Consider the following 144179-nt stretch of genomic DNA (forward strand, 5'->3'; position numbering starts at 1 on the left):
CTTTTCACTCAGAGTAACTACATTGATATCTTTAATGCCTCGTCTCGTGACTTTTACCTGAAATGTGCAGCTGGTTTTCACCGCGCGACAAAAAATCACAAACAGGTCGTGCTAATGGCTGCATACGAGCTTGTTCAATATATTTAATTTGATGTTATTTCTCGCATCTAAAGGCTAAGCACATTGTCTTGCTGGGGTGAGATTTGACTGGTCTGGGTTACTGTCCCCCAGAAAGCAGGCCAGGAGACACAATAACGGGCAAATCCCTTACAAAAGAGAAGTTTAGGCCCATGCATGATGGAGTATATGTGCAGCCAAGCGACAGAGGATGGATGGAAATACAAACTCGTGTTGCAGTAAGGTGTTAGAGGTATAAATCCAGGATTTAGCATTCTGGTTACAGTTATGGAGAAGTAGTGAGTCTGACTTCTCTCTGTTCCATCATGAGTGAATGAAAAATAACTAGCATCAGCTCAGGACCAGTGGCCTGACTTGAAGTTAGACCTTTAGAGTATTTCGAGGGACAGCCAGATAAACCAAACATGTCAGTTGAATATATTTAGCGTCACTTCTGCCAAAATGGCTGCAGCTCATCCACTGATGTTAAACTGTCTTGTCTTCATGTCTTTGAATACAGGTCAAAGCTGAATAAGAAAAAAGTTCACGTGCCAGTTTTAACTTCATGCACATGTGAGGGTCCTCTGAAATATTAAAATCATACAGGTGACACAACATTGTTGTGATAAAAGCCTCATTAGGTAAACATGTTCCTGGAAAAAGGCAAACAAAAAGCAGACAGAGAGCTTCAGAATATGTTTATTAAATGTAATAACAAGACATTTGAGTTTGTGATTGTTCAATTATGGAGAAAATGGCAAATCTACAACATAAAATGTGTGATTATTTGCTCCTGGGTTAAAATCAAGCCTATAGTTTCTGTTATTTCACCACTTGTCATACAACCATGATTAAAAATAAATAGTTTAACCCTTTAACTCAATCTATGAAAAATGTTACAGTAAATTATATTTGCAACACTACAATTATAAATACTGTAATTTTTGTAATGCAATGCTGAGCAAATATACTTTAGAAACTGGAACAAATCATACGAAAAATAAAGAACACCTTCATTTATTTCTATGTTTTTCTTAATTGTGACACAATAACAGGAAATCTTGTCCCTTTTAGGTCTTGAAATTAGACAAATACTTGTTCAGATGATCAACAACATGTGACATGTTACACTTTAATGAGTCAAAATTAAACCAAAACACAGAAGCAGTGTGTGAAACACTAAGTGAACCCTCACTTCTTTCACAGGAACTCAGAGGGTAAGAAGCAGCCAGCTGCTGCTGATCAATGCTCTGATTAACTGATCATCAATCAGTGTGAGCAGCTCCATAAAAGCAGAAGTTCTGTCAGTTTTCAGGTGTGTTTTAACACGATGCCAAGGAGGAAAGACACCAGCAATGATCTCAGAGAAGCAGCTGTTGCTGCCCATCAGTCTGGGAAGGGTTATAAGGCCATTTCCAGACTATCTGGAGTCCATCATTCTACAGAGAGAAAGATTATTCACAAGTGGAAAACATTCAGGACAGCTGTCAATCTTCCCAGGAGTGGACGTCCCAGCAAGTTCACCCCAAGGTGAAGAAGCCCAGAGCTACATCTCAGACTCTACAGGCCTCAGTTAGCATGTTAAAGGTTAAAGGTCATGGCAGCACAGTTAGAAAAAGGCTGAACAAGGATGGCTTGTTTGGAAGGGCTGCAGGAGAAAGCCTCTTCTCTCTAAAAAGAACATGGCAGCACAGCTTAGGTTTGCAAAGCTGCATCTGAACAAAGCTCAAGACTTCTGGAACAATGTCCTTTGGACAGACCAGAGCAAAGTGGAGATGTTTGGTCCTAATGCACAGCAGCACGTTTGGAGGAAACCAAACACAGCATATCAGCACAAACACCTCATACCAGCTGTCAAGCACGGTGGTGGAGGGCTGATGATCTGGGCTGGTTCTGCAGCCACAGGACCTGGGCACCTTGCAGTCATTGAGTCCACCATGAACTCCTCTGGATACCATGTGAGAGACTGATAACGTCACACAGAAAACTATTACTTCAAGTTTTTGCTGCTAAAGGTGGTTCCACAAGCTGTTGCATTATGGGGTTCACTTAGTTTTGAACTCACTGCTTCATTTATTCAGTGTAATTTGTGTTGTTGTTCATCTGAGGCTGTATTTACCTGATTTTAAGACCTGGTCCTTTCTCTCATGGCTGTATTCCTCCTGATTCCTGCATCAATTCTTCGTCCACATGAGACATGAAACACTCAGCTGTAGTTGCAGTGTACGGACACCAGGTGGCGCTGATACATCGCACACATCAGCAGGCTGTTCAGGAGCATCATGAAGGGCAGCTCTTTACTCTGCAATAACTCAACAGCTTCCAGTAACACTTCCAATCTATCTTGTTTAGATTTTAAAAACAGCGTTCAAACACCTAATAAATCATTTAGAGAACTTATATGGAGCAATTAGGATCCGTAAGGGCTTCAAATGTATTACATTTGTATTCATCTGTCCTTCCAGCTCTATATTAGTCAGTATTTAGATATTTAAAGCAGCGCTTGTTGTTGACAAATACGTTCTAGAACATTTACAGCTGCTTGCAGCTAAATTATAATGAGCTGTAAAACATTACATGTGTGTCTGTATTTATCGTGCATTCAGGTACAAAAGAGTTACCAAACTTCTTTAAAATGTCTCAAAAAACACTTTAATGTCTGCCGGCTGGTTGCTGCTTAAAGGTATTCTTACCAACAATTCTAATTATGCAAAACTGTTGTCCAGAGTCACAGTTCGGTATTTTCGTCCCTCTGATTTTCCCCAGCGTCTGTGCAGAAGATTAATTCTCACCTCTTTCATTTATTTAGCCACACTGACAAAGGTGTGCGGGCAGGGACGGGTTCATCAGGCGGATGTGAATGACGTGCAGGTGGGATCAGATTACAAGCTGCTCTGTGTAATTCAGAGTGTTTCGGGGGGTTTTAACAATCATGCGTCAGCACAGAGGGAGCTTATGGTGAAGGAGAGACTCCGTGGACATGAAGATAAATCCGTCTCACTGCTGTTTACTTGCAACAAAAAGCCCTTTAATATTCAGCTGAAATGATTCCCCAGAATATGACCTTTATTGCCCACCTCAGCCGACCTCTCGTGCATGGATATGCACCACTGACTGCTGGCTGCCATGACACCTGTATTATGAGACAATCATTCTGTCAATCTTAAGACAAAACCTTTGTTTTCTCCTCCAGGTTTCTGATGATTAAACTCATCTTACTCAGTTATTTCTCCGAGCTTCGAGTCGACTGAAATATGATGAGCTACAGGTGTAAAGAAGAAGAAACAACCTGTTGAGATCAAAGGGAAGCAGAGGTGATGTTTAATGAGGTTCACAGATAATTTAGCTTAGATCAGAGGCATTAACCCCCCCAGTCCAGCATTCATTTACAGTTATTCACCACTATAGTTGCCGTTATAGTCTAAGAACCGGGTCCAAAGTCTGTAAAATATCTTCATCAAATCTTCAGGAATATATGTCAAATATTCCAAAGGTTTCATATTGAAATAACCATATAACCATATACAATAACCAACCACTTATGGTGAGTTTCTGTCTGTCTTTAACAGTAAGCATGCCTCATTATTGCTCTTTATATCCAAATCAGTGTCATTCCAATTCTTTTTCTGTCTTCGCTCTAAAGCTGCAGAGGTGGGTTCCAGCTGAAGAAATGCTCCCCGGTCTGAATTAAAGCTAATTGTTTGAAAATAACTGGAAGATCAGATTGTTAACTGTGGTCACAGAATTCTTCTGGAGTGTCGTAATGGACCAAAGATGCTTAAAAAATGAGTTTATTCAAGTCTAAATGCTTATTTTTCAGGATCTACGGAGCATATTCACAGAAATCCTGATGGACAGAGGAAATAAATCATAACAAATACATTTAACTGGCTTACAGGGTTGTTCTTAATGCACCCTTAGACATGCACATCTGGAGGCAGGTTTAAATAACTAATTATTTACATGCTAACTCTTAAAATTCCATCAGTTTAGGGGTTATTTATGCCATCTTAATTAACCGTTACATATAATGATTATAAATCATGGATGAAGAAACTAATTTAATTGATTAGTTTCTTCATCCATGATTTATAATCATTATATGTAACCGTGATCATTAAATCATTTAAGATTCATTTTGAATTTCCCTTTAAATAGACTATTTAAGTAGCTGCAGCGTTAGCATTTTAAATCAGGTGCAACCTCAGGAAAATCAGAATCTGAATCATCACTTTAGCCCAAAATAAGTGAAATATCTATGACTCATGGACCGATGAAGGATGGGAGGACAGTTGATAAAAAGAACAAAGAAACCTAAAATAAAAGCGCTGCCGACAGAGAAATAATAAAATACAAACCAAACTCAAACAGAGCAACTACGAAAGCTACAGAAACGAACAAAATACAAAGATCTGACACTGGACGAAGGAAAACCTGGAGGATATGTACTGAGGGAGGTGTTAACAAACAAGGATCAGGTGTGGCGATGATTACCTGAGCAGAACACATGGAGGCAAACTCTACAAAACAAACAGAAAGCAAGGAAAACGACCATTAAAAGATGAGCAAAACTGCCGTTAAACGGTTAAATTAGGCTCGTGTTGTTGTGCTAATCCTGAAAGAAGCATTAAAGCAACACGAGAGAAGTTTGAGAACCTTAAAAACCACAAAATGACCATTAAAAGATGAGCAAAACTGCAGTTAAACGGTTAAATTAGGCTCGTGTTGTTGTGCTAATCCTGAAAGAAGCATTAAAGCAACACGAGAGAAGTTTGAGACCCTTAAAACCACAAATCGACCATTAAAAGATGAGCAAAACTGCCGTTAAACGGTTAAATTAGGCTCGTGTTGTTGTGCTAATCCTGAAAGAAACATTAAAGCAACACAAGAGAAGTTTGAGAACCTTAAAAACCACAAATCGACCATTAAAAGATGAGCAAAACTGCCGTTAAACGGTTAAATTAGGCTCATGTTGTTGTGCTAATCCTGAAAGAAGCATTAAAGCAACACGAGAGAAGTTTGAGACCCTTAAAACCACAAATCGACCATTAAAAGATGAGCAAAACTGCCGTTAAACGGTTAAATTAGGCTCGTGTTGTTGTGCTAATCCTGAAAGAAACATTAAAGCAACACGAGAGAAGTTTGAGACCCTTAAAAACCACAAAACGACCATTAAAAGATGAGCAAAACTGCCGTTAAACGGTTAAATTAGGCTCATGTTGTTGTGCTAATCCTGAAAGAAGCATTAAAGCAACACGAGAGAAGTTTGAGAACCTTAAAAACCACAAATCGACCATTAAAAGATGAGCAAAACTGCCGTTAAACGGTTAAATTAGGCTCGTGTTGTTGTGCTAATCCTGAAAGAAGCATTAAAGCAACACGAGAGAAGTTTGAGAACCTTAAAACCACAAAACGACCATTAAAAGATGAGCAAAACTGCCGTTAAACGGTTAAATTAGGCTTGTGTTGTTGTGCTAATCCTGAAAGAAGCATTAAAGCAACACAAGAGAAGTTTGAGAACCTTAAAAACCACAAAACGACCATTAAAAGATGAGCAAAACTGCCGTTAAACGGTTAAATTAGGCTCGTGTTGTTGTGCTAATCCTGAAAGAAGCATTAAAGCAACACGAGAGAAGTTTGAGACCCTTAAAACCACAAATCGACCATTAAAAGATGAGCAAAACTGCCGTTAAACGGTTAAATTAGGCTCGTGTTGTTGTGCTAATCCTGAAAGAAGCATTAAAGCAACACGAGAGAAGTTTGAGACCCTTAAAACCACAAATCGACCATTAAAAGATGAGCAAAACTGCCGTTAAACGGTTAAATTAGGCTCGTGTTGTTGTGCTAATCCTGAAAGAAGCATTAAAGCAACACGAGAGAAGTTTGAGAACCTTAAAAACCACAAAACGACCATTAAAAGATGAGCAAAACTGCCGTTAAATGGTTAAATTAGGCTCGTGTTGTTGTGCTAATCCTGAAAGAAGCATTAAAGCAACACGAGAGAAGTTTGAGAACCTTAAAAACCACAAAACGACCATTAAAAGATGAGCAAAACTGCCGTTAAATGGTTAAATTAGGCTCGTGTTGTTGTGCTAATCCTGAAAGAAGCATTAAAGCAACACGAGAGAAGTTTGAGAACCTTAAACACCACAAAACGACCATTAAAAATGAGCAAAACTGCCGTTAAACGGTTAAATTAGGCTCGTGTTGTTGTGCTAATCCTGAAAGAAGCATTAAAGCAACACGAGAGAAGTTTGAGAACCTTAAAAACCACAAAACGACCATTAAAAGATGAGCAAAACTGCCGTTAAACGGTTAAATTAGGCTCGTGTTGTTGTGCTAATCCTGAAAGAAGCATTAAAGCAACACGAGAGAAGTTTGAAAACCTTAAAAACCACAAAACGACCATTAAAAATTAGCAAAACTGCCGTTAAACGGTTAAATTAGGCTCGTGTTGTTATGCTAATCCTGAAAGAAGCATTAAAGCAACACAAGAGAAGTTTAAGACCCTTAAAACCACAAAACGACCATTAAAAGATGAGCAAAACTGCCGTTAAACGGTTAAATTAGGCTCGTGTTGTTGTGCTAATCCTGAAAGAAGCATTAAAGCAACACGAGAGAAGTTTGAGAACCTTAAAAACCACAAAATGACCATTAAAAGATGAGCAAAACTGCAGTTAAACGGTTAAATTAGGCTCGTGTTGTTATGCTAATCCTGAAAGAAGCATTAAAGCAACACAAGAGAAGTTTAAGACCCTTAAAACCACAAAACGACCATTAAAAGATGAGCAAAACTGCCGTTAAACGGTTAAATTAGGCTCGTGTTGTTGTGCTAATCCTGAAAGAAGCATTAAAGCAACACGAGAGAAGTTTGAAAACCTTAAAAACCACAAAACGACCATTAAAAATTAGCAAAACTGCCGTTAAACGGTTAAATTAGGCTCGTGTTGTTATGCTAATCCTGAAAGAAGCATTAAAGCAACACAAGAGAAGTTTAAGACCCTTAAAACCACAAAACGACCATTAAAAGATGAGCAAAACTGCCGTTAAACGGTTAAATTAGGCTCGTGTTGTTGTGCTAATCCTGAAAGAAGCATTAAAGCAACACGAGAGAAGTTTGAGACCCTTAAAAACCACAAATCGACCATTAAAAGATGAGCAAAACTGCCGTTAAACGGTTAAATTAGGCTCGTGTTGTTGTGCTAATCCTGAAAGAAGCATTAAAGCAACACGAGAGAAGTTTGAGAACCTTAAAAACCACAAAACGACCATTAAAAATTAGCAAAACTGCCGTTAAACGGTTAAATTAGGCTCGTGTTGTTATGCTAATCCTGAAAGAAGCATTAAAGCAACACAAGAGAAGTTTGAGAACCTTAAAACCACAAAACGACCATTAAAAGATGAGCAAAACTGCCGTTAAACGGTTAAATTAGGCTCGTGTTGTTGTGCTAATCCTGAAAGAAGCATTAAAGCAACACGAGAGAAGTTTGAGAACCTTAAAAACCACAAAACGACCATTAAAAATTAGCAAAACTGCCGTTAAACGGTTAAATTAGGCTCGTGTTGTTATGCTAATCCTGAAAGAAGCATTAAAGCAACACAAGAGAAGTTTGAGAACCTTAAAACCACAAAATGACCATTAAAAGATGAGCAAAACTGCCGTTAAACGGTTAAATTAGGCTCGTGTTGTTGTGCTAATCCTGAAAGAAGCATTAAAGCAACACGAGAGAAGTTTGAGACCCTTAAAAACCACAAAGTTCACCGGCTTTAATTCTAACTGAAACTGTCCTAAAGCGCCCAGAGGTTCGGTTTCCAGCCGCTGGATCTTTTTTGTGGGCTTTTGATGGCGTTATTGTGGCGTCTTCTACATGACGACACATTCACATGCGGCTGCGCATGTGCAGGGTTCAGATTCAGTTTGTTTTCATGGTGTTAAAATATCCGTTTGGATCACCTGAAGCGGCTCTGAACCCACAGTCTGAACCCGCCACACGTCCGAGGTGTGATTTGGCGTTTAGGTGGCAGCATCGTTGTTCTCCCGGGTATAAAAAGCCGTTATGTTTTTCGTTATGTTAACGACGGATTTCAGGTTTTTAATCCCTGAAAACAAGCTGCACTTGTCTGACTTTCTACACCAATAAATTTGACTTGAACCAGAAACAGCCCGGAGGTTATTACAGTGTTTCCTTTGCCAGCTGCAGCTCATGTTACTTTATCCATGTTGTTGTTGCTTCTCGGTGCTGACAGTGTTCTGCTGCCGTTGAGTAAAATCGGAGCAGTTTTGACAGTCCACTGTGTGTCCAGGCGGCTGTTCCAACCTTTTCCCTTTTTTGGTGGAGTTTCGGGGAGACCTTTAAAGGAAATACTGGCATTGTTTGCATGATAAGCTCGAGCTCTGGCTGTGTAAATGTTTACTGAATAACAATGTGGCATTTTAAAGGCTTTCAAACCTGGCTGCTGCAAAGCTTTCGTGTTTTTGCACAATGTGTCGCCTTTTTAGCATGGATCCACGAGTTATTTTCGGGTTTTATGGGTGTATGTTCCACCTCATAGTGACTCATACTGTTTCTGTTTGCCCAATAACTTTCTGGAGCTGACAGTTTTTATTACATTATAGGCTGTAACTGAATGCAGTAAAAAGGAATGTCAGTAAACATTTATGCTCATGTACTTGTACAATCAGACTTTATTATTCGATTTAAAGTGCTTAAACAGCCACTTATTAAGAAAACTTCCCAAAGATCCGTTTAGGAGAGCTTATTTATGAAACTACCGACTCAGAGTGGAAACAGCTATAAAATAATGGTCACTTTTTGTGTTTTTTCTCTTTTAAATCTTCTGAAAATGACTTAGAAACCAGACCCAAGAATTTACTTTAGGAAGCAGCTGGGGACAACACAAATATTCTGCTTCCAGAAGTGAGAAGCCTCCTGCAGAACCAGACTCCGGAAGGACGAACATCGCCAGAAACCACAGATCAGACGAGCCGGACACACCTGCAGACAGGTGCAGGGAGACAAAAGCACAACCTGGAGGGAAGACACAAAGTTAGTGACATTCAGATTATTTCACAGAGAGGAGAGGAAGATGCTCAGTGCATCATGGGAGGTCTTCCAGCAGCCTGAGCCTAACGGGATGGCTCAGGGTCGCCATAACTGTCGGGAAGGCTTGGGGTGCAGCATAGCTCAGCTGGTTGAAAGCAGCCTTGTGTACGGAGGCTGAAGTCCTTGTCACAGCTGGCTGGTTGGTTCAAGCTCCAGCTCTTTGCACGCCATGCCCCCCTCTAAGCCCACATTCCTGTCTCCAACTCACAGCAAAATGTTAAAAAAGGACCGTTTTAAGCATAGTCTTAAAGGCAGAGTGAGTTCAAACATGAACTCCAGGAACCAGAAGTAAACCTGCAGTTACTACCTGTGGCTACTTTGGTCATTCAAGCCTCAGTTATGCCACTTGTGGGCAAGAAGTGGGCTAAAGGTCACGAGTCATGGGGCCCAACTCGAGTTACGACTCGTTTCATATGAGCCAGATGTGGCCAGGCTCCAACATGTGTTGTGGAAATGTTCTGTGCAACAGGTGTGGCCCAAAGGCCCCAAAACTGTCTGTTACATCCTGTATCCTGAGTCAACGGTGTCAGTCAAGGTCAGATGTGGGCCGTGTTTGGGCAACATCGTCTTTAGTGTCTGAGTATAGTCTAAAAAGTGTCCGCTGAAGACCCTGAACGACAGATTTCAGATCAGTTCGAATGAACCAACAAAAAGAGCTGATCCAACCGAGACAAACAGCTTTGGAGAAAGTTATAAACATTGTTAAACGGAATTGAAAGCTGGATTAAAAGGATTAAACTCCGATATATATCAGCCGAACATGAGCACACGAGCATCCCAGCTGTTTACGTAGGAGTCCGGTGAAAAATGAGGCAGGTGTTGGTTGTGATTCTCAACTCCACAAAAATCAATTAAAGCGTTCTTAGTTACACCAAAAACTTCAGCTTTTTTCACTAAATTATTCCACAAACGAGCACATAGACACTTGTAAGAACTGCGGTTTGAGATCGTTAACGAGACCAATCCAGACGGGGCTAATACATCATAATAGGCCTATTGAAAACAGTACGAGGTCTTTTCCTCGCCTTAAATATCAATTCCACTTGGGCTCTGATTTCAGAGCAGTAGTAAAAACTCCACAGTTCATTACCACTTAATTCTCAGCAACTTTTGAGTTATTTTAAGCAACTTTTGTCGAACAAATATCACGTTTCCATTCATTTTTTAATCTGAATTTGCTTTATTGGGACTTAAAGATTCACTGGAACCATCCCACAATAATAATAATAACTTAAACATATTTTGTTGTCTTTAACGCTTTTCATTTTCTTCATTAAATCAGTTATTTAATGGCTTTAAATATGTGAAAATAAACCACCCACCAGTCCAAACTTTAAGTATATTTAGTATATTTAGGTGTAAATGTGATTATTTCACTTAATTTCTTCTGCTAGCTTTTTAAAACATTGATTTTCTGACGCTGCCTTTTTCCTACAGTGACAGTAACCGGCACAAACAGGCATTACGTAATCATCAAAGCAGCTAATGAGAACAAGAGCTGAATCATCCTGACTGAAGTCTGATCAGCAGCTGTGAAGATGAGTAACCCTTCCAAAGCTGGAATCCTTGATTGTAAAAATTAATGTGCAAGAAAACAGTAATAGTTCCCCTGAGGCTTCTCCCCCAGCAGTGACCAACCCTGTTTTCTAGTTTTTTTTTATGTTAACATTAAAGTTCACATCTAATTAAGCTTTATGGCATCGCCACAAGCCTTGAATCCCTTAGAAAACAGTCGTGTATGCTGTCACGGTCGATTTCTGCAGCTTATATCCGCCTCCCCCACCCTCAAGTTCTCTGTGCAGAGTAAAAGTAGGAAAAAGTCTTCTCTTGTTCCCAGTCATGGGAGAAAATGGTGAATGTTCACTTGAGCAGAAAGATCTTATTTAAAAAGCCGATGTTGGTCTGTTCACTTAGAGTCGCGCACACAAACCTTGAGAGGATCACACGATCCTCAAAATGTATTTCTTGTCCGGTTTTCTCTCGAGGGACCGTGAAGACAAATGGTTGTGAACCTGAGCAGAGTCTCTAAAGCCTGTAATGGACGCTCAAAATGTGTTTTTTACAGACTTCTCTTGAGTTCTAGAAATAAACATCTCAGCCTTTTGTTAAATTTTTCATTCAGTCTAATGCAACACATATTTTATTATCATCTTTTGACATCTTTTCAAGTAAGAAAATAACAATATTGAAAATAAATAACAATAAATAATAATGTGAATGACACTGTGATTCTGTTCTATCACCATGTGCACCACAGGTTAATGAAGAAGCTGGTGGATGTTTCTCTTCCTGCTCAGCCCAGTCTCACCAAAAAACGCTGGGAGTTATTGCCTCTGAAGTCATGTTGCGTGTTAATTGGTACCCATTTTTGCCTTGTACGCTCACCCTATCCGTTACCATTTGGCGTATTACTCTAAGAGCGTAAAATGACACCCCAAAAAGCTTAAAATCATACAAAAAAGTACCCAAAGTGGCGAACAATTCATACGCCTGCAGTGTCAACACTGATGGTTGGAAATGGTGACTTTGCTCTTGGTTTCTGTTCAGTGGAAGCCGTAATCACGTCTTTTGTAACATCTGGAGCTAACCTCCAGAAAATCATTTTAATTCTAACCATTTATCGGTAAGAGCAAAGTTAAAACGTGTCAAACTCGCGATATCTTGCCTCTTCTTCCTCCTTTAAGCGTTTGTGGTCAAATGAACACTAGCAAAATGAGGAAAGTGGACTTTGTTACTTAAATGCACGAATGAAGACACCAAACTTAAACTGCATTTGTGTAAGTCAGTTCAACCTGATGAATTGTTAGATTTTATTGTAAAACTTTAGGTTTTAAGGACTGATCGTGCGCTAGCGAAGCAAATCTGAAGCGATCTTTTGAAAAGCTGTGAAACAGAAAAGGGTTTGTGGTATCGGCTATGTTTGCGTGTGATTCAGTAGAAGAAGTAGTTGTCCTAACTGAAAACAAAGGATAAACAACACCTGCGGTGGACATCCAAAAGAAGAAATAGAGAGAGTTATTCTTCAGGAACTATTTTAATTTGTGGGTATATCTGGTCATAAATCTTCATACGAATTTATTGTTTGTCACAGCGGCCAAGTGACGCCACGTTTAATCTTTATCGGGTCAGATGCAACTCACAAAGTTGTTTCCACTCAAGTCCTCTTTAAAACAGGTAAAAACCACCTCAAGCTAGTGTATAAAAGTCAATCCAACACGGCTTTTGGTTGAGCGAGTTGTAAAGTCAACACAGCACCAAAGCCTCCATCCTAAACGGTAGGTGTCACTGCTAAGAAAATGACTCCATTACGCTGCAGGAGAAGCGCCAGAAGTCGAACAGGAAGTACAAAAGTCATACATAAATATAAGTACACATTTGATGTTGTGTAATATTTACAATGGTGGTACCTTTTGGGTTTTGTTGGGTCGTACAGATCCCTGATCGCACACTCTTCCCTGCAGCTCCTCCGTTTTATCGATGTACTCGTTGTGCTTCACGCCACAGGTTATAAAAAGAGTTTCATGACCCCAGAGTGCCCAAATTCACGAGGTTGAGAACATCGACCATTAACTTCACACCAGTGCTGTGGACCAACGTACTTATTCCACGTTCTGCTATGAGATCGGGCTGCTAATAAACTTCTGCTTTTTAAAAAATAACATTAACTTTTCTCACTGGGTTACTTCCTTTACATTACAAAAGTGCATTACTACATGTTTCTTTGAGTCAGCTTTAAAATGTCTAACCCCAACATGCTCCACGAAGCTGAAAGCGGTTGCTAAGCTACAATAGATTATTAAATTGGAATAACAAACATCACAATGGCATGTGGTGGTCTGTTATTATAAATAATTTGAGATATCATCACAACCAGAGCCCACGCATCACTTAAAGGGGAATAATATCAAACAAAATAGGGCGACAAAAAGAGGAGTTCATATACAATTTGACATAAACTGCAGTTTATAAGAATGCACAGGTGCTAGGCATACTGGTATAGTAGGAATGTGGACTGTGAGTTGCTTATCACATGGATAATGTGCCCATATGATTTACAGTGTGTGGTTTGTGTTTTTGGTTTACATTTGCAATGACTCCTCAAGATTTTAACACCCCTCTTTTGCTATTTATATATTTACAGATAGTCAGTAAACAAACTGAAGTCACCCAAACGTCACAGAAAGCCACATGGTATGAATGAGAATTAAATCCTGATGTCATGAATCCCTCTCATGTGGCCTGCTGGTGTAGTGGCGACGATATTAAGTCTCTTTGCTCAGCTGAGGAGTTTTGTTCCAGTCAAAACACAAGATCTGTTACACCAAGATCTTAGATCGAGGTTGAACTTGACTTAAAACTCAACAAAATCAACGTTTTCATTCAAAGTCTGGGTCAAAAGACCGCAACAAAGGCCACTCAGAGTGATTCTGCTGTTCACCTGAGCTCGACTGAGATTGTTTTAGCAACTTTTAGCTCATTGTTTTGGTTTTTAAATCAAAATTAAAAAGCTCTACAACCTCAAACATATACTCCCTGCTTGGTAAACAACAGACAAACACAGCTAGAGAGTAGATGCAGAAGAAAAAAAAAGAAAATAAACTCCTTCGGGTTAAGAATCACGAAGAAAGAAAATGTCACATTCATCCAGGGCTGCAGCTGCTCTACAGAATACCTTCTTGAATAAATAATTAAGAACTTTGTCAGTTAATTATCAAGAAAGAAAAGCAGAGTAATTAACAATATGTCATTATGTGAGCTGGGAATTTGGTTATTTCTGCTTAGAAGGATTTAAATGACCTCTCGAGAAGCCAAGTGTGCTCTGATTGGTCAGCTCAAATGGCCTGATCAGACACTCAATCTGATTGGACGAAAAGTTAGTCTACGCCCCTGAGAGCAGGATGAGTCATCAATGTTTTCTGTTGTTTTCCAGCAAATGACAAACTTTAAAATACCTTTAGGAAAGCCTCATAAAAACAAGTTTTTTAGGTTATTTTCGGCCCAGATGAAGGTTTATATATTCAAACATTAAATTTGACTTCATGAATGCTCAATTTTAAAATGCCCATCATATATTTATATTATATTATATGATGATATTATATTACAATAGCATGTGTTTACAGGTTAAAAAATCAGTTCATGCGGGTTTAAGATGATTGTTAGATGCTAAGCATTGTTGCCATGTCCACCTATTCATTAATTATCTTCTGCTTGTGGTCAGGTTTAGGAAACCTAACTCAGGCTGTAAAACTGACCCAATAACGGCCCAAATGAGGCGTGCCCAAAAGAAGCAAACCATTCCCGAGTGGGAATAAGAATCAGTCTTAATTCAGGTCACATAATCGAGTTGGATTTGACAGCCCAGAGCCCAAAATATCCCAAACACACAGTCATAAACCTGTAGAAACTTGGTAGTAAACTTAGAGCCAGGAAGTGATTAGTATCAAGCTATGAACCAACTGTGTTGTGGCGCTTTGCTGCCACTTGGGGGCAGTATCAGCGATATGGGGAACAATTTGAGCTGTGCGCTGCTCTTGGTTGTGTTGGTGTTGTTGTTGGTCCTTTAGCTTTGCTCTTGCTTTCATAATAATAAAGACTGCCCAGTGTAGCTGCTGTTTGAGCTTTTCAGCTACACTTTTTTGGTATTTATCTTTATTTTGGTGCTTCGTCGTCTTTGTTATGAAATCTGTGCAAACATAAATGGACCCATACACCCAGGATAAGAGGCAACAGCTTATAATGTTTAATAATTTGCATCTATAAAGTCAAAGGGACTGCATTTATGTTGATTTTTTTATCCATTTCAGCTCATTCTTTTTTCTCAGGAGCAGTGGGAGTTAAGCTGCCTATCCTGAAATTACCTAAAACTCGCTTATTAACATATATTTACTGAATTGTTTGATGTGTACATCCAAAGAATAATACATTTCAATGTTTTTGGTTTCAGAAAGACATCAATGTGCCCGATCATATTAAACGCTGCTCATTTTTTAAATACACATCCACCTGGATGTGTTTAACTGGAACAAAACTCTTCAGGTAGAATTATGGAATGTGTTTAACCTTCCTGGAAAGTCGATGAAAGTAGCACAATCGCACCAAGCCGAGAACAGAGGACAATAGCACGACATCAAATTAACAAACACTATAACCAGACAGTTGTTTGTGTCACCGAAAACCAAAGAAAAACCTCAAATTTAACAGCTTCGTCACTGCTCCTGTGGCACGAGCTCAAACCCACGGGGACGGACTCCGGTTAAGGTGCGGTCCAGCACCACCAGCTCCAAGTCCCCACTAACGATGATGGCAAAAGGAATATTTCTATTGCAGTCAGTCTAAATGGAGTGCTGTACATTCACACTGAAACTCCAGGTCAGCTTGGTCACGTGCATCTTTTGATCCACTAACCTCTCATATCACAAAGTCTGCAATGTCCTTTCGCCGTCCTCATCTATTTTCTCCAGACTGCCTGAGCGGCGTCTCTCCTGAGGTTTGGGAGGCTGATGCAGCCTTCCTCCTGCTCTGCCGCTTCGTCCCAGCTCAGAAAGTGTGTCGGTGTACTCCAGCGAGGTGGCAGAAAGTGATGACAATGACAGCTGGAGGTTTCTCCCAAAGAGAGTCTGTAGGACAAAGCTGGTCTCCTATTTCATAGCGATGTGGACTGCTTGATGCTGTGAAAGCTGACCCGTGAAGGAGAAGTGGGGATAGACATGGCCTGGGTCATCCGGGCTCGGATGGAGTGCTGCTCCTGCCATCGGTGGAACCGTTTCCTCACAGCTGAGCGAACCTGCCAACAACAACAAGCCCAAACGTTGAATAACACTGTGGGCTATAAAGCAAGAGCAAATAAGCAGAACAAGGCACGGTGTACATGAAGTAAGTCATTATAAGATGTATAAAACAATAAAACAGGGGTCAAAGACTGTGTTTGTTACGATCTGAGACCATTAGAAGAGGTTATTCAACCACTCGATGTTGGCATGGAAAGCTTTTCTGGTGAAATGGGTCTGAGATGAGTCCAGAGTTAGACTTTCATAAGACTGAAATACTATCTAGACCAGGGGTCGGGAACCTATGGCTCGCCAGCCAGGTGTGGCTCTTTTGATGACTGCATCTGGCTCAGATAAAACAAAATATTCTCACTTGTTTTAATCCATCCATCGATTTTTCATGTCCTGTTCAGGGCTGCAGGAGCATTATTTTAATTGGATGATACTGGACTACGTTGGCAGCGTAAAACAGGTAAACGGCCCCTTTTGAATCAGTCTGCTCGGTCATTAGCTCAAAGCTAACCCTTCCACGAAGAAAAAAAGATGACGAGTATCGTACATTTCAGGCCCCCGAATGGACTGAAGAATTCGCCTTTGTGGAGAGAGCAAATTCTGCGGTGTGTCTAATTTGCAAAGACAAAATTACATCGATGAAACGGTCGAATATAAAGCGGCACTTCGACACGCGCCATGCTACCTTTGCATCAAAATACCCGGCAGGAGACAGCAGAAAGAAAGCGAGCCGAGAGCTACTAAAATATATTATATGGCTCTCATTGAAATAAATTCCAAATTTTTTGCTTCCATGGCTCTCTTAGTCAAAAAGGTTCCCAACCCCTGATCTAGACGGTGAGATTATCCTCTTTTTTCACCATGTACATGCAAATAAGTTATTATAAGATGTATAAAACAATAAAACAGGGGTCAAAGACTGTGTTCGTTACGATCTGAGACCATTAGAAGAGGTTATTCAACCACTCAATGTTGGCATGGAAAGCTTTTCTGGTGAAATGGGTCTGAGATGAGTGCAGAGTTAGACTTTCATAAGACTGAAATACTATCTAGACCAGGGGTCGGGAACCTATGGCTCGCCAGCCAGGTGTGGCTCTTTTGATGACTGCATCTGGCTCAGATAAAACTAAATATTCTCACTTGTTTTAATCCATCCATCGATTTTTCATGTCCTGTTCAGGGCTGCAGGAGCAATTATCCATTATTTTAATTGGATGATACTGGACTACGTTGGCAGCGTAAAACAGGTAAACGCCCCCTTTTGAATCAGTCTGCTCGGTCATTAGCTCAAAGCTAACCCTTCCAGGAAGAAAAAAAGATGACGAGTATCGTACATTTCAGGCCCCCGAATGGACTGAAGAATTCGCCTTTGTGGAGAGAGCAAATTCTGCGGTGTGTCTAATTTGCAAAGACAAAATTACATCGATGAAACGGCACTTTGACACGCGCCATGCTACCTTTGCATCAAAATACCCGGCAGGAGACAGCAGAAAGAAAGCGTGCCAAGAGCTACTAAAATATATTATATGGCTCTCATTGAAATAAATTTCCAAATTTTTTGCTTTCATGGCTCTTAGTCAAAAAGGTTCCCGACCCCTGATCTAGACGGTGAGATTATCCTCTTTTTTTCACCATGTACATGCAAATAAGTCATTATAAGATGTATAAAACAATAAAACAGGGGTCAAAGACTGTGTTTGTTACGATCTGAGACCATTCGAAGAGGTTATTCAACCACTCGATGTTGGCATGGAAAGCTTTTCTGGTGAAATGGGTCTGAGATGAGTCCAGAGTTAGACTTTCATAAGACTGAAATACTATCTAGACGGTGAGATTATTCTCTTTTTGAAGAGCCAGAAGGGTCCACTGGATGCTTTGGGAGTGAAGTGCAACATGGACTTTTTGGAGCAGTAACATCTAATTGTCTAATTGGTAATTGCCACATTAATTAGTGATGATTAGGCTACTTTCTCTTCCTCTGATGATCAGTCTCTTTATGTTCTAACAATGAAAATAAAGACTCTGAAAGACAAACATCTACTTACATAACCTATTTGACTGGTAATTGGTATGTAAGTGGATCAATAATACGCTAAGTGAGCTCCATTAGCTAATGAGATATTAGTTAAATATTAAGTGATTGTTTAAATAATGCACAACGTTATTCCACAGTAGACAAAGGAAGTCAAAGTTCTTAGATATTTAATGAGTAATCACAATTTCCTTCGCTCACTTTGGGTGGAAAATACCTGGAAAATCAACTGAAAACACGTTCAGTCCATCAGCGAACTAACCTGAATCGAATTTGGCTTCAGGTCCAAAGTAAATCATTAACCTCAACCTGTTTTCCTGCTAAACGTTTTCCTTTTCTGCTGAATGTGACCGCAGGTATCCCTTGTTCATCTGTTTCATTCGTCCTCCTGCTCTTCCTGTTACCTTCCGCCTGTAACAAAGCACTGAATCAATAACCTCTGCAGTCTACACATGCTGGTTAAGCCCTTCGTTCCAGGTACATCTCGCTTCCTGATGGGATATTCGCTCATCATCCGGCAGGCTATCGCAGGGCGGGTCAGGAGCTGAAGGGCGGCTGATATTACATCCACATGCAGCTCGAGGAGTAGCTTATGATGATGCCTCTGCGATGGGATGCTCAGCTCTGAAGCTAAATTTAGCCGGAGGTTTTCTGGCTGAGGTTTACCTTCGTGGCTAGTTTGTGGCTCAGGTCGGTTTAGCAATTCAAATCCATCAAAGAGCCAGAAAATCTATGATCTGTGTCATCTTCTTGCTATGAGTGACGAGGCCCAACATGAACAGAAGATATCCCACAGAAGTTCAAGCCTCTCGCTTATCAGAGACCTTTTCACAGTTTTTTTGTGTTTAATCTCTAAAAAACGAGGCGATGCATGATAAAAACACGCCTGTTCCACGTTCACTTTATCATTTCATAGCTGTTTTAATCATTCTGTTTTAAACAGACCTGGCTTTGTAAGGTTTATTTCTTTCTTTTCCTGTAAAGCTTCCTTTAAATCTTTGCTAATTCCCAAGTTTTCCTTTGCTTTTAATCATTCTGTTTTAAACAGACCTGGTTTTGTCAGGTTTATTTCTTTCTTTTCCTTTAAATCTTTGCTAATTCCCAAGTTTTCCTTTGCTTTTAATCATTCTTTTTTAAACAGACCTGGTTTTGTAAGGTTTATTTCTTTCTTTTCCTTTTAATCTTTGCTAATTCCCAAGTTTTCCTTTGCTTTTAATCATTCTGTTTTAAACAGACCTGGTTTTGTAAGGTTTATTTCTTTCTTTTCCTGTAAAGCTTCCTTTAAACCTTATTCCTAAGTTTTCCTTTGCTTTTAATCATTCTTTTTGAAACAGACCTGGTTTTGTTAGGTTTATTTCTTTATTTTCCTGTAAAGTTTCCTTTAAACCTTTGCTAATTCCCAAGTTTTCCTTTGCTTTTAATCATTCTGTTTTAAACAGACCTGGTTTTGTAAGGTTTATTTCTTTCTTTTCCTGTAAAGCTTCCTTTAAACCTTATTCCCAAGTTTTCCTTTGCTTTTAATCATTCTTTTTTAAACAGACCTGGTTTTGTAAGGTTTATTTCTTTCTTTTCCTTTAAATCTTTGCTAATTCCCAAGTTTTCCTTTGCTTTTAATCATTCTTTTTTAAACAGACCTGGCTTTGTCAGGTTTATTTCTTTATTTTCCTGTAAAGCTTCCTTTAAACCTTTGCTAATTCCTAAGTTTCCCTTTGCTGTTGCTGTGCCTGGGCCCTGATCACCTGTTTCCTATCAGTCCCTATCAGTTTATATTCTGCCTGGATTGATTCGCTCTCTGCCAGATGTTTGCCCTTTCTGTCTCCGTGGCATCAGTTTAATCAGCAGTCCTTTGGACCCTCTGCTCTGGATCCTCTCAGCTTCTGTAGCTGCTTTGCTCCTGCAGCTGGGTCCACCTTCACCACAACGCCGTCTGGATGGGAGCAGATGCTGCTCTAAAACCTGTTTATACCTTTCAGCATTGATGGAGCCTTTCCAGATGTGCAGGTTATCAGCTCCATAGGCACTAATGCCCCTCCCATACCATCAGAGATGCAGGCTTTGAACTGAGAGCTGATAACAAGCTGTTTTCCACTTTGCTTCGGTCCATCTTAAACGCGCTTTGGTCCAGAGAAGACGGCAGAGTCTCTGGCTCATGTTCATGATGCAGCTTTAACCTGCATTTATGGATGTTACGCTGAGCTGTGTTCACAGACAGCGATTTCTGGACGTGTTCCTGAGCCCAGGCAGGGATTCTGTCATGGTCTGTGTTTCTGTATATTGGGTTATTAGTGTCCACGTCAGGTTAGCTTTGTATTCCCTCGAGCATTCGGTTAAATGTGTTCTTCCGCTCTTGTTCCACACCAGGTCTCCGGTTTAAGCTTTTCACACCTGATTCTCATTTGTCATCAGCGCCCTCAGTATACAGCCTCCAGGTTATTATTGCATGTAGGTTGTTTTAGCTCTCCAGTGTATTTCGTTCCTTCATGTTTGTCTTGTTTTAGTTCCATTTGCAGTGTTTATCTCCGGCCTTGGCAGCACATTACGTTCACTTTTTTCCAATAAACTCATTTGTTCACCAGTCCTCGCCTCCTTCCTCGTAACTATGCATTCTCCACCACTTATGACAGATTTCCAGGACAGAATCAGGTCTCTTTTTAAAGCCTGAAGCAGAGATGTCTGCTGATTCTCCGAATCTTTGGATATTATGTCCTATAGACAACGAAATATTCAACATCTTTGGGATTTTACATGGTCTGCTGGGCTGGATAGTGTAGGTATGATTGGCACCTTCCATGTGGGAGATCCTGGGTTCAAATCCCCTGCATGAAAGGTAATACCTCCAGTAGGGGTCCTTAGGCAAGACCCCCTTACCCTATCTGCCTACCTGTAAGTCGCTTTGGATAAAAGCTTCTGCTAAATGCAAAAACATAAAGAATTGATCCACAGTTTGTTGACAGTTTTTTGCAGATTGCTGAATCTCTGCCCATCTTGACTTCTGAGAGACTCTGCCTCTTTAAGGTGCTCTTTTCATGCAATCATGCTACTGAACACTTGAAATTAACCTAATTAGCTGCAACATGTTCCTCCACTTCCTTTTCCAGCCTTTTGTTGCCGCTGTCCCAACTTTTTGCTGTTATTCACACAGTTATAGGGGATGTAATGCAGACGTGAGTCTGGAATATTCTGCCTCCAACTCATGTACAGTTCAGTGTTCCTGTGCATGTACACACAGCCGGTGTAGATGTGTGGAAAAGAGGAAAGATAACTTGGCTCTGGACTCTTACTCAAGGCCTTTACCACCCATTCACGACCTCATCTTGCTGGCAACACTCTGGATGACAGATCTTATGCTTCTGTGTAATTTGTACAACTTCAACTTTCGACCTTCTCTCGCAGTCAGCAGATGGACTTTCATCAGGGAGCTGTTGGACTTTTAAAATGGTCTAATCTTGATTTAATAGATCCACTCCTGCAGACTAAAGCTTGATCTGTCCACTACACTGCATACAGTAATAAAACTGTTGGCAATAATATTTATAACATCAAACGGAAAGTAGCATTCCCTCCAACTTTGGAGCTATTCTGAGATGGGTTTCAGGCCTCATTTCTCTATTGAACCAAATTAGGATGGACGCCGTCATGCAGCGTAGAAAGTGTCTTATGTCAGAACATGACAAGTCTTAATTATGCCCCAAATATATGAGCCTCAAGCTGCAATAACAACATCAACAGCCTCCAAAAGGAGGAGTGGAGGCGCCTGAAGAGGGGAAATATGAATAAACATCTGAATCGGTGGGGGAGAGAGAGTTAAATTGTTAAATCGATAAGCCAGTGTGAATCTGCTTACCTCACTGTTTAGGAAGCAGTAAAATACTGACACAAAGAAGCCCTGCGGGAGAGGAGAGGGGAGATAAAGTGAGGACAAAACATCATCAGAGAGGAAGGCATCCAAAACATCACTGCTCTGATCCTGTTTTAATCGCTTAAACAGCAGCTTATCGCACACATTCAATCATCTCCACAGAGAGAAACACAGCTTTTTGTTGTCCGTTCAGTACAATTACCGAGTCTTCACATAAAGAAGCTCACAAAAGAGACATCCACCCACACATAGATGCAATTATACTCTGTTCGCCAAATAAATCATACCTGAAAGGACTCCAAAAACGAATTGAAATATATAAAGACAATTTGGGAGATCTCATCTTCTCCCGGGTTGACAAAAAACAGCATATAGGTGATTCCCAGGAGTGGAAGAAGCACCAGAGTAGCCTTCACAGCTTTCCTGCAGACAGGGAGATCATAGATCAAACAAGAGGCTCAGCTCGGTGTATCGCTGCATGTTAAAGGGCCCTCCAGGAGACGGAGAGGAAAACATGAATAATTCAAGGCCTGTTCGTGTGGGAGCCCCCCGGAGCGTATTCATTGCAGGTTAAAGTGAACTCACCTGTATTGGATTGTCTCCGATGTTGTAGAGGCTCGCAGTTTGGTCATCAGGATTCTCACAATGTTGAAGAGGAAGATGAAATTGATCTGTTGGAAAAATCCAACAGAGAGAAAGAGTTGTTTTTAATCTATATTTCTCCTGTTCTACACCTGATGTGTTGCAAAACTATTTTCCACTTATCTGAACAAGTAATGACTTGAAAAGGAGCTTTAAAGACCTCTCAAGGGCATCCAAATTATACTAAATTAATCCTTCTAATGTAAAGAAATGACCAAATTTGTCAACGATTGTCCACCCAAAGGAATACAGATAAATAATCGAATAAAAGACGCCTCCAAATACTGGAAAATTTCCTCCCAGGATGTGTGGAAAAGTGCAGCTGTTGGTGTCAAAGTGCTGAGTCCACAAATCACACGAATTTGAAAGAGATCGCATATTGATCTGCATGGCAGGTATCCCAGGAAAAAGCCTGTGCTGTTCACAAAAGAACGTTAAATAATGGGTAACACACTCCACACAGATCCACCAAAGGTGGAGCTGTTTGGACACATGTCAACAGCAGGAGAAGAGTGGGTCATTTCTCAAGAAATTTCCAAGTTGGAGGCAGTTTTCTGAGAGTTGTGACTCATTGAAAACTCGATCCAGGCTGTTTAAGGCCATCATGACACAATCAAACATGTCCAATGCTATCGTAAGTCTTTAGTCTTTTTTGATGCAAATCGAGTCGTTTTGCGTTTTCAACCAATAGGTGCGCTGTGGAAGTTGTGGATGAGAGTAACCGTGGCGATGAGGCAAAAAAGTTATACAAACAGAGGAGCTACGAAGCACGAATGACTCCACGATGTTTCATCTGCACTTAAAAAAGCAGCTGTGGCTCAAAGCTGCGTATCGGTCGACTTCAATATTGTTCAGAATTTCGACCAGGTGCATGATGGGAAATAATGTCAGAAAAATCTAGTTGTGGTCCCTGCAAATCGTGACTCTTTAAGACCTCGATTCTTTGCACAATCCTTAGTATGTGACCTAAAACTCTTTAGATGTGAGAGATTGTTCAAAGTTAGTCTTTTAAAGTTTTTTTCAAAGCTGTCTCGGGTCTCGGAGGCTTAAGGTGACCCCACCCTCTACAAGTCTGTAGAAGAAGAAGAAGAAGAAGACGGGATAAGCAACTTTAAAAACTGCTTTTTTCTCATTAAAGTAAAATATCGACACGTCCGACTGTTACATCCGTGCCGGTTTATCAAAGATATTTATGTTACATGTTGGAAATTTATCAGCGTATAAAATCATGCGATTATTTTAGCTAAATATTTGCGCTAAATAATTAGCTAAGCTAGCTATTCCAGCCGCCAAAAAAATACCAGCGATGGGGTAAACTGAACCAGTTTTGAGTTTGAAGGAACTGCCAGAACGAGCGATAATTCGTATTTCACCGTAAAAACAAATACAATTTTTTACTGGTGATGATTCTTTGCTATGTTTTGGTTTTAGACATAAGATCTTACTTAAGACTTAAGATGTTTGACCACGTAACTATGCAAGATAACGTCTGAGAACATGACAAACTTTGTATGAAAGTTACGATCGTGGTGAGTTTGCTACTGGCAGCTAACTGATAGCGATTTATTTCTCTCGTCTCGTGTGACGTCCGTTGAAGCCATGAAGAAACCACAAAATCTTCCTCCCTTCTTGCTGACTCCATTTTTCCTTAAAAACTGATCATATAAGCAGTTTTTCTTTGGTTTTATTTAAACTTTCTTTTGTCCATTTGTGGAAAGGTTGCAACTTTAGTGTAAAACGAATTGTTTTTAAAATGCAAATAATTAAAGGTATTGGTTAGTTTCATGTGTTTTAGTTGGCTTTATGACAATAAATACGATTATTTGTTTATTTATTCATTAAATTAGTTTTCAAAGAGGTAAATTAGACGTAATTTAGCTTTAAAATCTCACACTGGAGTCAAAATGTTCAGCTAAACAGGAGCATTTTGAGCCCTTTTAGATCACTTCAACATAGATTAAATTTGATCATTGATAATGACCGTAAACATCCTGAAATTTGCTTATATATCTTCATTTAACTTCTGCCTTCTTTTCTCTTATACTGAGGACCACATCTGTGAGAAATGGCTAATCTTAGCCCACTCTCTCCTACACATCTTATCAGGACAAAGCACCATGTTCGCTGTCTCACGGACTATAAATTCTACATCTTATCAAAGAGAGCTTGAAAACAGATGTGAGGCGTCTGTATGAAAGATGAAGTTGAACTGGACCTCTCCACAAGATAAAGTTCCTCAGCACATAAACAAATCAAGAGGCTCTAAAAGAAGATATGGATGTAATGGAGCTTGGATGGCCGGGTCAAAGACCAGATTTGAAACCCAATTACATGTTTGGGGGGGTATTTTAAAGAGAAAAGGCTAGTTTAAGAGAACCCACATTTGGCCTCTGATTCCAAAGCCTCAGTGTTTCTAATGGCGAAGGAAGTAAAGTCGGTATTCAGGGGTCAGCCAGGGGGGCACGTAAGGATAAGGTTTGGAAGGAGCTCCACAGATCTGATGTCATTGCATACTTTCAGTTGGAGTTGTTTCAGTTGCACAACCCAGACAATGGAGGGTTATTTGACTGCGGGAGGGAGTTTCACAGGACAAACAGCGGTCAGGCCAGGTAATATCGCCAAAGAGGCCACCGACTGACAGACTGGGGGGGAAAGATGCTCACCTTGATCGTCTGAGTCACTCCTCATACAGAGCAGGGCAGACTGGACAGATTCTGACTTAAGGAAGGTGGCAAAGTGGTGCATCCAGGACCCACACTGACCCATAATGTGTGTTTTAGATGAAAGATGCATTGCTGATTTCCTTTCTAAGAACTGAACTAACTAAAGCACTTGTCCTGCATCCAAATAAATGCTCTAAATGACTTTTTATCACCAGAGGTGGAACGATCATGACCTCCTGAAACAGTATAAATTTCAATGTGCCGGAGCAAAAAGCCCCCCACGTGTCACCTGATGATGAATTTTATCCCTTATCTTATGACACAGAGAGTACAAGTTGTACTTTTTACTTTACTACAATTTCTGAGAGTTTAAACCAGTCTAACAAAAACATTTGAAATTTTTGTTGGCTTTTGATGGCGTCTTTGTGGCCCCTTCAGGTTTCCTTGTGGTTCCCAGAGTTTCTAAAAGCAGAATGGGAGGTTAGGTTTAGGTACTCGGCTGTAATGGTTAGGATAGATAAAATTGTGCATTCTCCTCATTTATGTGTGCATCATCACTGAAAAAGCTTCTCTTCATTGGCTTCCTGTTAAATTCAGGATAGAATTTAAGGTTCTTCTCCTCACATATAAAGCTCTTAATGACCGAGCTCCATCATATCTTAAAGATCTCATAGTTGGATATTTCCCCAACAGAGCACTTTGCTCTCAGGCTGCAGGTTTCCTTGTGGTTCCCAGAGTTTCTAAAAGCAGAATGGGAGGCAGAGCCTTCAGTTATCAGGCCCCTAAAAGCAGAATGGGAGGCAGAGCCTTCAGTTATCAGGCCCCTAAAAGCAGAATGGGAGGCAGAGCCTTCAGTTATCAGGCCCCTAAAAGCAGAATGGGAGGCAGAGCCTTCAGTTATCAGGCCCCTAAAAGCAGAATGGGAGGCAGAGCCTTCAGTTATCAGGCCCCTAAAAGCAGAATGGGAGGCAGAGCCTTCAGTTATCAGGCCCCTAAAAGCAGAATGGGAGGCAGAGCCTTCAGTTATCAGGCCCCTAAAAGCAGAATGGGAGGCAGAGCCTTCAGTTATCAGGCCCCTAAAAGCAGAATGGGAGGCAGAGCCTTCAGTTATCAGGCCCCTAAAAGCAGAATGGGAGGCAGAGCTTTCAGTTATCAGGCCCCTAAAAGCAGAATGGGAGGCAGAGCCTTCAGTTATCAGGCCCCTAAAAGCAGAATGGGAGGCAGAGCCTTCAGTTATCAGGCCCCTAAAAGCAGAATGGGAGGCAGAGCCTTCAGTTATCAGGCCCCTAAAAGCAGAATGGGAGGCAGAGCCTTCAGTTATCAGGCCCCTAAAAGCAGAATGGGAGGCAGAGCCTTCAGTTATCAGGCCCCTAAAAGCAGAATGGGAGGCAGAGCCTTCAGTTATCAGGCCCCTCTCTGTGGAACCAGCTGCCAGTTTGGCTTCAGGAAGCAGACACCCTCTCTACCTTTAAGATCAGGCTGAAACTTTCCTTTCTGATAAAGCTTATAGTTAGGGATGGCTCAGGTGAGCCTGAAACATCCCATAGTTCTGCTGCTATAGGTTGGTGGTATCTTTTGGGAGAAACCAGACCTGACATGTTAAGATCTCTGGACTTTCCTCATAGAAATCATGTGAGGAAGATATCACCTAAAGACAGACGTGTTGTTTTGCACGTACCTCAGGGTATAAATAGGACCTGGTTTCTTTGTTCGAGGGCTTACCTCTGATGCATGTGAGCTGTATGACCCGTATTATCTCGGTCTGCATGACAACAGAACGGCTGCCCAGGAAACCCTCCATACATAGGCCTATACTGCTGCTCCCATGATGCACCTCTCCTCCCTCTGCTCTCTTTACTTTCCATGTAAACATGACATAATAGTTGTCATTAACTTCTGTTTCTCCCTCTCAGCAGGTATCTCTGGCCTGGTGTTACGGTGATTGTTGTCCCCTCTTTCCTGTCCTCTCAGTCCCCAGCTGGTCCAGGCAGATGGACCCTTCCTGGTTCTGGTTCTGATATAAGGGAGTTTTTTCTCTCCACATGGGGGAATGGATCAGAGAGAAGTTTCGGTGCAATCTGTTGGTTTCTTTAGCTCAGAAATTGTTTTCGAATTGGCTCTGAATGCATGAATTGAACTAACTTTGAATTTAATTCATTTGACTTGATTGCATTATGATTACAATGAATTGGCTTGAATTGGACTGTATTATTGAAGTGTATTGAGATGACGTTTGTTGTGATTTGGCGCTTCATAGATAAACTGAATTGAATTGAATGTGTATGGCTGTGGATGTGCAGGGCTCACACTGAGATTTGTTCTGATGGCGTTACATCCCACGACTGTAGGGGGCGCCAAAGAGCAAAAACAAATGCCAAAATCTCTGGTGTTGCTTTAATATAAACAATTTGAAATAAACTGATATTTCTGATTTAATTTCCAAGTGTTTATTCATTTATTTATGATTAATTTTAACATTTTCTCTGCACTGATTCCTTAAATTTAGATATTTCTTTATTCTATTGTTATCTTCCAATGCATTTCCTCATTAAATCATTATAGATTTATTGATTTATACATAAATTCGTCTCTCTATTAATGCATTTGCTCTCCAAGTACAAACTAAAGTTGATTTTAAGCAACGTAAAGCTTCACAGAGGCTAATTCTGGATGATAATCATATGTAAAAGACCTCAGCGTGGCCAATCCTGCGGAATCCTTTTAGCTGATAATACCTGCAGTATCTTTCTGTGCTGCAGTAGAGCGAAGAATCTCATTTCTTCCAGCACTCCTCATGGCAGCAGGATGCTGTTGCCTCAAAATAACTACAGTGTGTGCGTTGATGGCGTTGAGGTGCATGTCATCCAGCGTTAACAGTTCAGCCTGACAGTGGGGCTCTATGACAGTAAGGTGCCGAGCTATTTAAGGCTGAACGGGAGGATGTACTGACAGTGGGGAAATATGCCAGCAGTACCCTGTAATAAAGATAAAAACTGGAGCTACGCTGTGTATCTGAGGTCCTACTTGAGTTAATCGTTCTTCTACGTGATGAATGACAAAATCAGTAGCTCAGGCAATAGGTGAGAATTACGTAACCGGGGGCAAAAATAGACGGGAATACTTTCCAGTGCCAGATGACTTGACCTTGGCCTGAACAGATGTAAGGCTGCCACACATGCTGCTTGTGCTAAACTTCAGCGACATCCTGGATTCATTCGTCACAGCAGGATAATCACTTTGATTTTTAAAAGTTCACAAACAGGACAAAAGTTCTGGTGACCCGGCAATGATCCCGCGGGATCCGGGGCTCGGCAAAGACACAAAAGCCCACCAGAACAGACTATTGTGAGCGAGATGGGAGAATTTCCAGGGAAAGCAGCGGAGGGATATTGAATGAGGCAGATGATTGCTTCAGGGGGACGGACTACATCTTGAGATGAAAATACGCGAACTGGGCTGTTTTGGGAAGGTCACTCCACCAGTGGATCGCCAGCAGGGACAAGACTGACTGAAACTGAGCAGGGAGGCGGCCAAACTGTGGCGCTGACGGGAGTTCAGACTGGGGTAGTTGTCACTGGATGGAGGCTAAGAATAGCAGAGGAAGTATTCAGATCCTGAAGTGAAAGTACTACTGTAATGTCACACTTTAAACATGCTCTAAAAATACCAACGAGGACATTTTTACAGCTGAAGCGTTCACCTGTGACCGGTGCTTAACGGTTACGAGGTTTGGGCTGCAAATAATGGCTGTTTACACTGGACAAACCTGCCGTCTTTTCCCATAATCACAGCATCGTTATCGATCGAATTTCTCACATCACCGATTATTTATTCATACCAAAATACCAAAATTCAGCCCGATCCGATAAGAAAAGTGGTCAATAGTTCAACGAAAGTTCAGCCATCGAACTCGCTAACAGACATTTAATGAAATATGAAGTGAGCTCAGTATTCCTGAGCTTGTTTGTTCGCTTTTTATGCTCCAATGATGTCTGGAAACTCCAAATAAATTGTTATCTGGGCACCAAATTCACTCAGTTACTATTAATTAATATTCAAATAGTTGCACATAAGTACAAGTTACTCCTAGACCCAAACTGCTGTGCTAAGCTGAAAAACTTTGGTCAGAAAATGAAGTTTTATGACCTCAAAAGCTATAAAAACTGTGCTGATTTTCTCCAAGAGGAAGTGGATCGAATACTTAAAAAGATCCGTCAGCAGACCCTCAAACTATCAGACAATTGAATTAAATTTGTGGTCAACTTCAGCTCTGTGCTAAACACGCAGACTGTGTTTATGTCCAGAAAACTAGACCAAAATTCAGCCCGATCCGATAAGAAAAGTGGCCAATAGTTCAACGAAAGTTCAGCCATCGAACTCGCTAACAGACATTTAATGAAATATGAAGTGAGCTCAGTATTCCTGAGCTTGTTTGTTCGCTTTTTATGGTCCAATGATGTCCGAAAACTCACCAAATTCACTTTTCAGTTGGTTAAATTCTGCTGAAATATTCTACAGTTCAAATAAATGACCAAAAGCAGAATATTTAGCATGTAAACAGGCCTACCAGGACCCCTACATGGCTCCACATGAAGGATGACGATGCTGTGCCTTTTTGATGTGTAAACAGGTTCAATGCTTCCCACATTGGTGCCAAAAAATCTATTAATGCAGCTTTGAAGTTGACAAGTCGCCTTTTTAACTGTATTTGCATGTCCTTGTGGACTTGTTGTCTGTAACTAATGGGCAAACATATTTCTGGTACGAATACATACTTAAGGTATGAGAAATAAAGGCATCAAATCTTCACATTTAAGAATAAAATTACTCTGCAGATGCTTTCTATATAAGATGTGAGTTTTCTTTAATGATGGGGTGACACAGAGGAACAGTGTGGCTGAAAAATGTACCACAACTTTTATTCAAGACATGCAGTATTGGAGAAAATGCATTTTTTTGTCACACTGCTGGGCTGAGGACGGTGTTTTGGCAGCTCGGTCTGAAGGGAGTTGGTGTAGGACAGACAAGAGATGACTAAAGCTTGTACGAGGAGCCGAGCCGAGTCCCTGACCGATCTGTAAAATCTTTCACATGAGCTCCTCCGAAGTGGGCGAGGGAGAGTCAAAATAACACAGCAATAAACTGAATTCTGCAAAGACCTTTGTGGCAGTTTATGTCCAATTTAAGGTGTATTATCACTCCTTTTAGCTGTAATTTAAAGCTAAGCTGGATGCACATGAGAGGACTTTTCAGTAAAAGCGATAACACGCTGATTTACAACAGTTAAATACCCGATGAAGTCATGAAACCTCCCCCTCAGGGTGTGGAAATGCCCCAAACTAATAGATATTTTCAACAAGAGGGAACATACAGTTGGATTTCTGTCTTTTTTTTCCCAAAACCCCCGGAGTTTAAAAAGGAAAACACAGACGCTGCCAAATCGCAGCGTTTTAAAAGTTCAGCCTGATGGAGAAAGTGTTCAACCTTCACATTTATCACGGTGAACATGAGGAATGTGGCGCACGTTCCAGCTGCTAAACCCCTTCAGAGACGTAATGAAGACTAATTGTACCAGCAGGTTATGTGGGACAGTTTCTGCACTTCGTGCTGCTACTGGAGGACATAAAAAGGCTCTTACCACTAACACCAGGATCATGGGACCTTGGTAGATGTAGTCAGTGTACACACCGGCTCGCTTCCCAAACCAGCACCTAAAATATCAACAAAAGCAACCAGTGATGCTGGGTTATAACAGGCCCGAGTATTTATACACAACACTTATCACCTTGCGTTCAGTTTGTGAGCCCATCTGTGCCTTCATTCATCCTCAGGAACTAATCCACCTGCCTCCTGGGTAACTTTTGGATGTTCGAGGCACCAGAACAGAGTAGATGTTTCATATTTAAGTGTCTTAAATAAAAGATTCGTAGAAACGTAGATTTCCCAGCCTCTCATCTCATGTCATGGCCGCGGCTCTCAGCCTAACCCACAGGTGAGCGGCAGCATTCAGAAACAATTCAGACATCCTGGTCTTTTGTTTACAGTCGTGCTGATCGATATTTATCCACCAACACTGGCTATGTGTGGAAAAAACAGAGCTGAAGCATGTAAAAGACCCTTTAACCCTTCTGAAAGTCCAGCGTTTTGTTTCCTTTTGTGGTTTTTGTGTTTATCTCTCCTTGTTTGTGTTCCTTTGCATCATTTAGTGGATCTAAATCTGACAGCTGGTGGTCCGGGCTGTTTTTGTGGCATCTTTCTACAACCGTCCCTCTATCCCTTCGGCTCATTTTCAGCAGTTTACAAGACTTATCCTGTTACTTTGTGGTCTTTTTGCTTCTCTGTTGGCATTCTGCAGCTCTGCTTTGTAAAGCCTGTTATGCTAGCAAAGCTACGACTATCCAACAGAACAACATGAAGACAGATGCTGTCGTCCTCCACATCCTGACAGAACTTCTTCACTGTTGTTGGTTAAAAACAGAGAGAGTGCACCTGAGGAACATGATCTTGTATCAGGAACTAAGCTAAGCTATCTTTGTCCATTTCAGATAGAAATACCCATTAATAATGGATGAATAGACTGGATAGTGCATCATAGTGTCGTGTTATGATTGCCGCCTTTCATGTGGGTGACCTGGGTTCAAATCCCCTGCATGATTGGTACTACCTCCAGTAGGGGTCCTTAGGCAAGGCCCCTCACCCTATCTGCCTACCTGTAAGTCGCTTTGGATAAAAGCATCTGCTAAATGCATAAACATAAACATAATTTGATGGCATTTATTCAGACATTTCTTTCTCTGGAGCCGAGTCCCTGCACAGCCCCTGATCTGGGAAAGTATTAGCTGTTTCCTGTTATTGCCACTGACTTCCGCAGCACAGTGACATGTTTTTAAGTCGAAAAGAATTTGGACAAACGAGCGAACACTCAGCTGTTTGCACTTATCTACGGGTCCATTCGTAAATCTGTGGCGAAACAGGTATGTTGGCATGGCTACACATCTGTGTCCACTTAAAATGACACTAAATTCAGGAAGATGCGTTGGTTCTTAATGACGTGCTGGAGGAAAACATGCGTCCTCCCCCAAGGAAACTGGTGAGAGTTGGACCGAAGCTGGGCCGAAAAGTTGTTAATTCTGTCTGTTATCAGGCAAGCTGGGATAAAAACGGAAAGTTTCATGTCTAATTAACTGCCTGTTGATGATGATTTGATCCGACTGGTCGCTCCCACATGCTGAAATACAAAATGGTTGTTTGACAGCTGTAATTGAAGCATTTTCCCACAGGAAAAGTACAAAGATCTGTGAGCAGGACCAAAGATTAACAGTCAGTAATGTGTCTGTTACTATTAATTAATATTCAAATAGTTGCACATAAGTACAAGTTACTTCTAGACCCAAACTGCTGTGCTAAGCTGAAAAACTTTGGTCAGAAAATGAAGTTTTATGACCTCAAAAGCTATAAAAACTGGGCTGATTTTCTCCAACAGGAAGTGGATCGAATACTTAAAAAGATCCGTCAGCAGACCCTCAAACTATCAGACAATTGAATTAAATTTGTGGTCAACTTCAGCTCTGTGCTAAACAGGCAGACTGTGTTTATGTCCAGAAAACTAGACCAAAATTCAGCCCGATCCGATAAGAAAAGTGGCCAATAGTTCAACGAAAGTTCAGCCATCGAACTCGCTAACAGACATTTAATGAAATATGAAGTGAGCTCAGTATTCCTGAGCTTGTTTGTTCGCTTTTTATGGTCCAATGATGTCCGAAAACTCACCAAATTCACTTTTCAGTTGGTTAAATTCTGCTGAAATATTCTACAGTTCAAATAAATGACCAAAAGCAGAATATTTAGCATGTAAACAGACCTACCAGGACCCCTACATGGCTCCACATGAAGGATGACGATGCTGTGCCTTTTTGATGTAAAAACAGGTTCAATGCTTCCCACATTGGTGGCAAAAAATCTATTAATGCAGCTTTGAAGTTGACAAGTCGCCTTTTTAACTGTATTTGCATGTCCTTGTGGACTTGTTGTCTGTAACTAATGGGCAAACAAACCAAACTTCTGGTATGTGTCAACACACGAGGCCATTAAAGTTGATTCTTACACATATGCTGCTCCGGTGAGGTTTCCTGGTGGTCCGTGTGGGAGTGAATCATAATAAACTACAGCGTTCATCCTAATGAAGGAACACGTCACTTGTAGCTTTTTCTGAACACTCTTCAGCACAGAGGAGTGAGACACATGAAGCTCTGGGTACTCTGGATTATATCTTTTCATCTGATTTGCTGACAGTCAGCAGACTTTTCATTTATTCAGCACACACAGCAGAAGGACCTGAAGCCATTTTCACCCCGCTAATAGGTGGCAAATAGGAACAAGGACTCCTAATCAACGTGGAAACGGCACCCGGGCAGATAAATAATAGAGAATATTCTGCAATGCTAATGTGATTACAACAGATAATTAATAGACATTCATCTCCATAATGTAATTTAGTGTGCCGCTGCCCTTTTCCTTTTGTTAGTGAGATAGAGGGAGAAGGTTCTGACTGGAATATCAAAGACTCACTTTTCATTGTCGTAGTACAGCTTCCCGATGGCCCATGCCACAATTATAGGGAACGGTATACCTGTGAGGTAAAGAAAAAGACAAAGTGACACATTCTTCTTTCATCTCTCTCTGCTATTCAAATCACAATATCTCTCCGGGGAAGTCATGCTGCAATATGAAATCCTCCTTTTCATGCACGGCACCAGCGCCTGCCAAGCTCTGTCAAGAGGAATTGTTCTTTGTGTGCCGTAATCCAAAGATTCAAGCCAAGACTTGTCACCATCTCACTGTTTCCATGTGCATGAATAAGGAGCCAAACCCTGGCTGACGATAATGCAAAGTGATCTGATGATTTGCAGACTTATAGAAGCTTAATAAAGCTGACAAACAGCAATTACTCACATCTAAATGACACTAACAGAAGCGTGGAGGCCTTACAAGCCATCAGCGTCACACATTTGAGTCTCAAATTTCTTTAATCTCTGGAAACTTTTCGCTTCATTAGCCATTTACTTTCATCAGCATAATGCTAAAGCTCGGGAAAATCTACTCACACAGCCGCAGGTTAATTAGAAAAATGTTAAAACCTTCCTGGCTTTTTTCATGACAGTCCTGAAATGTGCTGCCATCTCCTCCTCATGCGGAGCCTTCACACTGTCCGAGGGGGAATGCAATCCAGCTGACACAATACAACTAATCTTAGCACCTCATAGTTTAGCCTGACAGGAGGTTTCTGAACTCTGCACAATGCATTTCCCAGTTGCCACACAAAATCCTGCTGTTTCCATCAAGTTAACTCTCTCCCATTGTTGGTATCTCAGCCTCGGTTACCTCTTCTGGGATTAAATGCACTCAAACTAACTGGAGGTATTCAACGAAGAGTTGAACCTTTAGGGAAATGCCTTAATATTTAAAATGCATGATATATCCTACACAAGTAACACTAACACTCATTATGTTTAGATGCACAGTTACTGCTCATCTGGGTCATTTAACTGAACTATCCTGGTCTAATTATACGTGCACGGATGTGGAATATTCCACTTCACCAGGACACAATAGGTTCCCTTTTAGCTGGTTAGTATTTGGCTTTTTCCAGTTTACTTGTTATGTCACAGGTTATAACAGCTGACAAACAATAGCTGCCAGCAAACTGGTGAAATGTACAGCTTTAAAGCTGGAGGCTTTACTCATCTTTACAAAAGAGACGCATGTTATTGCCTGTTTGCTACCAACATTTTCCTCTCCCTCTGTATATGGGCTTAATTTTTTGCCTCAGGGACAAAGCCAGAGACAGAAAGATGGAGGAGTAATTCAACTCCCAACCACATCATCTGGGTGTGTGTTCAGTTTAGCACAATTTTAGTTTAACTAACACGCTAATGTGTAATTCGGTCTGGCTGAGGTTGTACTAACACATTAAGTCACTTATTAACTATATTAAACATTTGGCTTTAATTTGATAATAGTAAATGTTCCCAAACAGGCTTTTTAAGACAAACGATTTAACATATTTATAAACAGACTTATTTGATTTTTGCTGAGAGTGAAGAAATTGATATTCCACAGCCTGCCAAGTATTAGCCAGAGCCAGAAGGCATTTAACATGGGAAAATAGCCAGCTAAATCAACCATTTTTCCATTACTGTTTGGGTACAAATTTGATACAGATACAAGTGACAGTTGAAACAGAAAATAAATGCTGAGTCACATCATATAATGAGTACAGCGGGTGCTAGCAGATGAATTCTGGACAGACCAAAGTTAATTCTTTCACCCTGCCTCCAGTTTCTGGACTTTAACCTTCAGCCTCTAGCTTTTAATTGGATTACTTGTTAAATCACATTAATTTTATTGAAAGATGTTCAGTTTATTAATCTGAAAAAGACATTCACCCAATTAGTCTTTTTGAATAAATAGATGGACATTTCCTCATGCCCTTAAGTAAACTGATGTGTTAGCTTAGCTTTACATAAACATTAAACGCAGAAAGAAAACACTAACATTAATAAATTCCCATTAAACCGTCCAGTTAAGCTTTCTGTGTATGGATTTAATAATAATGTATTTCTAAATTTAGGAAGACTGAATTGGTTGTCTCCTCCTAACTCCATGTTAGCATGCTAACATGTTAGCATAAAGACTCTAGCTCACACACGGGAGTCATATTCTAGTAAAAAGTAAGGCCTTTACCCCATTATAACGTAAAATATGTATTCTATTTATCTAAGATAAATGATTGAGGTTTATCTTAACTCATGGTAAAGGATGAGGAAAGCCATACAATCCATAAACGTACACAGTTAGCTTGCTAGTTACAAGATGTCACGTTAGCTTAAAGTAGCGAAACAATGTTAGCTAACCTTAATTCACTGATTCAAGATGCTAGCTTAGCTTTACTAAAAAAAAATCATACATGTAATTTACAATAGAACAAATTTACTCTGCTTTTTCAGAATTAAAAAATAAACAAACTGAAAAAGGTGTTTGTTGGCAATGTCCTTTTGCCTTAAGTGTTTGTGTTAACGTAAGCTAACACCCTTTGGGCTTTAGCATTCAACTAGATATCAAGTTATGTGTTCATGATCCCTGTGGAGTTATAACAAGCTTTCTTTTGAGCTTAACTATCCTGACCCAGTAGTTTTGGGGTCTAAACTAAGCAGACTTGGTGCCTGAATCCCATCCAATTAATCAGCTTTATTGAAACAGAAAGCGAGAACAAAACTTGAAAAAACTTGAAAAATTCCCAAGACTCCACAGCAAAACGGTTGTTTCACACTTGGCTTCGATTTTCAGAGTAGGGAGTCAGAAAAATCTCAGTAATGCAGCCTGTTTTTAGTGACTGGGTTGCTAAAATTTGCATTACACCTAATAATAATAATAATAATAATTAATTTGAACTGCATGTTAGCCAATGGAACAACCATCAATAACAAATGTGTTTTTACATCCTGTAAAGCACAGACTTCACAGTTATGTATTCTCATCTAAATTTGCAAGAAAATTAACTAAAGTATTTCCCAAAATGTCCAACGCCTCTTAAAAAGCTTTGTACGGCTGAACAGCGAGCCTACGTACACCAGCCGATGCAGATGAACATCCACTTGCGGAGCTTGTCAGTGGAGTATGTGAGAACAATAGCAGTGTGGAGGTAGCAGCCTTCTCCAAACATCCAGAAGAAGTTGGTGGAGTGGAAATAGTTGAATGAGGCCGTGACGAGGCGGCACCAGATCTGCAAAACAAAAAGCATCCTTTAAATATTTAGCAATCACTATTGTTGGTAAACTATGCTGGGCTCCGTTTGAAATGTGTATCCGTTTCTTATTAAATATGAACTGACAGTTTATTCAGTTCCAGCTCCACCAATGAGAACATGTTTGGTTCGGTTTGTTTGTTTGTTAAAAGGATTCCTCACAGAGTAACTGACGGATGGGACATGACCCAACTTAAGAGCATCTGATATCAATCTGGGTTTAGATCCATGTTGTGCCAGATAAAAGAACTTATTCTGGAACAGGCTCCTTCTAACACAGAGCCGGTGCTGGCTCGCTTCTTTTTGTTTGTATGTTTGAATTTTGATGTTAATGCAGCTGCAGATTTGGAGCCAGGACCGATCTTCTTCAGCCTCGGTGTAGATTTTCATGTCATTTTTCACACCGCTGCCAAGAAATCAATGAAAAAGACCAACAATGTACTGCATCTGTTGAGTTTTAGTCAGTGTTTTAGCCTGAAAAATACAGGATCCAGCTAAAGTTGACAAATATTCAGTTTTCTTCTTTTGTTCAGGAGTAATTTTGCATTTGTTTGGGTTCTCAGAGGCGGATTAATGCTCTTTTGCTGTTATTTCTGACAGAATTAGAGGACGTATCAGAGTCAAACTAAACTCCAGTGTGTGTTAGTGGTAATTTAAGAGCTTTAAGAGGCTTGATAAACCGACATGGAGGTGCTTTTTGACACATACCACGTTGCTTTCATGCACTTCTGGGCTCATGGTCAGCTGGACGATAAACCAGGTGGCGTTCCTCAGGATAAAGGCGGTGATTAGGTTCCAGTGGATGATGTTCCTCAGGCAGCGGATACTCCTGCGAGAGGAAGAGAGGATAAAGATGCTCAGGTTGATTTACAGTAACTGTAATTAAATACTGAGAAGATGGATGGAAAAAAGGATAATGTAAAGGCAAGCATGGCAGAAAGAGTCTGAGTTGAATAGCATCTGTGTTTGTGTGACTTCCAAACAAACACATTAAACTCAAACTAACTATTCTCCAAGAATAGCACCATCGCCGACTGAGAAATGAAGACGATATTTATAAATGATGAATAAAGTTGTGGAAAACAGTCCAATCAGCCCATCGTGCGTCCGCGCCCCAAATGAAATGTGAAATAACATTTCATTCCTGCCGTTTGCTCTTCTTCTTCTTCTTCTTTGTGTCATGTCCTCAAAGTCTAATGTTTTCTTAATGGTGCAAATAAAACCACCCAAGGATACAATTAAAATTTGCCTAAGTGCCTCCGAGCGAGCGCTCCAAAATAGAAACGCACAACTGATCGGAGAGAGAAACAAACCAACCTCCGTCGCCGCGGTGACAGCTTCATTTGTCGTCACCAGCCGCCGCCGTTATCAGCCGGCGAGGGCTGCTCCCTCTGCTGCCAAGCATGAATGACACGATTCATTTTTTAGCGCTCATTCATTTTTAATAGGTGTCACTTTCACTGGCTTTGTGCTGACGGAGCGGGGGGGGGAAGAGTTATCCGGCGACACCGTGATTGGGCTTATTTATTAACCAGGAAGTGCTCTGAAAGAGGCAGCCTCATTAAGACAATAAGTTAAGAAAAAGTAGCTAAAAAAGGCCGCCACCAGACATAAAAGCTGAATAAATCCATGGGTTATTAATAGTGTTGTCCTGCAATGAAGCTGCTAATGCCCCCCCTGTGATGTTGAAATAGTAGCAGAGCTGCTATTAGCATCATACAGGCAGCTGGTGCCAGAAGCAGTGAGGATAGATTTTATTCAAACAGCCTTATTAATTACGCTGAGTGACCTCACTTCCTCCTGGTGGGGCCAGACTGGCCTTCTGGGTATTAATTAGTAGAAAAACTGAATAAAAGTCTTTGTTAATGGTTTCCTTCTTCTTTCCCTCAATACCTGCATTAATTGTTTAGCTGAATCTTGTTAAGCAGCAGCAGTCACATCATCTATTTTCCTTCGCAGCGCTTTTCTGGCTATTTCCGTATCGCAGTGTTTGTTATTTTCTGTCCTATATTGTGTGCTGCATAATGCATTTCTTTAATTTGCTTGTACCACACTGGAATATGTATACTTTTTTATAGTAGAGTCTCTTGCAAGCTTTCCTTCAGGCTGAAGATGTTTCTTTATGACTGGCTGGACGCTCCGGTGCCTCCAACATAATAAAAGGATCTAACGTAGAGGCTGAGAGGAATAAATCAGCGTTTTTGTATTAGTCTCTGGCTTCAGTTTGAATTCTTTTTTAGAGATCTTATCACCACCACCAAACCCACTTAGATGAAACTTGGTAAAAGGTTGGAACATGGCCAATGAAAGTCATAATTAAATCTTTGTGCCGACGGGGTTCATTTTTGTTTGTTCTGGCAAATGATGATGCTTCTCAGCACTGAAATATTGTGCAAAAGTCAGAGCCTCCATCACTTTGTTCACAGGTGCCCAGAAAATAGGTGAACTGATTTATCCCAACACACGCAAACATAAACACAGAAAAAACTGAGTTTGAACTATTCTACTATTTGTTTTGAGACATTGACACAATAGAAATGAACCTGGACTTAAAAGTCCTCGGCACATTTTTTGTTAAAGGAAAAGTCTGTAATTTGTTACATCATTAGTTGTCCTCATTAAAATATTTCCATAAACATGCTTTGGGTATTTGGTCGTTTTCCATTGGAAGCTGTCCTATTTGCTACAGAACTACTGGAAGAGCAGAATTGTAATTGGTAGGTGTGTTTAAGGTCAGTAAACAGTAAGCAACTAACCAAAACAAAGTGGGGGGGCAGTCACTGTCTGGGAGAAATTACACTATTCCTTTAGATGTGAACTTACATGGTCAATGTAGTCCTCTAAACTATGTTCTAAATGTCCAATTTTTCATATATAAATAAAGAATTGTAGATAATGCACTTAACAATTTTGTTTTTCTTGGACCCCCCCAATGTCTAAACCACGGTTACGCCCTTGATTTCTATTATTGTGCGGGCATAAATTCTCAAAGTGGGATTTTAAAACAACTTCACAAAGCGCTCATTTATGAGTAAATTAATTCAGTTTCTGTACAGATATGTGGAGCTGTGTAAAATTCTTTGACACTAAAAGCATGTTTTGTTACAGTCAAAGTTACACTGCAGTGATTCTTGAAGCATTATCTTATGTGTTATAAGTATATATTCCCGGTGGCGTGGTTAGCCCCGGGGCCCGTGGTGCTTTAATGCCGGCCTGTTTCTGTCAATTCACTTCAGAGAAAAGTGATGAATTACAGCCGTTCTGGGGTCTGACAGACTTACAGCAGCAGATCTTCATGTTTCACCTCAGGGACTCAGAGATTTATGAGCAGTATCGGCGTTTCAAGGTCAGATTTATTGGGGTTCTCGCACCGATAATGTACACAAACGCACAAAAACCACATCTGAGATTTATCCCGACGAGAACGGAAGCTTAATCCAAAATATTCTGTCTGAAATCTGACCAATAAGCCGCTTTTCTAGCTCCGCAGTGACGTTTTTCCCAAGGTCACATGACGAAAAATGTAGAAAACAGAGATAAAACCTTCTGTGGCACCAGCAGATCAGCATTTATCAGCTTCAGATGGGTGACAACTTAAAAACTGACCTAAAGAAAGAAAGAAAAGCAACAAAACATCAAATTATGGCCCGTTGTGAAACCAGATGTTTTAGATTTTGTTTCATCATGTAAAAGAGAAGGATTGAAGTGACTTTAAGGTAAAAAAGATCCGCATTCGTTCGTCTTCTGTGGAAACTGTTCGGGAAACGCTGGCAGGTCACGAAATGAAGCACCTGCCTGTCAAACCACCTAAAACAACCAATCCCAACCAAAGGTGCAGCAGCAGCTCATCGCTGCAGGTCGTCATCCCTAAAACCGACTCGCAGCTACCAGAACAGGCTCCTCTTTGCTCCGAAATTCCACTTTTCAGTGACAAAAGGGCAGCTTGCAGCCCGAAAAGATGATTTCATAAATCTGAGAAGAAACCAGCGCTTCCCAGAGTGCCTTCTAAAGCCGAGATGGAGCAAAAAACACCTCCATGTGACCCCACATCTCTCTCCCCACTGCTGCTGTTGACATGATGATGTTATGGCCGACTGAAAGGCGACTGAAAGGCAGTTCTTGCATGTCCAGACCACAAATCAACCAATTTTCCAACAAAACTCAACACTGCCATCCTGGTTGGTGTTTTGTGGGGATTTTTGCAGGTTTTACAGACTTCAGTTCTCCATCTTAGATATTTACGGCCGTTTGTTTGACCTTTAAATGAACTAAAAGTGGTAAATGTAGCGAGAGATGTTCAGGTTATTATGATCAGACGCCATGTTGAAACGGCGTCCGTCCGTCGGTTGTTCAGTCGATGTTTGCTGTGCGGAGCACTGATTCTCCAGAGATCATCCAGGAGCCGCTGTATTCATAAAGAAACCCCAATGCAGACGGAGAAAATGGGAATAAAAAGCTGTGGAGGGCGGAGAGAACCGTGACTCCAGAAGCGTGTCAGCAGAGCAAAGCTGGAGCAGAACGAGCAGCAGGGAGCCATTAATTCAACATGAGCAAAGGGTGTCTTTGAACCTTAGATATACATGTTAAAATGAACCAGACACCTGAAAACCTGACCAAGGTTGCTCAAATTCAATCTGATATCTGATGAATCTGGAACTTTCTCCCCAGTTTGACCCACTGCTGTCATTTTATGCATTAAAGCAAGTTGTTTCAGGACAAACTTTCATTTCTCGAGCCCTTTATGGACAGAGGATGGGGTAAAATGTCTTTTTTACTGTATGATTTGTTATTTAAGCATGAAACAGAGGCTTTCCGTGACTTTAACATGACTTTCCTTTGATGAAGACTGCATATTTTTCCTGTTGCAGTGAGAAAATAGCACAAGGGGTCCATGTTAGTGGAATATGGTGACAAAAATAAAGTCTGGCGTAATGTTTTCAAATCAGAATCAATCTTTAATGAACACAGAGGAAAGCATCCATCATTAATTTAAAAGCTCCAATGGCCTCCAATGCATACTGATGCCGCTCACGCTCCGAGTGTCTGGGGTCATCGTGGTTGACATTTGCTTTTCCTGCCACTTGAACCTTTAATAAGACCGAACAGTTTTGTATCCTGAGCTCGTCTTGTCGGCTGAGAAGAACCAAAAGCTGATGAGTTTAAATAAAACTCTGACAAGAGTCAGTGTTGAAGAAGTCTGTTAACAAAGATCTGCACGACTGGATGTTTAAAAGTGAACGATTAGAAGCAGAAAACAGCAAAAGTCCACTCCTCATTTCTTTATATATTGTTGGAAAAACAGGAAATAGGAGACTTTTTATTCTCCAACACAGCCTGAACCCTCTGAGACGAGCTTTCTGTCATTTCTTTAAGGAGTCTTCAGGAATAGTTCTCCAGGCTTCTTGAAGGACATCCCAAAGCTCTTCTTTGGATGTGGGCTGCCTTTTGTTCCGTTCTCTGTCAGATGATCCCACACTGCTTCAATAATGTTGAGGTCCGGCTCTGGGGAGGATTCATCCCTCCATAAGACCTGTTGCCACTGATTTTCAGTCCACTTCTTGTGTCATTTGGCACAGCTCAGCCTTTTCTCCCTGTTTCCCTTCCTTAAGAACGGCTTCTTGACAGCCACCCTTCCATGGAGCCCATTTCTGATGAGGCTTGGGCCAACAGTAGATGGATCAGCTGAAGGTCCAGATGCATCTCTCAGGTCCTGTCAGGTCACAGCTGGATTTTTTCCTCTTTCTTAAGGACATCACTTTCAGATCCTGTTCATCTGCTGGAGATAGTTTTTTAGGCCTGACACTTCTTCTTTTGTCCTCCACTTGTCCAGTTTCCTCAAATGTTTTAAGGACACACTGCACACCATGCTGAGATATGCCAAGTTTTCAGCTAATAGCTCTTTGGGAATCACCTTGTTGCTGCAGAAATCCTATTTTCTGTCTGTCAAACTGTGTTTTCTTTGCTGTTTTTCATAGATGCAGCTAAAGAAATGGGAACAAATGATGTGTTTTTGTGACAAAGTGCCTAAAGATCCAATTTAAAATGGCTTCTTTGCTAAGTTGTCTGTTCTGTGTCGACACAACACTGGTTCATCCCTTGAGTTAGGAGCCTTTTTTCTGCCTGAAGGGTTCATAGGTCAGAGTTAAGTGGCTTAACAAAGAAAAAACACATTCTGGACTGAAAATGCTCAGGAACAAGGACTGAAAACAAGATAAAAAGCAGAAAATGTCAAAAGGTAAACTTTGACACTTGTGACTCCATCTCCTGCTGAGCTAAAGCAGGTAATAAAGGACACCCACAGCTGTTGTTAATAATCCAAACGCACAATAAGAACAAATATCCAAGAGGAATGTCACACAGGACAGTGAAATGAAATCCAAAGCCTCAGCTTGTCGTACACAGCTGCCAGCAATAATCTTCTCAGAAATCTCTTGATATCAAACAATATAAACTCTAGAGGTTATTCTTTGGTCTGCTCAGGCATTAAACTTTAAAGTTACCCACATAACCAAGTTTTATGACGTAGAATATCAACATTCTTGCCGTTGCCTTCATACATCAGTGGTGTTACATCCTGCAGCTGTAGGGGGCGCCAAAGAGCAAAAAGGGCTAATCTAGTCATGAAGTAACTTATTATTATGGGCCGTCACGTTGATTTCATAAGAACAAATCTCCATGTGAGCCCTGCACATGCACAGCATTACACATGGATTCGTTTTCACGCTAAAGACGCCATCAAAAGCCCAAGGTTAGTTTTGTGTTTTGGCTTCTTAGCTTCTACTCTGTTCAGTTTCCATGAGTTTCATTGTCATTTCCTGTTTCCCTCAGTTCCCTGTTAGTCTCCATCTCCATCATTAACTCTCCTCAGGTGTCTTTGATCAGTAATCACTCCCCCATAGCATTTAGTCTCCTGGTTTCCTTTCATTCTTGTCAGATCCTCACCGTCATTCTCGCCAACCCCCCCGTAGTTTACCATTGGTCTGTTTCTCGAGTCGCTAGTTTTTCCTGAGTTTTTACAGTTTAGTTTTGTTAGTTTTCTTGTGCCTTTTCTAGTTTTCTCCAGCGTTGCTGTGATTTTGATTTTTGAAGTTCTGCATCTGGGTCCTATAACCTATAACCTTCCTGCTCCTGCGTTTCCAGACAGAAGGGAAACAGGAAATGACAACGAAACTAATGGAAACTAAACAGATGAGTGACTAAGAATCCAAAACCAAACCAGAAAAACAAAAAACAGTCAAGGATCCTGACAGTGAACTGTTGTATCTCAGCCTCCAGGCGCTCCAGGTTAGATTCGGATCTGAGAAGCACGTAGTTTTACGGTTCATAAACTTCTCCAGTGATGCTTTAAATCTAAGATGAGCTAATATTTGTCATGTTACAGTTAAACAACTTTGTATGTTGTATTTTCTGTTGTGAACGAAATTAAATTATTTTTGCAAGTCATTGGTTTTATTGATTTTATTCTTTTTTTATGGTCTTATTTTGTATTTTCTGTTGTTTTTTCTGTATTTTCTGTTTTTGCAAGTCATTGGTTTTATTTACATTTCATACCGAGTATTTTATTTTATTCTTTTATTCTTTTTTTTTATGGTCAAATATCATTCTTTCAGGATTAAGAACTAAACAATTACTTAATTTTTCTCTGCCTATCGTGTTTCATCATTTAAAACATGATATAACTTCCTGTTCCTCCGTTTTTTCATCCTTTGTATGGAGTATTTCTTTGTTTTGTTTCTCTTTTTACTCCATTCGTGGGTTTTATAGAAACCCAAAGCTACGATTTGGCCCCTGTAAAAGTCCAATAAATGTAGATCATTTAATTTCAAATCAATTCGAGCAAAGGTGGAAGAAAAACTGGTTTCTCAGAAATGTTCAGAACTCTTTTAAACCTCCTAGCCTCAGCAAAAATCCACAGTATTGTCACATTCTCCAGGAGACTGGCGTGTTCCTTCGGGCACATTGAAGAAACTGCCAAAAGAAGACCATGAAATGGTCATTTACAGCTGGATTTCACACAGAAATGAGTCACATAGTGGAAGCTAAAAACGCTCCACCTGTCATTTAAAATGAAATGCACTCCTCTCTCTGCTCCCCTTCTCCTCCTCGTTCCACAACACCGAACAGGAGTGTCAGCCTTTCTCTCCATCACATCGCCGGGGACAACCATCCCTTAAAAGGTTCTCAATTTCATTACAAAGTCAAGAAGGTGAGTAATAAATGCCAACTCCTTCTCCAGCCTAATGCCATTTTCTGCAGGCTGACACGTGTCCCCCCCCCCCCCGGCTGTCCGAGCCGTGGTCCACAAACACAGCTTGAGCGTGAATGCAGTCCTGCAGAGCTTCTACTTATTATGTCTCCCTGTGCCCTTTCACGCTTTTCTCGCTCCCAGGGGGGGGGTGTCGGGGATCGATAACGACCCTGGCTGCTGGGGGTGCTAAGACCTTTCTCTCGTTAACGCACGGCTTCTGTCAGTTCATCAGACGAACCCTTTCCACCTCTATTGGCTGCCTTCCACAAGACTGTTTTGGTTTTCTCCTCTTCCCTGAGATGGGCGTTTTATTCCCATTCGTGGGGAAGCATGTCCTAGTTTTTGAGGCCGTTTAAACCCCTTTACAGCTGCTGGATTGAGATAGCGAAGGTTTCATCCCATGACCAAATGGTTTTTGAATAAGAGCTTTGAACCTCCCGGGATCTGGAAAACACTGACGTTTCTGTCACATCAAGGATGTCTTCGGGATTATCAGCGGACCGGCAGCAGCAGGACCGACACTTACCTCAAACACAAGAAGAGGAAGAAGGCAATGAGCAGCGCCACCATGGAGATGCAGTGACCCAGGAAGTTGATGATCACAGCGATCTGATAGTGCATCTTGCCTTTTTTCTGCAGGAAGAAATGAAACACAAAAGATGAGTCTTCTGGGAGTTTGTGACTGACATCAATTGTGTTTTCAGGAAAAGAAACTTAAAAGAGTGAAAATCCTCTTTCATTTCTCAGTTTTTGAGGTCTTCCTCCTGCGGTGGGTTTGCACCAACACAGCAGGAGACCCACAAACCGAACAAAAAGAGTCTATTTAGCTTAATAAACGAAGCAGCAAACAAAACAGTCACGCTGCTCTAATTAGAACAACAAAAAAATGCAAATATCTCTGCATAGGTGTGTGTAATTTAATGTTTTTATACGCATTTTGTGTGTAATTGTGTCCGATTGTTTTTGTCCTGTGTATCCTTGCTTATCTTTGGAGACATTTTGTGTAAATTTCAGTACTTTTCGTAAGTGATTTTCTCTTTTTTCATCTCCATGTGATCATTTTTTACTTTATTTTAAATTTTCCGAGTTAGATTCAAAACAACAAAACGAAGAACCAACAACAAAGGTAAAAATGCCATTTATATGTGTTCGTAAATGTTGTGTTTACCGTTTATTTGTTGTGTTTTAGTTCTACAATGGCGCCGCCCTAGAGGCAGCAGCCTGCTACTGTAACTCTGGACGTTTTGAGTCGTTCTTTGCATCTTTTTGAGTTTTTTTTAATGAGCTTTTCGAAGCCCAACTAATGCCTGGAATAAGAGGAGACGTCGAGGATGCAGAGCGGGGACAAAAAGGAGGAAAAGGAGGAGGAAGTTTAAACCATTTCTTCCCTTGATCATCATGGGGAGAGTGAGCTCACTGGTGAATAAAATGGTTTGAAGATCAGACAAGAATGCAGGAGAGATTTCAGGAAGGCAACATTTATTTACTCGAGACGTGGCTGCAGCTACGACATGACATCATCAGCTAAGTTGTTGCCAAGCAACAGAAACAATTCTCCAATAAACTGATGGCGACCTCTGAAGATTTCTATCCCACCTGCATTGTACAAAATTAGGTTTTCTTTAATAATAACGAATACTGCAGCAATAAACTTGCCCTTCGTGGATTAATAAAGTTTTATTGAATTGAACTTTATTGTTGTTCTGTTTTCTTGTGTTTTCAGACGTTTTTTATTTAATTTGTTACTTTCTGAATTTAGTTTTTTCTGTAAATCTTTCCTTCTTCATTGCGTTTTCCAAAATGATCTTTTCTATTTCAGTATTTTGTTGTTCATCTTTTCTTTCTTTTCTTATTTTGTCATGATTCTGGATTTAACTTCCAGGTTAAAGATTGAAGAAGTTGATCAGTTCTATCAGGGATGGGTTTGTAGCTTCAGTCTAAATTCTTCTAGTTTGTTTTGATCATTTGATCATTTTATTTCTTGTTTTATTGTTATTGTGGGTGAATTAGGAGTAAAAATAAAGAATCAAAGTAATGTTTCTGTCCTTAAGCTTCATCAGAGCTGAACAAAACTCTGATGAAAGCAGAAATGTTCGTGTTCAGGACTTTTTTCATTAATTTCTATTTATTTGGTTTTGTGTTTCCTGTTTAGTTTTTATGAGTTTTCTGTTTAATTGTTATTTTCCAAACATATTTGTGCTGTCTGTTTAGTTGTTTTTCTGTTTTCAGAGGCGTGTTATCTATTTTTTGCACTCCGTGGAATTTCGTATTTTTCCTATTCGAATTTTCCACTTCAGTTTTTCGAAACATTTTCTTGCTGTTTACCGTTTTCTCTGCACATCGAAGCTGCTGCACCTTATTTCTGCAGCTTTTTGCTGTCATTTTTCAGTATTTTTGACCACTGAACATAAACTGTCCAACAGCTGATGTAAACCTTAACTTCACATGAAGCCTACAGCTCAGACATCCACACATAAGACTCTAAAGGAGCGCCACAGAGAACAGATTTCAGTTCTTTCTAACTGGACGTCGCAGCTTTCTGCACAGAAGGTTTTCTCAGAGCCCAAGACAACTGTCTGCGACTTCAATTGTTTTGATCATTTTATTTCTTGTTTTATTGTTATTGTGGGTGAATTAGGAGTAAAATAAAGAATCAAAGTAATGTTTCTGTCCTTAAGCTTCATCAGAGCTGAACAAAACTCTGATGAAAGCAGAAATGTTCGTGTTCAGGACTTTTTTCATTCATTTCGATTTGTTTTGTTTAGTGTTTTCTGTTTAATTTTTATGAGTTTTCTGTTTAATTGTTCTTTTCCAAACATATTTGTGCTGTCTGTTTTGTTGTTTTTCTGTTTTCAGAGGCGTGTTTTCTAGTTTTTGTGCTCTGTGGAATTTCGTACACATTTTCTAAACATTTTCTTGCTGTTTACCGTTTTCTCTGCACATCGAGGCTGCTGCACCTTATTTCTGCAGCTTTTTGCTGTCATTTTTGAGTATTTTTGACCACTGAACATAAACTGTCCAACAGCTGATGTAAACCTTAACTTCACATGAAGCCTACAGCTCAGACATCCACACATAAGACTCTAAAGGAGCGCCACAGAGGACAGATTTCAGTTCTTTCTAACTGGACGTCGCAGCTTTCTGCACAGAAGGTTTTCTCAGAGCCCAAGACAACTGTCTGCGATTTCAATTGTTTTGATCATTTGATCATTTTATTTCTTGTTTTATTGTTATTGTGGGTGAATTAGGAGTAAAATAAAGAATCAAAGTAATGTTTCAGTCCTTAAGCTTCATCAGAGCTGAACAAAACTCTGATGAAAGCAGAAATGTTCGTGTTCAGGACTTTTTTCATTCATTTCGATTTGTTTTGTTTAGAGTTTTCTGTTTAATTGTTCTTTTCCAAACATATTTGTTCTGTCTGTTTAGTTGTCTTTCTGTTTTCAGAGGCATGTTATCTATTTTTTGCACTCCGTGGAATTTCGTATTTTTCCTATTCGAATTTTCCGCTTCAGTTTTTCGAAACATTTTCTTGCTGTTTACCTTTTTCTCTGCACATCGAGGCTGCTGCACCTTATTTCTGCAGCTTTTTGCTGTCATTTTTGAGTATTTTTGACCACTGAACATAAACTGTCCAACAGCTGATGTAAACCTTAACTTCACATGAAGCCTACGGCTCAGACATCCACACATAAGACTCTAAAGGAGCGCCACAGAGGACAGATTTCAGTTCTTTCTAACTGGACGTCGCAGCTTTCTGCACAGAAGGTTTTCTCAGAGCCCAAGACAACTGTCTGCGATTTCAATTGTTTTGATAATTTGATCATTTCATTTCTTGTTTTATTGTTATTGTGGGCGAATTAAGAATAAAATAAAGAATCAAAGTAATGTTTCAGTCCTTAAGCTTCATCAGAGCTGAACAAAACTCTGATGAAAGCAGAAATGTTCGTATTCAGGACTTTTTTCATTCATTTCGATTTGTTTTGTTTAGAGTTTTCTGTTTAATTGTTCTTTTCCAAACATATTTGTGCTGTCTGTTTTGTTGTTTTTCTGTTTTCAGAGGCATGTTATCTATTTTTTGCACTCCGTGGAATTTCGTATTTTTCCTATTCGAATTTTCCGCTTCAGTTTTTTGAAACATTTTCTTGCTGTTTACCGTTTTCTGTGCACATCGAGGCTGCTGCACCTTATTTCTGCAGCTTTTTGCTGTCATTTTTGAGTATTTTTGACCACTGAACATAAACTGTCCAACAGCTGATGTAAACCTTAACTTCACATGAAGCCTACGGCTCAGACATCCACACATAAGACTCTAAAGGAGCGCCACAGAGGACAGATTTCAGTTCTTTCTAACTGGACGTCGCAGCTTTCTGCACAGAAGGTTTTCTCAGAGCCCAAGACAACTGTCTGCGACTTCAATTGTTTTGATCATTTGATCATTTTATTTCTTGTTTTATTGTTATTGTGGGTGAATTAGGAGTAAAATAAAGAATCAAAGTAATGTTTCAGTCCTTAAGCTTCATCAGAGCTGAACAAAACTCTGATGAAAGCAGAAATGTTCGTGTTCAGGACTTTTTTCATTAATTTCGATTTGTTTTGTTTAGATTTTTCTGTTTAATTTTTATGAGTTTTCTGTTTAATTGTTCTTTTCCAAACATATTTGTGCTGTCTGTTTAGTTGTTTTTCTGTTTTCAGAGGCGTGTTATCTATTTTTTGCACTCCGTGGAATTTCGTATTTTTCCTATTCGAATTTTCCGCTTCAGTTTTTCGAAACATTTTCTTGCTGTTTACCGTTTTCTCTGCACACCTTATTTCTGCAGCTTTTTTCTGTCATTTTTCAGTATTTTTGACCACTGAACTCATCCAACAGCTGATGTAAACCTTAACTTCACATGAAGCCTACGGCTCAGACATCCACACATAAGACTCTAAAGGAGCGCCACAGAGGACAGATTTCAGTTCTTTCTAACTGGACGTCACAGCTTTCTGCACAGAAGGTTTTCTCAGAGCCCAAGACAACTGTCTGCGACTTCAATATCCATTGTGATCGGATTTTCCTCCACGCTATCAACAGTAATCTGTGCTGTGTGTGGATTTATGTAACCCATCGGTGTCTCCGTCCAGATTAAATGTGGGCATGTTTAATCTCTACCCCGCCCACTACGAAATGCATCATCTGTTCCATTCACCACACTTTGCTGCAGCACCTCAAATCTGTGACTCTTTCTGTGTCTCAAGTGGACAAACATCCCGATGTCAGCAGGGATTTACCTTCTCGATGCTTTGGTAATGAAAGTAGGAAAAGAAGCTGGTACAAAAAGCCGCTGCCGCCCTTCATCGTGCCATCGTGACAATGTTTGGGGTCAAGGAAAGATCATAGTCGTGGTTAATACTGTTGTTTGCCTGACAAGGAGAGAATAATCCTTTCTATTAGATTTCAGAATAAATAAAAAGATGGGTTTGGATTTTAAGGCTATTTTTAAATCGACAAAAGTCACGTGTGCAGGAAAGACTTGGTGTGTATTCATTGGTTATTGTGCAACTTTTGTCACATCAAACGCAGGGTTTGTTCTCACTGGTTCGACTGGATTACACCTGTTTACCTGCTTAATGTAAAACCCGATGAATCTTATTGTACTGCAGCTGAAACGTGTAATCTACACCCAGTTAGTTAGAACAAGGATTGGAGCTGTCAGTGGAGAGAGCTAAGAAACAAACAGCTCTGTGTATAATCCGGGACAAGATAAGTACAACTGTGTAAGAACACCTTGTTATTCTTTCAAATTTAAGGTTTTATCTCTCAGAACAGGCCCTGTGCATAACACAGGCCAAACTCTAAGCCTGAAAAGACAGAGAAATATAATGTTTAAAAGCATTTTTTCGGTATAAACCTTGAAACAGAGGACATGGACCAGTAACCCTGCCCTGGTTCCTCCTATAAATGCCAATGTGAAGACTATAAATTCATCCCTGCTGTCCCCTGTTGTCCAATAAACTAAATCAAATCCTGCTGCGACTTCACTCAGAGTGAGAAGTCACTGTTTCTAACTGATCATCAGTCAGTGTGAGCAGCTCTATAAAAGCAGGAGTTCTGTCAGTTTTCAGGTGTGTTTTAACACGATGCCAAGGAGGAAAGACATCAGCAATGATCTTAGAGAAGCAGCTGTTGCTGCCCATCAATCTGGGAAGGGTTATAAGGCCATTTCCAAACTATCTGGAGTCCATCATTCTACAGAGAGAAAGATTATTCACAAGTGGAAAACATTCAGGACAGCTGTCAATCTTCCCAGGAGTGGACGTCCCAGCAAGTTCACCCCAAGGTGAAGAAGCCCAGAGCTACATCTCAGACTCTCCAGGCCTCAGTTAGCATGTTAAAGGTTAAAGGTCACCCCAAGGTGAAAAAGCCCAGAGCTACATCTCAGACTCTCCAGGCCTCAGTTAGCATGCTAAAGGTTAAAGGTCACCCCAAGGTGAAGAAGCCCAGAGCTACATCTCAGACTCTCCAGGCCTCAGTTAGCATGTTAAAGGTTAAAGGTCATGACAGCACAGTTAGAAAAAGACTGAACAAGGATGGCTTGTTTGGAAGGGCTGCAGGAGAAAGCCTCTTCTCTCTAAAAAGAACATGGCAGCACAGCTTAGGTTTGCAAAGCTGCATCTGAACAAAGCACAAGACTTCTGGAACAATGTCCTTTGGACAGACCAGAGCAAAGTGGAGATGTTTGGTCCTAATGCACAGCAGCACGTTTGGAGGAAACCAAACACAGCATATCAGCACAAACACCTCATACCAGCTGTCAAGCACGGTGGTGGAGGGCTGGTGATCTGGGCTGGTTCTGCAGCCACAGGACCTGGGCACCTTGCAGTCATTGAGTCCACCATGAACTCCTCTGGATACCAAAGTATTCTAGAGTCAGATGTGAGGCCATCTGTCCCACAGCTAAAGCTGGGCTGAAACTGGCTCATCAACAGGACAAAGATCCCAAACACAGCAGCAGATCTAATGAGAAGCTCACAGCATCCCCCACAGTCTGGTTTCACCGACTGGACTCCAGCTTTAACTCCTGATTCCAGCAGCTTTCGTTTTTCTCTTTAGCTTCTAGGTTCACTCGACTTCCACAAACTATACTGTGGATGTTGAAATGACGTGTTCTGTGTGGACAATACAGATGGAGATCGATTCATATGTGCACAGCTCCTGTGTACTTTAATATAGACCAGAGGAGATTGAATTAGTCCTGTAATAGACACCGACTCGTGCAGGGCCGGCTAACACTTCAGGACATAAATCAAGCGAACAGGAGGTTTTACAAAATGGATTGCAGAGAGCTGGGATGAGCCTGAGAGAAGAGGAGGAGGTGGACGAAAACAGGATAATATAAGACCCTCTCACAATAGCCTCGGGTCTCACAAAATATGTGGGCCACAAGATCCAGAACCAAACCTGACTCACTTTCCCTCACAATAACCTGGGAAAAAGAGCCAAAAGGAAACAAGGACTTTATCTTTTTCTTAAAAAAAGACTTTCTAATAAGCGTTTGATCCACTCAGTTTGTCTTCCCAGCAGGATCCCTGCATATCCAGCTCAATACAGGCTGCACTTTAAAGGTTCTGTTTATGAGCTTTTAAACATCAATGGAGCAGCGATAAAAACTATTTCTTATTTGTGCTGGAGGCCCCCTTCATCAACTGAACGCCAGGCTTCCCACAAAGCAGTTTTCAGGGCTTTTCAGATTTTCAGAACCACCTTCTTTGGCTAAAACAAGCCTCTAATAAATAGGGATAAGATCAGAGTCAACACCGGTGTGTCTGTCCCAGAATGAGGAGCCAGAGGATCTAATTAGATGCTCACAGCATCCCCCATACCCGAAGGTAGATTTGGTTGCAGTTAAAACTTTTTAGGTTTATTCTCAACTGTGTTTTTCTTTTCTTTTACAAACTTCTTCTTTTGAAAAGAAAAATACCCTCTAACTTGCTTTAGATGATGTGTTTTGCACTTGCTTTATGCCTCTGTTGGCTGTCTTCACGCTAAGCTAAGCTAAGCTAAGCTAAGCTAAGCTAAGCTAAATGCTAAGCTAAATGCAACGTCCTGTATTTTCACAACAGATTAAAATCTATTTACACTCAGGAACAAGTAACAAAGCACATTTTTCAGCTCTGTGACATCCACCTTTACAGGGAAGCTACTTCCCCCTTTCCCCTACATCATGTCAGTCACTCTGCCACCTGCTGATTTATTTCATGGCTACAAATAAATGAAAAAGAAAATCAAATACACAATTTTGAAAGGTCAGACACTCCGCATCCATCTTCTGCTGGGATCGATTGGACATCGGACTCAGTCTAACTGCAGGTTCCTCATCCTCACACATCTGTAAAGTACAAATGATCCCAACTGGAGAACATGACTTCCTTCTTCAGAGGAAGAGGTGACATTTCTTTCTTTTTTCTTTCAGTAACTGTCAATGAAACCACAGACCAAAACTAACAACAAATTGATTTTTCTAAAAGAACGTCCAGTTGCACGGCTTCTAAAAACACACACTGGGGTTTTTATCGAATCAGAGCCGCATACCGTGCAGCCGCAGCCCAGCTCCTGGTAGCAGAGGCTGTTTATTTAGCAGTGATTTACGGCCACAGAGGTTGCTGCGAGGTCAAAGCACTCACAATCTATATGTGGATTAACATCGACATTTGATCAATATTCTTTCGATGATCCTACCTGCGGCAGCTTTCCAAGGAGAATATTTTTAATGAAATGAGGGCTGGAAAACAATAGCTTTTTATTCAGGCCTGTGAACCGCCGCCTACGTCTCTGATTTCTTCAGTGATGGTAATAAGAGCGGCACCCTGCTCGTTAATGGTGGTTTCCCTGGAGGGAAAAACAGCCAATTTTAATTAGGGCTATGAATGCTCACAGTAAAATCTGTGATAAGTGCGAATTGCCACAATTTTAACACATTTATCCCTTTTTCCGGCCGAAAAATTTGGCTGAAGTGTGAAGAAATCCCTCTCAGCTTCTCCTGTGGAATCCCAAAGAGCTCCAAAGACTGCCTCAACCACATGTCTCCTCATCATGAACTGTATATTAAGAGCGATGCCAAAACCTGTCAGAAATTATCGCCTCATTGCATTTCTAATCCTGTCACTGCTGAGTAGCCTCTGGTTGCACTTTCCAAGATATTTTGGATCACTTGCACATAGGTGTGCAGCGGGAGGACGTGTTGACATGTCGTCCATCTCCTCACAGACAGACACAATCAGGTTGGAGAAGGCAGCCAGGAGCAAGAAAACATCTGTTACTGCAGACTGCATCGGTACAATTAGTTAAGAGTTAATATTTCACATCACTATCATGTTCTGCTGGAACATAAAGCTAATGGAAGGACGTAGCTTAGCACAGAGATGGATTTTAGGTTAGAATAGAGATTAATTTTAGCTTAGCACAGAGATGGATTTTAGTTTAGCATAAAGATGGATTTTAGCTTAGCACAGAGATGAATTTTAGGTTAGCATAGAGATGAATTTTAGCTTAGCACAGAGATGGATTTTAGTTTAGCATAAAGATGGATTTTAGCTTAGCACAGAGATGGATATTAGGTTAGCACAGAGATGGATTTTAGCTTAGCATAGAGATGGATTTTAGCTTAGCACAGAGATGGATTTTAGGTTAGAATAGAGATGGATTTTAGCTTAGCATAAAGATGGATTTTAGCTTAGCACAGAGATGAATTTTAGGTTAGCATAGAGATGAGTTTTAGCTTAGCACAGAGATGGATTTTAGTTTAGCATAAAGATGGATTTTAGCTTAGCACAGAGATGAATTTTAGGTTAGCATAGAGATGAATTTTAGCTTAGCACAGAGATGGATTTTAGCTTAGCACAGAGATGAATTTTAGCTTAGCACAGAAATGCGTTTTAGTTTAGCATAAAGATGGATTTTAGCTTAGCACAGAGATGGATTTTAGTTTAGCATAAAGATGGATTTTAGCTTAGCACAGAGATGAATTTTAGGTTAGCATAGAGATGAATTTTAGCTTAGCACAGAGATGAATTTTAGGTTAGCATAGAGATGAATTTTAGCTTAGCACAGAGATGAATTTTAGCTTAGCACAGAAATGCGTTTTAGTTTAGCATAAAGATGGATTTTAGCTTAGCACAGAGATGGATTTTAGTTTAGCATAAAGATGGATTTTAGCTTAGCACAGAGATGAATTTTAGGTTAGAATAGAGATGAATTTTAGGTTTGCATGGAGATGGATTTAGCTTTTTTAGTCAGAAATCTAACAAACAAACGAAGTATTCACCATAAATTCATGCTTCTGAGCCAGGATTTAATGGGTCTTTGTGAAGGACAGAAATCCATTTGGTAAAAAGAAAACCCGACTCCCTTCTGAACCTTTTAAAATGCGTTTTCCTGCTTTTCGGTCATTAACCGAACCATATTAAGCTGTCTGTTTGCTACTCAGTCGGATATCTGTCCTTATGAGGCGTTTCAGTTGATTTTTCCTGTTGGCATCTCAGAAATCCCGACTTCTGCGTTCAATTTGAATGCACCAATAAAACCGGAGCTGCATCCAGTTACTGCAGCTTCAGAGATTCAAGCACCAATTAGGGCTTTGAACTGTAGGCTGACATGTTTTACACGAATAAATGCTCACAGGGTGGTGGGTAATTTAAATTCAGCTTTAAGAATAACAAACCTTTTCTTCTGTTCATAGAAACACAAATGAAGTCAAATTAGCTATCAACAAAAGCTGGAGAACCAAAGGTGTATTAATCCACAGCTGAAAATAGTCCTTTATTAGCATCAGTTTGGGTTGGAATAAAGAATAAACCAAGCAGTGGACTGTGGAGATGGACCAGCATGGTTTTGTTTGGGTCTTTCAATGGGATTTAAAGGATTTAAATGTCTAAAAGTAACAGTATATAATTAACTTTGGATCCACTGGACCCTGGATATTCAATATTCAGTTCTAACAAGCAAAATAAAAACAGTGAGTCTCATGTTTCCGCCTCTTTTACATACAGCATGAGGTGTGTAATTGTTACAGTCTCATCTGGGTCAGAGTGTTCAGACTGCCGCTCAGTCCTAATTACAACAGGAGCACATCGTGATCACAATACACCATCCAGGTGGTGGCTGAGACAAAGGAAAATGCACAGGTAGATAAAAGGATCAGATCAGAGCAGCAGAAGAAGAAGAAGAAGAAGAAAATCCCTCCCTTTCAGGAAGTTTTATATGTTCAAAAGAAGAGTTCAAGCTCCCAGCGACATGCAAAACCAGCCCTGCCTCTATGACCCGAGGCGAGACGACATTAAACCTCTCCGTGATTCACATTCAAAACATTCACTGCGCTTCTGAGGCAGATTCCTTCGAGTGAAGCTCTCGGGCACATGCCCTGTATTATTAAAGCTTTCTCCTCCCGCGTCCCTTTAAGGCGGCACGCTTCGACACACCAAACCCTGAATCCATATTTACTATAAATAAGCCTCGAGCAAAACTGCGCCTTCCACTCCGAGCCTTGCCTTTGTTGTTGGTGTTTGATTAACGCGATTTTTTCCCTGCTTTGAAGATCATTGCAAAAAAAAACCCATTAATCAGGGCACAAACAGGCGAGTCTTACCTCCTCGTGAAGTATGGCTTTACACATGGAGTAGTTCCCCTTCAAGGCCCAGGTCCCATTTGCGAGACATTTTCTATAAACATTATCTGTGCAGAGAGCAAAGAGAAAAACAAACAAAGTTGTTAGAAAAGATGAAGTGACCTGCTTACGTTACTGTGAAAAACTCCTGCTCCAGCCCTCATTTCTTTAGATTTTCCTTCCAGGCAGCCAGACTTTACTGTAATCTTTTAAAGTGTCTTCATAAATAGATCTCCAGCTTTCTAAAGGTCTTTCAGAGTTTTTCTTTCACTCATTTTCAGTCCAGAATGTGTTTTTTCTTTATTGAGCCACTTAACTCTGACCTATGAACCATTAAAGCATAAAAAAGGCTCCTAACTCAAGGGATGAACCAGTGTTGTGTCGACACAGAATAGACAACTTAGCAAAGAAGCCGTTTTAAACTGGATCTTTAGGCACTTTGTCACAAAGACACATCATTTGTTCCCATTTCTTTAGCTGCATCTATGAAAAACAGCAAAGAAACACAGTTTGACAGACAGAAAATAGGATTTCTGCAGCAACAAGGTGATTCCCAAAGAGCTATTAGCTGAAAACTTGGCATATCTCAGCATGGTGTGCAGTGTGTCCTTAAAACATTTGAGGAAACTGGACAAGTGGAGGACAAAAGAAGAAGTGTCAGGCCTAAAAAACTATCTCCAGCAGATGAACAGGATCTGAAAGTGATGTCCTTAAGAAAGAGGAAAAAATCCAGCAAAGACCTGACAGGACCTGAAAGATGCATCTGGACCTTCAGCTGATCCATCTACTGTTGGCCCAAGCCTCATCAGAAATGGTCTCCATGGAAGGGTGGCTGTCAAGAAGCCATTCTTAAGGAAGGGAAACAGGGAGAAAAGGCTGAGCTGTGCCAAATGACACAAGAAGTGGACTGAAAATCAGTGGCAACAGGTCTTATGGAGGGATGAATCCTCCCCAGAGCCCAGACCTCAACATTATTGAAGCAGTGTGGGATCATCTGACAGAGAACGGAACAAAAGGCAGCCCACATCCAAAGAAGAGCTTTGGGATGTCCTTCAAGAAGCCTGGGGAACTATTCCTGAAGACTCCTTAAAGAAATGACAGAAAGCTCGTCTCAGAGGGTTCAGGCTGTGTTGGATAATAAAGGAGCTCAGACCAGATATTCACTTTAAAGTTTAATACAAACTGGTTTTGTCTCTTTTCTGTATTTCGGTTCATGTTTGCAGTTTATTTCCTGTTTACCTGTCGATAAGTAAAGAAACGAAGGCTGGCTCAAGACTTTTGCACAGCATGTGGATTCCTGCTCGAGTCGCAGTGACACTGTGACCTTTTCTGCTTTTGACATTAATAAGAAGGGATATCATTAGAGGTAGTTTTACAAGCTGTGATTTTTCACACGTTTGCTGTCAGGACAATCTCCCACTTTCAGCCTAAGCTCTGTCGTCATTCTGTACATTTACACCATCCCATTTATCCACAAGTGACCCGTGTTACACCTGTTTCCTCAACATTTATGCCTCAGTCATGAAGCTGTTACACAAAGATGCATGACTCTTTAAAGCAGAGTTGAGGCTCAACCTGGAGCCCTGACACCATCGAGCAGCGTTTAGGTGTTTATTTTCTCTAAGAAAATATCATTTCTGCACATTGCTGGATGCAGCAACCCGAATAATGGGAGGAATCGGCTTGAAGGAGCTGACAAATGATGAGGAAAATTCAATTTCTCAAGCAGGCCGGCTGTATTACAGCACAAGACAGGCATTAAATAACAGATTCAACATTTATTATCGCAATAAAGGAAATTAAACAGAACACAGTGCAGCTGGAATACATCAAACGAGGCATTTAAAAGCTTTTAAAGATGGTCATTTCTGAAAAGTAAAGTGAGAGGTCAATGATGAGGGATGAAGCTTACGGTTCAGTTCATTTTATCATCAGAATAGTGTGTGGGGGGGGGGGGTTAAGCCAATAACACATTTATCACCCTTTAAAAATCCTGTTGTTTTAAACCAACATCCGGTCTTTGGGGGCAGAATTAGTTCTGGCATGATAAATGCAACTTAAACATTCAGATCACGTTTGAGGGATTATTTCCTGCTTAGGCGAGCGTTGCCGTCGGCAGCTCAGCATTGAGAACACGTACGTATGTGTCGGGCCAGTTGATCGCTCATCCCGCTCCGGAGCATTTTCCCCAGAGCTTTTATAGACAGGTCCGACCCGATCGCCTTACAGGTCATCTCCAAAGGGCGTCAGACGCCTTTTCTGGTGACAGCACGGCTCTTTTTCTTTGATAAACAGAAACCTTCGGAGTTTGTGGAGCCACGGCTAAAAGTTCAAAAGCTGCCAACATCTAAAAACATCACAAGTCTTTCTTGTTTTTTACCTTTTAGTGTTAAAACTTCTTTTTTTTCTGAAGCGGCTACTTTAGAGATAAGCTCTTCTGGTGCCCAGAAATGGATAAAATGGATAAAAGCTCACGTATAATACACAGCAGTGTGTGCGTGGAAACCTGAGATGGAGGCCGATGACCCTAAATGCAGGTTTTAATAATCAGAAATGTTTTGGCCGTGTAAGAGATAAAATAGGATTGGGTTGCCTGGGGGCATTAATCTACAATGAGCTGGGTAAAAATAGCAGATTGACAGTGTAAAGGGACTGTCATTCCCAATCAAGATTACCTAGCATGCGATATTCCCTAAACCACAAATGCAATATTCTAGAGAGCTTTAAAAAACTGCCTATGGAGAATTATGTCAAAGTCAGAAGAACTGACACACTCATAATTCATAGAGTTCACTCCTAAAAGACTTTCAAGTATCTTTCTCCACAGATTTGAGCCCACAGATGGAAGTTAACCGCCTATATGTTGGTAGGAAACCTCCATAAAGACCATAACTTCCACCTTTTCTTCAGCCCAGATTTACATTTGCTGCCTCAGGGCTCCTGCTCACACTTAATGTGAATTAATTATCGTCACTGCAATAAAGTTCCCTTTTAAAAACAAAGACGGTTTACAAATCAAACGTGTAAAGGAAAAGAAAAACCAAACAAAGAGCCATCACAGACACGCAGAGCCAAAAGCTTAAAAGGTATAAATGGTGGAGCTTCAAATAAAACTGCAAGACCTTGAAACGCCTCCTGGCATCTTGTCTCAGAGTGATTTACTGCCGTTAAACCTGTCCAGTATACTCCCTCACACTGATCATATATGTAATAAGGAAATGAAGCAGCCTTGCGTTTTATCCATTTTTTGACATTGTCTGACAGTTTGCATGACAGCAGATGAAAAGAGTTTTACAGCTGAAGCAAATCAGAAGGATTTAACGCCAAGGGCGTCGGTTTTATTTCCCAGTTATACTATCAGTGCTGTTTTCCATCTAAAAGAGCTGAAAAATGTGACTGGCATGGCTTTGTTACGTGTTCCTGAGTGTAAATCGACAGATTTTAATCTGTTGGGAAAATACAGGACGTAGCATTTAGCTTAGCGCTTAGCTTAGCTTAGCTTAGCTTAGCGTGAAGACAGCCAACAGAGACACAAAGAGACACATCATCTAAAGCAAGTTAGAGGGTCTTTTTCTTTTCAAAAGAAGAAGTTTGTAAAAGAAAAGAAAAACACTTGAGAATAAACCTAAAAAGTTTTAACTGCAACCAAATTTACCTTCGGGTATGAATAAAGTTACCTAATATAACCTAAGTAAAGCTCTGTGGAGGCTGAAAATCTTCGTCTCACAGCATTTTCATATCATAGAACAGGATTTCCTGAAGTACTGGGACACAAATAGATAACATTAACTTTTCTGTGAATAGTAAGCAGTAGAAAACAAGAACTAATTCAGTTAACTGACAACAGGATGGTAGCACAGCGGTACAAAAAGGGTCTTTCAGAAAAGCTTCAGAAGTAAAGACAAGCAGTGGTTAATCTCTCTGTGATGGACTGAGGACTCGATGTGAAGCTGATTTAATCATCTAAAGAACAAAATATCTCTAAAAGGTTCCAAGAATTCAGATGGGTCATGTGGGACGAAGCTGAATGTTGCTGATCTTCGGGCCCTCGGGCAGCGCTGCATTAAAAACAGACGATTCTGTGGTGGAAAAGAGTGCTGAAAACCACTGTCACTGGACAACATTAATCTCTGCATCTACCATCAAAGTTAAAACTCCAACATGCCAACAAAAAAAAGCACAATCCAGACACGAATCAGCCTTCTCTTGTTTTAGATGGACTAACTGCGAGGTGATCCAGCCAATCAGAATCTAAAATTACATTCAGACGTGCTGTCCTCTGGGCTAAAGAGGAGAGGGAGCATCCAGCTTGTTGCCAGAGTTCAAAACCAGCATCTGTGATCATATGGGGGTGCATTAGTGCACATGGCATGAATAACTTGTACATGTGTGATGGCTCCGTTAATGCTGTCCTGCCCTCATGGGTCGTTCATGCAGGGAATTACGACATAGACCTTTGTGCCAGAACGCGAGCCCTCTAGTGGTCATGAAAGCATATGTGGAAAGCAGCTGCCTGGAGACAAGTATTTAGCAGCAGAGCCGAGACACCAAGAGCTAAACTTGAGGCTCAAAAAATTAAAAATCAATAAAATAATAAGAGAAGGGAAAAACCGAAAGATAACGGCAAAGGATCTGAGAAGGACTGAGATGAGGGAAACTAATGAGGAAGTGGCTGAATGAGTGGGAGACAGATGTGGAAACTGAGGAAACTGAGAGTAATGGAGGACAGAAAGCAGGGATGAAGTCAGCAAACTGAGAGCGTCGAGACAAAAGACGACATGACATGATTAAACCAAGAAAAGACGAGAAAAACAGAGCCACAAACTCAACATCTTCACCTGGAAGTCATGTTGGATTTAAAGCATCAGTTTAATAAAGATAAACACAGTGAAGCAGCTGCGATGTCGGCCATGTTGAGGGGAGTTTCAGCTGAAGTTTCAGCTGAAGTTTCAGCGTTTCAGCAGCATCGATGAAGTTCACCTGGCGTGGATTCGGCACTTTGTTGAACACTGATGAACGAATTAAACTAACAGATATGAACCCCTGCTCTTGACCCCTTAAAGGAGAACTCCGGTATTTTTAAACCTGGACCTTATTTCTGGCATGAAATACGTTCATCTACTCACTGAGAACAGTTTGGTGAAAGTCGGCGTCCTTCGGAAGATATTTAGATAACTGGAGATCCATATAACGGAGAGAACGGGGCTTAGAGGATGCAGCCTCTAAATAAGGCATTATCTGTCTTTATTTCACCAATACTTTAAGAAGAATGAATGAATGAACGTGTGCTATAGCTCTGTTAGCTCATAGCTGCTGTTATGTGGCTACTTGCAGCTATAGGAGAGCTAACGGAGGGATTTCTACACAGGCACTCTACTGGGACCACTTCATCCACACGCCCCCCTGCAGCACAGTTTATTCACTCCGTGCTCTGTGACAGTCGGCTAACTTCACACAGAGTTTGCTGCTGATAGTTTTGTGCAACATGGCAGGATATTTATCAGATTTTGACAACGTGAACGATGACTTAGAGTAAGATGGACGTTCTTACCGTAGAAAGCCCTCTATAAGCCCCCCGATAGCCGCCAATAACAACAACACAGCAGCTATGAGCTAACAGAGCTATAGCACACGTTCATTCATTCATTCTTCTTAAAGTATTGGTGAAATAAAGACAGATAATGCCTCATTTAGAGGCTGCATCCTCTAAGCCCCGTTCACTCCGTTATATGGATCTCCAGTTATCTAAATATCTTCTGAAGGACGCCGACTTTCACCAAACTGTTCTCAGTGAGCAGATGAACGTATTTCATGCCAGAAATAAGGTCCAGGTTTAAAAATACCGGAGTTCCCCTTTAAACAGACTGAAAAACATTGCACTGATTCTTACACGCATTTATTCATGTGGATAAAAAGACAAATAAACGAGTAACTCACAGCTTTGTGAGCTTTGCTCACAGTTGTGTGACCCACCCAGTGATGTAATCGGTGATGTCATCGCATACAAATTAGGTGATTACATCATTTGTCTCATTTACTTCATCTCTGACCGTTTTTAAGCTGCGGTCTATTGAAACTTAAAGGGTTAAGTAGCGTCACATGATTCATGGAGCTGCCAACGAGGAGCTGCTGCCGGCCGACTGACAGCAGAAATTCATCAGCGTTAATGTGGGCTCAGTGTGAAGGAATCCGCTGTTTTCATTTATAGATTCATTGATTTGAAAGATTTCCCTGCCAGGCGCAGAGAGAAAGCTCGAACCTTCGAGGTTGGTGTTTTATTTCACTTAAACAGAGCCAGGTTAGCTCTCTGCTTCCAGTCTGTTAGCTAATCGAAACCAATCATACACGCTGAGTGACAACGAGCTTCTGTTTCATGGAAAGTTCCCACGACGCTGAGAACTATTGATGCTAAACATTAACTTAATACCCAAGTAAATCAATTAAATGTGATTGAGTGGTTTGGTCCAGACGGGGCCAGATCCTGAGGTTTCCTGGAAAACAGAGAAATCTGTCTCCCTTTATTGAATTTACGGGGTGCATTTTGTTCTGCAGGAGAAGCGAGATTCCCACTGTTCCTTCCTGGCTGCGATGCAGCTCACCTCCCTGAGACTGTAGCGAGCACCAGCAGCTCTTTATTAACATTCTCCTGCGGTCCTCTCGGGTTGTAAGCCACTGACAGCGTCGTAAAGCGCCTTTTGCATGGTTCACAAGCTCAAGGTCCCTAAAATAACTGCTGATTTCTGCCAAACTGGACGTCTGCCAGGAGCGTTAATCATGGCAGACAGGATTGTCTCTGGAGCATCTAAGAAGGCTCACAGTGGATTTCATTGTTTGAGTTTTAATCTCTGTTTGTGATCTACTATTGTTGTGAATTAATGTGTTCCCGGTCAAAGCCAGGCGCTAAACCCTCCCTGAAGAAACAGGAACTGTAGGTACATGTGGATGTAACATAGACTTCCCTTTAAGCTGCAGCCAAATGATCCCCATTTCATTTCTTTCCCAAAGCTCACACAGACCGGCAAACACTCTGCTTAATAACAAGTATGATCGCACGCAGAGGGTCGTCTCTGCGGAGAAGCGAGCAGAAATGCGGCTGTAATTGTACACCCTTCACGAGCAAATATGCTGACCCAAATTTAGTCACAGCGGCTTTGCACTTCAATACTTTGGATCAATGGCGAAGAAGCCTGCTCCTCCTCCTCCTCCGTGAATTTGGAGCAGAGGTCTAATTAGGGCCAGCGTCGGCGGGGAGGAAAAGGACGTGTTATTTGTGCTAATTGAGAGCAAACCGCTGTGTGCTTCTTGCACAACTGTGTGGCAAAACAAACAGAAAAATCAAGGCTGTTGACAAGTTTATGCAAAACGTGAACAGAAGTCGGGATAATAACAGGACAAATTACCATCCAGCATGGTCAACAACACAAGAGTCTTCAAAATAATGACGTTCTCAAACTCCAAAGGGCATAAAAGACTTTCAAGTTCAAACACTATGAAGCATTTTAATGCTATTATATGACCTTTTCTTAGGAACTATTTATGCATTTTTAAATCTAATCACATAAAATCACAAATCAACCGTTTTAAATAAAATCTTGGTTCGATCGAACCGTTTTTTTTCCATCTTTGTTTCTTTTACAGGTGAATTTGTTTGTTTCTCATTCATAAAATCAGACAAATCAAACATTTTATTCCTAAAAAGCGCTTGAGAGCTCCAAGTAATTCAATAACAATCATAGAATGATTAGAAATAGAGATCCTAAAGCCCCTGTTTTAAAAAAAACTGACTAAAATGTTAAGTTTCTTTACCAGACAATTATGCAAATGAGCACATGCATATATAAATAGCACATTTGCATATTATACTTCAGATAAAAGTGTGTTTTCTGCCTCCACGTACCTGTCTGTGGTAAAAAGAGATGACAGTAAAGATCCTTCACCAACAAGATGACACAACTACTCTCTTTAATAACTATATAAAACCTGCTTGTTCTTATACATTCTTTCATTCATTAATTTATTTATGTATTCAGCCATTCTTTGTCATGCGGTGAAAATATAATTTCCAGATTGCTAAAGCAACGCCGCTTCATTTCTTTTCTCTTTGAAGCTGCTCTGATGGTATGAAACACCTGCCTACGACTCTAAGTGGACACTTTTAAAGCGATGAATTCTGTGTGGAGAAATAAAAATAAACTTTGGATATATGTTCGTGAGCTGGTGAATAAAAATGGTATCTCGGGTTTTTACTGTCGTGGTTTTTTGTTGTGGTTTGGTTTGATTTCTTAGATTTATGTTGTTTCCTGTTTAATTAACCTTTTAGTTTGGTTGGTTGTGGTTTTATTGTGTAAATTCGTATTATTCCCATCTGTGCTGTTAGTTTATGCTCTGATATGAAATCTGATTAACTTTACATCCCGTTTTATCTTGTAATTCGTGCTCCTTTTGTTCACTTGGTTTTACTTCCTGCCCTTCAGTCACACCTGCTCCACATTAAATAATTACTTCTATCAGTTAATTTGCCCCTTAGTGTTTTCTTTATTCGGTGTTATATCAGGGTAATGATTACAGGGTAATCCAGAGGGAAATATAGCGTCCATCTGTCAGACGTCATCTGATCTCAAAAGTCAGACATCATCTGATCTCAAAAGTCAGACATCATCTGATCTCAAAAGTCAGACATCATCTGATCTCAAAAGTCAGACATCATCTGATCTCAAAAGTCAGACATCATCTGATCTCAAAAGTCATCAGCCAACAGACGTCAGTTGATCTGAAAGTCGTTGGCCGTCAGTTGATCTTGAAGTCGTTGGCCGTCAGTTGATCTGAAAGTCGTTGGCCGTCAGTTGATCTCAAAGTCGTTGGCCGTCAGTTGATCTCAAAGTCGTTGGCCGTCAGTTGATCTCAAAGTCGTTGGCCGTCAGTTGATCTCAAAGTCGTTGGCCGTCAGTTGATCTCAAAGTCGTTGGCCGTCAGTTGATCACAAAGTCGTTGGCCGTCAGTTGATCTCAAAGTCGTTGGCCGTCAGTTGATCTCAAAGTTGTTGGCCGTTAGTTGATCTCAAAGTCGTTGGCCGTCAGTTGATCTCAAAGTCGTTGGCCGTCAGTTGATCACAAAGTCGTTGGCCGTCAGTTGATCTCAAAGTCGTCGGCCAACAGACGTCAGTTGATCTGAAAGTCGTTGGCCGTCAGTTGATCACAAAGTTGTTGGCCGTCAGTTGATCACAAAGTTGTTGGCCGTCAGTTGATCTGAAAGTCGTTGGCCGTCAGTTGATCTCAAAGTCGTTGGCCGTCAGTTGATCACAAAGTCGTTGGCCGTCAGTTGATCTCAAAGTCGTCGGCCAACAGACGTCAGTTGATCTGAAAGTCGTTGGCCGTCAGTTGATCTGAAAGTCGTTGGCCGTCAGTTGATCACAAAGTTGTTGGCCGTCAGTTGATCACAAAGTTGTTGGCCGTCAGTTGATCTGAAAGTCGTTGGCCGTCAGTTGATCTCAAAGTCGTTGGCCGTCAGTTGATCACAAAGTCGTTGGCCGTCAGTTGATCTCAAAGTCGTCGGCCAACAGACGTCAGTTGATCTGAAAGTCGTTGGCCGTCAGTTGATCACAAAGTTGTTGGCCGTCAGTTGATCTCAAAGTCGTTGGCCGTCAGTTGATCACAAAGTTGTTGGCCGTCAGTTGATCTGAAAGTCGTTGGCCGTCAGTTGATCTCAAAGTCGTTGGCCGTCAGTTGATCACAAAGTCGTTGGCCGTCAGTTGATCTCAAAGTCGTTGGCCGTCAGTTGATCACAAAGTTGTTGGCCGTTAGTTGATCACAAAGTCGTTGGCCGTCAGTTGATCTCAAAGTCGTCGGCCAACAGACGTCAGTTGATCTGAAAGTCGTTGGCCGTCAGTTGATCACAAAGTTGTTGGCCGTCAGTTGATCTCAAAGTCGTTGGCCGTCAGTTGATCTCAAAGTCGTTGGCCGTCAGTTGATCACAAAGTTGTTGGCCGTCAGTTGATCTGAAAGTCGTTGGCCGTCAGTTGATCTCAAAGTCGTTGGCCGTCAGTTGATCACAAAGTTGTTGGCCGTCAGTTGATCACAAAGTCGTTGGCCGTCAGTTGATCTCAAAGTCGTCGGCCAACAGACGTCAGTTGATCTGAAAGTCGTTGGCCGTCAGTTGATCACAAAGTTGTTGGCCGTCAGTTGATCTGAAAGTCGTTGGCCGTCAGTTGATCACAAAGTTGTTGGCCGTCAGTTGATCACAAAGTCGTTGGCCGTCAGTTGATCTCAAAGTCGTTGGCCGTCAGTTGATCACAAAGTTGTTGGCCGTCAGTTGATCTCAAAGTCGTCGGCCGTCAGTTGATCACAAAGTTGTTGGCCGTCAGTTGATCACAAAGTCGTTGGCCGTCAGTTGATCACAAAGTTGTTGGCCGTCAGTTGATCTCAAAGTCGTCGGCCGTCAGTTGATCTCTAAAGTCGTCGGCCAACAGACGTCAGTTGATCCCTAAAGTCGTCGGCCAACAGACGTCAATTGATCTCAAAGTCGTCGGCCAACAGACGTCAGTTGATCTGAAAGTCGTTGGCCGTCAGTTGATCACAAAGTTGTTGGCCGTCAGTTGATCTTAAAGTCGTCGGCCAACAGACGTCAGTTGATCTGAATGTCGTCGGCCAACAGACGTCAGTTGGTCCGAAAGTCGTCGGCCAACAGACGTCAGTTGATCCCTAAAGTCGTCGGCCGCTCACAGAGGAGCACAGATGGAACGACTTTGAAAACTTTATACACAATAACTAACATCCCGACACATAGTTCAACATAAAGTGCATTTGGAGTTTTGCCCATATGTTGCTACTGTGAGCAGGTTTTCCAAAGAATGAGCTACATAAAATCCAAATGTCCCTCCCGCCTGGCAGAGGACGGTCTGTGTCAAGGTCAAAGTCCCGTCTTACAGCCCTGATATACAGAGGCTCTTCAGGTAAGTTCAGCTGCAAAAATCACATTAAACAGGTGAGAATTCTTTAATTTCATGTCATTTTAGACCCTGGTTGTGTTCTGGGCTCTTTACTTTGGTCACTTCTTCTTCTACCGAGTTACTTCTTCTTCTACCGAGTTTCCTCAAATATGAGAAGGACCCATATGGGCCTGCATAGTTCTGCGTTTGGTTTATTTCAAAGAAGGCCAAGATTTTCATCCTCTTCGTCAGAGTTGAATGTTTGATGTTATATTTACTCGTCACATTGAAGTAAAAATTAAGGTGTTTTCTGTATTGTATCACTGTGTAAATGGAGTGGAAAGGGGGAAAATACGGCTCTTCTGACAATAAAGGTCGGTTTAGGAGTTGAGGTCGAGTAAAAATACTTTATATTCTCATCATAAGCATCCATCTCCTTCATATCATATTAGCATAACAGATAATATAAATTATCACTTTACTGTCACAGTTCTAAGCTGCTCCACATGTTTCTACACATGAAAGTCGCAGCCACAAGGAATTATGGGAAATGATGCCCTTTCTTTCCTAAAGGATGGTCCGGTATCGTCTAGGCTAACGAAGATGATTAAGGAAGCACTGGAGCTCCTTTCCCTCACATTTAGAGAGTTCACTCAGCTCTTATCATGGCTGCTATTCACATACTTCTGGGTCATTTCACTCAATTCAAGTTTCCTAATTAAAAATAGACTATTCAACAGGACCCCGGGCATTTCTTCCTTTTCATTTATTGATATCTCCGTGTACATTTGCACATTTCCTGCCTACTGGCTACGTTAATGTACCTCGAATAAATTCCACCACTTCTGAGCCATCAGCCTGTCAGAAAAGGCCCGGAAAGAGACAGTTTTTTTGTGTCACGGCCTCCTGAGTTAACCTTATTTTGTCATTTGTCCTTGTGAATCTTCTGCTGAGTCTACTTCCCGACCTTAATCCTGGTTTGCTGCATCGTGTTTGTCGTCATCTCCCCCCAGTAAACGTGATTTCAGCTTTTTTAGCTCATATTCCTCTTCACATGCTGTATTTTCCTGCTCATCTTAAGCTCAGTTCTGTCTTTTTAGATCGTATTGTTGATCCCCGCCTCTGCAGCACCTTGACATTGTTAAACAAAAGCTTGTTTTATTCACCTGCCTGCTTTCTGAGCTTTTTCTTCGCTCTGCATGACAGAGTCGAGGTTCTTTGGCAAAAATGTGACAAAAAGGTGCTGCAGCAATGTATATTTTTACATTTTTGTCTTTACATGAAAGCACATAAACCTCCATTAATCTGCCAAATTAAAATAAAACCCTTTAAATAACATTCCTCATGTAGAGGCACCAAAAATACAGAATTCATGCTACTCAATTGTGATGATTTACCCCTTTTGCTTCCTTTTATTTTCATGATTTAAGCTAATCTTTAATAATATGAAGCATTGGATGAAAAGGTCGATCAACTGATGGATTACTTATCATAAAAACAATGAGCTGCAGTTCTGTTTAAGGACACAGCGACAGGAATAATGCCATGATTTGAGTGCTTCCAAGTGAATTTCCATGCTTCTAACAGCGAGGTGTTTAGCACTTTTAGAAAAGATTAACAGATTTCCCTCCTGCACTGGTAAAAGGAGAAGTGCACCTGAGACTTTTCAGCGGATAAATCTTCTCTGCAACAACTCGTAAAATCCCAAACTTTGGCTGTTACTCAAACGAACCGGAGGCAGATAAATCAGTGCAACTTTCCACCTTCCCCCGGCACTTCGGCCTCGCCATAAACGCCAGCCTTTAGGTCAGCCGTCGTACCTGTTTTCTGAACGTGGAAAAATCTGCTGCCACCTCATTTTCATCACAAGCCAGACTCCTTCGATCCATCCAAAATGGACACTTTTAAGGTTTACAGCGCAGTGACATCCTGCCCCAGAGATATTTGTTCTGCAGAGCAGTGAAAAGCTTCCATATCTTGCCGATTGTAGGATATTATTGTAGATTATATGGGGGGAAACGGCAGGAAAAACACGACACAGACATTCATGGATTAATATTCAATGAATGCGCCGCTGTGCTGGAGCCCATTCAACAAAAAGACACGTTGCCTTCTTTGTGAGTGAGCCGGGTCGAGGGGCTCCGCCGCCCCGCTGACCGCCAGCACTTCTCTAAATAAAACTACCCCTCCTCCTCCTCCTCTTCATCCTGACTGGCGCACGCCCGACAACTCGCAGCTACTCAGTGAAATGGGCATCCTCGTAAACAAACGGGAGCCGCTCCAACACTTCCCAGCACACATGTGAAAATCCAGCAGGCTGCCTCTGGGGACCATTAAGGGAAAGTCAAGCTTGGCAACAAACAGTGCCGCAGTTTCAGCAAGGAACGAGATGTGCAACAACAAAGATAGCTGTTCCAGGCTGGGTCACGCAGCGCCACGGGCACCTGTCACAGCGGCTGAGCGGCCCAGACAACGCCCTCTGGATGTCTGTCATCCCCTCCCTGCATATGTTTGAAAACACGCTCTAATCGACCCATACAGCATCGGATATATTGAGGAGCTGGTGATGTTTAGCACACGTCGATCGCTCCAATTAAGCTTGTTCCCAGGCACAAGTCTCAGGAGGAAGGTTAACCAAAAACATTTGGCCTTTTTTGGTCTATTTTTGTCCGCTCATTAGATGTGATTTTCCGGTTTCTTCCTGTCATCCCTCTACATACAAAATGATCCAGAATTACTACTTCAACACAGGTCTTTATGGGTGAAATTAGCAGAATAAATCAGACTGTTTCTATCTAATGGAATTCAGTGATAGTTCTTGCGATTATTGCCTGTTTTAAATGTTCAATCTGTTCTGTTTTTATTTACTTTTCTGAAACTAAAGTCGAAATAATTTAAGAAACGTCATCAAAAGGCTGATAGAGGCAACTTTAAAGAAATGTGGTAAATCCAAAGCATTTTTTGGACAAACGGGCACGATAACCAGCAGAAATTTCCTTTCCTTTCCTTGTTTATTGTGCCCACATGAGCTTTGTGTCATTTCCAACATGCAGCAGACTTTAATGGAAGCTTATAAATCCTCCAACGGTCCAAAGTGAAAGCGAAAGCCATTCAAACAGGTGATGCAGCTCCTGTTGTGGACCCATCTTTTCTGTCTCTATGTGGGAGTCTTTTTGATGGAAGAATGTGGCTGAAAAGCAAGGATTTGGCACAGATACTCACATGCCCGCTGGCTTTAAAACAGAGAAAGAAAAAAGGTTGAACTGTCGTCATTCAACTCAAAAACATACAATTCACCTGTAAGCCAGACCACGATGTTTCCTTTGTTTTGGTAAAAATTCTAGCTGCTGTTACGTGGCTACTTGCAGCTATAGGAGAGCTAACGGAGGGATTTCTACACAGGCACTCTACTGGGACCACTTCATCCACACGCCCCCCTGCAGCACAGCTCATTCACTCCCGTAAGAACGTCCATCTTACTCAAAGTCGTCGTTCACGTTGTCGAAATCTGATAAATATCCTGCCATGTTGCACAAAACTATCAGCAGCAAACTCTGTGTGAAGTTAGCCGACTGTCACAGAGCACGGAGTGAATAAACTGTGCTGCAGGGGGGCGTGTGGATGAAGTGGTCCCAGTACAGTGCCTGTGTAGAAATCCCTCCGTTAGCTCTCCTATAGCTGCAAGTAGCCACATAACAGCAGCTATGAGCTAACAGAGCTATAGCACACGTTCATTCATTCATTCTTCTTAAAGTATTGGTGAAATAAAGAGAGATAATGCCTTATTTAGAGGCTGCATCCTCTAAGCCCCGTTCACTCCGTTATATGGATCTGGAGGAATCTAAATATCTTCCGAAGGACGCCGACTTTGAGTAGATGAACGTATTTCATGCCAGAAATAAGGTCCAGGTTTAAAAATACCAGAGTTCCCCTTTAAATCCTGCGTCATCCCTCCCCAAATATCAGTCTGGAGTCACATGAATCCATCAAATGATACGCATGTTCATTATGGTTGCCTCACATGCTTTTTGGAGCATCCGCAAGCTGCAATACGTAGGTGACCAATAGGGGGCAGCGTAGAGCCGAATCTGACCGGATGCAGGGCCATAGAGGTAAACATAACGGGGAGTATTGGAACTAGCTTCTAGAAAAAGTCTTCATGATGTACCTTTAGCGACAGATCAGTAGTATTTTGGAAATGGAGGAAAATGTTGGGAAAACGCAGTGAGGACGGCACCGATGGCCTATTTCACGCTACCCGTTTTAAATCCTCTTTAAACAGCAGCTACATTCTGTGGCAATCTCAAATCTTAAATGAACGACCCACAATCTGACACAGATTGTGATTTAAAGTGAGCGGTCCCACACAGACTGACATGCCGTGATGTGACATGATGGCCTCGAGGCTGCATGGTTCTGATATCATGGAGTATATACAGTGCAGGCATCAGACACTTCTACTATCAGGTCACACTCACATCAGTTCTGGGGAAAAAAAACCACTGGTTCGGTGACATCCTCCCAAATGTCCCGTAGACGCCAACAAATGGACTTATCGGACCATGAATACATCTTTTGCTGCTGGTTTAAGCAGCAATTTTTCTCTTAAAACACCCCAAAGATGCTTTACTGGAGTAAAATCAGCGTTCATCAACAGTTGATGTCGCACCTCGTACCATCACACTCCCTCCGCCGTACGTCGCTGTGGTGGTCCTGGACAGATTCGAGCCAAACAAGCCCAATCTGAGCCAGAGAGGCGCATTTCTCGATGTTCGTCAGGCTTCTTTTCATGATCTGTAGCAAAGTTTAATGAAGCGGTTTTGTGCCAGAGAGCAATCAGTTTTCCTTTTCCTTCAGGATGATGTTACGCAGCGTCCTTTGTCTTTTATCTCATCTATCACACCGCTGTGCCGAGTCTGAAGTACTTGCTTGTTTTTTATAGATGGTGAAAGTAGGGCATTGTCTCCCATTGAAGGAGGACGTTCACTGCAGCTGCTATTAGAGGTATTATAGTTCGTTTTAAACCTTCTGATTACAGCTCCAACTCTGTTTCCACTGATTTTTATTTGGCTTTCAATCTTCCCCGACCCCTTTCCATCAATTCCAGGTCTTCTGATTTCTCTTTTCTGTTTGCAGCCGTGATGCAGACATGCAGGCAGGTAAAACCTCACAAATGAGAGCGTAATCCACCAACAAAGCAGTGGGTAAAAATCCAGGAACAAACAACAATGTGGGAAAAGGCAAAAGCTCAAGTCGTGCACCTACCAGGAATAGCCCAGGGAAACAAAGCTGGTAACCTGTTTTTACCCATTTATGACGACTGTTTTTGTCTGCTGTTGGCAATCATCTCCAGGCTTGTTTTTCACGACCCACTTTGACCCCAACTTTGGGCAAAGTTGGCATTTTTTGTAGGTGATTTTCTCCTTGAATCAGTTTTGGACATCTCACTTAGCTAGACTGTCACCACTGACTTGGATTATGTGTGAAACTCATCATTACGCATGGTTTTCAGTCTATTAAGCGACTCTGGAATCATTTAATATCTCAACCAAACAGGCTAAAATAACACTTTTTGTCCAAACCAAGAACAATAATGACTGCTGAAGAGACTGTTGCAGATGCTGCTTCACACAATGGGTACAAAGAAAATGCAATCTCTGGGAAAACAGTAAAGAACGACAACATATCAAATTACACGAGGATCAGGTTCTTTCCTGCCTGCTGGTGAAAGACTGGCAGCTCCATAAATAGAGAGTGTCACACTTCATTATCATTTATTTACAGTAACAATATAGTCAGGCTTAAACAAGTCTTTCTTAGTGTGTATTCTGGGTATTATCTCTTGTGTGATCCTTTGAAATACACCTTATCTAAGCTCTTTACTATCCTCACTAAAGAAAAAAACAACAAGAAAATTTAATTTTCTGTAGGAAATAAGAAGAATAATTATATCTTCACAAATGGCTGCAAAGCTTCGTGGTAAAGGTGTTAAAACTAATGGAATAGCACACTTTCTTTTAGCATTTCGTATTCAAAATTGGTAGCGATGACTCAGACAGTTTTACTTCCAAAAAAATCTTTTATGAAACACAGTAAAGGGGCCCAAAATGTGGTCGATCAAACAGTAATGCGTGACATTAAAAGATTAGTGCATTAGCTGAAAGTCACCTTTCTGAAGGTGAAACTCAGCCATAAAATGCTCATTAACTGGCCTGGATGCAGCGTCCTTCTTATGTGATATAAAGGTGAACCCGAGAGTGTCCTGTAACGTGAAGATATGCAGATATTTTAATCAGAATCTTCTCTCTTTATTGTACAAATGCAGATCTTCAGCAGAATTTAAAAAGTGCTCAATTTAGGAGGAGGACTTGTGTTTCGTGCAAAAATATCCATCCCTAAAGACTGAACTGATGCCATAAAGAGCTGGACAGCTGCTAATTATTCACTTAACTGACAGCTCTGTTCCCTCTGTGATAAACAATCTTGGCTCTTTATCAGAAATTCAGGTGTCGTATTTGATCGGGCTCATATTAACAGTCTTATATCAGCCGAATGGTGTCCAAATCGGAATAAGAAATGCTGATTCATGCTTTCGTTTCCTCACAACTGGACTGCTGTTAGTCACCGTTCGTTGGCCTCAGTAAGTCATCTTTGGGTCGCTTTGCAGAGAGACTGAAGCTAAAAGTGGAGGCTGTTCCAACACTAAAACGACACGAGTCTGAACCTCAAACAGCGAGTGAAACCGTTTCAAACGTCTGAGTTGTGTGTGTATGGTACAAACGTCATGGTTACGCTGAGTGGAAAAGCAGCTAAGTTGGCTAACAAAGCTTTGTGTTGATATATTTATACACAACTGAACATATCCATCTGTTGCAGATTTACCAAACTGAGACGTCCTGCTTGGGAAAAACGTAGCTTTTTCTTGTTTATGTGCCATCTATTGGTCTCTTTCCACGAGTTCCTACTCGGCTCTACTCAGTTCTTAGGGTTTTCCATCAGGTAGCAGCACCTGGTACCAGCTACATTTTTCCGGGGCTCCAAGCGAGCCAAAAATATGACGTCTACAGACTGCAGGCCACTGATTGGCCAGGGAGTGATGTCACTGAATGAGTCATGAAAGCGACTCCTTCCTGGTGTTGTGGGCGCCAGATGGAGCGACCCGAAGCGAGAAGCTGTCGCTCACATATGATTTAATTTGATTTTATGGCCGCCTTGCTGACCCACATTGAGGTAATACTCTACTGTAAAAGAAAAATGACCTTTAGTTCACAAGTTCCCGCCATCCTCTGCAAATCTCCTGGAATTCGACCAATCAGGAGGCACCTCAGCCAGATCCTCTCATCCTCTTCCTCATTCTGAGCTAATTACGAGCTTTTTGGACGTATGCAAAGCTAATCTAGAGATACCCAAGATTAAGAGTCAAGTTTCTGGAAATGATCTCCTTTGAATTTCACTGGAATGAGACGGAGGTTTAGTTCAGTCTGCTGTTAACAGATCATCTCACTGACCACTGTCTCCAGCCAAGTATTTCAAGTCCACATCATTCCCTGAATGCAGCACAATATCATTCAGGCCGTCCTGCTACGTCCTGCATCGACTCAATCAACACTCAGAGCTCTTAATCAAGAACACATGGGCAGGCTGATGCAATCCCAAACCACAGCTCTGCCACAAGTGCTCCTTATAATTCAAGCAGAACTTGTCTACTGGTATTTCACTGGTCTTCCACCACTTTATATCATTATAAGGACGGTTCTGCATCGTGAATTTCTCATTTGTGTGGCTTTTGCGGCTCTACGGCTCATGCTAGCAGTGAAAAAAGCCCACATTTATAGACTCCTTTAGTTTCCAACTCTGAGGCAGTGATTTTATTCCCCAGTTGTTTCTCCGGAGGACTCTGGGCGTGAAGGGGTTAAACGCTGCAGCCGGCCTTTTATTCATGTTTCTGCTGCAATCAGGTTGATGAATTACAAAATGTGCAGCAAGTGGAACCATGCAAGCCCGCTCGTTCTCTCTGGCTGAGCAACTTAAGTCGAGGATTTGTAACGATCTAATTTTGGAAGTCCAGCCCGCTGCCACGGTCCGGATTCATGGAAGTGCAGCTATTCGGGACGGGGGACGTGTTCAAAGCTTTCACACAATAGATGTCAGATTTACTTTAGCAGAAAGACAACCTGTTTATTTGCTGCAGACATCCCGCAGTAACCTGCCAGCTGCTGCTCGTCTGGATGTCTCATGCAAATAGGTCAACTTCAGGACACATTTGGTGGTTTGTTCTGATTTTTAATCGTTTTTTTTCTGTAACGGGCGAAGAGACCAGAACTCTCATCACTTTCTGAATCAAAGTTAAGATGATTTTTAGTCTGGAGAGTTGATCTGTGGCTGAAATCTGCTCCAGATCTTCAGCTTTATTTCTGTCCAAACAACTCTGGGCAAATTGACTTCTGCGCTCAGGGACCTGAACTCTTGAATCATCTCCCTTTGGATCTGAGGCGAGCGGCTACATCCACTCAGGCTTTTAAAAGCCCACTCAAAACTCACCGATCTGCCCTTGTGTTCACCTGAAGCCACTTATAATGGTCCTGATACCACTTTCTACTCCATCGCTGACCTAGATATCCATCCCTGAGACCTGGTTGGTCTTTCAGGTTCTATGAAACGTATACGACTACTTCTGTCATTTAGATTTATTACAGAAACAAATAAACTTCCACTTAAAATACACCTAATAAACCTAATATGGTGTAATATATCATAATTTAGATTATTTTTAAGCCATGTACCATTTCAGACCAGTTTGGAGACTTTATTATATTATTTTGACTGGATTTCAAACTTATATTCCCATCTTTTATTGTCTAAAATCCACCTATATCTCCATGTATTAGCAGGCTAGGAGGAAAGCAGCAAACTGTGAGCAACAAGCCATCTCATCTGAAAACACCCTTTTTTCCTCCATATGTGGAGAAACAGTTTTATATCTGCTGAATCCCTCATTTTGTACATTTGCTTTCTGTTTAATAAATGCAGCCTGAAAAGATATTTTTCAACATGTGTCTTGTTAAAACTTCATTTTTAAAAGCTTCTCGTGGTGGAAATGACCATAAAATCCAAGGATTTGATCCGATTGCAGAGAAGACGGCGTCTTATGTGTCGACCTTGATGGAAAATTTGATTTAGGGAAAACAAAACTGTGCCACAAATAGCTTCTGACTTCATTTGCGCTCGGCTCTGCTTTGGTCACACGATAATCGACCATAAAACCCGCATTAGTTACCTTCTGCTGTGTGTTCGCTCCTCATCGCTTCGCACCGACTGTATAAACATGGAAATTCATTTAAAAACATCACTTCAGCATCAAGGTTAGTCATTTAATATATTAATAAAAGGAGACTTTATGTGATCGCTCATTTCTTTTCATACAGAATACTTCAGGAGTTAATAAAGGCAGCCCTGAAGCTCCTTTTCTCTGCATTTAGAGCATTTAAGCAGCTTTTATTATGGCTGCCGCTCAGATAAAAAGTTTGAAACTGTCCAAAGCAAAAAAATCTTCTTCTTTTTGTGCATTTATCAGGGATGCAAACAGACAGCAGAGATAAATCAAGCATTTATTATATTTACAGTCTCTGTCACATCATCTTCTTCTGGCCTCCTGACATTAAAAAGTGATTTTGTTTACAGCTCAGACAATTTCCTTTCATCTGATTTAATTATTCTATAAATACAACTTCTTCAATTCGTGTCTTAATTGTTCCGGACGATTTAAATGTTTCATGCAAGTAAAAACAAATTAAACACAATTACATTAGTTGGCGTGAAATAATGGCACATCTACCTTTAAAAGTAAGGCTGCTGTGAGCTGTAAAACACCACAAATTGTAAATATGAACACAAATAGGTGCCTTTTTTTACTCATAAACTGCAACAAATGAGATTTAAATTGTGTTCTTATAACTGTGATTAACGCCAATCAATTTATTCATGTTTAATTACACATAAACAAGGTAAATCTTTAGGTTTTTCCTCACTATTTTCCCCTTTTTGTGTTTTTACTTCATTTAAAGCCGGAATATGATCAGGATCCATCAAAAATGTGCAATAATTAGGGTGAGAAATGGTCATTTGCTGCAGTCAGCGTCCATTTGTACAGAACATCTGTGATTATTCATTAGTTCTAGGTTTATAATTTACTGTAAAATGTTAAAATTGTAACATAAAGAAGGCACAAAGATGGCCGTGACTGAGAGAAGACAAATAAAATCCTGCTCTGATGCCAGAGCTTCAATACATATTTATTATTACTTTAAAACACTGCATTTCATGGCGTCTTTGCTGGTCTTTGCAGAGCAGAAACGTCTAAAAACAGAAGTCCAAATGTGTCTCTTTCTCTTTGGGTCAGACCAGAACATGACCCGTCTCTGTTTTGGATAAACACTGCTGAACTCTGCAGCTTTTGCAGCTTCATGCCACCATATGGTCCTAAGATTGCTTTAATTTAGTTTCCACTTAGTCCGAGACAATAGAGCTCAATAGGAGTACACGGAAACCTTATCTGTGGTGACAGCAAATCAGCTGGCAATGAAACAAATGGACTGGAAACAACTCAGCTACAGCCTGTTCAGCCTGTATCTCCACATTCCTCAGCGGCTATTTCGGTTCACACGCTGCCAGGCGCTGCTAAATCGCAGGTGACTCTGTTCCATCCAGTGTCTCCGCTGAAAAATTTACTGTAAAAACATCTAAATATTCATTCTGCCGCCTCAAAGTAAAACAATTGTCATCATTTACTTCACTTATCTGTTTATCCGATCTGGAACCAAACTGAAACTCTGCTGCAATTTTTAGAGCAGTGGCGACGGTAAAAATGAGCCCCATGAGATATATGTACAGTCACGTGAAAAAGAAAGTGCATCATCTTTCAATTCCAAGGTTTTACACATCAGAAAAAATCTGCTGAGCCAACAGAACCTCACACATGATATATCAGACCCTGTCCACTCTTACTGCTTCCGAATTCATTCAGTAACTGATCATGAACACTGTTGAGGTTATAAGGCCATTTCCAGACTATCTGGAGTCCATTATTCTACAGAGAGAAAGATTATTCACAAGTGGAAAACATTCAGAACAGCTGTCAATCTTCCCAGGAGTGGACGTCCCAGCAAGTTCACCCCAAGGTGAAGAAGCCCAGAGCTACATCTCAGACTCTACAGGCCTCAGTTAGCATGTTAAAGGTTAAAGGTCATGACAGCACAGTTAGAAAAAGACTGAACAAGGATGGCTTGTTTTGAAGGGCTGCAGGAGAAAGCCTCTTCTCTCTAAAAAGAACATGGCAGCACAGCTTAGGTTTGCAAAGCTGCATCTGAACAAAGCTCAAGACTTCTGGAACAATGTCCTTTGGACAGACCAGAGCAAAGTGGAGATGTTTGGTCCTAATGCACAGCAGCACGTTTGGAGGAAACCAAACACAGCAGATCAGCACAAACACCTCATACCAGCTGTCAAGCACGGTGGTGGAGGGCTGATGATCTGGGCTGGTTCTGCAGCCACAGGACCTGGGCACCTTGCAGTCATTGAGTCCACCATGAACTCCTCTGGATACCAAAGTATTCTAGAGTCAGATGTGAGGCCATCTGTCCCACAGCTAAAGCTGGGCTGAAACTGGCTCATCAACAGGACAAAGATCCCAAACACAGCAGCAGATCTACAGCAGAATGTGGGAAAAAGAAAAGAATCAAGGTGCTGCAATGGTCCAGTCAGAGTCCAGACCTCAGCCTGACTGAAATGCTGTGGTGGGACCTTAAGAGAGCTGTGCAGAAACCAATGCTGCAAACCTCAATGAGCTGAAGCAGCGCTGGAGAGAAGAGGGCCGAGATTCCTCCAGAACCAGGAGAGAGACTGATAACGTCCCACAGGAAACCATCACTGCAGCTCACTGCTGCTGAAGCTGCTGGATCAGGGGTTCACTTAGTTTTTCACACACTGTTTTGGATCAGTTTTTATTGAATAAATAACTCGTTCAAGGCTAATTAGGGTATTAAGCTAATTTTAAGACCTTGTAAGGACCAGATGATTCTTTTTATCATGTCCAAATACATAAAACCTCAGAAAAGAGGGTGTACTTTCTTTTTCACATGACAGAAAAGGCAATAATTATAATTACAACGTAGGGGACTATTAATGCTCTCTTAAAATGATTTATATGGCTATTAGGTAATGTGTAGTTAGTTCAAATTAATTCAGAATAAGCTGATTTTCAGCCTGTATTTGGTTGCCATGATATCCTCCAGGAAGAGGAGGCTGTTTGTTGCTGTTATTTGAGTTATGAATCAGTGACACTGGCAGACATTGCTGGTATACAGTATATAATCTAAAATAAACTCAGTTTAGGCGTCATGTTGGGAGACCTCGACTTATCTCGTTTACAGAAATAATACAGATAAAATATCTAATAATAAAGCAGAGAGGCAGAATTTCAGAGGACGCAAAAACAAACACAACAAAAACCTGTTTTCACTTCAGCGAGGCTAAATATGTCGAGGCTGAACTTTCTCACAGGAATGATTATAACTCAATCAGTTTAAACATAAAGTTAAATGACGTGCAGTAAAACTTGTTCTATTGTCCCAGGAGCCGTTCATAAAAGCAGTCGCTCCTCATGGTCCACATTCCTGCTCTGGTGCAGGAATGTCCCTTTAAGGCTCAGATTGGATCTGCTTCAGATTGTGATATATCACCAGTGGCCACAGGCATCGCCAAATCAACGGCTGAAATAAGCTAAAAGGCTGAAGAAGTTTTTTCAACCTTTAAACTTAGTGCTTCCGACACATTTTGAAGCACACAAACCTTTATAATGTGCGTTTCCGGACCAAAAGCTTTGGTTCCCTGTCCTGTACGACACCGATTTGCTTTACAATACCACGACATGCATCAGCAACAATAATTCACCATAATAAATAAATAAATACAAGAAAAAAAAAATCCAATACAAATGCAGCAAAGAGACCCCAAACAACGCTATGAGAAGAAGAAGAAGAATAAATAATAATAATAAACATCAGATCAGAGAAAGACCAAAATGACAGACCATGACATGCATCAGCAACAATAATTCACCATAATAAATAAATAAATACAAGAAAAAAAAGACAGATGCCAATACAAATGCAGCAAAGAGACCCCAAACGACGCTATGAGAAGAAGAAGAAGAAGAGATAAAAATATATGAGCTAGACACGGGACAAGAATAAACATCAGATCGGAGAAAGACCAGAATGACAGACAGTTAGCTTCATCGTGGTCATCAGTAAGCAATAACTGATGATCTCTCTTGTTCTGTCCAGTTTGCTTTGCTTAACTGTGTCGATGAAGACGTTCGGGTTTAAATGAACCCTTAAGGTGCATTCATGCTCCCTTTACGTGCGTAAATATGTGCGTCCATTTCAAATACAGTCGAGCGTCACAGCCTATGTTCGTGGTTATTAGGCAACATGTCCACCAGAGGGCAGTGCAGAGTTCAGAGTTCACTTACGAGTTCAGTGTTTCAGACAAAAACAAACATGGCGACGGTGGTCAGATCATGATAATGCACCGTCACAGAATGAGGCAGCGATGGTCCGTGCAGTTATTAAAAACCTCGTGGCATGTGGAAGTTTTTAATCGCATGCAAGCTACGCTGCGCAACAATGCCCCATCATTTCCGGTGGTACCGCTGCATTTAATGCAAATTGGTACACATCCACAAGGCTCCATCTGTATACGTATTTAACGTTGAGCATAAACGATAAAAGCGTCTGCTAAATACATAAACATGAACATAAACATAAACGAGCCCTCAGGAGATCATCGGGATTTTTCGTGCTTTTTTATTTTCAAGCCATTTTGTTTGTGATGAATTAAAAAAGCTCAAATTTGAAGGAGGATATTAATTTTTTTTTCAAATTTGAGGTCGCAGTACCTTAAATTAGCCTAAAGTGGTTATAGCTACGCAAAAAAAAACAAAAAAAATGACACATTTGTGACGAACAACAATAAATGTCCCATTGAAAATGCCATTTTTGATCCCGTAATGCTTTAATTAAGATTTAATTTTGGACTACCAGCATTTAACTGATTATTTAACTGATAAAACAGCATTAAACATTCATCTCAGGGCCTAATGAAAATAATAATCAACTGAAATGTCTTTCTTAAGGTTATTTTAGATAATTTTTTTGCTTTTTTCGATTAAAAAAACAGTGGCGCTATGCTAAAACATAGTCACCTTTAAAGGGTTAGAATCCCAAATATATAATTTCTATTTCATATGTATGTTTCAGGCTGAAGTAGTTTTTAAAGACTGATTCATTTAAAGTGGATAAAATTGTTACTTTATACTATTTTTAGAGCATTTTTGGGAAGCTGACGTGAATCCTGTAAATATGCATATAGTGCATTATGTTGCACATTGACTGATTTCACACACAATCCAATCCTTGATTTGAAATGATAAATATTTGTTTGTTTTGTCTTTTTGCACATTTGTTTATCAAATATAATCATAGCGTTTTAAAATATGCAGTATTTTCCTTGTTCGGTCCTGTAGCATCACACCACATTGTCTCTTGACATTTTTGGTGGCTTCTGGGGGTGTCTTTGTCAGTCTCTCAAGCATGACCACAGATTTATGAGTAGAGCTGTGCATGCGCAGGGTTCAATATATTCGAATATCTGTTTTATACAACAGTGTTGTTACATCCCACAATAAAATGGCCTCATCCCCTGGTGATCCTTTAAATTACAGCTTTATAACAGTAAAAGAAGGATTCTTTATTGTTATTCTGATTAACTAAAGCGGATATCGTGCACTCAGGTGTTGGAGGTTATAGTGATCAAATGAATTGATGAAACAGACAGTTAGTTATTGATAAAGTTGCTCCGATAAATGAATCAAATTAACATCCCAACCATAGGTACGGCAGCATTAACCGAGCAGAATAATCAGCAGGATTGATGCGTTCAGAAGTACAGAAACATTAAAAGACTTTTAGTTACTTAATCTGTCTTGTTGTTGTTATTCTTCTTCACAGGTTTGACATTTACTGCATTAATGCAAAGTGCAGCTGTGACTGATGGGAACAGAATTTGTTTTTATGGCATTCATGCAAAAAACATCTGTGTGAAAATGTTATGCCGAGTCTGACTGAGTTTCATAAGGCTCTTCAGAATGATAATGTCACTGTGAAAAAGAAGAATTCCAGCCTTGTGTTAAGTGTCCTTAATGATACAACACTGGCTTAAAGCAAAGAGTGTGTAACCTTGAGCGGAAATAATGGATTAAAGCATCGTTACTGAAGTCAGAGAAGAAGCCGAAGTTCTGTTTTTTTTTTTTATCAAAGAGTACAACAGAAAAAAGACGCATAGTTACTAATGAACTCGTGCTTAAAATGCTCCTTAACATTTAAAGCAGGGCTGCTTTCACTTATTCAAATCAGAGGATTTCAACATTTACTGACAGTCCACAGCAGTCATCACCAGCTTCGTTCAGCATCACTTCCTCTGCCGCTGACCTTCACTGGTGAAGTCAGCTGATGGGCATCTTTAGGCCACGCTGGAGTGGAGATTACTTTAATCCTGAAGGGGAAACAAACCTCACAGGGTCAAACTACTGCTGAGCTTTGGCTGAATTATAACCCGGCTCAATTTCTCTCTCAAGTGGCTCCCATCTGGGTTCAGTTTGTGGCGACTTTAAACATCCAAGACAAACGTTCGCTTTCATCACTTACATTTAATTACTTGTGTTTATTGCATGTGTCAGAGAGCTTCACACATCACAGACTTTCTAAGGATGACGTGCGATCTTTGTGCTGTGGACATGACATTTATATTTAAAAGAGTCACCATAAACATGTGGCCTAAATGGAAACATTAAATAAACACAAACCTGATTAATTATAGAAGTTTTCAATAGAATTTAATTATTCATCGTAGTGCTGTAAAGGCTTTAAAGGAACACAACCCTTCATTTTAAATGCTGCAGTCATTTATGGTTCAAAATGAGTTTTCTTTATCCTACAGTCCTGAAGCAAACCTTGAGATGCACCACAGTGTGGACAATAAGGGTGAAACGATTAGTCGACGTTATTTTATTGTCGATAATTGTCATTTACATCATCTTTTTCACACTGTCGAGCTGAACATCATTTTTCGTACGGAGTGAGTCATCTCACTTCCTACCTATCTCTGCTTAGAGATGCATGCACCTTACGATAAATATTAGCGGGAGATGACCTGTATAAACAGTGAAATGGCTCCAGCTGAATTATCGTCCTCTCGTCCAAAAGTGTCCAGGGTCTGGGAGCATTTCACCTTCAACACCCAGAAAAAATAGATTACCTGCAAGTTTTGTAAAGCCAACATCAGGTAACACGGAAGCACGTTTGTCATGCATGAACATTTGAAGAGGAAGCTCTGGGAGACGCGGTCTCACCATGGAATTTAGATATTTAGCTTGTTAGCGTAGCCTGCTAGCTAAATGAACCAAGTTGTCTTGGATTTTAACATTAAAGTGCAACATTAACAAAGTATTATTCAACTTCACAGTCCAAAGTTACAACCAGGCTGTATTAAAATATGGCTTGAATTTATCCTTTTTCAGTTTTAGATTGTTTAAATTAGTAATTAACCGATTAGTCGATTAATCGTTTCAATAATCGATAACTAGTCGACTATCAAAATAGTTGTTAGTTGCAGCCCTGGTGGACAACAGTATAAAGCAGCAGCCTTTTACTTCTTCTCGCCTTAATGGTGCAGCATAATTGTTGAATCATTGTTTTTACTGTAAGCTAAATTAATCATTAATTCTTTTCTCGTGGCTCAGATTAAAATCCTTGATTACCGTAATTTCCGGACTATAAGTCACACTTTTTTTCATAGTTTTTCTGGTCCTGCGACTTATTTATCAAAATATATATAATTGAACATGTTTTTAAATGTTAATTCATACTGACTGACATGAACCAAAGAGTAAACATTGCGATCTACAGCCGCGAGAGGACGCTCGAGGCTTCTTTGTTAGCAACTATATGCTAACAAAGGAAGCTAATCGCGGGCTGAAAGTAAGATGGCCAGAGCTGGAGAAGCGAGTCCACAGAAGGGTGCTTGAACAACGTCCTGCTGGGAGAGGTTCGTGCAATCTATGAGAGCACGGTGTGTCCGAAACTGCTGATCATATTGCCTTTCCTGATTAAATGTCTATTCTTGGGCTTGGATTTTGTGAAATAAATAAAAAATAAATGCGACTTTTTTTTCCTCTTCGTGACGTGTTTTTTAACTGATGCGACTTATACTCCGAAAAATACCGTAAGTGGACGAAACTCTGCAGCGCGATAAAAAAAAAGACAGATTACAGCTGAAATCACGTCAGAAACTAATACATTTTATACCTTGTAGGTCTGTGAGAGTTGAAAGAAAAAATAAAACTTTAATGACAGGAAACGGAATACAAAATGAGTCACGTTGAGCTGTAAGAAACCATAAAGGGCATTTTCATTATTTTGTGACATTTATTAAACTAAACCATCAGGTACAGAGGATAAAGTGGTGGAAATAAGGTAGCTGTGCATCTTAATGCATGTTTTACTCAGGGAACCGAACCGGGCTCAGGTGAGATACGGTTATATTAGCACAGAGCCTCGATCATAATGCAACCTGCAGAGTATTAACACTCTAGGTGTGTTTTGACACATGTACGATGGATTTTTGGCTCATGCGCAAACCATCAAGCAACAAACAGGCGTTTATAAGGGGGCAGATGGCTCTGAAACATCTGTTTTCATCTCAGAGAAGTTGGGGTTCTGCAGGATACTTGTCTCCAGCTCTTGTTTTGTCCTGAATATCAGGTTTCGGTCGCTGCCACGAAGGCTACGAAAGTTAAATTCCTGATTCAGGTTAGAATTAAAACACCTGGTGAGCATCAGGAGGTGAAATAAGGTTTTGGACATGGTGACAGTTGGTGTCATCTGGCTCCTTTAACAGAGGAATTTACGCAGCTTTTCTGAGGAACCAGGTGGTCTTTGAACAATAGTGGGTCAGACACACGGGACGAAATGTACGTAAAACACCTTTTGTTTTAACATCTTATAAATTAACGTTGACTTTCTGGATCCATGATGATAGTAAATGGTAAATGGACTTGTACTTGTACTTTTCTAGTCTAACTGACCACTCAAAGCGCATTCACCCCACTCATACAGCACGTCTTAAGATACATAACTACGTGCTTTTTCCTAATACCCCCTCATACCCCCAATGATACACTGGGAGGCAACGTGGCGTTCAGTGTCTTGCCCAAGAACGCTTCGACATGTAGCCAGAGTCGAACCAGCGACCTTCCGATTGGAAGGACTGCTCTTCCTCCCGAGCTACAGCCGCTCCACGCGATCTCTTCCCGTGTCGTACTCCTCACACATTTAAAGGCTTCGCTTGCTTCACAAAAAAGGGGGTTATTTAAAATACTAAAAGGAAACAAAATGTTGTCTCGTTCGTTTCTATGCCGTTACGCACCAGGAGCCCAGGACGTCCGTCTTGGGCGTTGGTTTTCTTGTCCTCTCAGTCAGCTGAAGAGCATCCCCTACCCTGGTTTGTTTCTCAGAGGTTTTCCTTCCCCGGGGCATGCTTTTGGATGGTGGGAGAAAGCCAGACTCCACGCATACAACCACACAAACTCCACACAGAAAGGCCCCAGCCAGGAATCGAACCTGGAACCCTCTTGCTGTGCTGCTAAAAACCACCGCGCAGCCCAAATGTTGTCCAAGTTAACAGTTATCTAAGTCATCAATGCTACCTCAGGCTTCTCCTAATGCTTCGAGTTTGACTGACAGCTGAACGAACAGGTGCGTCAGGACTTTATGTAAACAACCACATCTGCAGCGGAGGGAAGGAATGGCGAGCATTTTCAAAATGTTCTGTAAGTTTCGGCTGAGCTCCGATGTGGAAAAATAAAATCAGTCACCACAAAAGGCTGTTTTTACACTCTGAACTGCCTGCTTTTAAAATAATTATCCTAAATGTGAGTTCATGCAGCTCATTCAGGCTTTGTATCTTGTATTCTGCAACAGGTTGTTGTTTACTTCCTCCTCCACTGGCTGTACATGCTGTTTATTGTTTTAACCTCTTAAACCTTTTTAATCTTCAACCTGTAAACCATCCCAGTAGTCAGTAGCAGCACCTCAACTCTGAGGCCAAACTGGACAACGTTGGGCCTTTGTGGATAAAAGACACTCCTTCTCAAACAGCCGGAGAGATGTGAAAAACCGTCTGTGTCCTGTTTAAACATCAGCCTTTGACAAATTGATACTTGCAGGGGTCTTGAAAATTTGTTGATATAAACTTTTTCTTCAGTTTGAGTTATCAGAGCATTTTACACGTAACAAATACAGCCAGTCAGGGAACAGGGTACTCCAGGGTAAAGGAGGTTAATGTCTAAACTAACATCTGGCAAAGACAGAAGACAGCTGAAAAAGGTCAGTTGGGAAGCACTCCCATATTTACGGAGACAAAAAATAAACATGTAAACAAACAAGCCAATAAGTATGAGAAAAACTATTAAGAAACCATAACTTCAGCGTCATAAGGGAAAGTTACAGCCCATGAAAAAAAACACAGAAAACCTGATGTAAATGCAGTCATTAAAACATTGTGTTTGGAGGTCTTTGGTGGTGGGGAGAGATTAACTGACACTGCAGCTACATTAAGCCTCACAGCTTCAGACTGAGTTTCAGCTCATTGTTTATCCATCTGGACCTGGGCTTCACAGTTTTCTTTCACTCTATGTGGCCTCAGATATTTATTTTCATCCACATCCGGCTGTTTTCAGAGAAAAAGCCTAAAAAAGCCACTTCTACATAGCACCAAAAGAGATAAGATACACAGTCAGATAAGCCAGTGAGGACAGTGGCTCATTTAACAGCTACAAGGCCTGAAATCAGAGCTAAAACAGACTGAAAATTTAATGTATATTAACAATTTAAACACAATTCCAAACTCATTTTGCTTGTTTCAAAACAACTCCAATGTAGCAACGTTGCTCTCCAAATTTATCTTTTTGCTTTGCCAAGATCACTGTCTTTCTTTCATGTATTAGCAGGCGGAAGTTGTTTACTAGCATTAACACCAGCGCAGGTTTCTTAATCTTAAATTTCTGCTCCCAAAAAGATATGATGCGGGTTTTTGAATAAATACTCGTGTTAGCATGCTAAAAACAGTGCTATGTTGTAACAATTCCAAGCTCACAGTTTTGAGTTTAGTATGTTAGCACGTTAAAAATTCCTGATTAGCATTAACGCTACAACGTATAAATTTAAATTTCTGCTCCCCCAAAATACATTGATGCAGGTTTTGAATAAACACTTGTGTTAGAATGCTAACAAACAGTGCTATGATGCTGCACAGGTGCAACATTTTTAAAGTTCTCTGTCTTAGTTGAGCATGTTAGCATGTTTGAATCCTCTTATTAGCATTAATGCAACAGCTTATCAATCTAAATTTCTGCTTCTCAAAAAGAAAACATATTGATACAGATTTTAAATAAATACTTGTGTTAGCATGCTAACAAACAGTGCTATGACGCAAATTTGCTGCACAGGTGCAACATTTTTAAAGTTCTCTGTCTTAGTTGAGCATGTTAGCATGTTTGAATCCTCTTATTAGCATCAATGCAACAGCTTATCAATCTAAATTTGTGCTCCTCAAAAAGAAAAAAAGATATTTATACAGATTTTAAATAAATGCTTATGTTAGCATGCTAACAAAAACAGCTAAACACAAAAGCTGAGCAGGTGCAACATTTACCATGATCGCTTTCTAAAGTTTAGTATGTCAGGAGTTCAAACTTCCCTTATTAGCATTTGCGTAATAGCATAATAATTTAAATATATACTCCCCAAAAATTCATTATACTAAATGTTAGCATGCTAACAGTGTTAAACCACTGACACTCAGTAGATGCAACATGTTCCTTGTTAATTGTCTTATTTTAGTAAGTTAGCAGATCAAAATGAGCTTATTAGCATAAACACAAGTACAGCTGTTGCTTATAGGTAGTTTAGCAAATCAGGAATTTTAGATGACAGCGAATTAAAGCCACCATAGTAATTAAAATAGAGGCAGGGTATGAATTTCTGCCTCAAATTTAAATCGATTTAATTGTGATAGTTAAATCAACAAATACTGAAGGCATTTACAAGTATTTCCAACTAGAGACTATTTCTTAATTAAAGGGACGTTAAAACAGTGGAGGCTATCTGTGCTGAAGTCCTCTCATCTGATCAATGACAACTGAACAATATCAGATCAAATCGCTAACCCTTAAAGTTAGCTGTTGTGCTGCTGTGTAAAGTTAAACGCATTTACCATAAAGATTGCGATATGGCCAGACTCCAAATTTAGCACAGAAATGCAAACATAGGCTGACATTTTAGTCTTAGCTAGTTGGTTACTAGCCTTAGCATGCTAGTGATTAGCCAAGGTCAACTTCAGGTTTCAGGTTATGATTGGTCAGAGCTTTGGTCAGACAAAGACAACGCTGGGTTCTTAGTAGTCTTAATTTTTGTTCCTTTTCCTTCATCTTACATCTTTTAGTGAGTTTAAACCCAACAATAAGCAAACCCATCATCATTAAGCCCGGCCTTCACTTTGACATTGACACAAGTGTATCATGTACAGTTCAAGATGCATAAAAATAGAATTCAAAACAGCCTTTGTGATGGTTTCAGGAGAACAATTTCCCATAATAGAGAAAACAGAATCCCTGCCAAAAGCTGGTAATCGTAAACAAAAAACATTATTTACCACTTTTAGAGAGGAGATTTCCACAAAGGGCAAAACAATACAAAAAAAAGCCAAGGTCTGATCCGTGGTTTGCACACAAAAAACATCTTTCAGTACAGTTTAGGAATAGTTCAGAGGATTTTTGATTAAATTTCCAACACAACAATAAGCAGAAATAAAAAGTGGAGACCACAGAGATTTAGCAGGCTTTAGCATTTCATACAGCAGCGATTCCAGTTTCATTTTGAGATATTATCTTTTCCTATTTTCATCATTTAAGTCCTGATAGAAACAGCTTTTCACAGTGGGTGTTTGACTCATCTTGTCATATTGACTTTAGCTCCTGTCCTCGGGCACTTCATGCTGTATTATCTGCGACACCGCTTCATACACACATGGCTTTCTGGGGTTTTTTTTGCTTACACTTCCATGTCTGTCGCTAATTTGCACGCTCATGCTAATTTCTGTTTGCACAAACAGGATTTGCCTGCGGAGGGGGTGAATTAAATCTAGCTTTTAATCTATTGTGCCTGGTTTCTACAGGCAGGAGCCTGGACTTACTTGTGGTGTTGTATCTGACACCGTAAAACATCTCTGGACAGGGCCGTGACACCATCTGGCCGGCGCCGCTCCTGGGCCAGCAGGTGCCGATGCCATCTATGGACGTGTCACAGTAGATTCCTGAGCCTGGGGCACGAGGGAAGAGATGTCAGAAACGTACAAATATATAGCCAAGGTGACATAATCACGTTAGTAATAAAGTGTGGAGCTGAGTTTGTGGTTTTGATGATTACTCCTGTGCTTTGTGTCACAGAGCTGAGCGTCTCGCTGTGCCAGATCTATTTCCAGCATTGTTCTCGTCTTTGATCTTAGTCTTAATAATCTGAGTTCATGTGGTATTCCACAGTGGCTTTGCTTTGTAGTGGCTGTGTGGGGAATCAGTTTCACACGTCTGAGAGGAGCAAGGCGTCCGACTCACCGCTCCACTGCGTCGTGGCGTTGCTCAGGGTTTGGTTCCAGGAGGCGGCCAGCGTTTGCACTGCAATCAGGAGCGACAGCTTCATCAGCAAACTCAATCTTAATTTGCACACTTTAAAAGAGGCTATGAAAATCTCATTAGATTCGGCTTAACAGCTACAAAGGGTGAGCATTAAAGGGCAACGGTAAACACTGGTGACAGACCTTTCCTGGAGCAATAACAGGACGGTACGAGCAAATATGAATCCAGACATGCCCTAAGGGTCAGGCCATTATTTCTGTAATAACTCGAGAGAATTTACGATAAAAAAGTCCGGAAATAAGGATGTTCGTGAGGATAAAAGGTGACACTCCGTTCAATGCTTTCGTCGCTTTTTCTGAAAACAGTGTTTTCACACGTATGTGGTGAGAAAAACATGAAGACTTGTCCTCGGAAAGCACAGAAACTGTTGCCTAAAACGACCAACGTTCTCATTTTTATGGACTAAAGCTGCACAAATCTCTAATGGAGCGCCTTATTGATGATTTAACTCTATTTTTGCTGTGTTTTTGTCTTACTTTAAAGGTTACCAGCAGTTTAATAGTGCATAAGCTTCTTGGCATAAGTCACGATGTTTGGGCCAAGTGGTTTATTTCTAGCTGTTCCGTGCCTGGGCTGCAGTGCAATGGAAATCACAATCACTTTGGCGTGATACGTGGATTTTAACTACACACACACACAGTGCAAGACATTTAAATCAGGTGAAAAGGGGTTAAACTGTTTTATCTATTTTTATCCATAGATATCCAGGCCTATAAGAGAGCGACGGCATACTTTAGCCACAGCGTCTCAGCATCATTCTGGTGCACAGTGGGTTGTATTGTGTGGTTTAATTTGGAGGATTTGATGTCCCTGTAATCCTGCCAATGTGGGCGTTAAATCAGAAAATGGGTCGTTTTACAAAGGCACTGATAAACAACCATTCTGACATTCAGTTTGGAGGAATTATCTGCTTGTTTTATCTTTACTGACTGACAAAGGGGACAATATAACCCCCGAGCGTCAGCATCAAACACCAGAACTGTGCAAAAGTCTCGTTTCCTTAATATAGATCAGACATTTATGCAACCTTTTTATCTATTTCACATTACAGCTGCAGGAACTCGTGTTTACTCTACATTTTTGACTGGTTTTAGTGGTTTAATGGAACAAAAGAGCCAAACCAACCTCTGGTTCTGGCTTCTCCAGGGGGGAAATTTGCTGGTTTTAAATGCGTGAAGAAAATTCCCTGGACTAACAGATTCCTCAGAAAAGATTTAGGGTAATAAAATCATCATAACCTTTTTTTAATCTCAGCAGTAATCACTATCGCAGCTTGACAGCGGGGGATTATTATCACACCATTAGCAGCTAGCTGACAGATCTTTACGAGTATAACCTGGAACAATAACAACAACATCATCCTTTGTGCATTTGAACGGTGCATTCGCCCACTCTTACTGTGCTTGTGAGGTCTGAAATGAAACGGAGTAATGTAAAAAGACAGTTTTCCAATATCCACAAGGGAAAGTTGTGACTGAGGATGAGGTTTTGGCATTTAGCGGTTGTGGTCATGAAATGTAAAAAGACTGAAAATCAATTTGATCTCACAAGTGTAGGAACAGAGGAGCTGCACGAACACACGGGTTGAACAGCGCTGGGAAATAACTGCCTTTTAAAAGCCTTGAACTTGTAAAAGATTGCACTGTTGTAATAAACATCCAGTTGACGTTTGTGTCCAACTTACACGAAACATTTCCTGACAGCAAGAGCAGAGCTTCACATGTCAGATCTGCTAAAGAGGCCGGCGGCAGGAGGCTGACGACGGCACACACCTGCAGAAAGAGGAAAGCCACACAGGTCAGGTTTGATCGCACAATCAAATATTAACACCAAACCTTCTCTCTGCCCTGCTGCTTTCATTCCTGCACCTATAGTGGATGAAGTTGTGTTAGAATGTGTGTTAACGGCTGCCCTTGCAGCCGAAATGGGAGCATTTTGTAGTCAGTGCCGTCATCAACGGGCTTTCATGTTTACAGAAGCAAAGACACGACCTCTTAATGGGGGACAACGTTCGAACTCTGAATGTTTCTGTTAGTGCATCGGTTTGCAGTCAGCCTACTTCGGATCCACGTCTGTGGGGAGGAAAAACATTAAAAAATGCACATAATTATAAGACTGCAGCATCTCTGTAAGCCGGGTCTCATGTGACGAGAGTTTCCAGCACAACATTAGACAACATTAGATAACTTTAGATAACAGGGCCCCCATTCACACACAAAGAGGGAAAACACAAGAACCTGCATTTTGTAGTTTGTTGAACGATAGCAGAGTGGACTTATGCGTCGGGATAAATATTTCATCCACACTTTGATCTCAAACGGATTTCCTTTGGACTGATGACTGAAAACAACGGCTGGAAACGGTTCAAACAAGGAAGGTTGGCGACACAAAAAGGGAGGGATTGTGTTGGACTTTTCTCTGGAGGCATCTGGAAGGCACAGATCACTGCCAGGACATGCTTTATGACAAGCAGAAACGACTACATTATTGTCTGTTTGGTTCAAACGGATCATAATGACCTCGAGTGGAGACCGTTTCCTGTTTCAACACCAGGAATCGGCTGAAATCCCCCACAAAGCCAATGTAATGTTCATTTACTCATCAAATAAAACATCTGCATGAATAAGCGAAAGAAACGTTAACATTTCACCCTTTTTCAGACGGAAAATGCACAAAAATTGCTTCAAATTCATTAATATTCATCACTTTTTGAGTTGTTAAATGAGCTGTGTGGTAAAAAGCGCACTCAAAGCTAATGGCCTCAGGGGTGTGAAATACCAGAAGTGTCTGAGGTCACATCATCTGAAATGTTAGAGGGCCCCAGATTTCAAAGAATGGCTGCTTCTGTTTTCTGCTCAGTAAATCCTGGAAGGTATCGGAGCTCAATAACCTGCTGAACCGACTGTCCACACACTTCTACAACGTAAACAACTGATAGCGTCAGTGTAAACAGGAAGAGACGACTGGAAGAAGCACCATTTACATAAAACCTCTCCGTGGAGGCATTCTGCTACACGTAACGAGTTTAAAGTTTAATATCTGCTCATGTTAAGACCTCAGTGTCACAGCTGATACCTTTAACTGGAGAAGATGAGCACACCATCAAATGTATGAGAGTCTCATGGTTAAACTTACGGTGTTTTATCAATTAAAAACACATTTTCATGCTAAAAGCTTACAAAGAAACAGCACAAAAAGGCAGAATTTACCACAATTAAAGAGAAAATGAGGGAGGAAAGCAGTTAAACAGGTTGATAAACTTTCAAAAGCAATAAGTGGTGCATTGCAGTAATGATCATCTATCTCTTTAGATTCAGAGCGAGTACCGGCACACCAAGGACTTGGGAACAGGTTGAAGTAAAATACAAAAACAGGCTTTTTCCACTGATGTATTACTTAATAGGCCCCAGAGAAATTACTGTCCTTTTAAAGCAAATAGGAAGAGGGTAGGATGAAAAAAAACCTGGCTGAGGCCCAGCTGGGCCAGACGTGACCCCAGCTGAAGACCTGGCTCCCCACCAAAATATTCCAGAGGGAATAAAAGAGGGGACATCATCCTCAGAGCCACTGGCTGAAATGCTCTCCTTATAGTCAATGCACAGACTGAGACTCAGAGTCAGAAAGATTCCCTGTGATAACACTGTTGAAGTCTGTCATCTAATCTAAAATGCACCCAACTGGGCATAATTATCTGTATATTTTGCTCCAGCAACCAATCCAACAGCTGCTTGAGGAGAAAATTCGGGATCATGCCCAATATTCAGCTAATTAATTCAGCTAACATTGTAATTCACATCCGGAGAACAGGCCCCAGATTTTAAATGTGTCAAAGCACCCCCCCCCCAACTGAAAATATACACATACTGTCAAGTTCGATGGTGGAGGATGGGAGGGAGGACCCAGATGCAGGTTTAAAAAAAAAAGGAAACTGAGGTTTATTTCCAAAAAACACAAAAGCGTGAACCAAGGGAGCGGCGGAGCCGGATCTCACAAATACTTAACTGTGAAACAATCAAACTAAACAAGACTATGAGGCAAAACCAGGCATGGAAGGGAAAGTGAGGATTGTTGCAAAGAGTGAGGGGAAACCAGGAAACTATATACAGTGGGGAGGTGATTCGTGATGAGGTGCAGCTGTGGAACAGAAAACAGGCGACTTGAGTGAAGCTAAGTGACAAAAAAGCAGGATGGGACCCTGAAAACATAAGAAACTGAAAACTCAAAACATAAACCGTAACACATGCATATATAATCTGCATAAATCTGTATAAATACATATCTGTGTTTTCGATATCCTTTTATTTTTCAGGATCCCTCAGACCAAAACTGTGGTTGTTGTCTGATATTTATCGATTTCTGACATTTGCATAGCAAAGCTAAATGTAGTTATAAAGCTTGAATTTCAAAAATGATATAACTGGGTTAATCTAATCTGGAGTCGAAACCAAGGAGCTATTATCTTATCAGCTGGTGATTAAATATCTGCTGAGTTTTCACGTGTTTCATGCCTTCCATACGCTGGTTTGAAAAGACCTAAAGAAACCTCTGAAGACCCCTGAAGACACCTAAAGAGACACCTGAAGGGACCCCTGAAGAACCCTAAAGAGACATCTGAAGACCCCTAAAGAAACTCCTTAAGACACCGAAAGAGACACCTGAAGATACCTAAAGAGACCCCTGAAGGGAACCCTGAAGAACCTTAAAGAGACACCTAAAGAGACACCTGAAGGGACCCCTGAAGAACCCTAAAGAGACATCTGAAGACCCCTAAAGAAACTCCTTAAGACACCGAAAGAGACACCTGAAGATACCTAAAGAGACCCCTGAAGGGAACCCTGAAGAACCTTAAAGAGACACCTAAAGAGACACCTGAAGGGACCCCTGAAGAACCTTAAAGAGACCCCTGAAAAGACCTAAACAGACCCCTGAAGAACCCTAAAGAGACATCTGAAGACACCTGAAGTCCCCTAAAGAGACACCTGAAGGGACCCCTGAAGAACCTTAAAGAGACATCTGAAGACCCCTAAAGAAACTCCTGAAGAGACACCTAAAGAGACACCTAAAGAGACACCTGAAGACCCCTAAAGAGACACCTAAAGAGACACCTGAAGGCCCCTAAAGAGACACCTGAAGAGACACCTGAAAACCCCTAGATACCCCTAAAGAGACACCTCAAGAGACACCTGAAGGCCCCTAAAGAGACACCTGAAGACCCCTAAAGAAACCCCTAAAGAGACACCTGAAGGGACCCCTGAAGAACCTTAAAGAGACATCTGAAGACCCCTAAAGAGACACCTAAAGAGACCCCTGAAAACCCCTAAAGAAACCCCTAAAGAGACACCTCAAGAGACCCCTGAAGACCCCGAAAAAGACGAAGACCCCTGAAGATGAAGTCACTGAGTTTCAGGTCACAGACTAAAGACTTTGCAAATATTCTATATCTTACTGGGTCACTATCTGCAGAACTAGATTTTTCTGACATTATTTCCCATCATGCACCAGGTGGAACTATAATTAGCTTTTAGCCACAGCTGCACTTAACAGTGCAGCTGAATAGTTGCTCCTCCTCCTGCGTCATCGCCATGGTCACCACAGCATCCCCCGCTTCCTGTTTAGAAGTGACAGCAGCGCACGTATTGGCTGAAATTTCATAAAACAACAAAAAAAAGACCATTTAGTGGATAGTATTAAAGAAGTTTGATGATGTTTTAACCCCAAGATGTGAGAAAGATCGCCTTAAAAACGCCTGGATTGAGTTCTTAATGACCACCTTCCACCAAACGACCGAGATCCCTTGCTAGCGTCACACATTAAAAAGAAGACCATCTATTCCCAAAATCCAAGCTGTGTATTCGTTTCTCTGGTGTGATGATGCGCCTGGTGCTGAGAAACAAAGTGAATCAGTTTGTCAGATGTCATTCTTGGACGTACGGCGGCTCTTAAACGTCTAGCAGCTCTCAAAAAGATTTGACAGATGGGGGAAAAATACGAAATATCGGACCTATTACGAAGATTTAAACAGACAAAAGCTTCGGAGTCGATGTGAAAATAAGATCCGACGTTGTGCTTATTTTTGTTTCAGGATCCGTGGAACTAAAAGACATCCTGAGTACGCTAATTATGTTTGAAAGGTCAGTTATGAAGCTTCAATGCTGACATCAGCAAAGGGTAAAAAGATAAAATCCACCCTTAAGAAATGAACGGACACTTTGAATATTTCGTGGAGTAATTCCCATTAAAAGTGTTGAAGTGAGGGGTTTTATTTCACCTCCATGATCTACAACACAACAGGAAACTAAGGCAGAGTGAAACTCTGCTGGCTCTCATGCCTTTATGTTTCCACCACATGCCGTGACGAAGTCGTGGCGTAAAGAGGAGGAAGAGGATCCCCATGTGGCTACGTTAAAATGCTCAAAATGCTGCCAGAGGCCGAGCACTGAGCTCAAACCCGGCTGCAGTCCGGAGCAGCTGCTGATCCAAGCCCTTTCTGCTTTACACGCTGCTTCCACAATGATTTTGTGCATATTTTCAGCTTCCATCCTCGTTTTTCTATATTCCTTACGATGATTTATTCCTGTTTTGATCATATTCAGCATAAATCATGACACGGAGGAGCCTCTTTGAGTCGAGCTTCCTTCTGTGCAGGCATCAGGCCTGAATTAAACCCAGCGAGGCCGTATGAATGCATTTAAAGCTGAATATTGTTCTCTGGAATATTCTACATTACATCCAAACAACACAGAAGTGTTGGAGGACGAGATTTAGTCAGACACTTGTTAACCTCAGCATGAAGAAAACGCTGAAGCGTTCAACAAACAGCTGCAGGACAGAGGTGTGGATAAGCTGCAAGATGTCATTCCTCGTTCCACTCACGGCGTTTTCCTCCTGATTGCTGAAACATGGAGGAATTCAGCAGCCGTGGCACTGAAATAAGCTCAAATATGAAGGCGTTTCAAGGTGAATTCTGGTAAAAGATGGACTCCTGCTCTGGAAAAAGTTTCACCTTGCATGGAGCAGGAGCTAAATCTGTGAATATGTCAGCCTAACATCGGTATCAGGAGGTAATTAGCATGTTTACTGCGACTGACCTATCAGCAAACTGTGGCTGATATTTGTCCGGTGTTTCCTGGCTGCGTCCCATTGAACTTTCCCCTGAAACTGATAAGATTTATTTACATTTGGTAATGATTTATCCGGCTAAAAGCTTTTTTTTTTTTTAAAGAAAGCTCTTCTTGCATTTGTATCACTCAAAGACAATGTGATGAAGGGCTGAAACACTTAATATCCTGAGTTATTCTTGTTTCTTTGGCGTTAAAAGGGAAAATAAAGTGTATTTCCACCTTAAACGTATGGCGTGAGGCGGCCGATGACACAGAACAACCCGATTTTACACCAAAACTTCATGCTACGGTGGAAGCTGCCACTCTCTAAGCAACAAAAAAATTAAATTATACAGAAATTTAACAAATGAGAAAATGTCCCTGATAAGTGAGACTGGGCTGCTCAGGAAGCAGTACATAAAGAATCCCAATAAGATTCATGCTAAGGTCAAAAACCTGTAGAAATAAGACATTGTTCCATAAGACTTTTAACTAATTATCTTTATAAACTTTTCAAGTGACAAAGCAATGATTTCGGGGTCCTTTAAGCTCCTTTAAATGTCCATTAAGGGACTCCCTGAAGTTCCAGAGGTTAAAATGGATCTAATATATCACGGACAGAACTGCTTTTTATGACTTATGACTTAAAATAACCACATTTGCTTCAGTTTAGTTGATTTTTTTAAAATGGTGTAATAAAATGTTAATGTTTTAGCTTAATTACCATGAGAAACATGTTCACCCTGTGCAGAATATTTGCTCCTGGTGTTCTTTTTTCATGTGTTTCTGATGAAAATAATCCTTTTCCAGGCGATAACATGCATGTTTATCTAGCTTTTTTGAAAATGCGCAGCCAAGCCAAGCCAGTTTTATTCATAAAGCACTTTAAAAACAGCAACTTCTGAGCACAGGGACAGAAATAAGTTAGAACAAACACAGTGGAGGAATGCCTGATTGACACTGCAGGAGCGTGATGTCGTGCTGCATGTTGAGACGGGGGCGGGGGGGTGGGTACCGTCTTCAGAGGGAAGCTACTATTGTTACCTGAGTACCATCTGCTTCCTTTGGCTGAGCAGCTGGTGACAGTTCTGTCATATGGGAAGAAGGAAAGAAGAGCCCCGGACTGGATGGACGGGATAAGAGGGACCTCACCCTCAGAAATCTAATCGCAGAGCTGAGGAATGAGACTTAAAGCCTGGACTGGATTACTCACCCTGATACGTTACAGCGCCTCTGTTCACATCTCCTCTCATTGTGGACTTCAAGCTGGGAGATCGAGTCATTTTAAAAGCTACAAATCCCCAGAAGCTTATGAACAGTTTTGCAGAGGCTGGGTGTAAGATCTGCTCATTCAAAAGCCCGTTTCTAATTCCAATCCCCTGCAGAATCTAACCCTGTCTTAGCCCAATTATTAAAGTCAAACAACATTCAGCTCTCAGTTCAGTGCAAAAGTCTTCAGCTTCCAATCATTTCTTTATGTTTTGCTTCCAAGCAGCCAGATTTTTTTCTTTATTGAGCCACTTAACTCTGACCTATGAGTCATTAAAGCATTAAAAAAGGCTCCTAACTCAAGGGATGAACCAGTGTTGTGTCGACACAGAACAGACAACTTAGCAAAGAAGCCATTTTAAATTGGATCTTTAGGCACTTTGTCACAAAGACACATCATTTGTTCCCATTTCTTTAGCTTCATCTATGAAAAACAGCAAAGAAAACACAGTTTGACAGACAGAAAATAGGATTTCTGCAGCAACAAGGTGATTCCCAAAGAGCTATTAGCTGAAAACTTGGCATATCTCAGCAGGGTGTGCAGTGTGTCCTTAAAACATTTGAGGAAACTGGACAAGTGGAGGACAAAAGAAGAAGAGTCAGGCCTAAAAAACTATCTACAGCAGATGAACAGGATCTGAAAGTGATGTCCTTAAGAAAGAGGAAAAAATCCAGCTGTGACCTGACAGGACCTGAGAGATGCATCTGGACCTTCAGCTGATCCATCTACTGTTGGCCCAAGCCTCATCAGAAATGGTCTCCATGGAAGGGTGGCTGTCAAGAAGCCGTTCTTAAGGAAGGGAAACAGGGAGAAAAGGCTGAGCTGTGCCAAATGACACAAGAAGTGGACTGAAAATCAGTGGCAACAGGTCTTATGGAGGGATGAATCCTCCCCAGAGCCCGGACCTCAACATTATTGAAGCAGTGTGGGATCATCTGACAGAGAACGGAACAAAAGGCAGCCCACATCCAAAGAAGAGCTTTGGGATGTCCTTCAAGAAGCCTGGAGAACTATTCCTGAAGACTCCTTAAAGAAATGACAGAAAGCTCGTCTCAGAGGGTTCAGGCTGTGTTGGAGAATAAAGGAGCTCAGACCAGATATTCACTTTAAAGCTGCTCAGAACTGAACAAACTCTGTGAGAAAAAATCTTTAATTAATAATGTTGAGGAGAGACATGACTTTAGACCTGATCCTTGAGGTTTGTATGAAGGGTTTCTGCCCCATTTCAAACAGGATCATAAAACTGCGTCATGTAAACAAAACTCTGACCCCCAAATACTCCAAATTCCCCCACAGCATGACGTCAACACCATCTCTGAACCACCTTACAGAAGTGACCCGTCCCAGATCAAATTCAGGCAGATTATCTCCTACAAAGAACCCTGATAGGTGTGGCAGTTATCGTCTCTCCTGCCTTCCGGTGCTGCAGATACAGAACATGTCAGGAGGGGGGGGGGGTTAAGTGAGCTCCCCAGCTGTGTGTAAATACAGTAAAATTAGCTCAACCTTTGATGTAACCATTAATGCAACAAAAATCTCAACCCACTGAGGTATTGTTGAGAAATGGGACATTCAGCACGGAGAGCGCTTTCATCTTCAGCGATTAAAGCCATTCCTCTGCGCTTATATGGAACTGACTGCGTGACTTTCACTTCTCACACTTCTTCGTTTAATTGAGTTGAAAGTCACACCGAACACTAATTGAAGCACCTCCGAGCTGCATCCAAGTAAAAGTACTTTTTTTGACCCCAGCAGACATGTGATATGCGAGTGTCTATGAGTGTCGGCTCCTAAATCAAACAGTGGGGACGCAAATAGAAAGACTGTAGCGAGGATTCTTTACTATTCTTAGGGCAGCGGCTCTTCGCTCACAATGGGAAGGAGGAACATGAAGTAATTCACCTCAGGCATCTGTAAAAACATCAGCGTGTCTCTTACCAGTTCAACAAATCACATGTTCCGATCGCTGGCTCCGTTTTTTGCTCAGGAGGAGGCGCAGCACGCGTTTTTATCAGATAACTGGCGTCTGGGGCGCATTGTGACACGAGAGAAATGCGAAATAAACCAAATCAGTTTGCTCAATTTTCTGTTCAAGCCCACGCCAGAGGAGGAAGTGAGAGTGCTGCATTGTTTTTAATTTATGTGCCCCAAATCCAGGTTTTCCAGCGTCAGCATTTCAGCCCCAGTTACAGAAAAGGGTCCTGCGCAAGTTTCGGCTTTTCCGGATAAATTCAAAAGAAACGAGACATTAAATGAAAAAGCTTCGATGGACACAATATCCTCACATCTTTGTGGGATGAGTGTCAGATCCCATCGCATCGAGATTATCATTACCTGCAATCCACGACAACAAGGCAAGGTCGGTGAAAATGTTTCATTTCATGTCCAGGGCAGAAAAATGGAGAAGAGGCGCAAAAGGCGCAGAACTTACCTGAAGCAGATAGAAGCATTTGCGACGCATTTCCAGACCTTTTCACATCATTTTCAGGTGTGAGTAATTGCCTTCTCGCGCCTAGATTAGAAAGAAAATAAATTATCCACCTCTTCGTGTTCGAGCGCACTCCTTTTTCATTGTCATTCGAGTTTAATTGAACGAGGAATTTGGATTCCTTTATTTTTCTTGACGGTGCCAAAGACGCGTCGTCGCTGGAAACGTCAGCTGAAAATGCGCGCAGCCACAAAAACACCAGCCGGGTCTCCAAATGTTCTGTGCGGATAATATCTGCGGTTTGGTTCCAGGAGTTGGGATATTTCCGCTGCTCAGGTGATGAACTGCGCTCCCCGTCCTGCTCGGTTTTATCTGCTCAAACCAAGTCGCAACGTTACAGAGCCGGAATCCACCTTGGGGAGACGCGCACCACCGGGACGCCCTTTAAGGTTGGACCCGAACCAAAACTCCTTTTCCAGGCGCGGTTTCCTCCGCAGGTAACCCCACGCCAAACTGTCACGTCCTCTCCGCTTCACATGCAGCCCCTGAATCCTGCGCGGTGCCGCCGCCGCGGTGCAGATCGTCTCCTCAACGCGCCGCCCACGTTGTGTCACTTTGTTGGGAGTATCCGACGCCACCGACAGAGCTATTCCTCCTCTTGGAGTAAACTATGCAGCGGCTCCTAATCTTTAATCCATTTGCAATCTAGACGCTGCAGCTTTGAGAAAGTTAAACGCGCGGCCCGGCTGGATTGATTTTCCGCGCGAGGATCCGCGCGTATTACTGAAGTGAAGCGAAGCCCCTATTAAACATCCAGGAAGGGGGGAAATTTGACATGTGGCCCAATTTTCAGCTGAATTAAGGACTGTGGGCCGAGATGGACAGATGGCCCCAGTGTGTGAATACAGAGCAGCCTCCCCAGAGATCTTTATAAATGAAGTCCAAATGACCTCCGAAATGTTCCTGCTCAGATTAGTCTGGAAAATTGATTAATTTGCACTAATTAAAAGCTTATTTAGTGGCTTCCAACATGGAGGTGGAGGACGTCTCAAAAAACCCGACTCGTGATAAAAACTACGAAAACAAATAGTATTTTTGTTGCCACCAGGGGGCAATAGAGGCAAGCCATGAACAACATCTCACATATTAAAATCTCACAAGGAAAACACGTTCAGGTGGTATTAATTCTCACTTCTTTTGATATGAGCATCTTCGTATGCAGAAAGATTGATTGGTTTTACAGAGTTTTACTGTTTGGGTCCAGTTTTTGGCAGAAATAAAACACAATAAGTGAGGAGGTGGTGAACAGAAAGGCAATAGAGAAGGTTGGACCTCACAAACACACCAGAGAACGCCCAAAACTTGTGCCTATTTTTGGTTTTCTGTCGCTTATTATTAACCATTATTATTATTAACCATAAATACTAAAATATGCAACCCTCAGTATCAAGGTTTGCATTGTTGGACATGTGCAGCTCACAGACTCGTCTTTGCAAACAGAGCGTGGGGTAAAGTACAAACTAAAGGGCGTTTTATAGATTTTTTCCACTGAAAACTCGTGGTGAAATCAGCCATAAAGCCTAAGAAAATAAATAAAAAGATTTGGATGATTATCTCCAGATTTGTCACTACAAATCTATAAATACGTATATTTATAAATGTTGATAAATATGCCGTAAAGCCGAGCTTTAATCTCCTCGAGCCTCTGAAAATCCCTCAAGTGGATCAGTCTTTGAGGGAAACTCATCTTTGAACTCATCCCTTCTGGTTCTGGTCCTCTTTCCTGAAAAGAGTCGAGTTAGCGTTGGTTAGAGTCACGTAACCTCTGGTCCTTGGTCAAATCTAATAGTTTTCAGGCACTTCAATCTTAAAGACACTCCACATTATTCTCTGACATTTCTAGGCTAAGTCATTAATCAGCCGATTAATCGATAGAGAGAATAATGGAGAATAATGACGAGTTGTTGGCCTAGTTCAGGGTGTGAGGCACCGGGGACCACCTCCCCTCGGTGCTCCTGTCCACGCTCATTTTGATCCAAATTAATATTTTACACATTAAATCATTAGATGTGACAGTCACACGTCACGGCGGCTAATATCCACCCCACCGAGGCTTTGACCGCACAAAACGCTCCATGCGCAGCTTTCTTTAGACTCGGTGACGTCCAGCGAGGCTTTATTCAAAAACTGCTTTAATCGAAGGTGACAGTGCGCGCGCCTGAGTGCGCCATCTCATGAAGTGTCGGGGGGGGGACCATAATAAAATGGGTTATATGGTGAGGAGGACACTGTTTCCACTTATTAGGACACATCCTACCATTACAGGCTGGCATTAAGGTGCCGAAAAATACCACCTTAACCTGACAGGTGTCAGCCATGCTGCAGCAGAGCCGTTTGTTTTGGTCCTCGTGTGAATTAAATCAAGGTTGTGTAAGACGTTTTTATTTTAATCCCCTCTTCTTCCTCTTCCTCGTCTAATCTGAAACGCAATTTATCTTCAATCACAGAGGATGACAAAAGCAAGTGTTTGCACATTTATGTAATCACCATGTGCTCGGGCCCCGTCCAACTCCACCACGAGCTCACTCCGGTTAAGATGACGTCAAATGAGAACCGTCACACATGATGGGAGCTTCTCCTTTCAGGGCAGGTTATTTATCGTAAAAACTAAAGTTACAATTTCTCCCGTGAAATGCTTGAGTTACAGTTTAAAACCGCTGGAAAAACACAGATGCTCCTTTCATAATCTGAGAGAAAACAAAGATTTTCCATCGATGAGCTTGTAAATCGGTCATCTTAACCGGAGGTTTGATTTCCAGCAATCAGCAGCAGACTCATTAATCTTAATGGTGTTTCTATTCAAACATAAACCATGTTTTCCAAATACTTATCAATTAGGTTTTAGATTAGATTAGATTAGATTAGATTCAACTTTATTGTCATTACACAAAGGTACCGAGACAACGAAATGCAGTTAGCATCCAACCAGAAGCGCAAAACAGCCGTAAAAGTGGTTAAAGTGCAGAGTATGTGCTTAAATAAAGTGAATTCAGTGAATTAAGTGAATAAATGCAATACAGTACTAATAAATGCAATATAGTACTAATAAATTCAATACAGTACTAATAAATGCAATATAGTACTAATAAATTCAATACAGTACTAATAAATGCAATACAGTACTAATACATGCAATATAGTACTAATACATGCAATATAGTACTAATAAATGCAATATAGTACTAATACATGCAATATAGTACTAATACATGCAATATAGTACTAATACATGCAATATAGTACTAATACATGCAATATAGTACTAATAAATGCAATACAGTACTAATACATGCAATATAGTACTAATAAATGCAATATAGTACTAATACATGCAATACAGTACTAATAAATGCAATACAGTACTAATAAATGCAATATAGTACTAATAAATGCAATATAGTACTAATACATGCAATATAGTACTAATAAATGCAATATAGTACTAATAAATGCAATATAGTACTAATACATGCAATATAGTACTTTTAATAGTAGTTTTAATGCCTAAAACTAAGCAATTACTCATTAAATCTAATCTTAATCCCTTCATTTATCATTTGTAAAGCTGACCAAAAGAGCACCGAGTGTGGAAGCAAAGAGAAATTGATGATAATAATAATAATAATAAGCTCATCGATGGAAAATCTTTGTTTTCTCTCAGATTATGAAAGGAGCATCTGTGTTTTTCCAGCGGTTTTAAGCTGTAACTCAAGCATTTCACAGGAGAAATTGTAACTTTAGTTTTTACGATAAATAACCTGCCCTGAAAGGAGAAGCTCCCATCATGTGTGACGGTTCTCATTTGACCTTGAGAGGAGAGCAGTTAACGTTTCCATCCCAGTAAAGTTTGACTCATGTCGGCACTTACAGCTGTTGAATATTTATAGCAAATAGCTCAGATTTGCTGGAAAAAAGCTTCTTTTTTTTGCTCCAGGAGCTTTCACAGAGCAGCAACGATGTGATAATCAGCCGCTTTTTAATAAACTCGTATTAGGAAAAAAACTAATGAGTGACACCAGAGATATGAATCCAAAGAAAACAGGGTACTAATGAGACATTTATAAGAGTCATGCTGTGCATCTGCATGATTATTGTACATCAGGTTGAAGCTCCAGCTGTGAACTGATTGTCAAGCATGAATGAAACCGTTGATGCCAGTCAGCTGATGCCAGCCGACCTCAGAGCTCTGCTTTAACTGATGCTGTGCTCCATCTTTTGTCCAGATCACCCTGCTTTCATCTGTCTATTTGCTTCTCCCAGCTGAAATAATTCTCATGCGTGTCGTTAAACGTCTCCGAATATCCCAAAATGTTCCCTTGAGATTAACTGAAGCTGGAATAGCTGCAACAATAAAGTTAGTTGCTCCTGCTAAAGAGAATTTGCTGATGAGAAAGCAGATTAATACCCTCAGACGTTGGCCAAAGTAGGATTATAAATGGTTACTGCGTTATGTTCGGTTGCCATGGAAGGAAAGAACTTCTCCATAGATGTTTTTTAGTGCAACATCAGGACAAAGATCCACATTAGGAGGCAGAAAGCAGTGTTCCTCCGGGTTCGTTTGGCAGAGTCGAGCTTCGAAGCACAGATGAAAAGGCAGGTAGCGTCATCAACTGCCAAAGAAGATGGATGGGAGTTGTACAATATTCCGATGGGTCCACAGCTCTTTGCCAAGAAAATTGTGGATCCAGGCCAGAAAACAAGCCTGAAAGCAGCACTGGAGAAGTTTGTGAAGCTTCTGACTCCTCGCCATGAACATTCCCAGCCCTGGAACTGCCCACGACTGCCTGAGGCTGAGATACCGCAGTTTACGACTTTTATTTCCAGCCCTGAAACGCACCATCTTGACTTAAGGTCGCTTGATATTTTTGTCGGCTTTCTTTTTTCAACATGGCAACACATTCATGTCTATGTACATGTGCAGGGCTCACATGGAGGGCTCCCAAAACTGTAGGGGGAGCCAAAGAGCAAAAGAGTACTGACCCATACAGGCATCCTCTAAACTACTGCCCCTACAGGTGGCTAGAAAGGAAAATGTCACTTGGAAGTTTTTCCCTTAACAAGCTCTAAAGTCCTCTGAAAGAGTTCAACGACCACATATCACAACAGTTTTTTCTCTTCTTGGTTTAATCCAGTTAATAACATGATAATGCTTCAATAATATGCTTTTTTCATGTCCAGTTAAGGCGGTAACATCACTTGTTTAGGTTTAGGACTGTGGCTAGAGCTAAAATACATTCTTTTTACGGTGTCACGGCCATCTTATTGGACGGCATTTTGCACATCTTTTAACATGTCGACATCACTTTAGTCACTTCCTGGTTGGGTTTAGGCAGCAACGGCTCTAACATGGGTTTAGAAATCAAAACAGTGTAAATAGTTGAGTTGCCTGAGCCTAAATATGCAAATTAGGGGGAGGAGTTTCAGATTGTTTCATGGATACGACACCTTACCTCAATCACTGCATGAACAAAGTTTTTGGAGTGAAGACAGCTGCCAATAAAAGACTTCCACAAGTCCTAAAGGAGTCTTTTGTTTTTCAAAAACAAGAATGAGGTAATCAATACATCCATCTTTTATACCCACTTCATCTAATTCAGGGTAACACGGAGGCTGGGGCTTCTCCCAGCAGCCATTGGACCAGAATGAGGTGGGAACCGGTCATTTCTCTACATCCAGCATGGTAAAAAGCTAACTAGTTGTCACTTGTGTCGAGTACAAAACGTCTGCAGTAGCTGTAATTTATGCTGAATGATGCAAAGCAGCTTTTTCTTGAACATTTTACCTTATTGAGCCCAGTGAGGGACAAGAAGAAGGACTTTTTATGTGCCAAAGTAGCACTTTCACAGTTTTCACACCATGTAGAATCATCATTGAAGATGAATAAAAAACTAACTAAAATCAACACTGTGGTCAAATAAGGAGAGCGGAAACACAAACCAGTGTCCTTATTAGAACTCTAAATTAAATAAAAGCAAAATGTACATTTATTAAAGATGCTGATTACAATCTGAATGGAATTTAATTACAAATTATATATTATGCATATTTGATCCTTTTCACCCAGCATGACACTCTGAAAGTCATCTTAACCGGAGGTTTGATTTCCAGCACATTAATCTTAATCTTATTAATCTTAATGGTGTTTCTATTCAAACATAAACCATATTTTCCAAATACTTATCAATTAGGTTTTAGATTAGATTAGATTACATTAGATTAAACTTTATTGTCATTGCACAAAGGTACTGAGACAACGAAATGCAGTTAGCATCCAACCAGAAGTGCAAAACAGCCGTAAAAGTGGTTAAAGTGCAGAGTATGTGCTTAAGTAAAGTGAATTCAGTGAATGAAGTGAATAAATGCAATACAGCACTAATAAATGCAATACAGTGCTAATAAATGCAATATAGTACTAATAAATGCAATACAGTACTAATAAATGCAATATAGTACTAATAAATGCAATATAGTACTAATAATAAATGCAATATAGTACTATAGTACTAATAAATGCAATACAGTACTAATAAATGCAATACAGTACTAATAAATGCAATACAGTACTAATAAATGCAATACAGTACTAATAAATGCAATACAGTACTAATAAATGCAATATAGTACTTTTAATAGTAGTTTTAATGCCTAAAACTAAGCAATTACTCATCAAATCTAATCTTACTCCCTTCATTTATCATTTGTAAAGCTGACCAAAAGAGCACCGAGTGTGGAAGCAAAGAGAAATTGATCATAATGATTTGTGTCCACGAGCAAGAGAAGTAAAACCTGTCGGTTAGGCTTTGTGACAGTTGAATTGGGCCCAAACCATTGGTGCCTAAACCTAACCTTTTTGTTCGCCTCTAACCAAAGATACGCTGAAAGTAAAGCTTGATCCCAAACAAACAGAGACTGACCCGAAAAGCAGTAAAGAACGAGCAGAAACAGAGAATATCTCCACTTTAGAATTGAATTTCAGGGTGACCTTTGCCCCCTCATCTCATTACCGAAACAAATCCTTTATTCTTGCTCAGTTGAGCCCGGAAACCTGCGTCTCCACCACAACAAATCTGCTTATTAACTTTGTCGTGCTGTTGTTTTCAGCACATCATTTCCACAGATTACTTGCCACCGCCACGCAATGCCTTGTCAAAGAGGTCGTGGTCGTTTTACATATTTCCGTGAGATTGGGTTGGCGAGCCGGTGCACGGGCCGGCAGACCCTCCGGGTTCGGATATTACGCACTGATTGCATGTAAATTAGTTTCTGGTATTTGATGAATTGCTCATTCATTCTGCGGTCGTACTGTATGCATCACAAACAAAGCAAAGCAACACCAGCACAGAGGCTTTACTTCACAGAGAAACCTCAATTAAAATCTCATTTCATAACCTTCATTGTTGTGGCTCAAGTGAGGAAGGTTGAAAGGTCGAACTTAATTAAAAGTTAGAGCCTTCTTGGTGGTGATGTGGCAGAAACCACACGATCAAGTGGGCTAATTGAGCCCCAGTTAAGGATTTTTTGTCTTTTGTGGCACCGACGGCCTCCACAAAGATTAATGGAACATTTCCATGAAAACTAAGCAAACAAAACCAGCTGAAAACAGCCACAGGCTGGAGAAAAAGTGGCTGCCGCATTTGTTTATTCAGCTGCTTAACCAGCGAATACGACTGAATTGTGTCAGTTGTTTAATTTGTTCCTTATAAGCGACTTTCAGCTTGTTTTTTTCTAAATATTCTCAGTTGCAGGTTGCATGTTTTGGGGGCTTGTTGCTCTTTTTTATTCATTCCTCTGAAAAAGCCTTTTCTGTTTTATAAAAAAAGAAGCATAAATCACTTAGTTTGCCCTCCTGAATCTGTCACCTTCCCTCATAGAGGCAGCTGACAGTCAGACAAATGAAACAGCAAGAGTTTCAACAGCTACTTTGCTAACAATGCTGAGGCTCTGCTGACTGAAATGTTGGCAGGATGTGGCTCCAACTGAACACCTTTTAACCGAATGCAGATTTCGTGATAAACCACTGTTGTTAAAGACTAAGGCAGCTATTTGAGGCATGTTTTATAATCTGTTTTTGCCAACTTAAATCCATGAAAACATGTATCTGACGTTGGTTTGCAGACCTGCATATATTCCACTATATTTTAGGGAGGATAATTCGTGCTGCAGTACATTTATCTTTAAGTGTTGACTCGTTACGTTGCAGACTCACCTAAAATATGTTGTTTTATACATGCATACATGTGAAATCGTCTTGTTGTTGTTTAAATAAAACATAAATACGAGTGATATCGCTCGCAGACAGTGGCTGTAAAGGTCAGGTGGTTATGGGCTTCTTTATGAGGTTTGTTTCGGCTTGTTTTTATAGACGTGTTTGCTTGATTCTGTCAGATAATCTGATAACTGCTCTTACACGTTTCCTTTAACAAGCCACGAAGCCTCTTTAGGAGGCAGGAGGGGATGGACGGCGCTTTCGAGACCTTTCGAGACCAACATATGACTCGTTTTTTCATTTCTCAGCTGCATTCAGGTAAAAACAGAGCTTCACTATAACACTCTGCTCACTTACTGGTTGGGTTTAGGCAAACATCTTACTCGGTTAGCTTTACAAAAGGATGAAACTTTGGATCCTTGGACATACTTTCTTATCGGATGTTTGGCCCATGGGGAGAAAGGTTTGCTTATATCAAAAGTAAGTGTACAAGTTCAACTTCCTGTTGAAAAGTGTCACAGTTTTATGTTTTAACTCTCTTGCTTTCAGGTTCCATGTTCTTCTGCTTCTGTTCACAGCTGCACGACATCACCAATCACCTCCCCACAGTACTTAGTTTCCAGGTTCAGTCTCACTTCTCTTACCGTCCACGTGTTACCAAGTGAGGTTTTGCCACCATAGCCACAGTATTATTGTCCATAGTCTTGTTAATCATGGCCCTGTTTGTTATTTAAACAACAGTCTTCTTTTGTTTCTTGTTATTTGCTGCCACAGCTCTTTCATAGTTAAGTATTTTGATTATCCGGCTTTCTGTTTTGCAGTTTTGCCTTTGGAAAAAACCCTTTTTAGTCTGCATCTGGGTCCTCTCTTCCTGCACCATCGTTCGTGACAGAAAGCATGTGGATGACGGCCGGGGATGAGTACACTGGTTTGAGATTATCTTTGTTTTTTTGTATTTGGCAGATGCTTTTATCCAAAGCGACTTACAGGTAGGGTAAGGGGGTCGTTGCACCTTATAGCCAGAAAAAAAGACTGTTTCTGAGTAATTCCCACGTGCCAAACAGAGGCGGATCAGCCCCACATCACCGTGTGTTTACATGCATTAAGCAGGCGTTTCCGTGACAACGGCACCGTCGGTAAGCACATAATTCAGCCTCTCGCCTCTAAATGACACAACAACATCAGTCCAGGCTCGAAAAGGCTTTTGAACGTCGACATATTGATGAATCGGCTGATGAAGATGTGGAAAGGTGATGTTACGCTGTTCCAACGTCAATCAAAACTTAAGCTGCTATACAGGGAACGTTGGAAGGAAAATAAGTTATCATTTTAAATCTAAACTGCAGCATTTTTACTTTCTGTAGTGAGATCAGGTTGAAAGCAAACCTTCAAGTTTCTTGAAAGCCAGAATTCAAAGACAAAAAGACAAGAAACTTTAGCTTCTTTCACATTTCCGTTGCACCTTATAGCCAGAAAAAAAGACTGTTTCTGAGTAATTCCCACGTGCCAAACAGAGGAGGCTCAGCCCCACATCACCGTGTGTTTACATGCATTAAGCAGGAGTTTCGACTTCAAAATCACATAAAACGCCAATCTGTTGTCTAAACATTTGCATATGAGAGAGATGTAGTTAAGCAAAGAGGTCCGAGTGGGACGGGAAGTCAAAAAAACATGCAGGACTGGTATCGAACTAGCGATGTCTTGGATTTGTGCCTTTCCCTCCTTCCCTGTGGATTATAGCGAGATGTGGAAAGGTGATGTTACGTTGTTCCAACATGAATCAAAACTTAAGCTGCTATACAGGAAACGTTGGAAGGAAAATAAGTTATAATTTTAAATCTAAACTGCAGCATTTTTACTTTCTGTATTGAAATCAGGTTCATCCTCAATTCTGGCCTTCAAGCAAACCTTCAAGTTTCTTGAAAGCCAGAATTCAAAGACAAAAAGACAAGAAACTTTAGCTTCTTTCACATTTCTGTTGCACCTTATAGCCAGAAAAAAAGACTGTTTCTGAGTAATTCCCACGTGCCAAACAGAGGCGGCTCAGCCCCACATCACCGTGTGTTTACATGCATTAAGCAGGCGTTTCCGTGACAACGGCACCGTCGGTAAGCACATAATTCTGCCTCTCGCCTCTAAATGACACAACAAGATCAGTCCAGGCTTGAAAAGGCTTTTGAACGTCGGCATATTGATGAATCGGCTGATGAAGAAGATCTGATACTTCTGAAAGCTGGAAAAAAGCCAGATGGAGCCAGCTGGTGTTTCTGTTGCCAACAGTGAATCATCTCACTCCGTGAACTTAAAATAAAGCCATAAAAGACTTTAAAAAACTTTCAAAAATTCAATTTGCTGATCATGACTCTGTGATGCAGTTGAGGGATTCAGAACAAATGATTTCCCTGAGCTCTACTTTGAATTATTTAGCCAATTTTGTTCTTTGAATACATCGTTTCTCACAGTTAATCCTAAATTCATTCATGCATTGACTGTAAAAACTTCAAAAGCTCTCGCAGGGAGGGAAACTTGTCGAGTCACTCAGCGATATGGTGACCTAGAAAAAGGCGCCGGCTCCTTATTTAAGGAGTCGCCGGGTGTCCGTCTGTGTGAGGCGTTTGTGGGGTTGGGCTGTTTCTTGTTATGAGTTTTTGCTCCATCTGTGCACTGTTCCTCACTTGGAGGGTTCCTCCAGTAATAACAAACACAAAGTGGTGTAAAACACACTCGAACAATCTGCAGGAGCACTCAGGACGGGTGTGAGAGGAAGACGCTGCAGAGAACAAGGAAATTCGGCTCTGCTCGTGTGCTCAGGCAGGAAAAACACTGTATATTTATGATGTGCATGTTTCCAGCTGCTCCTCTTCTGCTTTAAAGATACACATATATTTCATGAAGTAAACAACTTCAAGAGTCAGTCCTTGAACTCGGCCTGTGACAAAGCCGATATGAGTTATTGGCGAAGCCTTCGGAAGATGGAGTATTGATTTTCTGACAGGGATAGATGTAGTGGCCCCTTCTGATTGTGACACAACTCTGTGCATGTTAATAAGGTCAGCGAACAAAGATGTGCCACAAACCTTTGAAAGAGACAATTGGGTTCATTCAGAAAGCCACACTGTATATTTCAAACAGTTAGAAGTATCCTTGTTAGCATTTCTCAACCACATGCAAAAGCAGCCGTGACATTTAGAGCCTGTACTCCACAGCCGCTGTGGAGAGGTGCTGTGCACGGATTATTGTGTCCTGATTACAAATAACACAAAGTGTTAAAGGGGATTACTCCCTGACAATCATGTTTGGAGTTTTACTGACATCATCATTTCAAACTGCTGACATTTACGGACACAGAAAGCGGCGCTTGTGTAAAATCGAAGCAGGAATTGCAGCCTCTGCGATGTGTTGTAACTGTCCGCCGTCGTCCGTGTAGCCATCAAATTACGGGGAAATAGGAGGCAGCGTAACCGCCAGGACAAACAAGGAGGCAGCAGAGCTAAATTCAGATGTAAAACACCAAACTGAGAGAAACACCACCCAGAACATCACAAAATCATTGCAAATACGGAGATAAAATGAAGACAAATACACAGAAATAGTCAAACAACACAACCAACTCCAACGTTTATGTATAATATACAAATAAAAGGAAGGTTTAAGGCCATGACTGAATTATATAAACATCTCTAACATCTTTCAAGTTAAACACAAATGATAAGCGGCAGGACATAATAAATATTAAATGAGTATAAATTAATGTAAATAAATGAGTATTTAGTCATTTATTGTATGATAAATGAAAAGTCCCTTTGCTGAAAGAATAAAAAGCTGAATAAAGTAAAAATAAATAATAAATTACGTGCAGAAAACAAACCTTTGCAGCCCTCAGGGACCCGATGCGTCTCTGTCCTTCATTTATCTAAATATTTATCGATATTTTTATCTAATTTTAACCGATTTCTGACATATCTGCTTGATTTTTTCAACCATCCAGCGTTCATCAAGCATTCTTTGTATCTGTGAGATCAAACTTTTTACCTCAGGATATGTTCCTGGACAAAAATCAGTTGTAGAAAAGCACTTTTTGGGAGTTTATTGCTAGCTAGTTGGTGATAAAAGTAAAAACAATTAGCAGATTACTACACAGAGAGTGATTTCACACCCAACCTAAATGATAAAGGTGAAATATCAACATGCTGATGGTTGGCAGATATAATATTTAATGTGTTTACACTCAGTCTGGCCTGTTATTATCTCTTAATATCTGCCAGTTAGCATCAAGCATAAAGCACAGCGGAGGCTGAAGGGAAAACCATTACTTACTGTATTTAAATTAAACATTTAGACTGGACAATGGCTGAGGAAACCATTGGTTAGCAGTTAGCAGTTAGCATTTGTTAGCAGTACGAGAGCCTGTGCATTATGAATCACCTCTCATATAAACAAGTAAAAACTTGATAAAAACCTGGATAAAGTGGCACAAAACTGACAGGACGTGTTCATCCCTAACGGCATGAAAATGGTTTAAAAAAGGACCCAGAACCACCAGAACCTTCTCAGTTTTAGACCTATGGATTGTGTATCGATCTGCATAGGAACGGACCTCACAAAGATGGAAAAGAACGCAGCGACCAAACGAAAATCAGATGAAACTGGGTTGCAGCTGTAATTAGAGGTTTAGATAGATCGGGACAGCTTTGGTCGTCCTCTTACAGCCGATCCGATTCATCTGCCCAACACCATTAATATAACAACAGCTGTGGAAAGACGGCACCGGAAGCAAAACTGTGAATTCACGATGGTGCTGGAGGAACATTCAGAGGCTCGCTGTAATCAGGGGCTGCATTCATTAAGAGGAACATGGATTTCTGTGCAGAATTTCAAAAGAAGCTGTCATTAAATGTGAGCCCACAGTGGTGCTGAAGAGAAAGTGGAGGGATCGGCAGTGTGAGCAGTGTCCTCACGCTTAGGAACACGGAGTTTCAAAGCAATCCATCTCGTAGATGTTGAAATATTTCATCTGAACCAAAGTGACGGACTAATGCACCGAGTGCCGGTGCCAGCGTTAGAAGATGAAGAGCTTCACACATATGCTGCATAGTAAGGACCAGGCCCAACTCCTGGAGAATTGATTATGTCTTGTCAGCAGTTCCGGGTGTTTCTGGCAGGCCCGTATTTATCAGGCGGTCGAGTTCCTGAGGAACCTGGCAGAGCTGCAGCAGGTGTGAAGGTCACCAGAAGAGTCATATTTTAATCAAAGACCAAGGAGCTAAAAATAACCCTCCCCCAGCGGGCTCCACACTGAGAGACTCAAGGAGATGTGAAAAGGCTCTGTAGTGTACACGTTTTAATTATCACGCATACACACCATGGTTGTTATTATGCATAAATGTCAGCTGGACAGGGTTTATCTAAGGAAGCTGTTAGTTGGAGGGGGGGGGTGTCGCAATGCACCTGGAGTCTGAACTCCAGCCAACACTGACAGCAGGAATCGAATGCCAAGATGAAGTGATACTCTTTAAAAGAAAAGCCCATTAACAGCTCCTGAGCACTGATGGTGCAGTTTAACTGCCTCATTGTGCATAATCTGCGCAATAAGAAGAGGGAAAAGTCAGGTTTGTGCAAAGGGAAAGCCTCAGAGGTTACAATAAAAGACAGAAAACTGGGGAAAATGCTACTTTGTGGAAGAAAAATCAGCCAAAATGGTTTCGTGTTGCTTTTCCTTCAGAGAATTTAAAATGCTACTGGAGTGAAGATGCTCCAGATATATCCCTGCCACTCAAAAAGAAGCTTTTACAGCACCGTTGCCAGATCTTTTGACAGAAACAAGCAACCTGTTCTCCGAAAACAAGCGACAGGAAACAGAAAGAAGCCCAAAACCACATGAACTCTCCAGCCACTACCTGTCTGAGAGGTCCAATTCAAATGAAAAAATGCAATTTATGCAGATTTATGCACACTACAAGCCTCAGTCTCGTCTTCGTCCTCATTAACAGCACAACAGGTGCCATTTTTCTGTTGTTACACATGTGAGACACGTTAAATCTGCAGTCAGCCCATCCGAACACAGCCTTTTAACCCACTAATTGCTGTTTTTCTCCACATTTCAGCCACTGAAACCTCAGCAGTGAAGGCAAACGAGCTGCAGGAACTGATTAACAGGCTAAAAAGGAGACAGTTTCTTTCAGAATAGTGTTTCTGATAATGTTGTTGGATGCTTTTTTTCAAATAAACCAACTTTGCGCTCTCGATACTAAAAGATTTCACCAACTTTCAAGCAACTTATTCATAATAATAAATGTTTCTTGGCTTTCACAAATGTTTGGAGTGATGCTTTAAGGTAAAAACATCAAAATAAAATAGTAATAGCATGACGTAGACCTTTGTTTAGCATGAAAAACCTAAACTAAGTGGTTCAGGCAGGTTTAGTTTCCCTCATTTTGAATAAGACACCAATTGAGTACTGAAAAATGATTGAGTAGGTCGAAGATTAACAGGCTAAAAAGGATTTTTTTCCTGCAAAATGTTATAATAAAGGTTGTTTAATGCATTTGTAAGACAGAATTTGTGCTTATTCAAAGAAACAAACTTTTATTGTGCTTATCTTATTGTTTTGCAGATATTAAATAAAGAAAAAATGGCAAAAAAATCAGTCGAAATCGGACAAATTAATATTTTTAACATTGGTATCGGCTAAAAATGAACCTAAAGAGTTAAGATTAATCATCTGATAATTGATCTTTAGAACATTATTTACATTTTTCACCTAAAACTGCCGATCACCATCTTGATTTTCAGGCAAATTTATAAGTTTTCTTCATTTTTACAGATTTTACAATTTAAATAGGTTCACCACCTGCTCCACTGCTTTCTTATCTCTAAATACGTTTTAGATGGGATGATGCACCACTTTACGCCATTATTTTTGATTGTCTATGTATCTTTTGGTCTCTCATGCTGTTTTTTGCACAGTTTTATCTTAGTTTGAAACAGGAACTGTTAACTCTGCTGTTTTGATAATCTGACTGACTGTGAGCTACGAGGGAAGGAGAGGCGACACCTTTAGGAGGACAAACTACGTCATTTAAGGAAAACAGAAAAGGCATCTTTGGAAATTTGAACCTGTTTTTTGCTAGTTTCTTGTGCTTTGAATTGGTACTTTTCATAAAAATGCTGTAAGTACTTTATTTGACGATTGTTTATCACTAATTTGTGAAAATTGCCTGTAATGTTCAGTAAAAACAGAGGAAAGATTGATACGGCTCACTGTTAATCTCATTTAATATTGCAAAACATGTTGCCAGCTTATCCAAAACATTATGGATGTTTGGATCAGACTGAGTCCAGGTTGCAGATCACAAATGATTAAGCAACATGCTCATGTATGATTGCCTGTTCCACTTAAAGCTGGCCAGCAGTCAGATCGCATTATGTTCTGTGTGAGAATACCCTTACGTCATCATCATCATCATCATCCGTACGTCATTTATAAAAGCAGGAAAAATGCAAACAAATCCAACAGATGCAGCTTTAAAACTAACCTCACGATGGAGAGCGTCTTCGTTTCGCTGCTGCTGGTTTGGACAAACAGGCAGGGCGACAACTTGGCCTTCTCATCCGCCTTTAAACCTAATTAATCATGTAGGTAAGCGGATGTTAGGATCCAGTGAGATCTGCCAGAATGTGCAGATTTGTGAGGAGGCAGAGTAAAACTGACGTTAAATCTCATCAGCACCGCTCATCCTCTATTGGTACTGCCAGCGGTCACATTCGATGTGCACTGCACCTGGATGCAAACATGCTTCTACCAAAATGTCATTAAATTACATCAGTTTTGGGATTGTGAAAGGCACAAAACACAATGTTTCAACGTATCGAACGTTCTGCACTTCAGTTCAGCTTCATTTACGTCTCACCTGTCAAACACAGAGTGTAAAATCTAATTTATTAAAACTACTAATAAAAGCAGATAAACTGGCAACAGAAGCAAAAAGTCATGGAGAGCCAGTGCAGACAAAAATGTGGGAGTTCCACAAAATTATTTATAAGCAAAGGTGAGCCTTCTTTGATTTAATAAAACATCCTTACACCTGCAAATTACTCCACTTACTTGTCTTTTTTTGTCCAAACTCCAGTTGTGCATCTTGCATCTGTCCCTGGAGTCCAGTCCAGTCCACTTGTATCCCTAAAAAATCATTAAATTGTTCTATTTATGGAGAAAATAACAGTGTTTCAGATTGAATAACATTCAGAAGACAGAATGTGTGGAGATCTGATCTGATTATGCTAATGCTGTAGATGCTTTTTGGTCATTTAGGTGTTTTGTAATTGGAGATATACCTACATATGAAATTTAAACAATTCCTGGTTTAATTTAAAATGACCCAATATTTATTTAAATATAAATTGAGATAAATCAGTCATGTTAAGTATCACTTAACTACTGGGGACTCACACCAAAACACTCACAACCCGCCGCTTGTACTTCTTCTGCCGCCGGAAGCAGCCAGAGAAGCCGGAAGCTGCCAAAGGGGCGGGGCTTATATGTATAGCAACGAGCAGATATATATAATAATCCATCCATACATCGGTTTCCTCTTTTACCATGGATCGTACTCTTGGCAGCCTTCTTTGTGTTTGCACTCTGCCGTTTTCCGCCCTTTCCCGCTTTTTTCCACCTTTTTTTCCGCCTTCGGAATCCAGATCGGCCGTAATTGGCTGTCGTCGCGTCGCGTCACTGCTAATTTGCATAAAGTTGAGCCTTTCTCAACTCTTGAAGCTCACGACGCTCACCAAGTTCATGAACCTCACAACGCGCCGCTCATCGACGCCAGCTTACATTGAAAAATAATGGCAGCTGGAAGCTTTTGGTGTGAGCCCCCGGTTAGGTTGCTTTGATGTGACGTCACACTGCTGCATCGCGGGAAATTAAGATGGAGGGCAGGAAGTGAACTGAAAAAAGATGTCTATGTTTTGTGTGGTTTGCGGTTGCTCGAATCGCTCAAGGAAGACCAACAAAAACGGCCGGAATGTGCAGAGGCTCTGTTGGATCTCCAGCAAACAGCTGAGAGCCCGGATCTGAAGCAGACAGACGGAGCTCCGAACCGTCAGGTCCTCCTTAAGGTGTGTTGCATGTTTGTTGACATTATAGCCGCTACTGCTAGCTGCTAGCATATTAACACATAAAACTATATAAGAACAAACACTCACCCTGGCAAAGACCAAATGATGGAGCCGTTTGGTTCCGCGGTTGTGGATCCACTCGCTGACAAAAAAATTAAACGCCTCCAGACTTTTATATGCTTTCATCTGCTGTTTGGCGTAGGAGGATGTCTGAATGACCAGCTAGTTTGTGACGTCAACAGCCTCGATTTTGGGCAAATCTTTAGGTTCTGTTGAAAAGTTCCTCCTCTTCATGAGATACGGGTCACGTCCAACATATTTGTTGATAAATTGTTTGTATCTTTGTGTTGAAACTGGCTCTAAATCCGTACAATACGGACTCTCTGCAATGCTTTCCTCCTGCCCTCCATCTGAAGTCGCGCCGCCTTCGCGCGTCATTATAATCACGTGACTGAAAAAAGACTCAAATTGGGCTAATATTAGCAAGGTAAAGTTAGATCTGGCAGTTTCCCGTTAGCTTAGCATTTACCGATTAGCCACAGCTGTTAGCATAGAATGTGCCGCTGTATGCTGTGACGTTAGCGCCATCTTTAGAGGTTACTCTCTACTAATATGTTCTTTTATTTCACTGAAAACGAACAAATCTAGTGGAGAAGAGGTGGGGAAAGACGATTGGCCTTACCTTTGTCATTCAATACAAGATATGCCAATTAACAAGCTGATTTTGTGCCGAAATCTGCCCTCTCTCAAAATCTGACCCGCCAAAATAAAGTAATTATAATTCTACCAAATACATCCAGTCATGTGTTTATTACAATAAGTCATGTGTAGTTCATTCTATAGTCACTATATAGACAATAAAGATGTTTTTAATGTTTAACATGTGGTTATGAGGATCAGAAAAGGACTGAAATAGGATTTTAGAGGCTGAGTATTGAAACATCCCGAAGTTAGAACTGAGACAACAAGGCTTTAAAAAGCTTAATTTTAATGGAACATTTACACCAGGGTACACAAATTAACAGGGAAAGAAAAGATAAATACAGCCATTAAAATGTTAATAACATGATATGCTCCTGGGTCTAATATAATTTTAATAGTGCTGCTCTTTTTTGTAACTTTTGGAATAATTTTAATGGGGGAAAATGTGACTTTAATGGCTTTGTAGTTTGGAGAAAGTTTCAGATCATCTACGTATATGTTTAAGGAAGCCATTAAAATATTTAAATTGGGTTTTTGATGCAGTATCTTATAGTCGTGGATGTGATATGTGCTATAAATTACGAACAGGTTGACTATGTATCACAACTATTCCATCTTTCCGGGATATTTTCACATCTTTTCTATGAAAAAATCTGTCATATCAGTTTGTTATGATGGACAAAAGATTGTTGTACAGTTACAGTTACGTTTGTTACAACAACTGATATAAACAGTCCAAATCTAATCTGCATTTGTTCTTTAAAAAGGTTTTAACTAGGTTGTTAATCTTTTTGACTAACAAATATTTTCTCAGTAACAAAGATGTTGGAATAGAAAAGAAAACACTGAAGGTTGGAGACAGTTTCTTTCAGAATAGTGTTTCTGATAATGTTGTTTGATGCTTTTTTTCAAATAAACCAACTTTGCGCTCTCGATACTAAAAGATTTCACCAACTTTCGAGCAACTTATTCATAATAATAAATGTTTCTTGGCTTTCACAAATGTTTGGAGTGATGCTTTAAGGTAAAAACATCAAAATAAAATAGTAATAGCATGACGTAGACCTTTGTTTAGCATGAAAAACCTAAACTAAGTGGTTCAGGCAGGTTTAGTTTCACTCATTTTGAATAAGACACCAATTGAGTACTGAAAAATGATTGAGTAGGTCGAAGATTAACAGGCTAAAACGGATTTTTCTCCTGCAAAATGTTATAATAAAGGTTGTTTAATGCATTTGTAAGACAGAATTTGTGCTTATTCAAAGAAACAAACTTTTTTATTGTGCTTATCTTATTGTTTTGCTGATATTAAAGAAAGAAAAAATGGCATAAAATCAGTCGAAATCGGCCAAATTCATATTTGTAACATTGATATCGGCTAAAAATGAACCTAAAGAGTTAAGACTAATCATCTGATACTGATCTTTAGAACAATATTTACATTTTTCACCTAAAACTGCCGATCACCATCTTGATTTTCAGGCAAATTTATAAGTTTTCTTCATTTCTACAGATGGAAAGCGTACAATTTAAATAGGTTCACCACCTGCTGCACTGCTTTCTTATCTCTAAATACGTTTTAGATGGGATGATGCACCACTTTATGGTGTTATTTTTGATTGTCTATGTATCTTTTGGTGTCTTATGCACAGTTTTATCTTTGTTTGAAACATATTGTAATTTTTCCCTGTTCATAAAGTTTAAAGGTCAAGCATTTCCTTTTTTAATAACTTACATGAACAGAAAACAAACATCTGAAGAGACCCACACACGTACACTAGCCTTCATTTTATGTTCAGGTAAATCTATAATGTTTAAAGAATAGAGTGAAATAATGCTAATTACCACCCTAATAAGCTGTTAAACCAGGAGGTTGTTCAAATATTCAAAGAAAGACTGTTGCTTTTTAGTCAAACTATCATTAAATCTTCTATTTGACTCATTTAAAGGCTCATAAAAGGCATTACATCCCTTAAATAGGCAGAACTAGAAGGTGAGATAGGATCTCGAGCTGTTTTTAAAGGTTGCCGTAAGCAGGACTGCAAGCTGCACTTTGCCAAGTTGAAAAGGAAAACGGGCAAAACAGACTCTGGTAACAGTGAGTTACACAAAGCAGTGTTTCATAAACTGCTCTGTGCTTTATCCACAGTGAATATAAATCTTTTAACCTGAGCCACAACTTGCATGCAGTGGATTCGGACTCGGTCATTAACAGCAGGTGTATTTTGACATGTGTATCGTGCACAGGGGGGATCTGGAATCTAAAGCCTGGTGTTGATCATGTCTCCATGCAGAGTGTTTATCAAGCACTAAATAGCACCGTGACCACCACCCCCCACATAAAAATCAAAGGTGTTGATAGTGCAGCGGCGTATCTCCTCTCAGATGATGGCCCGTTACAGTAATCTCGCATGACAGCAGCCTCTGACATGATTTCACCGAGTGTACGATGACTGTGACACTGTGACAAAGGTCAGGTTCAGCAGGACAGCTCCTCCAGCTCTGCCCTGCCCCCTGCTGTCGGGTGGAGAAACCATTGCTTTGGTCACCTAATGGAATTAGTCGGGTTTATTTTAAGTCTTCATGCCTTTAGACCACATTACGTGATTGAACAGTTCATATCAAACCAATACTTTCCCCTTTAGAGTCCAACTAATTTGCACTGTATTCATATCCTGGTTTTGTTTATTGTTATATTTTTTTCCCATTTTTGTCTCCATTTGAACCTTTTTCCCATTTTAATTTATGGGGAATTTGCATTTAGTCTTTTTTCCAACATTATCACGTGTCTAATGTGTTAAATATTAACGTTTTTTAACATTTTTTTATCCTGTATTACTTCCTCTTCCTTCAGTAAACTGATACCACTTGTTGGATTTTCTTTTGTTGCAGATATATTACAGAAATATTCAATTCAATCATACAGTCAGCTGAACTATCTGAATGAGATTATCAATTTCTGATGTTCTCGTATTGGTTTCTGACCAAATCACATTCAGTTTCCTGATCTAACTGAAGAGTCTTGTAAAATAAGGGATATTTTTCTCAGTTTGTGCCCCAACTCACCTTTAATTTGGTTGAATTCAGGAGATTTTGGTCCCTGTTCTCTTTAAATTGTTCCTAAAGCTTTGAGTTGTGTTGTGGCTCATCATCTGGGTGCAGAAAATATCCTTTAGAGTAAAAAGATGCAGACTGGAGGGCAGTGACATTAACATCTATATAACCAACACTTTCTCATGAATGAGACTTCTAACCCTCTGGAGTCAAGGGTCCAAATCACATAACCGATTTAAGATAAAGTAGCTGTTTAAACTTGTGTTGAAAGTGAGGATTTCCAACTATATTTAAGTTTTTAAATTGTGCCGATAGGCCAAGAAAAAGCAGACTTATGATAAATAATTTATGCCATCATTTGATCATTTGCTGTTTGAAGGAAAGTGCTCGCTTTGGTAGAAAAATCTAACTTTTTCCTACTCAGATTTGATATTTTTTGTGTCCAATGTGTTAAAACAGTAATTAAAAATGAAAGAATGAATGTAAAGTCACATGTGAGGTTGTGCTGAAAAAGATGACACCAAACAAGGCAAATTAAACAGTTTTTAAGGTGAAATAACAGGCCCTTCATCCCAGAGGGTCAAAACTGATGGTTCTTCCAACTGAGACTGTGTCTACAATGTGTTTTATTTGATTTATTTATCTAATTTAAGATCTGTGTAACCTACAAGAAGTCAAATGAGTGGATAATTCCCTGCCAGGACTTGGATGTAAGACCAAAGCAGTTGATTTTTCTTCCATAAAACTGCGATAACATTTACCTTTAAAGGTCAGCGAACCACTCTGGAGAAGGTGTGTAAAACCCAATTATTCTGTTCCGACTCAGTTTTGCGTTGCAATGCAGAATTTAGCATTTGCTGTGAGTTTTCTATTAAATGCCGTTTTGCACGATGACTCTTTGTGGTTTGGACAAAGTTTTACTGTGTTTTCTCCAGTTTTCTGTAGTTATATTCTTGGAGTGTGAGCAGGGTTGACAAGCATGAACAGTAACGAGAATCTCACATGAGAAATTAGTCTCGGTTGCATTTGAGGGAGGATTGATTTACGTCCAATCACAGTAATGACATTACCAAATAAAAGGGACCGTGAATAGGCAGTGTATTTATACCCCTTTGTTGGGATTATGACATTAAATCCCCAGTGCTCTTTGACTGAGGCTAAAAATCCAAGACAATACCTTCAAAGAGACCTCAACAGCAACTGATGTTGGGACACATATCGTCAACCGAGGATTTCCTGGAAGAGTTCTGTTTTGGATTCGATCGGGATGGATTTGTTTGTTGGTTGGTTTGCTGCAGAGCTGCAATCCCCCAAGACCTGAATTTTCCCCTGATCGTGTTTCAGACTGGGATGGATCGACCGCAGCATCCTCCTTACTCCAGTTTCCAGTCTCTGTACAGCCGCCCTCCTTAGATCATGAATGAATACATTTTTTGCCATTATCCACAGTGAAATGCTGTTTAACACATTAAAAACTCCTTGGTTAAGCTTGAGCATTAAAATCTGGATGGTTATGGTTAGGAAAATATCATTTAAATCCCGTTTAGGGCTCACTGGGTTGGTTTACTCGATGGGAGTGAAGTTTTCTTTATTTCCGACTTACGAAAGCTTCGTGTATTGGTTTTCTGATGATGTGCTCGCGTTTGGTCGGCCTGATGCAGTCATCGGTGGGTCAAGTCACCGGTAATTACTTGTGAGTGAGAGCTTCATGCGCCGGTCCTTCATCATCATTCTGGACATGTTGCAGCGAGGTAGTTAAAATGCAGTTGGGCACCAACCGTGAGACCCAGACAGCTTAATGTATGTATGTCAGGTCTCATAATTCAATTCAATTCAATTCAGTTTTATTTATAAAGTGCCAGATTACAACAATTGTCATCTCAAGGCACTTAAGTAAAATAGTCCAATTCAAGCCAATTGGAATTCAATTCCCTGTAATCATAATCCAATTAATTCATATGGAGCCAATTCAAAAAATAATATCCGAGCTAAGGAAACCAACAGATTGGACCGAAACTTGTCTTCAGTCCAATCTCCCGTCCTGAGCCTGAGGGACTGTGGAAAGGAACGACTCCCTTTAACAGGAAGAAACCTCTGGCAGAACCAGAACCAGGAAGAAACCTCTGGCAGAACCAGAACCAGGAAGAAACCTCTGACAGAACCAGGAAGAAACCTCTGGCAGAACCAGACTCGGGAAGAAACCTCTGGCAGAACCAGAACCAGGAAGAAACCTCTGACAGAACCAGGAAGAAACCTCTGGCAGAACCAGACTCGGGAAGAAACCTCTGGCAGAACCAGAACCAGGAAGAAACCTCTGGCAGAACCAGACTCAGGAAGAAACCTCTGGCAGAACCAGAACCAGGAAGAAACCTCTGGCAGAACCAGAACCAGGAAGAAACCTCTGGCAGAACCAGAACCAGGAAGGGTGTCCATCCGCCTCGACCAGCTGGGGTTTGAGAAGACAGAAAAGAGGGAAAAGAGGAGGGAAAACACCATAACACCATTCAAAGGATACCTGTTGGAACAGGGAAACACAAGTTAATGACCACAATAATGTCACATGGACAATGTCAATTCGGTTATTGTGAGTGTATAGATTCGGTTTCTTTGAAGTGTTGGAGATTAGGGGAATTGGGATCTGCTCCAGGGATCTGTTTGACTCCATCAAAGAGGGTCGGCCGGTTTTTGAGGTGCAAAACATGTTCAGAAGCTGGAATAGATTTAGTTACTGCCTTTGTTGGTTCTTCCTCTCACCTGCTGCTCACAGGTGTGCCTCCTTCCTCAACCCATTCCTGTTCAGGCAGTAAAGGACTAAACCGTGCATTTCCTGTGTCCCTTTTTCCTCTTTGCCACAACATGATGCTAAGAAAAACAATCGAACTTTTGACACGTTCATATAGTTCTGACGCCACCTTTCACAACAGATCTCAGCAATGTTCTGTTGGAAACTCAACAAGAAGCCATTTTTCTAACAGATGACCAATGGCTGCTGGTTTATTTGGTTGAACAAGCCTCTGATGAGGCAGTCAGACCAAGTTCAGTATCATCTAAACGCAGCTTCAGTGGCATAAAGAAAGTTAAAATGGTCCATTCTGCTTCGGGCCTAGAAATTCATTAAAAACGTTAGATATTTCTTCTTCATTTCACAGATAACTTGTGTTACATCCTCAGACTCATTTTTTTTAGGTTAAAATGGAAGTATAACAGATATTCTATGTTGTGCCAGGCTCTTAAGGCTTACTGCACATTATTGATGGCTAACTCAGGCACTCGTGGTGTTTATGCAATGACTGGATGATTTGGTGTTTATATGCCTTGCTGGTTAGGTCGAAACATTGCCCCTATTTCCAAGCTGTCAGATTTTAGGGCGCGGCGAGCCCTCTAAGTGTGCACTCTATCTATTCACAACTCCATTAATCTGTCCAACTCCTCAGGACTTCACTCATTATGTTAAATGCAAAGAATAATTAGATGGCAAGAAGAGAGCAAGGCTCTCGTGTCCCAGTCTGCCTTCAACATCCGGTAATCTTGCCCATGTCTAAACTCTCCCTTTTATTTATGCACTGACAGCCAAGGATGCTCCAAAAAGATAATTAAAACTAAAGTTTGTGGTCAGACTTTCTAAGAAGTGGATGAAAAATGAAGGAAAGGAGATATTAAACTGCTCCAAATGATTGGAAACGGAATGGAAATGATTCATTCTTAAGCCTTAGATTACCATAATTTTCTAATGGTCATGGAAAGTGTTGCATATTACATAATAAGTCTTGAAAATAAGATTAAAACTGGGTCCAAATCCATTTAAACCACAAGGCAGCTTTTGGCCAAATTTATTATTCTTGGTTTTACATTGTGTTGGATTATTTTCTCTTTTTCAACATAAGGTTTTTTGGGTGCTCGTAGGCTTTATTTAACAGAAATGGGACAGAAAAGGAGGCAGAGAGACTGGAGGAAAACTCCAGTAAAGGACTTGAATCCAGGCCGGCTGCATCGAGGAACTACAGCCTCTGTATATGAGCCGCCTGCTTCACCAATTAAGCTCTACGTCGCCCTATGTTAGAGTATTTTCTAAATCAGTTGCAGTTTCAGCAACAATAAACAGTTTTTAGGTAACTGCCCAGCTATATAGTTACTCTAGATGATATTTCCTTGGCTTCTAGTTCTACAGGGAGGAAGCTTGGAGTTATTTTTGACCACGATCTGTCCTTTGACTCACATATAAAACAGGTTTCTAGTACTGCCTTCTTTCACCTTCGTAATATTGTTAAAATCAGGAACATCCTGTCTCAGAGTGATGCAGAAAAACTGCCCCGAGCATTTGCTGCTTCATAACAAACTGAACTACTGTAATTCTTTATTATTGGGCTGAATAAACTCTCTGAAAAGCCTCCAGCTGATCCAAAATGCTGCAGCCAGAGTTCTGATGAGATCTAACAGCAGAGATCATGTTTCTCCAGTTTTAGCTTATCTTCATTGGCTCCCTGTTAGATTCAGAATAGAATTTAAGATTCTTCTCTTCACATATAAAGCTCTTAATAACCGAGCTCCATCATATCTTAAAGATCTCACAGTTGGATATTTCCCCAACAGAGCACTTTGCTCTCAGACAGCAGGTTTCCTTGTGGTTCCCAGAGTTTCTAAAAGCAGAATGGGAGGCAGAGCCTTCAGTTATCAGGCCCCTAAAAGCAGAATGGGAGGCAGAGCCTTCAGTTATCAGGCCCCTAAAAGCAGAATGGGAGGCAGAGCCTTCAGTTATCAGGGCCCTAAAAGCAGAATGGGAGGCAGAGCCTTCAGTTATCAGGCCCCTAAAAGCAGAATGGGAGGCAGAGCCTTCAGTTATCAGGCCCCTAAAAGCAGAATGGGAGGCAGAGCCTTCAGTTATCAGGCCCCTAAAAGCAGAATGGGAGGCAGAGCCTTCAGTTATCAGGCCCCTAAAAGCAGAATGGGAGGCAGAGCCTTCAGTTATCAGGCCCCTAAAAGCAGAATGGGAGGCAGAGCCTTCAGTTATCAGGCCCCTCTCTGTGGAACCAGCTGCCAGTTTGGCTTCAGGAAGCAGACACTGGAGCCCTGCGTAGGATTGTTTTCTTCATCCCGCTCCCGCTGAATTCCTGACCATTACCACCCCCAAAACTTTGAGGATATATGCCCGCACTATAATAGAAATGCATTGATTTTGTGTCTTCTCCCGCAGGAGAAAACACGTAATTTTATAGGCTATTAATAAAGAGATTCATGGACAACTGAGAAACTTCTCCAAATGTCTTGCCTTGCTTTGCTTTGTCTTTGTGCTGTAAAGACCTTCTTTGAGCTTCCTTTCCACATCATTAATTGACATCCTGTCGCGATTCTGCATTGATCCCGCAGTGTTTTTTTTTTTAGCCTCCTGCAGCAAAGTTCATAGCGCGAGATTTGAGTTGGGTCCCGCCGGACCCAGTTGCTATAGGTTGGTGGTATCTTTTGGGTGAAACCAGACCTGATTGATGCTGCATGACGTTGAAAGGGTCAGTCTTGAGATGTAAGGTTCTCAGAGGCTTAGAGAAAACTTATGACATGTTAAGATCTCTGGACTTTCCTCATAGAAATCATGTGAGGAAGATATCACCTAAAGACAGACGTGTTGTTTTGCACGTACCTCAGGGTATAAATAGGACCTGGTTTCTTTGTTCGAGGGCTTACCTCTGATGCATGTGAGCTGTATGACCCGTATTATCTCGGTCTGCATGACAACAGAACGGCTGCCCAGGAAACCCTCCATACATAGGCCTATACTGCTGCTCCCATGATGCACCTCTCCTCCCTCTGCTCTCTTTACTTTCCATGTAAACATGACATAATAGTTGTCATTAACTTGTGTTTCTCTCTCAGCAGGTATCTCTGGCCTGGTGTTACGGTGATTGTTGTCCCCTCTTTCCTGTCCTCTCAGCCCCAGCTGGTCCAGGCAGATGGACCCTTCCTGGTTCTGGTTCTGTTGGAGGTTTCTTCCTGTTAAAAGGGAGTTTTTTCCTCCCACAGTCGCCTCGTGCAGCTCAGAACTGGTTTCCTTAGCTGGGCAACATTTTAAGAATGGACTTTGTGTGAACTGGAGTAATTTGGAATTGTATATGAATTATTTATGTAAATAAAACTGAATTGCATTAAAACTTAAGCCTGTTGGTTCAAAATGACCCAAACAGTTAAGTATCAGAGCTTTATGTGACCTAAACTGACTCAGTGATGTTTGTTGTTGTGTAAACTGGCCATAAAAGGAGTGTGATTCACCTTTCAGCCTTTTAAAGAATAATATTATTTCAGGCCTGTGATTGTCATTAAGCGCATTAAAACGAAATTACCAGTGGAATCATGAGGGAAAATGACAGCAAAAAGGGGCTTTTTCATTGTTGATGTTGCCATGTGATTATTGCCTCTGGAATGTTCCCTTTCCAAAATAACATTTGCAGTGTTTCCCTTCAGTTTCTTACATTTTTGCAGTCAGTGCATCATGCACAGATGCCTAAAAGCATCTTATTCTTATCTCAGAGACACCAGGAGCCTGATGCACACAGTAAAATCCTGCAGTTTTGTGACTGAAACTGTGTGGCAAAGATAAAGGCAAAACGGTGCATTTGCATTCTTTTAATCAGATTTATATAGCTTTGTGAACATTTCATTCTCTTTCTTTCTCGCCCATTTTTGGCCATGGATGGAGACTCTTCTCGCGTTAGTAATTTCCATACAAAGAACATAATTTGCGCCACTTCTAAATGGAAGTGGCAATGAAGTGCAAAAGTAAAAACAAAGCAGAATTTGACCAAATATGGAACTGAGAGACACTCATCAGTGAAAACTGTTCAGTGGATTAAAACTGACAAAAGGAATCCAGGGCTGGACAGTGTAGTGGTATGATTGCTGCCTTCCATGTGGGAGATCCTGGGTTCAAATCCCCTGCATGAAAAGTATTACCTCCAGTAGGGGTCCTTAGGCAAGACCCCCTTACCCTATCTGCCTACCTGTAAGTCGCTTTGGATAAAAGCGTCTGCTAAATACATAAAAACATAAAACTCTGCATAGGTGAAAAGAAAAGGCCTAAAAGCATGTCAGACTCTCAGCTTCAGGTGATTGACTGGCAGCTGTAGCAGACACTTGGTCTGTACCGTAAACAGCCGAAGGTGGAGATGATCAGGAGGGAGACATCGGGCTGTTTTCTTAAACGACCTTTAGAAACCTAAAGCAGCACATGAGCCAATATTGTTGATGAAGATTCTCAGTCGTCCAGGTCATGATGAAGAGTCTGAATAAGGGAAACTGGACTTCTTCTTGGATCTTGAAGACGTTTCACCTCTCATCCGAAAGGCTTCTTCAGTTCTGAACCAGATGATGGCGAGTATCTGCTTATAAGCAGCGAGGGTCGTTACATTTGGATTTGGAGGTTCCCTACATTCAACACCACCTTGGGTGTGTGGACCCAGACCCGGGAAGCTCTACTACGCACAGCTGAACACAACAGCCATCTTGCCCCTCAGTTCGCCCCTGGTGGACACTTGTGGTTGGCTACCAATGACAATCCTTTGAAATCCACCTCTAAAAAACTGGCACCTAAATACATGGGTCCCATGGTTGGATTCCTCTCCTCAGCCTGCTCCGTTTCACCTCCCTGCCTGTTCACCCCACCGCCGACTCGGATCCTTGCACCACAGCCAGCACCCTCCCCTCCAACTTGGATTCCCTCTGGAAATAAGTAAGGACAAACCAGCCACTTTGGACTATACACCATCCTGGAAATCCCTCTAACCTTCTCCCTGCTCCCACAGAGTTCCACGTCTCCAAACTCCACTTATCAATAAATGGGCTTCTGATCGTGACAAATGTGACAAAACTTAGAGTACAGACCAATATAAAACAAAAGCAAGGACAACAACTAAGGGTAAATCTTAAAGAGACTCGAAATAAAAAGACATGGATGGATGAAGTGGACCAGTCCAGCTTTGACTGTTCAGCCATTTTGTCAAAGATTGTGGCGTCTCTGAGCTTCTGTTCATGAAGAACCAGCTGCAGCAACAGATGCTAACAGGAAACACAGCAAAGTTTATTCACAAACAATCACCATTCGGAAAAGTTTCTGCTTCCTTTGCCATCCCTTCCTCTTTGGTAAGCTTTAGGGATCACTTGGTTAGGTTCATGGTCAGGTTTTAAACTACCAACACCTAATAACTCTGACATTGTACTAAAGGCTACCTTCTGTTCAATTGAAACGAATGAAGCAGCTGATACCCGGGTGGGAGTTAGATCAGCTCCTCAACTGACCCAGTCGGTCTCTTGTGAGTCAGTAACCAAAACAACACGACTTCATCTGAATATAAGACAGGAATAAATGTGTCTTTACAATTAAAGACGCCCTGAATTAAATTAATAAAGCTCCTTGAATGAAGACAGGAACTACAATATATCAATTAATCTATAAATACATATAACATTTATTGTAGGAGCTATAAGGTACCAAAATGATCATATTTCACTTTAAAAATGTAAAAACTTTTAGAAAATCTGCTCAAAATTAACACACAACTATTAACTTTTATACTGAGTGACGAGCTAAAACAGACAAACTGGTGGTGCTTATTCTCCTATCCAGTGAAGGATGACATAAGAGGTTTATTCACTCAATTTATTTCCATTGCAGATTGTCACATTTAGTTTTTATCAACATTTCCACCTCAGCCGAGCATGAACACCTTCACTTTTCTTCCATCCAGCTGTTTTTAAAGCTCAAACTGAGATGCAAAGAGCAGCCGTCACCTCACGAAATGCTATTTAAACCGTGTGTGTTGAACAAGTTAAAGTGATTAATTGTTTGAAACAAGGCTTTGGATTATTTATAGTTACTTGTATTCTAGCTCAATAAATCAGCAAACAATCGTAAATCTGCCGTCTTTATCCTCGATCGCGACCATTTTGGCGAGAAGTTGGACCAGGCTGGAGCTGAGGGAGTTCGTCAGGCAGACAGATGTTCTGTTAATCCTGAGGTCTGCAGAGCGACTTCTCCCTGGAAAAACCTTCTGTATCGCTGCCCAAGTGAAGATGCATGAATGCCAACCTTTCACAAGCTATTACTCATGCTCATCGGGCTCGTGATGGGACTCCCTGGAGGCTCTGAGCCAGCAGGTCTGCCTGTGTCGTTTCATAGAGAAAATCACATGAAAAACAGACGTAAGCAGCTGCACGGCTCATTAAACACTGGTTCACATCAGCACACGTGTACATGCATGTTAAATTAATCGGTAATTTGGAAGTATTTACCAAGATATTTGTTTTATGATTCGTTTACAGTTTGAAATGAGCCACAAACGGTAGTTTTTACGATATATTTTCAGTCTGAGATCATATAAATGTTGCCAAGTTGTTGCTAAACGGGTTGGGATTACTTTTGTTATGAATTGGGTGCCTTGAGCTGAGTTATCCAAACTTTACTCATGAGTTAAAACCATCAAACTCCTATAAAGTAACCTGTTACACCTGCTCGTCTCTTCAGGATTTCACAGACTTCCAGTAATAAAGTCTCAAATAAACTCAATTTATTTGAGGATTACTTTTGTTATCAATTGGGTGCCTTGAGCTGAGTTATCCAAACTTTACTCATGAGTTAAAACCATCAAACTCCTATAAAGTAACCCGTTACACCTGCTCGTCACTTCAAGATTTCACAGACTTCCAGTAATAAAGTCTCAAATAAACTCAATTTATTTGAGGATTACTTTTGTTATGAATTGGGTGCCTTGAGCTGAGTTATCCAAACTTTACTCATGAGTTAAAACCATCAAACTCCTATAAAGTAACCAGTTACACCTGCTCGTCACTTCAAGATTTCACAGACTTCCAGGAATAAAGTCTCAAATAAACTCAATTTATTTGAGGATTACTTTTGTTATGAATTGGGTGCCTTGAGCTGAGTTATCCAAACTTTACTCATGAGTTAAAACCATCAAACTCCTATAAAGTAACCTGTTACACCTGCTCGTCACTTCAAGATTTCACAGACTTCCACTAATAAAGTCTCAAATAAACTCAATTTATTTGAGGATTACTTTTGTTATGAATTGGGTGCCTTGAGCTGAGTTATCCAAACTTTACTCATGAGTTAAAACCATCAAACTCCTATAAAGTAACCTGTTACACCTGCTCGTCACTTCAAGATTTCACAGACTTCCAGTAATAAAATCTCAAATAAACTCAATTAAAGTAATTTCAGTTTTATTTAAACAGCATCAAATCACAGGAAATGTCATCTCCAGGCAGTCTGACGATGCAGCCCAATTAAAAAACAATTCATAATCCTGTTCATTGTAACACGATGATAAAGATGCAGGGTATCGGCAGCAGTAATTGATAAACTGACTTTAACAGGTAAAATATGCAGAGATGTCCCTTCTGAATGGGATAATTGTGTTATTGCAACCTGGAAATTGAGATTCAGGAACTCTGCAGCTATGATTTCCTCTTTGTTCCTGACACAAATTAAGCTTAACTTTTCATTTGATATCCTGCACACGAGTTTCTGGAAGATGATTTTGCTTTGAAACCTTACTAACTGAGTGAAATGATCCAGGAAGTATCGAAGAAGCAGCCCAGATAAGACCTGTTTGATTCTTAAAATACAAAGAAAAGGAGCTCAAATGCTTCCTGAATGAGCTTCCTTAGCAGAGGAAACACAGGAGCCTCTTTCATGAGATAAAGTCATACTAACTGTGATTAATGTGGATAAACATGGAGATAAGTAGCCTGTGTCAACACAATATGTTCCATTTTAATAAGATATACATGATTATGACATCATTTCCATGTCACAACATGATAAGATTGCATGACACGAAGCATCTAAAGTACTTTTTGAAGGATATTTATTGAACAACTGGAGTTTCAGAGCTGCAGACCCACATCAGTGTGATCATCTTTACCTAAATCCCGAAGGATTTTTCCAACCACTTTACTTTAAACCCACAACGTTTTTCACAAGGTCGAGGAAAATAGCTTTTTTTTTTGAGTATTCGACTTGGCCCCAGGGTTTAATTGATCACAGACACTTAGAAAGAGGAGGAAGGGGAGTCATTCAGTACACAAAAGTATATAATTCCTTTCAAAAGACACTGCAAAGACAGGATGAATAAGTCCATGAACAAAGAAGAAATCAAGGCTAATAAAGAACAGGAGTCAGATGGAGGGATTAACAAGGATCTGGATGTAATCAGAGGAAACTGAGTGGATCATTAAACAACAGCTGAGACGAATTGAGCCAGAGAAACCAGGTGTGAAAACGACAGGAGGACTAACTGAGCCTCTATGAATTAAAACAGGAAGTTAAATAACCACAAGCCTAATAAACTTGAAGGTATTAACAGGATCTGACATGAAAAACTCATAAATCAAGGGTCAGAACCCACAGGGGTGAAACAAGGAGCTAATTTATTATTATGATGCAAGATATTTGTCTCATGCAGAGGAATCTTTCCTCATCCTGCTACCAATAAAACAAGAATTAAAGCGGGACTATAAGGCGACTTCTGAGGAGAATTGGTGCCTTTGGGTTTTATTTAAGGGTATCAGAGTACTTTTCACTTTTCACATTCATCTAATTTTCCTTCCACTTCACATTTATGCACTAAGTCGTGTTGTATTATCAAATAAAAATCGCAATAAAATACATTTGAGTTTGTTGTTGTATCACATTAATGCTCCCGTCATCCCTCCCACAGATTCTCTAAAAAGCCTCCAGCTGATCCAAAACGCTGCAGCTGGATTTCTGAGTGTTGTGTAATCATGTTTTCTGTGTTCATCACTTTTCTCTCCCTGGCTGTTAATGTGTGGACATAAACTTATGTCTGGTGAGGTTTCCAGGAGGATTCTCCACTCTAGCTTTTGGCTCATTGTTTTGCATTTCGTGCCCTTTTACAAGCAACCTAACCTTAAAAATGACCCACACACAAGTCAAACCCTTGATATTACAAACACTTTAATACTTAAATGTTCTTTTTGGAAGTGAAAAAGATGCAAAAGACAAAATTATACTTTTTAAATCCATTTTCCAGTGAAAATAATTAAATTAATTAGATTTGATCGGATTATAATTGGCTTGAATTGAACTGTATCTCTGAGGTGTCTTGAGATGATACTTGGTGCTAAATAAAACAAACAAAAAAAAGAAGTAACACATAACAAAGAAGGTCCAATTTTAGTCGAACAGGATTCGTACTCCAAACCATCTTATTTGTATCTGTTCGCTTCGATTTCATATGATTTCGTAGAGTTTCGTATGATTTCGTGGAGTTTTGTATGGTTTAAAACGCTTTCATGCCTTCAAAAGTTTAACACTTTAATACTTAAATGTTCTTTTTGCAAATGTAACATATGCAAGAGACAAAATTATACTTTTTAAATCCATTTTCCAATGGAAATAATTAAATTAATTCGATTTGATCAGATTATAATTGGCTTGAATTGGACTGTATCTCTGAGGTGTCTTGAGATGATACTTGGTGCTAAATAAAACAAACAAAAAAAAAGAAGTAACACATAACAAAGAAGGTCCAATTTTAGTCGAACAGGATTCGTACTCCAAACCATCTTATTTGTATCTGTTCGCTTCGATTTCGTATGATTTCGTAGAGTTTCGTATGATTTTGTGGAGTTTCGTATGGTTTAAAACGCTTTCATGCCTTCAAAGGTTTAACACTTTAATAATTAAATGTTCTTTTTGCAAGTGTAACATATGCAAGAGACAAAATTATACTTTTTAAATCCATTTTCCAGTGAAAATAATTAAATTAATTTGATTTGATCGGATTATAATTGGCTTGAATTGAACTGTATCTCTGAGGTGTCTTCAGATGATACTTGGTGCTAAATAAAACAAACAAAAAAAAGAAGTAACACATCACAAAGAAGGTCCAATTTTAGTCGAACAGGATTCGTACTCCAAACCATCTTATTTGTATCTGTTCGCTTCGATTTCGTATGATTTCGTAGAGTTTCATATGGTTTAAAATGCTTTCATGCCTTCAAAAGTTCAGTTTTGGTCGTTTTAACACAATAATTAGCTTATTTCACGTTTCGTGTAATCATGTTTTCTGTGTTCATCACTTTTCTCTCACTGGCTGTTAATGTGTGGACATAAACTTATGTCTGGTGAGGTTTCCAGGAGCATTCTCCACTCTGGCTTTTGGCTCATTTTTTAGCATTTCGTGCCCTTTTACAAGCAACCTAACCTTAAAAATGACCCACACAGAAATCAAACCCTTGATATTACAAACACTTTTATACTTAAATGTTCTTTTTGGAAGTGAAAAAGATGCAAAAGAAAAAATTATACTTTTTAAATCCATTTTCCAGTGAAAATAATTAAATTTGATCGGATTATAATTGGCTTGAATTGAACTGTATCTCTGAGGTGTCTTCAGATGATACTTGGTGCTAAATAAAACTAAAAAAAGTTAAAAGCTAAAAAAAAAGAAGTAACACATAACAAAGAAGGTCCAAATTTAGTCGAGTGCAGGAAGGATTCGTACTCAAACCATCTTATTTATATGTGTTCACTTCAATTTTGTAGAGTTTCGTATGATTTCGTAGTATTTCGTATGGTCTAAAATGCTTTCCTGCCTTCAAAAGTTAAATTTTGGTCGTTTTAACACAATAATTAGCTTATTTCATGTGTTGTGTAATGATGTTTTCTGTGTTCATTACTTTTCTCTCACTGGCTGTTAATGTGTGGACATAAACTTATGTCTGGTGAGGTTTCCAGGCCTTCAAAAGTTTAACACTTTAATACTTAAATGTTCTTTTTTCAAGTGTAAAAGATGGAAGAGACAAAATTATACTTTTTTAGTATTATATATATATATATAGTATTTTATATATAAATTATAGATTTATATAATTATATCCATTTTCCAGTGAAGATAATTTCATGCTAGTTTTTACAACTCCTGGAATTTGTTGGTTTGTTTCATTTCTTCACCTAAATTTGAAAAACTACAGCAAACAAACAAAAAAACATTGTTTTTAACAGCAGTGTTTGTTTAAAAAGTGCAGAATCAAAATCCCCTTGAATTTAAATGGCCTTGACAGTTTAAAAAAAAAAAAAATCTCTCTCTATATAGAATTACTGTGGTCGCTGTTATCATTTCTTAAATCCAACAGACAGCTTTCTGAATCAGGCCTTTGCCAGAGGAACATCTGCCTTGATATGCTCATCTCATCAACAACAGATGTTGCTCTTGTTGAACTCTACTTACTGAGCATGTGAAAGCACAACTGTCCTAACAAGATATTTAACCTTTTTTTTTAGTTTTTCCAAGAGATATTTGGAGTCTTCCTTGATTCTTTAATACGTGCCATGTTTCTGCTGTTTGTTTCCCACCATGAGGAGCTCTCTGGACTATATTTGCTAAATGAATAACGACATGTGAGGGAGAACAATGGCCAATTGTGTGAGCATGGAGTTTTCATAATCTCTGTCCACCCCTGCTGACCCAGGGTTGTGTCTTCATCTGTGTGCTAAGGAAGGTCACGTATAGACGAGGCTTTAATTATGGGTTCGCTTTTCAAAGACTCTTCACATTTATCCCTGTGTCTATTTAAAATCCATCAGCAGCAGCCTTAATCTATTTTAATATGTCCCAATCAGCAGGTGGCTAACTTTCAAAACCCATTTTCTTTATGAAGCCATAAGAAAGACACTGAAAAGAGAAGAAGGCTATAAAGAAGAAATTAGATTTACCCTGAAAGGCCTGAAGATAATAACAGGCTGTGCTTCACCCTACTTGACTTAATTATGCACAAAGATGATGATACAACACAGGCTTTTTTCACTGCCCTCGTCTGTTAAACTTGGAAAAGCTTCCAGTGTCCACATGTTGCAATGTTATTGTTGTGTAACTTTTTACTTACATAAATGTCACACTTAAGCCAAAATGGCTCTTTTCTAAAGGTGCAGTTGTGTGCAGGAGTCCTGATCCACAGCTCTTTTTATTTTTCTTGTTATATTTCCTTTCGAAACAGCCAGACTTGTAATCTTTTAAAGTGGTTTTGAGCAATAGTGCTCTGTAACTCATTTTCAGTCCTTGTACCTGAGCATTTTCAGTCCAGAATGGGTTTTTTCTTTGTTAAACCACTTAACTCTGACCTATGAGTCATTCAGGCAGAAAAAAGGCTCCTAACTCAAGGGATGAACCAGTGTTGTGTCGACACAGAACAGACAACTTAGCAAAGAAGCCAATTTAAACTGGATCTTTAGGCACTTTGTTACCAGCAGCCTGTCACAAAGACACATCATTTGTTCCCATTTCTTTAGTTGCATCTATGAAAAACAGCAAAGAAAACACAGTTTGACAGACAGAAAATAGGATTTCTGCAGCAACAAGGTGATTCCCAAAGAGCTATTAGCTGAAAACTTGGCATATCTCAGCATGGTGTGCAGTGTGTCCTTAAAACATTTGAGGAAACTGGACAAGTGGAGGACAAAAGAAGAAGTGTCAGGCCTAAAAAACTATCTACAGCAGATGAACAGGATCTGAAAGTGATGTCCTTAAGAAAGAGGAAAAAATCCAGCTGTGACCTGACAGGACCTGAGAGATGCATCTGGACCTTCAGCTGATCCATCTACTGTTGGCCCAAGCCTCATCAGAAATGGGCTCCATGGAAGGGCGGCTGTCAAGAAGCCGTTCTTAAGGAAGGGAAACAGGGAGAAAAGGCTGAGCTGTGCCAAATGACACAAGAAGTGGACTGAAAATCAGTGGCAACAGGTCTTATGGAGGGATGAATCCTCCCCAGAGCCCGGACCTCAACATTATTGAAGCAGTGTGGGATCATCTGACAGAGAACGGAACAAAAGGCAGCCCACATCCAAAGAAGAGCTTTGGGATGTCCTTCAAGAAGCCTGGAGAACTATTCCTGAAGACTCCTTAAAGAAATGACAGAAAGCTCGTCTCAGAGGGTTCAGGCTGTGTTGGAGAATAAAGGAGCTCAGACCAGATATTCACCTTAAACTCTGTAATTATAGCATCGAGCTCCTTTCTCCTGAGTAAAGCTCAATGATCGTTCACTCCGACGGTCCGTTTGGGTAGATCTGAAATTTTAAACGTCTTCTACGACACATCTAAAAGAAGTCAGTAAAACTGTCCCGAACAGTAAGAACGTGGCCCAAATCAGTCTCTGTTTCAATAGATCATTTAAAAGTTCCTTTTTGTTTCCTGTCATTGTTGAATCAGGCTTCAGCATTAGCTCAAGGGTTAGGGATGGGTAGGGATTAAAAACTACTTTTTATCTAAAAAATGATCATAACTTGATGTTCACCTGAGAGAAACCTTCCCCTAAAACACATTACAGTCACGGTCTATGTGTTTTTGAGTTTTGGGTTTCCTTTTGTTCATGTTTTGAGGTTTTCTTCATTGATTGATACTTGTTGATTCTGCTTCCGAACGACGCCGACTTTCACCAAACTGTTCTCGGTGATAAATGTATTTCCTGCCAGAAATAAGGTGTAGGTTTAAAAATACCGGAGTTCCCCTTTAATCTTCGTGTCCTTGGGTGTCATGGTTGGTGGACATGTGAGGACCAGAAGAACCACAAACCTAAACTGGCAAAACAAAAACTTAAAAAACCCAGAAATCACGGAAGAGAGGATCCAGCAAAGGGACTGGATAGTTTAGTGGTAAGATTGCCATCTTTCATGTGGGTGACCTGGGTTTAAATCCCCTGCATGAAAGGTATTACCTCCAGTAGGGGTCCCTAGGCAAGACCCTTTTACCCTGACTGCCTACCAGTGTAAATCGCTTTGGATAAAAGCGTCTGCTAAATGCATAAACATAAACAAAGACTGTGAAATTCCAGGGAGACTAAATACTGTGATTGCTGAATGAGTGCAGCTGTGGATAATGAACTCAGGTGAGGCAGTGGAGCTAATTACTAAGCAGGAGGCGTTGTAATATGTCCCATATGCAGTATAAATAGTGCACTATGTGGAGTGATATGAGAGTCAGCGGCAACACTAACTGCTGTGATATGACAGCATCGGTAGAAAAACTACAGTCTCCTCTACAGCTTAGTGTCTTTAAACGCTGCGTATGAGACACAACAGGAGGGAACTGAGGAAAACTGAGAAGGAAGGTGGAACCAGAGACTAAACTGAACTGAGACAAGACAGATAGATGGATAGATAGATAGATAGATAGATAGATGGATAGACGGATGGATAGATAGATAGATTGACGGATGGATAGATAGATAGATTGACGGATAGATAGATAGATAGATAGATAGATAGATAGATAGATAGATAGATAGATAGATAGATAGATAGATAGATAGATAGACAGATGGATATACGGATGGATAGATAGATAGATGGATGGATAGATAGATGGATAGACGGATGGATAGATAGATAGATAGATAGATAGACAGATAGATAGATAGATAGATAGATAGATAGATAGACGGATGGATGGATAGATAGATAGATAGATAGACGGATGGATAAATAGATAGATAGATAGATAGATAGATAGATAGATAGACGGATGGATAGATAGACGGATAGATAGATAGATAGATAGATAGACGGATAGATAGATAGATTGACGGATGGATGGATAGATAGATAGATAGATAGATAGATAGATAGATAGATAGATAGATAGATAGATAGACAGATGGATATACGGATGGATAGATAGATAGATAGATAGATAGATGGATAGATAGATAGATAGATGGATAGACGGATGGATAGATAGATAGATTGACGGATGGATAGATAGATAGATTGACGGATAGATAGATAGATAGATAGATAGATAGATAGATAGATAGATAGATAGATAGATAGATAGATAGATAGACAGACAGATGGATATACGGATGGATAGATAGATAGATAGACGGATGGATGGATAGATAGACGGATGGATAGATAGATAGATAGATAGATAGATAGATAGATAGATAGATAGATAGATAGATAGATAGATAGATAGATAGATGGATAGATAGACGGATGGATAGATAGATAGATAGATAGATAGATAGATAGATAGATAGATAGATAGATAGATAGATAGATAGATAGATAGATAGATAGATAGATAGATAGACGGATGGATGGATAGATAGATAGATAGACAGATGGATAGATAGATGGATGGATGGATAGATAGACAGATGGATAGATAGATAGATTCAACTGATAAAGACTAACTGATAAACACAAAACAAGAGTAACTAAAGACTAAAGAACTGATATCAAACAAATTAAGAAGAAGAAGAGAAAGAGGGCCGAAGGAGGAAATATGAACAAAAACACAGTAAAATGAAGACATGAGAAACAAAACCACATCTCTAACACTTGGGAATGACTGAAGGAGTCATCTTTCAGTTGGAAACAGAGATTCAATCCCCAGAGAGACGGCCCACAAAGAGCAGTTTGTAAATAGTTGAAGGTGCGATGTAAGCATGGACCATTTTCCATTCTTCGTAAACTATTTGGCTCTTGCTCATGTAGAAACTGCCTCAAACTAATCACAGACTAGCTGGCATTTTGTTAACCGCCGAACACCATTTAATTTTATGATGATGGAAACTGAAGCCTGCAAAGCTACAGTAGCAGGCCGCGGTTTGCCAAAGAAAGCACTGATCTCCCTTCCCCCTTGTTTATGTTTGTTGTGTTTTTTGTGGTTGTCCTGGCAGAGATGACGCCACACATTAAAAATTAATGACAAGCTCAAATCTTTTTCCAAACTGCAGCCTTCATCCAGCCCGCTCTGCCAGTTTCCAATAAGCTCTTGGCCATCAGCTCTGTCGACAAAGTCCCACCCGACCGTTTCCAAAACCCACTGTTGCACCATCCAGGCCCTGCCACACATGCCGGATTCACACTGGGTGGAAGTGAGAGGATTAAGAATCGGACTGTTCTGCAGGCAGCATTAGACTGTGGTTAAATGTCATTAAAAATAATAACTTCCATTGTGTTTCCTCCCATGAATAGATGTGTTCATGTACTATAATACCGCTTTTTCAAATATTATTGCTGCAAAAAACCCGAAAAGTCTCTGTAATAGATCATATAATTTGTGCCTTTGTGGAGAAAACAATGGATTAAAATAACAAGTCTAAACTGCAATGATCTTCAGGCAGAAACTTTAAATGAATGTGACAGCTTAGTTGTCTGTGTGGAATCACATTTAATTCGGCTTTGTTAAATTACAGTGACATATTTTTTCATACCTTGTGTTAACTGAGCAAGCAGCCATTTATCCGGCTGTTATGCTCTGTTTTGTGTCCCTGACACATCACCATTATGTGTTTGTTAAAGAAGTTTTGTGCGTTTCACCTGTAACTACTGGATGGAAACACTGAGCATGTTGGCATTACAAAAGAAAATAACAAATAATGGTGTTATTCAGACCCAAACCGGACATAATGCATGTTAGCCCACTGAAATCACATGCTTTTGTGGGTTGTATGTGCCTGCCTGCATGTACTAAATTTCAGACTTTAATTTCAAGTAATTTCCTACATTTTAGTTCTGCCATGTAGAAATTACAACACTTTTTTAGCCACAGTTCCCCTCATTTCAGGGGTTTGGGACAGGTGGCTTCCAGTTGTGCGTCAGTGCTTCTTCAGTGCAGGGATAAGATACCTCAGCTTGTTTCTGTGGCTGTTCAACATGAGGAGAGAAGCTGTTATGAGGCTGAAAAACCAGAATAAAACCATCAGAGATTTGGGTCAAACCTTAAGATTACCAACATCGGCCGTCTGGAAGATCATTAAGCAGAAAGAATGCTCAGGTGAGCTCTGTGATCACAAAGGGACTGGAAGGCCAAAGAAGGCAGAAGAATCCTCACCGTGGTAAAGAAAAAATCCTCAAAGGCCCGTCCAACAGATCAGAACCAGCCTTCAGGAGGCAGGTGTGTCTCTGTCAGAGACGACTGTCCACAGAAGTCTTCATGAACAGAAACACAGAGGCTAACTGCTACATGCTAACTGCTAGTTAGCCACAGAAACAGGATGGACACGTTACAGTTTGCCAAAAAGTCCTTAAAGGAGCTGCAGAGTTCTGGAAAAAGGTGTTCTGGACAGACTGGACCCAGATGAACCTGTATAAGAGTGATGGCAAGAAGAAAGTGTGGAGACCAACAGGAAGTGCCCAAAATCCACAGCATAGCAGCTCCTCTGTTGAACTCTTATCTATCACCACCCAGCTAGTTAATGGTGGTACGTTAGCTTGTTAGCTTGTTGGCTAACGGAACATTAATACTTACTGTTCATTTAAAAGATGTATTTGCACTATTCCACCTTGTAATTGTCTTGTCTCTACTGCCTGTTAACTAGTTAGTTGAAGGAAAAATTGCACAATTTCAATAACAGCTTATTCAAAAGACATTTGCACCATCTTCTGTCATAAAATTCAAATAAGCTAACTAAGCTGCCAATCGTCACAAAGACGAACAGGATTTTAGTCGTTAAAGTTAATTGACAACTTTGGTTTGAGATTGTCTCTATGGTTACATTTTCTTAAAGTAATCATTTTCTATCTTTATATTTCTTTGCATATATGCTTCACTTAATGTAGTTTAATATATCTGAGGACACCATCAGCAGAAAAGATCTGAAAAGCTATTACAGGCACACCAGCAGAAGATTGGATTTCTGTAATAAATATGAAATACCACAAAGACAAGTGTACTTGTCTCTTTGGCATCTTTTTATTTTTGTAACTATAAATCTCCAAAAGGCAGACTGCCAGGAATGAAATCCTTGTACATGATGATTTTTTAATTGAATAATAAAAATGATAAATACGATGGCCATCTGCTGTTGTTATGCGCTTACATCGGACGGAGAGAAACCTGAATCGATGTTAAATTCAGACTGAGGGCCTCGATATTTCAGAGCTAATGTGAGTTACAGACCATGGAGGGTTAGACAGCCACACTAAATGTTAAAATGAACTACTACACCTGAAGTGGTCACTCTGAAACCAAAAGAAAATACCTTACGAATATTATCTTGGGTCAGTTTACCATCAGTCCTACTAATTTATCCTCAAGATATCATTCATTCGAATGAAATAAGAAGCACACATGAAGTCTTGGTGCTGGACAAAAACATAAAGTTTACACAAAACGATGAATATTTGTTTAATTATTACCTCAGAGCGACGTTTCAAACTGTTCATTAGACAAACAAAATACTCAATATGAAACAAACATTTAATCGTGTCTCCAGTTCAGTAGATTAACGCCTAATAAACAGTGCCAGAATATCCACATTTTACAAAAAGAACACAAATGAAAATGTTAAAATTAATTAAAATAATGTCTGACAATTGTTAATAAAAGTAATTATATTCACGCCTCTGTTAGACTATTTAAAACACAAATACTGGCATTAACCCTTAAGAATGTCGCACATTTTATGGTTTTTTGCAGCAGATGAATTCATCATTTTTACAGCTTTTTTAAGTAAAAACATCTGTTGTGTATGGGGTGGGTTTTGAGATTTACCGAGCTTTTTACCAGTCCTCAAAGGCAGCATGCAG

At 40.5% G+C, this 144179-nt stretch overlaps 1 protein-coding gene across 1 annotated transcript; it reads right to left on the minus strand.

Moving 5' to 3' along the window:
• Positions 1–10228: 10228 nt before the first annotated feature.
• LOC140278175 (corticotropin-releasing factor receptor 1-like) lies at positions 10229–102054 on the minus strand. Its single transcript, XM_072373114.1, has 14 exons — positions 101482–102054; positions 92365–92452; positions 90600–90659; positions 90182–90307; positions 56872–56957; positions 45777–45883; positions 37711–37831; positions 36828–36981; positions 33768–33828; positions 30838–30910; positions 22480–22565; positions 22182–22317; positions 21880–21921; positions 10229–16008 (listed from the first exon to the last, which is right to left on the minus strand). Exons 1-14 carry the CDS (start codon positions 101509–101511, stop codon positions 15868–15870), a joined length of 1311 nt encoding a protein of 436 aa, XP_072229215.1. The 5' UTR covers positions 101512–102054; the 3' UTR covers positions 10229–15867.
• Positions 102055–144179: the final 42125 nt, after the last annotated feature.

Source organism: Leuresthes tenuis, unplaced genomic scaffold (genome assembly GCF_036924035.1).
Source record: "Leuresthes tenuis unplaced genomic scaffold, fLeuTen1.0.hap1 SCAF_20, whole genome shotgun sequence".
NCBI classification, from domain to species: Eukaryota; Metazoa; Chordata; class Actinopteri; order Atheriniformes; family Atherinopsidae; genus Leuresthes; species Leuresthes tenuis.

Bases quoted from the DNA above. Each gene is read 5' to 3' on its own strand.
- LOC140278175 (XM_072373114.1), bottom strand. From the start codon at position 101,511: ATGCGTCGCAAATGCTTCTATCTGCTTCAG. The intron at 33,829-36,827 runs GTACGTAGGCTC...TTTACCTCACAG, and splicing joins GTTCATCTGCATCGGCTGGT to GTATACCGTTCCCTATAATT. The intron at 21,922-22,181 runs GTATGATTTATT...CCTCTCCCGCAG, and splicing joins CGTTTTTGGAGTCCTTTCAG to GGCTTCTTTGTGTCAGTATT.